The following is a 144,179-nucleotide window of genomic DNA, read 5'->3' as shown; positions in this document are numbered from 1 at the left end:
TTCTGGCTTGATTCGTAACATATTCAAGTATGAGCGCTATTAGCATATAATTTCTGCAGGAGATCATAAATGTGAAAAACCAGGATCCACATGGCTGTATAATGTTTGTGTAGTCATGGAAGTGCTTGTTAGGTTTTGGAATAGCTAGTGAAATCCCCCTAGTTTTTTTCTGTGCTCTGTGTGTGTCTCCTTTGATTTGCATATATCTAATATTCAAATAAAGCTGCGCCATATCGCCAACAAGATTGGACACTGGGGTATTGGGTCAGCGCAGGATTGGTCGAGCTACCGACAAAAAACAGTAGATAATTCAATTCAGTTCAATTCCATCATTTTATTTATAAAGTGTTTGATAAGGCGGAGAGATGACATTGCCTCCGGGTCAGTGAGGGTCAGATGGGCGGCCATCCTTCACTGAATCCAAACTGGCACACACTGCTTTAGCACAGCATTCTTACTTGGTTTAATGTGTTTTCTCTTGTTTAAGTAGAAAAGGGAGGAAAGATTTTGTGTTTATTTTACCCACTTTTATTTTGGTAGGTAAGACTTACTCCCAAGGGTAGTGTGGCTGTTGTTTGTTGTGTTGGCTTTTGGCTCACTCCGACTTCAATTTCTACGTTACCACTGATTTGTTTTTTTGTTAAACATAACCTTTGTTATCACATCACATTTTATTGTAAATAAATTATTATCTCTGAGGAAACGCATTTTGTGGCTGCTTGGAACAGGTGAAGGATGGCATTTCATGTTGAGGTTGGGCGTAATACCCTGCCTGCTGCATCTTTCAAATGTACAAATTAGCGTGCTGGGTCTGCAGTTTTTCAGAATCTGAAAGTTCAACATTCACTCCATGCAGTGACTGACACTCCCTTTCTCCAAAGTAAACTAACACCAGCAATGCGACTGGGGAGTGTTGTCCAATCTTGCATGATAGAATGTGCGTACCAATATAGCATCCAAATATCTCAACAATGCACCAAAAAATTACTCTTGATCAACTTCAAAAATACTTATTTAAACTATTGTTTATAAGATTAACCTGTGGCCTCTAATTAAAAAACAAACTAGAAAAACACTCAGAGAGCGTAGTACTCTGCCAAGGCTGCTCAGTTGTTATATCATTTCTAACGGATGAAATCTTGAAAAAATTCGTGGCAGAAATCACGGCACCATAGAATGTGGCCATTTAATACAGACAAACAAAATGACCTTATGCTGAGCACAGGTGTGTGTTATGCATGTGTACGTAATGTACGGATACCGAATCACGTCACCTACATATGTAGCTGGTGGCAGAAATTGATGGGACTCAGAAACATCCCCACAATTTAATCAATTGTTCCTTGAATCATTTCCGACAGATAAGTGTGATAAGTCGGCAGTAGTCGATTTGTAGCAGGATCGCAATCGTGTGATCGTCAGCAGGCAGCTGATGTAGTGTTCACTTGTTGTCATGGTTACAGGTGCTGCTATCTCATAATGATACAGAAATCTTTAACAAATCTGTGGATCCAGACTATAAGCCGCATCACTGCCAAAATCTAATCACTTGGTCCTTGTGTCATTTCTGACCTTCCCTGAAAATTTCCTCCAAATTCGTTAATCATTGTTGAGTAATGTTGCTAACAGGCAGACAAACGTAGGCCGATCGTCACACAACTCCGCTGCATTCCTTGGTGGAGTAATAAGATTCAAGATTATCCAGAGTGCAGATTCTTAGTGTGTTGCAAAACTTTCCTTTGTTTGTGTCTCACAGGGAAACTCCTGGACCAGCTGCCAACTGAACTTTATCTCTGGTAAGAAGATTTCTGATTTTTGTTATTATTTTTTAAAACTATTTTTCATTTAGGTTCCATTATTTTTGTTGTATTTTCATCTGTTCCTGAGGTACCTGACCAAACATAGGTGACATGGATATTGGTGTAGCATGCCCTTGCAAATTGCAAATATGATACCTAATACTTTGCTGGGGTTGGCGTCGAGCCGGAGAATGGCCATTGCCAGGGGTACAGTGAGGCGGATGTAGTTCTTGGAGTCCTGCAGCGCTGGATACTCAGACAGGATGAGGTAGATCCTCATGGCCTCAACATCAGGAGGGGAGCGCGGCAGCTGAGGGATCAACATACTCTCAAAACTCTTGGTGGCCTAAACAAGAGAGAGGACACAGATATCAGACTTTCTTTTTACACTTTTATTACTACAGCTGAAAAACAGTATTTGTTGCTGTACAGACAAAACTAGTTGAATGTGTTGTTATGTTACATGCTTGAAAGTTCAAAGTAAACCAGATAAATTAATGGAATATTTCCCATTTCAAAACAAGTCAGATCCACCAGGCAGCAAGGGGAAAAATGATCAGTCACTAAATTTTAGGCGAGGCTTCTAGCGGCTGGGAATGTGACCTCAGTGTGCTCACAGATTATACTTCATGTTGGGTTTAGTTATACAAGTCCCAAACCTAACATTATGGGGCCAGTCTTAGAGGTTATGAGTCAGCCCTACGTCTGTGGCAGAACTTGATGTACTTTCAAAACAAACCAGACTTTCACATGGATGTTTCTTGTAGTCGATAGCTTCAAAGCAAATGCTGTGTCATACTCCAAAAAACTAAACGGGAAGTGCTTTCTGGCTTCAAAGAAGAAAACAAAAACTTTTAATCATAGGTACGGATGGCTCTCAAAATTAATATAGAATGTAAAATGAGAACATTTCGAATTGGATAACGATTCCTTATGCCAAGACAGTGGACTTGTGGCTAAACAGCACCCAAAATAGGCAATTATATTATAAAATTTCCAGATTTTCTTACTTCATTTTGGGGTTACTTGGGGACAGTAAGCAGAAATGATGAATTAGGTCCAATAATTGACTTCCTCCTAGCCCTGTTTTGTCCTCCATCATCTCCTGAGACACATTTCTGCCTCTTTAGCTGCTAAATGCTTCACAATTTTCAACAGCTTTGGCAAGGTTCACAGGAGCAGTGAGATTAAATGCAAACAGAGAAGACGTAGGATGAAAAAACGATGAGCTGAAAGACGCTCAAACGTTCCGCAGAGATTCACCCACTGTTAATATAAAAATATTGATTTGCGTAGTTCAGGGGTGTCAAACTCATTTTAGTTCAGGGGCCATATTCAACCCAACTGACATCAAGTGGGCCAGATCAGAGCATAGTAACCTACAAATAACGACAACTCCAAATTTTTCCTTTGTTTTAGTGCAAAAATGTTCAATGAATTATCTTTTTACAAAATATGAACAACCTGAAATTTTTTAAGAAACATTTATTCAATTTCGACAACATTATGCCTCAGTTTATCATTTACACATTACAACTTCCAGATCACAGAGTGTCTGTAAAGACACAAAACATTTAGTCAAAGGTATCTGGAACTGAACAATATTTTACTTTATGATCAAAATGACAAAATTCTGACAAAAGACAACAAAAACAAGACAAAATATTACAAAAATGAGACACAAAATGACAAAAGCAAGAAACAAAATGACAAAAAATGAGACAAACGACATGAAACAAAACAAAAAAGACAAAATGTTATAAAGGGACAAAAAATGGACAAATGACAAAAACTAGACAAAAAATTACATAGATGACACAAATGAGACAAGAAAATGACAAAAGCAAGAAACAAAAGGACAAAAACACAAGCGAGACAAAAAACTCACAAAACAACAAAAACGATACACAAAATAAAGAATAAGGCAAAACACAAAAATAACACAAAAAAAACAAGCGAGACAAAAAGGAAACACAAAACGTCAAAAACATGAGACAAACTACAAAAGTCAGAAAAAAAAGACAAAAAACAACAAAAACAAGACAAAATATTACAAAAATAAGACATAAAACGACAAAAGAACAATTAGCAATCTAGTATTTTATTTTATGATCAAAACAACTTGTCGTGGTCTAGAAATTATTTTAAATTTATAGCTTTAAAATTTACAATTTGCACTTAATGTCTTTTCTGTGATTTTTACATTTTACAATGCTGTCCTGCGGGTCGGATTGGACACAAGATTATTAAAAAAAAACTCCTTTGTTGAAATTGATGGTTTTCAAGGAGAATATTTCTAAACTTGTATTGTATTTTGTCCTTAAGCTTGAAGTAGTGAATGACTCCAGGTGGCTGAATTCATTAGGCATCTCATTTTATATACAATAAAAAATGCGTTGATTGGATGTTTTCAAGTTCAGAAGTATGTCATGCATTTTGTAGTAACCACACAAGTCATGGGAAAATGCCAGTTTGTCACGTGTGTCTGGAGGGCCAGTTTTGGCCCATGGGCCGCATGTTTGACACCCCTGGTGTAGCTTTAACATCATCATCCTTAAATGACCTGACTGAGCGGAACATGATCCCAAGCAAGAAACAAAACCAATGAGTGTGTGTGTTTTAGTGCTCATAAAGTTTCATTATTGCTATCTGTGCAAAGAAAATCTTTTTTTTTTTTTTAATTAGTCTTACTTGAAAAGTAGTGCACGTGTCAGCTCAGTGAGGGATTTTCTGTATTCATGCCTCTGGTCAGATAAAGAAAATGGGACAACAATACTACGTAGTTCTACACATCGATGCTATTGAAACAGGAAATGATGTCAGGAAATTCAAAAAGCAGACAAAAATGTTCATGCACATATATTTATGAGTACTCAGTCAGCCAGTACCTGCTCCAGAAGTCCAGAGAAGGCCGGTTTGCTGAGAGTCTCAAACAGCATTCTGACAGAGTTGAGATCAATGCCTGGGATCTTTGGGTTGGTTTTGAAGTGGTTATCATCACTGAGGAAGCACAGAAAATACAGCTGATGAGTCAGTGATCATTAGCAGGATAAAAATAGGTCGGAGCTCAGATTCGGGGGCTTAATTGTAAAGCCTTGATGTAAAAAGACACGTTGCTTTGGATTAAACACAAATCTCTTCCAACCCATCATGTGGCAAGTCAGCCGGCAGTCAAGTTCACCGAAAGGTGCGGTTGGTATGTGTGCCAATTCTCAGGATAACATGGGCGACGGTTAGGTCTACACACAGCCCAAACGTATTTAAATCAATCCCTGAGCAGATAGTAAGCACTATAAACACACCCACAGCATTGTCTCAACCAAAGCCAACAAAACCCTCAACATGAGACACAGTCTCTATTTACAACCTTCACATTCATATATCACTGGTTTTATTTAGTCATAACACAAACACATCGGACCTGATCCCGTGGAGATTGTTTGCCAAACAGAAAACTCTGATGCAGACAGTAAAGTCGCCCTGCAGAACTAGTGAACTGTGAGTCAGACCATCCATCCATTATCTACACTGCTCAATCCTCATTGGGGTCACTGGGGGCTGGAGTCTATCCCAGCTGACTTAGGGTGAAGACATGGGACACTCTGGACAGGTCACCAGTCTATCACAGTACTACATACAGAGACAAACAATCACACTCACACCTACAGACAATTTAGAGTTACAATTAACCTGAGCATGTTTTTGGACTGTGGGAGGAAGCCAGAGAACCTGGAGAAAACCCACGCATGCACAGGGAGAACATGCAAACTCCGTGCAGAACGATTCCAGGAAAGCCGGGACACGAACCAGGGATCTTCTAGCTGCAAGGCGAAAGTGCTAACCACCAATCCACTGTGCAGCCCTGAGTCAGACCCACTAAATTATGAGAATAATCTGAGCCTAAACAACCATATGAGCAGCTCTGAGTCCCAAACGTGACACTAATACAAAGAAAAGGCTGTATTTGCTGCATGCGCTATAAACAAATCCCAAAGCTATCCCTCTCAAAGGAAGACACAAACACAGACTACATTAAATTTCAGCTTAGTCTAGACTACACTGCAACTAACAGTTGTTTTCATCAATAATTCATCTAAAAAAATTGTTTTCACATAATGGCTTGTCTGGAGAATACAGTGAGAAAATACTGAGTAACACCTGTTGCTGAAGCTTTCAAATGTTGAGTTTTGTCCAACACACAAACTAACATTTTCTGTTTATCATGTAAGACAAAAAAAACTTAGTAAAAATTCCCAATTCAGAGGCTTAAACTAGAGAATACTTGTAGTTTTTTGCTTAAAATTAGTCAAATTATCTCAACGGTTTCACTCTAGTGCAGATTCAAGGACATGAAACTACAAGACTTATCTTAAAGGCTAACAATAAATGTCTATAGACAGAGCTTTTATAAGTTATAATTTGACTTTTCAAGACCACGCATTTCATGTTAGGTGATCAAGTTGATGAGTGTCAGTAGACTGGTGTGCCCTACATCTGATGAAGATATAAACAGTCTGATTAAAACGCATTACAGCAGGACTTCTCCAAATCCAAACCTCAAGCCCCACATTTTCTATTGATAAAAAACTGCTGCATGCACACGATAGCTGGAGATTATTCACAGAGGTCCTGTCCCCAGATAAATGTGGTTTTAATGTGGCTTAATACATCATCATCGTCAGTCATCGTCATGGCGACTGATGCAACTGACTGCAGGCAAACTGTGCCTTTTCTAAAAGGTAAAACTAAAAAAAAATAGCAAATCCCCACATTTGACAAGCTGGATGGACGTGGTTGTCATTTTTCTTTCATATCAGTCCTGAACAACTGAACAGTGATCAAATCAATCACACTCATTTCTTGTATCTTGTCTTTCAGATGTACCACTTGCTTCTGGAAAGATCTGGTCAATACTTTCAATAATTCCTGCATTAAGGACTTTATGCACCTGATGAGGTCTGTGTTCCCACCTGATGACCTCTGCAGCTCATTCCCAGGACTAGATAAGTATCTGCTGATGATTGTGGCCTAAAAAGCTGTGACGCCTACACACGGGTTGATGGAATTGCACAGATCTCACGAACCACACAGATAGCATCTTTCCCAGAGAGGAAAGTGGGAGTATGTGACATGCAGTGGAAGATCACGGATGAATCAGTTCATGGGAGGCTTGTAGAATCATGATTATGTGCATTCACAACATTACTGTGATCAACGTATTGTTATCAGGGTGCCCGGGCAGCTCAACAGGTTGAGCATGTGACCCATAAACTGGGGCTACAGTCCCCCATGCAGTGGTCATGGGTTCGATTCCCGCCCATGGCACTTTGCTGTAGGTCATTCCAACATTTCCCACTTTCCTACTCACTTCCTAGATGTCATCTACTCACTTTCAAGTGAGTAGATGACATCTAGGGGATGAACCTGGGATGCTGGAAGTCGCTGCTGAGCCCTCTGGAGGTGTCGTGGGCCTGTCAGCTAAACACCAAGGAAAGAAGGCGCCCACTTGATAACCCAGAGGATGCCCTCACTCCCTTGACTATCCCACAAAGCCTTAGTAGGTGTCTCATGTATGCAAGAAGGGATATCGACATTTAGTCCAACACAACAGATCATTATCATCACAGAAAAGGGATCTCTTTCCAATTTCATTTGATTGTATATGCTTAAATGACAAGCCAGTTATTCTATGATAAAACTGTACTAATTCCTAAAGATCAGTTTGGACAACTTTTTTCTCAGCTCCAATAACAGGTTTCCTTCTATGCACTGGTTTAATACTGTGGTGACGCAGCACAAGGAGAGATTCAGTGTAGCATTCCAGCAGCACACCATAAATTTGTTGTCAAGCATGACTGCAGTTTGTACCATCTGTCACCTGCCTGAACAGAGTCCAAATAAAAACCCTGAGCGTGCACTGTGCTATTTTTGGTAGAACACAGCAGAAACACAGACCAGTTGCCTTCACACCACTCCAAGATTATACTAACCTGTTTATATGTTCTACACTTGTCTTTAAAAATACATTTTTGAACCAGTAAGCACAGTGAAAAAGTTATTCTGGTAATAGCAATAAAGCCAGTGAGGCACAGTAAAGGGTAATATCTGGTTATAGCCAGCATTTGTTCTCCACATTAGCATGTACACTGAACAAAGGCCTTCATTCTCCCTTCAACACAAAAGGTGTTTTATCACCTACAGTGCTGTGGACAGGTATGTACACAAGGTCCATTGTGTTCATCTGAATAAAATCTTGCACAACCAGCATTGGGCTGTTACAGAAGGCATGTTATCACCTCTTTATTCATTAAACTCTTACTTATAGTCGGTATTTTGCTCTTTTTTCCTGGAATTTTATCCTGAATTTAAAATCCACCGCATTATTTTTTTCCTATGATTTTCTACAGTTTTTTAAAGTTTATAATTCTGCACATACTGTATGAGCATGTGACAAATAAAACTCTTTAGTCTTGAAATCCTCTGAAATTTAAAGTTCAGTTCATCTCTGGGCATTTATGTTTCTGTATTGTCATTTTAAACTCTTTCAGCAGGGAGAGAAGTACCCAGATCCTCTACTTGAATGAAAATAAAATATTTCATCACAAGCAAAACTCCAACAGCGCGAGTACAGAAATACGAGATATGCAAAATGCATTTCAAAGGATTACTAATATCCTGTTAATATAGATTAATCAAGCAGGTCGAGGTGGAGCTACTCTTCTTTCCAACCTCGGGGTCCAGCCCCACCGTTTACTTTTTACCACTGAAACCTCCACATTAATGCACGTTAGGGGAAACAACACTTGACCACACTGTCTGTGCAATTTTATACAAGTGTTTTGTCACAGACGGAGTTTGTGTACCTTTGGTCCAAGAAGCTGGCATTCCAACAAGCCGTCGAGGAGAGCTGAATTACGATGTCGCTGTGAACAAAAAACACAGAATCACATAACAATGAAAAATGTCAGCTGACCAAATGCAGGGACGCTATTAAAGTTAGACTGTTTTTGTGGAATTATATCCATTTAAAGCAAGAAAAGAAAAAATGAAAAAATGAAATTTAAACAACACATTTTCATTGCTGACTTACGTTGTGATGTTGGAGTCTGGGCTGTACATCAGTTTTAACCTCCATGAATTTAACCTTTCATAAGTGATTGGAGAGAGGCTTTTGCTGATATTAATCACCCTGAAATCTTCTGGGGTGACAGAACTCTGTAGAGAGGAACACAAACAGAAGAATATAACAGCACTGTGAAAACATGGAGGACTGTTTGCACTCGCTGTATGTATCGCAGTTCAGTCTGGATTGCGTATTTCCTCAAAGGGGATAAAATAAGTGGTCTAAATATTTAGCTGGTGTGTGTGTGTGTGTGCTTTACATCTTTATTAGTGTACATTCCTGACAATCTGTTTGAAATTTGTCCCAGACAAATGCTCCTATTGCAGTACAGTTTGTATAGTTCTGAACTAATAGAAGCTTGGGCTGTAGCACCACCCTGTGGTGAAACACTGAAACTGATTGACTCAGTCTTAACTATTTGATGTAGGACTGCAGCTGAAACAAGTAATTTGTTTACTAAAATTATTAGAAGCAAAATTCCCTGAATCGAGGCTTCATTTAATCCAGTATATACTGGACCCCAGGTCACTAACTAGTCCGGACCCAGACGTCATCCGATATGGACCTGGACCTATAATCGGTAAATTATAAGGGGATTTTAAATTTGACAGGAAGCTTCTACTTTAACCGACACAGCTTTTCTAGTGTATACAGCATTTAGCAGACCAGAGGACTGAACTATGAGGACGGTTCAACATAGTCAGCCTTTCTTTGTGTGAGTCGACAAACTAAAACTTCAGTCAGAGTTAACAGGTGTGAAGGTGGTTGTCAACTTTCTTTGTCAACTCAGACTTTCTGATTCAAACTTGTCACACAAGCAAGAGCGTCATAATTTGACTCGTTTTCCACACAAAATTAACTGATCACAAACAGGTTGTTCAAAGGAGAACAATGAGGAACATAAATATTTATGACGGTAAAAAGCTGCGACTGGAAATGATGTCAGAGAGGAATGCTGGTAGAAAACTGTTAAACGTGCATTCATGTATTTATTTTACTGATCAATGCAGATGATTATTGACAACAGACAACTGAACAAAACTATCAAACTTCATACATCTAAACATGATATTGTATTGAAGTGCATGTAGGTCTGACACTGTCTCATAATGAAGGAAATCACTTTAATTTGAGGCCGAATCAAAGTGAAACTAAAGTTACTGATTGAATATTCTCTGTAATAAATAATAAACTGATCAGTTTTCTTATTTGTGTTCTATCAGCTGCAGTAGCAGCAGTTTAAACGAACCAAACATAAAAACATATTTATGTCATTTCTGCATCACCAACTAAATACATGAGGGGTTTCCATGGCTTTGAGTTTTATCGAATACCTCTGTACTATACTATATATGTACAATACACCTGTACTATACTATATATGTACAATATATCTGTACTATACTATATATGTACAATACACCTGTACTATACTATATATGTACAATATATCTGTACTATACTATATATGTACAACTGTACTATCCTATATATGTACAATACACCTGTACTATACTATATATGTACAACTGTACTATCCTATATATGTACAATACACCTGTACTATACTATATATGTACAATATATCTGTACTATACTATATATGTACAATAAACCACAGATGTCCACCCGTGTTCTGCCAGGACGGTTATTTCTGTTGCAAAGCACACTCACTTCCTCTTTTGATGCTGTAATTCACATGTCAAGCGCCAATCTCAACTGTGCTTGGAGTATGTACATAATTTTAGTATCTGAACTTGTTCAGACGCTTTCCTTCTGTGTGACACATTGTTCCATATGTAATAACAGTGCTATTCTGATAACTATGCTAGGAATTCTGTAACCGCAAAAACAAGAGGGACTGATGACAGTAAACAATGAAAGGCTGTCATTGACATCTGAAGACAAATTTGAGATAAACTGATATAAAACAACTAAGGCAACAAGTGACAGTGAGAAAACAAAAGAAGACACATACCTGCTCACTGGAGTACAATAAGAAACTATGGTCTCCTCCACATATGGTTTTGGTCACTGTATACTGTTTGGATTCTAATTAAAAAAAAAAAGAAAGAGAAATTGAACACTTGGAAAAAGCATAAATAAAGAATTTTAAACTGCAGTTGTATGAAATGATGTCTGACATCAAGTATTCAGATTATACATAATAATGAAGGTTAAAAAAACAACGTACAGTGACCTTAAAAGCTCATTTTCTTCTAATAAACCCTCTATATGTGTTTTCACAGTCATCCTCTCACAAAAAATATTCTCCTGTGACTCACACTCACTAGATTATACTATGAGCGAATACAGTCGCATCACAAGCTGATTCCTGGTAAAGCCAATACAAGAAACTGCTGTGTAAATAAGTAAGCAGTAATTATCCTCCTGGATCTTATCATCGGCTGTTTTGCCAACAGTCTGCAGAGTCTTATTTATAAACCCCACACAGCAGAATTGCCATAGGGAAGATATTTCAAAGAACGGTCATTACATAAAGTTGGAACAAAATCTCTAAACGATCCCTTTTGCATTCTAGGAAACAGGAAACAGTGTCCCTCAGTGGCGTAGTAATTATACACAACCGCAGCTTAATTCCTTTTGAAGCATTTCTCCTTTCTGCTACCGTCATTAAAAGCATAAATGCTAACAGGGAACACGTCTAACCGAATGGGAAAACATGAAAAATAGTAGTCAGGCATATTTAAAAGGCCATTTAGCTAAGATCTTATATATAAACTAGTCTCCTTCTTACCTCTTCTATGGAAATTTCCAGTCAGGAAACTGGTCTTGACAGGAAATGGGCTTCTGGCATCCCCTAGTATTCCTGTTCCCAGCTGGCCATGGCTGTTACAACCAAATGCATACACCACGCCAGAGGAAGGTGCGAACGCCAATGTGTGGTGCCTGGTAAAAGGAAAAAGCAAGATTTATTATGCAGGGGTATATTAACAAACTGCTTTACTAGTTTATCAGTTACACATTTACAATCTAATTGAATTCAGTAACTTTGTGGTCTTTCAATTTTGATTTGTTTATTTGCTTTGTTAGTCGAGGTGTTGAATATATTTTCATTCTTAGTATTTTTGATGACATTATTATTTAGTATTTATTAAAATCTTATGCCATGAGTCAAAAAGACAGCAGCAACAAAGGGAGTCAGCTGCATTCTAACCAGAGACGTTGCAGGACAGACCTGCCATCTTAACTTTTAACCTCTGTGTGGTCTTAGGGTCAAAAATGATCCAGCCACTATGTTTAATAGCAGAGAAAACCCCCTTCAATGACCTTTTTTCAACGTGAAATTCGATGATTTTTCCTAAAGTGACTCCAACATTAAAAAAAGTGAAACACTGTCTACAGACGGTATCACCACTTCTCTCTTTGTTGAAGCCATGAGTGCAGTTTTTCGTTTTCAATCATCAGCAGGTCATAGATCAGATTTTTATCCAGGAGGTAAAACTGGAAAACAGATACTTGTGCTGCACATGTGAGAAATACATTTGTAAAGTCCATGCACACATTTGCAAACTGTCCTACATGCACTAATCAGAGTTTAATATGTCCTTCATATTTTTGTTTTTCATCTATTATTTTGTTTTGTTCTTGTTGTAGGTTATACAACTTGTGGATGGGAGCAATGATTCAAAAGAAGAGCTGTGAGATGTGTGAGAAGACTAGTATTTTGTTGAATTCCACTGTACAGTATACAGTACACTGTTGTTTCCCTTCAAAAAATGCATTTAACCCTTAGATGCAAGAGTGATTATACCCTACACTCTTTCATAAGTGGGTCAAAAATTACCTGTATAAGAATCAGTGTGTTTTTATGCCACTTTTGTAATTCTGGTTAAGAATAATCATTTGTATTATTGTTTATATTGTATTTTTGTTCACACAAGAATGATTTCATGTTTGAAATATGTTTATTTTTCATTTTATAACAGATTTTGAACATTTTGGTAACTGAAAAAGAAGATTATTATACAGAACAGCAATAGAGGAATGTCAATATCCATTTTGTTGACATTTTTACACTCTTTTCGTCCAACTGTTGCCGCTCTGCATCCCTCCAAGTTTGTGTACTTCATCACTTCTTGTATGGTATTATCAGTGATAAAGAGCTTGGGGGTGTAATACAAATATCACAATTTCATTAAAAGTATAAAAGGTAACAATTATTTAAATGGAATGATATCAAAGCATGTTTTTTTGAGGAATAGCTGAAATATGAAGTGATGAATACTTTCCATTACAAATATATTGCAAGAAAACAACCTCACTGGGTCATTTTTGACCCACTTACGCATCTAAGGGTTAAAGCTACTTTCTGCACATTTCTGGTACTTTCTTAGGATATACAAGTACTATCTCTTGTGAAACAAATAATGTTTACACCTCTACAGTACCTTTAGCTGCAATATTAGTGATAATAAACCTCTATTTAGTAAAGATAACAGTTGTAATAAAATGTGTGGCATCCACTGATTAAATGGAGTCTTTCTTTTCTTTTTTCAGTACACACAACGGACAGCAAGCAAACTGTGAGGAGATCATCAATGAATCTGACAAAAATGTGTGTTGGACCCACCTTTGAGCGTCAGGGCACCTTGCAATTGTTTAATTTTACTGTGTTTATGAGAGGTGTTTCCAGTTTCTCAAGCAGTAAATGGGCGTGCGGACAAAACACTAAAACCACCGTATTTTCGTTACCATGTTCCAACACACAACAGCATCACTAACTACAGCCACATAGAGCTAAATCAGCAGCGTTTTGACAGTCACAACAAAGATTAAACTCACAAAGATAGAGTTTGCTGTGAGACTGTTTCATTGTTTTAGCCACAGACTGTACAGATGTATTTTTGGAACAGACAGTACCTGCCACAAGCGATCTGGGACACCTCGGTACCCATGAGCTCCAGCACTCGTCTCGGTAAAAGTTCATTATTGGTGGAGCCGTGACCCAGCTGACCCCATGAACCGTCACCAAATGTAAACAAGCCGCCATCCTGCCAGGGAGACAATACACTGCTGATGCTTTTGTTGTTATTCGAGAAATTCTGAGCATAGCTTTGCAGTAAGTCAAAATAAAATATTCATGTCATGGACCACACCTAAAGCACATGTTATTTGATGGATTAAAATTAGATGGGGTTAGGCTGTGTGGCTGGAGGAACATTTCTTTTTTATTTGTGCAATAACAGTGTATAGAGTAATACAATATATCATTATCTCATGGCTTACTGAACATCAACCAACCAAACTGAACTGTTGAACATGTTGTTATGTGAGGACTGGAACACTGTTCATACCTTTGTGAGTGCTGCTGTATGTTCGTTTCCACAGCTGATGTAAACAACTTTTTGAGATCTCAAGAATTTGATGTGGCATGGGACGGCACGATCTGAGCAAAGAAACAACAAGCAAATAAGTTCACACTGTTCTACTTCTGTTTTTGAATTCAGCATGAAAGTGGCAATCGAACGATAAGTTTACTCTTTAACAGGAATCTTCTAATTATGCCAAGTAAAAACTTAGAACACCAAACAGTGTCTGTACCAAATGTTTCCACAGCGGACTTTCACCCCAAATGATAAACCGCGTCGTCCTGTTCTACGATAAAGCAGGTACAACATTGGGCAAGCACGATACTTTTGTACCACAGAGACTTCCTCGTACATTCCAGTCAGTATTGTGACACCAGTTTCTTTCTTCTGCATTTGCCACATTGTACTTCTGCAAACCACACATTCTCTATATAGTTTCACTGTTAAAAAGACACATACACGATCAGTCAAAAGTTTGGACACGCCTTCTCATTTAATGGTTTTTCTTTATTTTGATTGTAGATTCTCATTAAAGGCATCAAAGCTATGAATGAACAAATATGGAATGATGTAGTAAACAAAGGTGTAAAGTAAGTGAAAATGTGTTTTAGATTTTACATTCTTCAACTTATTGGGGTTGGGACCATCAGTTGTGATGTGCAGAAGTCAGGCTGGTACACAGCTGACAGCCCTGTTTGACAACTGTTAGAATCCATATTATGGCAAGAACCAATCAGCTAAGAAAAGACAAACAACAGTCCATCATTACTTTAAGATCTGAAGGTCAGTTAGTCTGGAAAATTGCAAAAACTTTGAATATATCCCCAAGTGTAGTCTAAAAAACCATCAAGCACTATGATGAAACTGCCTCAGGAAAGGAAGACCAAGAGTCTCCTCTGCTGCTGAGGATAAGTTCATCCGAGTCACCAGCCTCAGAAATGGAAAGTTAACAGCACCTCAGATTAGAGTCCAGATAAAAGCCACACAGAGTTCTAGTAGCAGACACATCTCTACATCAACTGTTCAGAGGAGACTGAACCAATCAGGCCTTTATGGTCAAATAGCTGCTAAGAAACCACTACTAAGGAAATGCAATAAGCAGAAGAGATTTATTTGGGCCAAGAAACACAAGGAATGGACATTAGACCAGTGGAAATCTGTGCTTTGGTCTGATGAATCCAAATCTGAGATCTTTGGTTCCACCCACCGTGTCTTTGTGAGACCAGAAAAGGTGAATGGATGGTCTCTACATGCATGGTTCCCACCATGAAGCATGGAGGAGGAGGTATGATGGTGTGGGGGTGCTTTGCTGGTCACACTGTTGGGGATTTATTTAAAACTGAAGGCACACTGAACCAGCATGGCTACCACAGCATCCTGCAGCTACATGCCATCCCATCCAGTTTGCATTTAGTGGGACCATCATTTATTTTTCAACAGGACAGTGACCCCAAACACACCTCCAGGCTGTGGAAGGACTATTTGACCAAGAAGGAGAGTGATGGAGTGCTGCTTAGGTCAGATGACCTGGCCTCCACAGTCACCTGACCTAAACCCAATCCAGATGGTTTGGGATGAGATGGACCACAGAGTGAAGGAAAAAGGTCCAACAAGTGCTCAGCATCTCTGGGAACTCCTTCAAGACTGTTGGAAAACCATTTCAGGTGACTACCTCATGAAGCTCATGGAGAGAATGTCAAGAGTGTGTAAAGCTGTAATCAAAGCAAAGGGTGGCTATTTTGAAGAATCTAAAATATAAAACATGTTTTGACTTACTTCATACTTTTTTGTTTGCTACATAATTCCATGTGTTCATTCATAATTTTGATACCTTCAGTGAGAATCTACAATGTAAATAGTCATGAAAATAAAGAAAAACCATTAAATAAGAAGGTGTGTCCAAACTTCTGACTGGTAGTGTAATAACACTGTATCACACAACATAATGTCTCCCTTTCAAATGCATGTTCTTTCTGACCAGCTGATTGTTACCTTGCTTATCATTGAGACCCAGTTGTCCAGCTCTGTTTTTGCCCCAGCCAAATACAGCTCCGGACAAGGAGAGTGCAAAACTGTGGTCTCCCCCAGCAGTTATCTGTGCCAGAGGAATTCCTGCCAGAGACTTCAGAGGATGAGGGGACAGCTTGCTGGGCTCTCCTTTCCCCAGACCAAGCTGACCACTGCTGTTCTGGCCCCAAGTGAAGAGCTCACCATCTAAGTGGGAAAGGACATGCAGAATTCATATATCTATATATCCTTATGTCTACATCAATAACTGCCAAAAAGTACAGGATAAACATTTGTTCTGTAGGGTGACAGTGTTTGGATTTTGTACACGTGCTGGTGCTTGAATGTTTGTGAAGCTTTTTAAATTTTCTGTATTTCTATGTAAATACAGCCTGAAAGTCTGCTTCTAAGGTTTTGGGAAAAGAAATGTTGTGGAAGAACCTGAAGTGAGCAGTTCATGTAAGAAAATCCACCAATATCCCAGAGTTGAAGCTGTTCTGTACTGAGAAATGAACTGAAATACCTCCAACCTGACGTGCAAGACTGATTAACAGCTTTCAGAAACATTTAGTTGCAGTTATTGATACAAAAATGAGTTACGCCACACAGTGAGAGCAAAAGTCATATGCATTTTCCTCAACAAATAAATGACCAAATTAGCAATGGACAGATGTGGGCTTTTCAGGGGTGATGCCGATTATTGGTGATCAAGAAAGGCTGATAGACGATATTTTGAACCAACATACATTCTGTATAATGTTTTAACAGCATGTGATAGCAGAGAACCTGTCATTCATAACTAGGCTTCTTTATTAATAAGGTGATACTGATTGAATTAGGATGTTCTCGACTGTGATCAGTTTGTCTCCGGCAGTTACATCTGCTGATCTTCTCTATTTTCTTAATTTTTTACTGTTCTATCACTTCTATTGTCCACTAAGGTCCAGATCTTAAACCATTATTAAATAATACTTTCCAGATTCTGCTTCAGGTTAATCTGTGGCTGCCTTCTAACTGAACCGCAGGTCGGTAGCATAGCCTTAGCCTCTGTGAGAGTAGCTGGTTTCCTGGTTTGTGGCAACAACTTGCATTTCTTCTTCATTTTTGCTGCTTGAGAGCTGTTTCTGAGACCACAAAGTGATGACATACAGCGAGGAGGCTGTATAAGACCTAAAGTAGCGCATTTAATTGATCAACAATTAGTCAATAATTTTCTAATTGTTGATAATTGTCAAATTGATAATTGGTCTATCCCTAGACAAGTATAATACTATTTTCTCAGTTGTTAAATTGGTTCTCCTTGAACAACACATGAATAAAGGGTACACACACTTTCAAGCACCACTATATGTCCATTATTATGTTTCCTGCCCACATCTAAGACAGCAAACAGTGAAGAACCTGGACATTAATCACCTTGAGGCTTACACCAAAAAACAGTTATTATTACACCTTAAGAAAAATCAAGTATCCAGGCTGGAAGGCTGGCCACAATGTCTATAATTCTGTAAGAATCCAAAAATAATTTGACCAAAACAACCTTAACTTTTCGAAAATATAAAGTTTTTTCTCCTCAAGAAGAAATGGTTCCGTATTTGATCAAATTTCTTGAAGCAGAAACACTCAAATTCGTATTTCCCCATAACGCAACAGCATCTTTCGTTCGACGCTGCAGACCCAGAGTGCATTGCAGGCGCTCTGTTGATTTTTCTTAACATAACCCTGGTGTAGGTATCTGACACCTCTTTGTCCCAACCTCACATACCCACCCTAAAGGAGAGTAAGTGTGTATGCACTTCTTCATCACTCAAAGGATCAAATGCAACTAAAAAAAAAACACTTTAGCTAATTAAATGACGTAGCACCTTCATCACGGTGAATAACCCTTAATGTGTTTTTTTTAGAAAATCAGAGTATCCCACAGTAATCAAATACAAGCAGGGATGAATAACAAATGACAACACAGTCTGGATGTGAATTTCATTCTGTGAATATGAGAGGCTTTCTGGTGCCATCTGTTTCAGCTGGATGTGGACACAGTTAAGATATGCAGTGTACACTGTAGATAGAAAATTCGTGAGAGATTTTGTCTTTCACACCTCTAGAAAGTGCGATGCAGTGCTGGTTCCCACACATTACTTGGGAGATGCGATGGTCACACAGTCTCTTGACCAACCTAGAAAAAACAAAGAAACAAAATTAGCAACCGCAAAATTCTATATACAGTGCCATGAAAAAGTATTTGCCCCCTTTTTAAATTCCTATTTTTTGCATATTTATCCCCACTTTAATGTTTGAGATAAACAAATTTAAATATCGGGCAAAGATAACCCAAGTAAACACAAAATGCAGTTTTTAAATGACGATTTTACTAATTAAGGGGGAAAAAACTATCCAAAGCTACCTGGTTCTGTGTGAAAAAGTAACTGCAGCCTAAACCCAATAAGTGGTTGGGCCACCCTCAGCAGCAACAACTGAAATCAAGCATTTTCTATAACTGGCAATTTCTTTGGACATTTTGTTGCAGTTTTTCTGACATCTTCCGGCTGACTTCATTTAGTCAGACAGGTTGTATTTAAAAGATTTATTGATTGAACAGGTGTGGAGGTAATCAGGCCCAGGTGTGGTCAGTGAAATTGAACTTGCTTTCCAAAAAATGTGATTAGCCACAATTAATTCATGATTTAACAAGGGGGGCAATTACTTTTTCACCTGGGGCCAGGTAGGTTTGGATAGCTTTTTCCTCTTAAAACATTAAATCACTTAAAAACTGCATTTTGTGTTTACTTTGGCTATCTGGTTTTAAAGTGGGGGAAATAATCAAAAAAAATAAGAATTAGAGGAGGGGGCAAATACTTTTTCAGGGTACTGTATACATCTACAGTCCAGTTCATAAATATTTGGACCTTGACACAATTTTCAGCATTTCGACTCTGTACATCACCACAGCTTTGAAATCAAACAACCAAGATGTGCTTTAAATGCAGACGGTCACCTTTAATTTGAGAGCAATTACATCCAAATCAGGGCTCATCTAAACTGTGTTGTAATTCCTACAGCGTTCACCTGATTTGGATGTAAAGGTGAGCATCTGTACTTAAAGCACATCTTGATTGCTTTACTAAAAACCATTGTAGTGGTGACATCTACCAGACCAGCTGGATTAATATATGTCTACATCAGGCCCTTTCATTTCCTGGCTGTCTATAAGGAGTTTTGTAGTCCTGATTAAGTAGGAGACTGTTGTGCTTAACATTGGAGAGACATCAGTGTGGTTTTCCTTTTTTTCCTCATATTTTGTTAGTGCATATAAGGTACGTTTTTCTGATAGGTCTCCTATTGAGTTAAATCTTTCTTGTCTTTATTTGGTCTCTAAAAATCTCCATTACAAAATGAAACTGACGTACAGCAGCTTAACCACATTTACAACTGAGGCAGGCAGCATTGGACAAAGGCTCCACAATAATATTTCAACATAGTGTAATTCACACACCCTGAAAGGAAACTAGACATCTAACACCTACAAACTAGATGTCATCAGCCAATCATTGGTCTGTGAACCCAGAGCAGATGATTGTTTAAAGAGCAGCAGACAGTGAGAGTATGCCGGGGTGGCAGAAAGGGTTAGAGTCCTTTGAGTCAGGCTCAAGTCACGTTTGAAGCTGAAAGTTAGTGGTGAATTTCAGCCTGACGATTTCTGCATATTTGAACTTTCAGTACATGTCTGTACTTGTGTGGTTGGAGAGACAAAAAAGACGAGAGCTGGAGGAGGAAGGCAATATTTCACCATTTTCTGGGCTGAGTTGGGATTTTTTTTTCTTTTCTAGATTTCTGCCAACTCCAGCTTTACATCTTTTTCAAAAAAAAAAAATAAATAAATAACAAGCTATTTATTGCTCACACTACAAAACTGTCAGTATGGCTGTTTACATTCGCATTCAAATTTTACTTTCATTTAAAACAAAAACAATATTTTATTTGTGGTTGCAGGTACACCAAGATATAAGATCGGTCCCGATACCTACATTAATGCCTTAAGCCTTCTTATGAAAGAAGACAGTACACTTAACCCACACTTAATGCTCACTTCTCCTCATACCACATCCAAGACATGTAACAGACTTAAGTGTATCTGGCAATTCATCACAGTCTACTGCTGCACAATCGTCCAGGGGTTGGCATTAGTGCATTATATATAGGCTGTTTTTAAGGCCAAAAATAATCAACAGACATTACAAAGTTCTCGATTCAGCGTGAATAATAATAATGCTCATGTCCAAATACACGTTTATGAACAAACCTGCACAAACCCTGTTATCAACAATCTGTTCTTTTTCATGAGACTGATAAGAATAACACTGCATCTGACACTGTCAATATAAATATCAAATATCATGATATTGAACATTTTTTCAGACAGATACCATTCAAAATAATGTATTTTCAATACCTCCAATACCTTTCCATACAGTAATTCAGTTTAGGCTCCTTTCAGGTCCTGAATCTGTTTTTCCCTGTCATCTCATTGTAACTATAATACAGCTGATGCTATTTGTTTCAACAAATCATCTTAGCTTGATGTACAGAATTTGTATTTGCAGGAATTGTCCAGAGCCAAGTGTCTCACGTCTTCCTCTGATAAACCTCTGCATGCTGTCAGTGTTAACAGGCACTCTGAACTGCGGCAGTTACCGGAAATTCATCACATAAGTAGCAGACAATTGACTACTTGCAAATACCACAAGTGTGGGTTTTGGTGTGGGTGCTTCTGCTCTTTCAGGCTGAAAGCTTCAACTCCTCGATGATGCACTACACAGTCACCTTGGGATTCGAACAGCCGCCTCCACAGTCCCCAGGCCGAGCTGTCCCCCTTCACTCGCTCCCCAGGCAAACACTTGACCTTGCTCATTCACTGCCATCGAATGGGCCCGACCACACGATACCATTGTTATCTTCTGTGTATCCAGAGCCCCTACCAGCTCTGTGAAGAGAAAAAAACCTGCCAGACTATAGCTGATGTAAGCATGTACAGCCTTGAATCAGGAGTGTGCGTGCTGTATGAATTTACATTTGCTGATTCAAGCCTTTTTATTTATGAGCACTTGCCTGGAACATGATTCTGATTCAAAACTGAACATTTTACTCATCAAAATTCAATTCAGTTTTATTTATATAGCACCAATTACAGTTCAGATTGTCTCAAGACACTTTACAGAATCCATATGCCTGAACCCCTAGAGCAAGCCCTAAGGCAGGGGTGTCATATTTATTTTAGTTCAGGGGCCACATGCAGCCCAATCTGATCTCAAGTGGGCTGGACCAGTAAAATCACAGCATAATAACCTATAAATAATGACAACTCCAAATATTTCCCTTTGTTTCAGTGCAAAAAAGTCCATCCTGAAAATGTTCACATTTAATTAACCATCTTTAACCTGAAATTTTTTAAGAAAAATAAGTGCAATTTCAACAATACTATCCCTCAATTTATCATTTATGCATTACAACTTACAGATCACAGTTTATCTACAAAAGGTACAAAACATTTAGTCGCAGGTATCTGGAACTGAACGACATAGTATTTTATTTCATGATCGAAACAACTTGTCAAGATCGAGAAATTATTTTAAATTTACATTCATTTTCACATCTGTGTACTAATCCTGACCACTTGAACTGGCTCACTATTAAGGAGGAAGGTTAAAGTCGTCCCCCTGCCTTGTAAATATAGAAAATTTCTACATAAAAAATACATAAAAGTTGTCTCGGTGCATGAACAATAAAAACCAAACTGTCATACTGAAGCTGCTGACTGACATTATAGTGCACAATGTTCAATGTCTTTAAATATTTTCACAGTAAGTATTCATTTTCACCTCTGTCATTTTTACACTTTGCCAAGTTCGCCAAGATTAAACCCTCTGGAGGGCCGATTTTGCTCCGCAGGCCTTATGTTTGACACCCTGCCCTAAGACGACAGTCTACTTTTTGTCTTTTCACTTGTAGACCTACAAAATCCAAATGGTATGTCATTTTCGTTTTCCGATTTGTTCAAGTAGAGAGCATTCATAGCGCCCTCATGGACCCAACCTACATGAGGCATTTGGTTTGGGTGTCAACAGAACAATCTCATCTTTTCCACAGTCAAAACTTAAAATCACCCACAACAAAAATAGGCATGTGTTGTACATATCAAAACACTGGCCCCTGAGATTCAGAGGATTGTAACACAATATACACAGGAAAAAAATGTCACCTATGTTTTAATACAGTAGGAAGCATGTGTGAAGAGGACATGTGGAGCAGAAAATGAGAAACTATGAAGTTGGTGCACTAGTTTCCTGAGTGGCTTCCTGCTGTGGAGCACAGTAACAAAGGTGAACTGTGTTAGACAAATTATACATACACAATAAAGCTGATAATGTGGTTTCAGTGGGGCTTACACTACACCATGATTTCAAAAGGTTAACATGGTTGATAAAGCCTACAAACCAAAACATAATTGTGTCGAGTTCCAATACTTATGCACTGTGTGGGATATTTAGATAGTTTCTCTCCTGTTTGTCAATAAAGCTTTTCAGGTTCACCCACATGCCTAAACAAAGTAACATGCAACACAAACTTCCACCCACCCATTAATACAATACAAACCCATTACTGTTTACAACCACTACATTTTGGACAAAAAATGTGTATATGCTAGGACAAGGAAATGGAAAAGTTATCTTTGCGTGTGTATTCCACATCTGCAGTCATCTAATAATAATAATAATAATAATAAATTTTATTTATAAAGCGCTTTTCCAAAAACTCAAAGACGCTGTACATAAAATACAATAAGATAAAACAAAACTGTTAATTAAAATCAATAGATAGTAAAACAAGTTCAAGATAAAATACAGAATCACTTAAGGAAAGCAGATCTAAAAAGGTGAGTCTTTAAAAGGGATTTAAATGTGGTGAGGTTGGTGCAGTCACGGAGGGCATGGGGGAGTGAGTTCCAGAGTGTGGGGGCGGCAATGGCGAAGGCTCTGTCCCCCCAATGTCGCCGGCTGGTCCTGTGCGGGATGGAAAGGAGGTTTGTGTGGGAGGAGCGGAGATTCCTGGGGGGGGTGTAGGGGAGGAGCAAATCGGTAAGGTAAGAGGGGGCAAGATTATGGATGGACTTGAAGGTGAGGAGAAGCAGTTTGTACTGGATGCGGTGTGAAATGGGGAGCCAATGGAGGTTCTGCAGGACGGGGGTGATATGGTCGTGAGAACAGGTTCGGGTGAGGAGTCGGGCAGCAGAGTTTTGAATGAGTTGAAGTTTATTGAGAACTTTGGAGGTGGAGCCGAAGAGAATGCTATTGCAGTAGTCAAGGCGGGAAGTGACGAAGGCATGAATGAGGGTTTCAGCGGCTGAGAAGGAGAGGAAGGGGCGGAGACGGGCGATGTTGCGGAGATGGAAATAGGCAGTTTTGGTGATCTGATTAATGTGGGGTTCAAAAGTGAGGTTGCTGTCAAATATCACACCGAGGTTGCGGATGTGAGCAGAAGGAGATAGGGTGGTGTTATCAATGGTAATGGGGGGGGTGGGGAAATGGTGTGAGTGATTTAGGTCCAATAAAGATGAGATCAGTCTTGTCGCAGTTTAGCAGGAGAAAATTTTTCCTCATCCAGGATTTAATGTCGGCCAAGCAGCTGGAGAGAGAGGGGAGGGTGGTGGTGGCGGTGGTGTTGGTGGAGATGTAGAGTTGGATATCGTCGGCGTAGCAATGGAAGTGTAGGTTGTGGCGGCGGATGATGTTGCCGAGGGGGAGGAGGTACAGGATAAAGAGGAGGGGGCCAAGGACTGATCCTTGAGGGACACCATGGGACAGGGGGGGCGGTGGCGGATGTGCAGTTGTTGACCTTGATGAATTGTTGTCGATTTGTGAGATATGATGTGAACCAGGTGAGGGCGGTGCCGGTGATGTTAATGGAGGATTGAAGGCGGGACAGGAGGATGGAGTGATTGATTGTGTCAAATGCTGCAGAGAGGTCGAGAAGAATGAGGATGGTGACTTGTCCAGAGTCTGAGGAGAGGAGGAGATCGTTGGTGACCTTGAGGAGAGCAGTTTCAGTGCTGTGATGAGAGCGGAATCCGGATTGAAAGGTTTCATACAGGTTGTTGGAGGTGAGATGAGTTTTCAACTGGGCAGCGACGACACGTTCTAATGTTTTGGATAAGAAGGGGAGGTTGGAGATGGGCCGGAAGTTGTGAGGGGAGGTTGGATCCAAACCAGGTTTTTTGAGGATGGGGGAGACAGAGGCGAGCTTGAGGGGTGAGGGGACACAGCCAGTACTGAGGGAAGTGTTGATGATGTTAGAGATGAGGGGGGGAGATAACAGGGAGGCAGTTTTTGAGGAGGTCAGTGGGGATGGGGTCCAGGCAGGATGTGGAGTTTTTAGTTCCAGTGATGAATTTGGGCAGGTCCAGGGGGGGAAACGGGCGAGAAGTGGGCCAGGGGGGGAAAGTTCAGAGGGTTTGGTGGAGGAGAGGGGGGATCAAGTGAGGTGGGAGAGGTGACAAGGCTGCTGTGGATGGAGATGATTTTGTTATGGAAAAAAGAGAGGAATAGGTTGCACTTGTCAGTGGTGAACGAGTTTGAGACGGTGTCCGGGGGGGGCAAGGAGTTTATTGACAGTTGAGAAGAGGGACTTGGGGTTGTTGGAGCTGGTATTGATCAGGTCAGAGTAGAAAGTGGACCGTGCAGATTTCAGGGCGTCTTTGTATTGTTGGAGGAAGTCGGAGTAGGCTTGACGGTGAACTGTCAGGTTTGTTTTCTTGACAAGACGTTCCAGCTGTCGTTTATGGGCTTTCATGCGGTGGAGTTCGGGGGTGTACCATGGAGCAGAGTGGGAGAAAGTGACTAATTTGGATTTGAGGGGAGCAAGCTGATCAAGACAGGAAGAGAGAGTATGATTATAGTGGTTGATGAGGTCAGTGGGGTTATTGATTGATGGGGGAGGGGAGATGGACAATGCAGTGGTCAGTGAGGCGGAGAATACAGAGGGGGAGAGTGATCTAGTGTTTCTAAAAAAGATTGTCCGTTTTTCCTTGGGCAGGGGGGTGGGGAGGCTGATGTCCATAGTTATTGCTAGGTGGTCAGAGATGGAGAGATGACAGCTGGAGATATTTAGGACTGTAAGACCAGAGGAGCAGACCAGATCGAGGATGTGTCCATGGTTGTGGGTGGGGAAATTGACATGCTGGGTGAGGTTGAGTGATTGTAGGAGGTCTAGGAAGTCAGAGGCAGATTTACTGTGAAGGTTGTCCATGTGAAAGTTGAAGTCACCAAGGATGAGGACTGATGGAGATGTAGCTAATAGCTGGGTGGCAAAGTGGGAAAAGTCAGGGAGAAATGAGGGGTTTGGTTTAGGTGGGCGGTAAATGATAGCAGTGACCATTGGGGTGGGACCGGGTAATTTAAAAACAAGGTGTTCAAAGGAGGGGGAGGCAGGGATGGAAAGTGGGATGGTTGTGAAGACCTGTTTGTGGATGACTGCGATGCCGCCTCCTCGACCTTCTGGGCGGGGTGAGTTGAGGTACGTGTATCCGGAGGGAGTGGCTTGGTTGAGTGGGTAGAAGTCCAGTGGTTTGTGCCATGTTTCGGTTAGACAGAGGAAGTCCAGTTTATTGTCCAGGATGAATAATTGTAGAATGGGGCCTTTGCTGGTGACGGAGCGGGTGTTGAAGAGGGCAAAGTTCAGGTGAAGTGTGGATGTGTGATTAGGGGAGGGCTTCTGGGGACAAGGCTGTGAGGTCCGTGGAAGTGGGCGAAGGTTAGCAAAATGGCAGTTTCTGAGGGAGGGCTGCCGAGGTTGTCTGAAGCTGATGATGGTGGGGATTTGGCAGCTAGTTGAATTCTGGTAGAGCCGGGGTGACGGGCAGGGGGAGCCAGAGGGGGGAGGCAGTGGGTGTGCTGGAGGGGAAGATGGGGGGAGTTCCAGGTGGGGACAGAGGGGGGCGCTGTAGCTGGGAGGCGGTTCAGTGGAGCGTGAAGAAGAGATGGATGTAAACACTGGCACTAGTCAGTCTGAAGTGTGGACGGTGTATTGGATATTTGAGACTAAAAGTGATCTGCCGGACCTGTTTGGATGAATGCCATCACTGTTAAAATATTCTGGCCTGTTCCAGAAACAGTTAAAATTGTCAATAAAGTTAATTCTGCTGGCACAGCAGAACGAGCTAATCCAGGTGTTCAGGGCTGAGCAGTCTGCTGAAGCGCTCAGAACTGTTGTTCACCATTGGTAGGGGCCCGCTAATAAAAATAGACTTTCCGCAGTCTTTCAGTAAGTCCGTCAGATATTGAAAATCACGTTTTGTCTGCTCAGACTGGGGGCGCGCTGTGTCGTTGCAGCCGACGTGAAGGATAATGCGGTGTACAGAGGAGGGGAGTGAGCGGAGAACGGAAGGAATTTTAACAGCGATATCTGCAGCTGTAGCACCGGGGAATGACAGTGTGATAGCGTTAAAGAACCTGATGCCTCTCATGATACTGTCGCCAATGATGAGCGTAGTGGGGGCGAAGAGTGGGGCAAGTGGTGGACGGGAGGTTGTGAACTTACGGGAGAGGTGGAGTGGAGGGCTTCCAGCTGAGGTTGCGTCGGGGCTGGTGTGCAGAGGAGCCGCCGCGGGTGCCAGCTGTCCCTGTGGCTCGGTGTCGGTAAGGGGGGAGGTGATGGTGGAGCGATGGAAACGCAGCGATGAGGAGTCTACAAACTCGCGTTGTAGACAGCTGCTATGATGGTCCAAATCTTTGCCGACGGACCCGGCGGAGTGGCGGCGAACCGCGTCCCGCAGCAGACGTCGTCGGGAGGTTGCGGAGGATATCCGGGTTTGGGACCGCTGGGTTTGTTGCTCTCCGGAGGAGGACCGAGTGCTGCCGGTCGCCCGCGGAGGGGAGACCCTGCAGGTGGAGCCAGGCTGAGCCCGGGGGCCACCGCACGTTTGCGCGGAGGTGGTCTTTGCGCCGGCGTCCAGCGGCGACCGGGAGGTAGCCGCCCCCGATGAGGAGGCCGATCCGCAGCGTTGGACGTCGGGGGGTCCAGAGCCTTTGGCGGTCCGTCGGCTGTTCGGATGGGAGCCGTAGAGGCTCCGGCAGCTGGCAGGTTGGAGGAAGAGGAGGCGTCGCCGCCGATCAGCGTCGCCGCCGGGTTGGCGGGCCGGGGCTTGGCCGGTAGGGACAGAGCCGCAAAGCTGATGAGATTTGGTCGGGCCGGGGAGACGGTGTGGTCGTTGCAGCTGCTTCTGCCACGAATGACAACCTCGGACCAGGATGGATGTCGGTTTGGAGTTGAGCAGGACGAGGGCCGAGGGCTGACGGGGACCCACGGGAGGGTGTCGTGGAGGGAGGACTGGACTGAAGCGAGGTAGCGGGACTGCTTGCAGGCGACGTTCATGTAGGAGGTGAGTATATCTGATTTGATTTTTAGCTCCTCGGTTAGACGACGGATGTCTGCCTTCAGGCGGATGATGGTTGTGTTGGCTGCATCTAGATCAGAGGTGTGGGGGGCGGACAAGGAAGTGGTGTCCGGTGGAGAGTCCCTGGCTGTGTCCGCCATGTCCCTGGCTTCCGAAAGAACTAAACAGTGAACTAGGTTTGTTTCTGTGGTGCTATAGAGCCCTAATCTGCTGCTGTTAGCATCCAAACACTGTAACACACCGACGTGATTGAGCCACCGCAGCTAGCTAGCCGCTGCTGATAGCCACTGTCCGTTAGCAGTTAGCTGCGGTTAGCCTCTGACCGGCGGCTCCGTCCAAGTCTGAATGTTCTTTACAAGGTGGTTTACGCTCAAAGTCTTTTCATCAGAAGGTGTAGCTTTGTACAAAAATAAAAATCTGTCAAAAGTCTGTCACGGCAGGACAAGGAGTTTGTCTCGCTGCGACTAATAGTAATGTGGGAGCGGGAGCCCGACAAAACACGTCCTTCCACATCTGCAGTCATCTAATAATAATAATAATAATAATAAATTTTATTTATAAAGCGCTTTTCCAAAAGCTCAAAGACGCTGTACATAAAATACAATAAGATAAAACAAAACTGTTAATTAAAATCAATAGATAGTAAAACAAGTTCAAGATAAAATACAGAATCACTTAAGGAAAGCAGATCTAAAAAGGTGAGTCTTTAAAAGGGATTTAAATGTGGTGAGGTTGGTGCAGTCACGGAGGGCATGGGGGAGTGAGTTCCAGAGTGTGGGGGCGGCAATGGCGAAGGCTCTGTCCCCCCAATGTCGCCGGCTGGTCCTGTGCGGGATGGAAAGGAGGTTTGTGTGGGAGGAACGGAGATTCCTGGGGGGGTGTAGGGGAGGAGCAAATCGGTAAGGTAAGAGGGGGCAAGATTATGGATGGACTTGAAGGTGAGGAGAAGCAGTTTGTACTGGATGCGGTGTGAAATGGGGAGCCAATGGAGGTTCTGCAGGACGGGGGTGATATGGTCGTGAGAACAGGTTCGGGTGAGGAGTCGGGCAGCAGAGTTTTGAATGAGTTGAAGTTTATTGAGAACTTTGGAGGTGGAGCCGAAGAGAATGCTATTGCAGTAGTCAAGGCGGGAAGTGACGAAGGCATGAATGAGGGTTTCAGCGGCTGAGAAGGAGAGGAAGGGGCGGAGACGGGCGATGTTGCGGAGATGGAAATAGGCAGTTTTGGTGATCTGATTAATGTGGGGTTCAAAAGTGAGGTTGCTGTCAAATATCACACCGAGGTTGCGGATGTGAGCAGAAGGAGATAGGGTGGTGTTATCAATGGTAATGGGGGGGTGGGGAAATGGTGTGAGTGATTTAGGTCCAATAAAGATGAGATCAGTCTTGTCGCAGTTTAGCAGGAGAAAATTTTTCCTCATCCAGGATTTAATGTCGGCCAAGCAGCTGGAGAGAGAGGGGAGGGTGGTGGTGGCGGTGGTGTTGGTGGAGATGTAGAGTTGGATATCGTCGGCGTAGCAATGGAAGTGTAGGTTGTGGCGGCGGATGATGTTGCCGAGGGGGAGGAGGTACAGGATAAAGAGGAGGGGGCCAAGGACTGATCCTTGAGGGACACCATGGGACAGGGGGGCGGTGGCGGATGTGCAGTTGTTGACCTTGATGAATTGTTGTCGATTTGTGAGATATGATGTGAACCAGGTGAGGGCGGTGCCGGTGATGTTAATGGAGGATTGAAGGCGGGACAGGAGGATGGAGTGATTGATTGTGTCAAATGCTGCAGAGAGGTCGAGAAGAATGAGGATGGTGACTTGTCCAGAGTCTGAGGAGAGGAGGAGATCGTTGGTGACCTTGAGGAGAGCAGTTTCAGTGCTGTGATGAGAGCGGAATCCGGATTGAAAGGTTTCATACAGGTTGTTGGAGGTGAGATGAGTTTTCAACTGGGCAGCGACGACACGTTCTAATAATGTTTTGGATAAGAAGGGGAGGTTGGAGATGGGCCGGAAGTTGTGAGGGGAGGTTGGATCCAAACCAGGTTTTTTGAGGATGGGGGAGACAGAGGCGAGCTTGAGGGGTGAGGGGACACAGCCAGTACTGAGGGAAGTGTTGATGATGTTAGAGATGAGGGGGGAGATAACAGGGAGGCAGTTTTTTGAGGAGGTCAGTGGGGATGGGGGTCCCAGGCAGGATGTGGAGTTTTTAGTCCAGTGATGAATTTGGGGCAGGTCCAGGGGGGAAGAACGGGCGAGAAGTGGGCCAGGGGGGGAAAGTTCAGAGGGTTTGGTGGAGGAGAGTGGGGGATCAAGTGAGGTGGGAGAGGTGACAAGGCTGCTGTGGATGGAGATGTATTTTGTTATGGAAAAAAGAGAGGAATAGGTTGCACTTGTCAGTGGTGAACGAGTTTGAGACGGTGTCCGGGGGGCAAGGAGTTTATTGACAGTTGAGAAGAGGGACTTGGGGTTGTTGGAGCTGGTATTGATCAGGTCAGAGTAGAAAGTGGACCGTGCAGATTTCAGGGCGTCTTTGTATTGTTGGAGGAAGTCGGAGTAGGCTTGACGGTGAACTGTCAGGTTTGTTTTCTTGACAAGACGTTCCAGCTGTCGTTTATGGGCTTTCATGCGGTGGAGTTCGGGGTGTACCATGGAGCAGAGTGGGAGAAAGTGACTAATTTGGATTTGAGGGGAGCAAGCTGATCAAGACAGGAAGAGAGAGTATGATTATAGTGGTTGATGAGGTCAGTGGGGTTATTGATTGATGGGGGAGGGGAGATGGACAATGCAGTGGTCAGTGAGGCGGAGAATACAGAGGGGGAGAGTGATCTAGTGTTTCTAAAAAAGATTGTCCGTTTTTCCTTGGGCAGGGGGGTGGGGAGGCTGATGTCCATAGTTATTGCTAGGTGGTCAGAGATGGAGAGATGACAGCTGGAGATATTTAGGACTGTAAGACCAGAGGAGCAAACCAGATCGAGGATGTGTCCATGGTTGTGGGTGGGGAAATTGACATGCTGGGTGAGGTTGAGTGATTGTAGGAGGTCTAGGAAGTCAGAGGCAGATTTACTGTGAAGGTTGTCCATGTGAAAGTTGAAGTCACCAAGGATGAGGACTGATGGAGATGTAGCTAATAGCTGGGTGGCAAAGTGGGAAAAGTCAGGGAGAAATGAGGGGTTTGGTTTAGGTGGGCGGTAAATGATAGCAGTGACCATTGGGGTGGGACCGGGTAATTTAAAAACAAGGTGTTCAAAGGAGGGGGAGGCAGGGATGGAAAGTGGGATGGTTGTGAAGACCTGTTTGTGGATGACTGCGATGCCGCCTCCTCGACCTTCTGGGCGGGGTGAGTTGAGGTACGTGTATCCGGAGGGAGTGGCTTGGTTGAGTGGGTAGAAGTCCCAGTGGTTTGTGCCATGTTTTCGGTTAGACAGAGGAAGTCCAGTTTATTGTTCCAGGATGAATAATTGTAGAATGGGGCCTTTGCTGGTGACGGAGCGGGTGTTGAAGAGGGCAAATGTTCAGGTGAAGTGTGGATGTGTGATTAGCGGGAGAGGTCTTCTGGGGACAAGGCCTGTGAGGTCCGTGAAGTGGGCGAAGAGTTAGCAAAATGGCAGTTTCTGAGGGAGGGCTTGCCGAGGTTGTCTGAAAGCTGATGATGTGTGGGGATTTTGGCAGCTAGTTGAATTCTGGTAGAGCCGGGGTGACGGGCAGGGGGAGCCCAGAGGGGGGAGGCAGTGGGTGTGCTGGAGGGGAAGATGGGGGAGTTCCAGGTGGGGACAGAGGGGGGGCGCTGTAGCTGGGAGGCGGTTCAGTGGAGCGTGAAGAAGAGATGGATGTAAACACTGGCACTAGTCAGTCTGAAGTGTGGACGGTGTATTGGATATTTGAGACTAAAAGTGAATCTGCCGGACCTGTTTGGATGAATGCCATCACTGTTAAAATATTCTGGCCCTGTTCCAGAAACAGTTAAAATTGTCAATAAAGTTAATTCTGCTGGCACAGCAGAACGAGCTAATCCAGGTGCTTCAGCTGAGCAGTCTGCTGAAGCGCTCAGAACTGTTGTTTCACCATTGGTAGGGGCCCGCTAATAAAAATAGACTTTCCGGCAGTCTTTCAGTAAGCTCCGTCAGATATTGAAAATCACGATTTTGTCTGCTCAGACTGGGGGCAGCGCTGTGTCGTTGCAGCCGACGTGAAGGATAATAGCGGTGTACAGAGGAGGGACTTGTAGCGTGGGGTGCGGAGAACGCGAAGGAATTTTAACAGCGATATCTGCAGCTGTAGCCACCGGGGGAATGACAGTGTGATAGCGTTAAAGAACCATGATGCCTCTCATGATACTGTCGGCCAATGATGAGCGTAGTGGGGGCGAAGGAGTGGGGCAAGTGGTGGACGGAGGTTGTGAACTTACAGGAGAGGTGGAGTGGAGGGCTTCCAGCTGAGGTTGCGTCGGGGCTGGTGTGCAGAGGAGCCGCCGCGGGTGCCAGCTGTCCCTGTGGCTCGGTGTCGGTAAGGGGGGAGGTGATGGTGGAGCGATGGAAACGCAGCGATGAGGAGTCTACAAACTCGCGTTGTAGACAGCTGCTATGATGGTCCAAATCTTTGCCGACGGACCCGGCGGAGTGGCGGCGAACCGCGTCCCGCAGCAGACGTCGTCGGGAGGATGCGGAGGATATCCGGGTTTGGGACCGCTGGGTTTGTTGCTCTCCGGAGGAGGACCGAGTGCTGCCGGTCGCCCCGCGGAGGGGAGACCCTGCAGGTGGAGCCAGGCTGAGCCCGGGGGCCACCGCACGTTTGCGCGGAGGTGGTCTTTGCGCCGGCGTCCAGCGGCGACCGGGAGGTAGCCGCCCCCGATGAGGAGGCCGGCTGATCCGCAGCGTTGGACGTCGGGGGGTCCAGAGCCTTTGGCGGTCCGTCGGCTGTTCGGATGGGAGCCGTAGAGGCTCCGGCAGCTGGCAGGTTGGAGGAAGAGGAGGCGTCGCCGCCGATGAGCGTCGCCGCCGGGTTGGCGGGCCGGGGCTTGGCCGGTAGGGACAGAGCCGCAAAGCTGATGAGATTTGGTCGGGCCGGGGAGACGGTGTGGTCGTTGCAGCTGCTTCTGCCACGAATGACAACCTCGGACCAGGATGGATGTCGGTTTGGAGTTGAGCAGGACGAGGGCCGAGGGCTGACGGGGACCCACGGGAGGGTGTCGTGGAGGGAGGACTGGACTGAAGCGAGGTAGCGGGACTGCTTGCAGGCGACGTTCATGTAGGAGGTGAGTATATCTGATTTGATTTTTAGCTCCTCGGTTAGACGACGGATGTCTGCCTTCAGGCGGATGATGGTTGTGTTGGCTGCATCTAGATCAGAGGTGTGGGGGGCGGACAAGGAAGTGGTGTCCGGTGGAGAGTCCCTGGCTGTGTCCGCCATGTCCCTGGCTTCCGAAAGAACTAAACAGTGAACTATGTTTGTTTCTGTGGTGCTATAGAGCCCTAATCTGCTGCTGTTAGCATCCAAACACTGTAACACACCGACGTGATTGAGCCACCGCAGCTAGCTAGCCGCTGCTGATAGCCACTGTCCGTTAGCAGTTAGCTGCGGTTAGCCTCTGACCGGCGGCTCCGTCCAAGTCTGAATGTTCTTTACAAGGTGGTTTACGCTCAAAGTCTTTTCATCAGAAGGTGTAGCTTTGTACAAAAATAAAAATCTGTCAAAAGTCTGTCACGGCAGGACAAGGAGTTTGTCTCGCTGCGACTAATAGTAATGTGGGAGCGGGAGCCCGACAAAACACGTCCTTCCGTCAGCCGACATCACGTGGTTTATGTCTGCATAGCAGACATAAAAAAAACTACTGGACTTGCTCAGACATGCAAGGGACATTTCATTGCATATTTATGAAGCTTCCCCAGTTTTACACAAAAGATTGAGCTAGAAACTGTGCATGTGTGTGTGTGTTAAAAAACAAGCTACTATGGGTTATTCTATTCTACTTGAGCTTTTGAGATTTTAACAAAAAATCGTTTAAAAATACCGTTGACCAAACATGATGAAGCACATTTTTATGAGACCACCAGTTCAATCACTGTGACTATAGCCAGGCTGCACAAACCACCCACGTCATTTTCATCCACATTCTTAAACATGTTGGGTAACTTTCCACACCCACTTAAGCATCGCAGCAGGATGATGCAGTCCAGAAGCTTTAATGATTAACCAGGTCAGTGAATCCGGTGACCAAACTGATGTCTTACCTGGGGAAGGCCCTGCTTTGTCATGCCCCAGTTGCCCACAGCTGTTGGCACCACATGTGTACACACTACCATCGTGCAGCAGGAAAATCGAGTGTTGCGCTCCACAGGCGACATCTTTCAGTCCCCTGCCACTGAACACTTGACAGTTCCTTGGCTCAAACACTGGGTTCCTTTCCACACCAACACCCAACTGCCCATCCTTGGCATTCCCCCAGCACAGCATGTTGGTGAAGGGAGAGGAAATGAGCACCAATTTGAAGAGGCAGAGACAGTGACGGCCAGATGGAGGAAGACAGATAATGCTCAAGCTTGAGAGCAGGCCCGCTTTCTCCTCTTCATGTAAATTCCAACCCTGAAAGAAACCAAAATGAGCTCCATTAAGTCATCTTTTTTCATTAGGGATGCATGCTGATCACCGTGCTCCATGTGTGAATCCTGACGATGCTTCAAGAATGAAGTCAGGATGAGTTTAGAGGCGGGTCTGACAGTGTGTGAGAGTGATGTAAGCACTTTGACATGGGAACAGGACGAGGGTTTAAATAAACACTGTCAGTGTAATCCTAGCTTAAGCAGCTCCACGTAGTCCCGCCTTAATGTCCATCAACTCACAGTACATGCATGTTACTCCGTGAGTTAGCTATAGATTAACACAAAGGAATAGCAAAGAAAAAAATCCAACATAAAGACCAGAGATGATAATGGTCGCATGAGACTCTTCTATGCATATCGTATACACTACCATTCAAAAGTTTGGGGTCACCCAAACAATTTCATGTTGTCCATGAAAGCTCACACTTTTATTCATGTGCTAACATAATTGCACAAGGGTTTTCTAATCATCAATTAGCCACTTAGCTAACACAATGTAGCATTATAACACAGGAGTGATGGTTGCTGGAAATGTTCCTCTGTACACCTATGTAGATATTACATTAAATATCAGCCGTTTCCAGCTAAAATAGTCATTTACCACATTAACAATGTCTAGACTGCATTTCTGATTAATTTAATATTATCTCCATTAAAAAAATGTTTTTCTTTCAAAAATAAGGACAACTCTAAGTGACCCCAAACTTTTGAATGGTAGTGTATGGATCCATACTACATACCTTGAGCAAAATAATTATTATTTTTTTGTTTACCTACACTCAGTTGTCAGTTTATTGGGTGCACCAAGCTAAAAACTTATGCAACAGCAGTGCAACAAATCCTGCCTTCATGAAGATTAGAACGAGAGCTCAAACAATGTAATCTTAATATTTTTCACCATTTGCTTACATTTTATAGAACCAATTAATCAAGCCTGTTTTTGCAAGTTGCAATCCAAGCTAAAAAGTGTTTTTATAGTAAAACTCCTTTAAAACAAAGAGGGTAGACTAAATATTTGAATTACTTTTCTTTCTCTTTTTTGCGTGTTTTATTACTTCTTTACTGTGTATTGATTACCATTTTCACAGATCACTTCTTCTCTAATTGATTCCTGACTGTGATAAATGTTACATAAATAATTTTCATTAGCAGTACCAGTTTAGCTAGTAATAAAGCTACAACTCAATACAGCACAAGCCCTCAAATGACCATAAAGTTAGAATTCCTCCACAGTTTCAACAAAATTAGAATATTAGAACTTTAAAGAGGGGAGGTAGATTGCTGTATTGAACTACATTATTTAAATCAAGTTGGGTGGAAGAAAACACTGAATATGAACTACAGTGACCACACTAACCCCAACTAGCAAAAACTGCAGAAAATATTATAATTGGTAGCTTATATTAATTTACTGTAACACCCCAAAAGTGGCTTTGAACTGCCAGGGCACTGTTTTAATATACGATTATCTGTAGGCTATCATTAGTGGCAAACAATCTGAATTGGCTTGATATGAATTCCGTTCAGCTAGTAGCTAAGTTTAGCTCTATGTGGACTGTAAACGGTCCAGCCCTTCTGTGTTCAACGTTGCATTCGCTTTCTGGCTTATGTCACATATAAACAGTCTGCAGCCTTAGTTCATTATCTCTACTGACATTGGCTAAGTTAGTTTGGCTGCGGAAGTAAAACAGGCAGTTTGATGACCCGCACGAGCCATGATAGTTAATAGCTAACTAACCTTAGCAGGCTAAAGCAGCGGTGACTTGTCAAGGCTTGCGGCAAAAAACAGAAACCGACCGAACAGCTCGTTGTTTACACTCTTCGCCAAAACAGTGTCGTAATAAAGGTGTGTTCGTGCGAAATCAAAACGGGGTGTTTTACCTTGACAGCTGCATTCTGAATCTGAGCGTCTCGTTTCGGTTCGGCAGCTCAGAAAACAAACGAGGAAGTACCACAAGCTGCACACGTCACCGAGCGTTACGGGCAGGACGAACATGATTGGTTGACCGACCAGGAAATGCGGATGTCACAACAAATTCTGTGACCCTTTATGGTCTATAATCTGTACAGTAAATGTGTTTTCAGTGTTTCTTACTGTGGCACATGCTTTTTTTTTTTTTTTTTTTTTAAAGATACTGTTGTAAATTTGTTGCCTCCATGGTTTTAAACAGTTGTGATAAAAGAAATTGAAGTGTAACTGTGTGCACAGCAGTGACTCAACATGCTGGTGTCTGGTAAAACCTATATTAGGTATATTTAATGTGATGAATCCGTTTATGGAAAAGACTTTGAAAACTCCCTCCACAGAAGCAGAAGACTTTCTATCGCTCTTTTCATGAGTAGTTACCCTGAAATTCCTTTACACAAAGAGGGTAGATTTAATATTTGAAATACTTTTCAGTGTTTTGCATGTGTTTCATTACCTCTTCACTGTATTTTATTTATTTATTTGATCAGGGACTATGCAATTAAAATAGATAACATCTGATGTCTTGCATATCGAGTGTATAGCGGTAAGCTAATTTTCAACTCCTGTCCCTGTTTGGGTTTTTCAGTAAAAGTAGACAGAGGACCAACAACACCGATAAAAACAGCACAGACAACATTATAAACTACATTACACACACAACATTACACACACACACACAATCTACAGTCACTCAGAACATTCTTGTTTTTCTTTCAGCCAATACTGAGTTTTTGCTGTAAAAATTTTTAAATCTGCTAACATATTAAATTCATTTGGTAGTGCGTTCCAGATATGACAGCCTTTGATTAAAAGGCTGTCTGTCCAAATGTAGTTCTGCGTAGTTTTGCATTTGTTGTAGGTGGAGCTTCTGGTGACCCTGCTGCCATCCTGTCTTTGGATGAATCCACAGAGTGACTGAGGCGCTGACTTATTGAGGCATTTAAAGATAAATTTGATGAAACGAAGATTGATGAAGCTTTCAAAACATTTTTTCACATTGTACCATCTATTTGATTACAATTTTCACAATTCACATGACTTCTCTGAAAGATTCTGACTGATAAATGTTACATGAATAAACTTCATTAGCAGTACCAGTAAAACTAGTGATAAAGCAACCAGGAAGTGCAGACTCATGTTCTATGATCTGTAAATGTATTTTCAGTGTTTCTTACTGTGGCACATGATTTTATATATATATATATATATATATATATATATATATATATATATATATATATATTTATATATATATATATATATATATATATATATATATATATATATATATATATATATATATATATATATATATATATATATATCTTTTCTCATGTGACGAGTAAACTGAACTTCATGTGTAAACTAAACAAATGTAGAATAATCTTTAATACATTTATTTATTTTCATCATAGCATGCTCTCTTCCCATCATATTTCTGAAGGTGCATCTTTTTTGAGGTTGAAAATATTCTTGATGAAGCATGACAAAAAAATTATTTAGCTGAAGACGTAACAGTAAAAAGATGTGAATAAGCATGTAATTAGGCTGAAATATATGTCATGTAAAAAGAGAAAAAAATCTACTCCAATGCATCTTTCTTGATCCCACTGAGCTTAGTTACAAATAACAAGATTATCAGAATATTTATATGTGAATTATACATGGAAATATAGGAAAAGGTGGCTGAAAGCGTTGTCTTTGATGATTTTAGTCATTCAGTTGAGAGACAAAATTAGCTTCTCATGTTTTCAGAGAATTTTAATAAAACCTGTCAATGACTTTTTTTTAATGAATATTTATACAAAACACACAGACTGATAAACTTAACTATTAGATTCTCCACAGAATTTCATGTCTGGGAAGACAGACAAGATAGCTTACAGTTTAACAGTATCAATCAGCATAAATGAATTGGGTTAATTTACACACGTAATGGTGAACTCTAAATAAAAAATTCAATATAAATAGCCACGTCTTTGAAAGGCTGCTGAATTTTTCCAAATTACTATTTCTATTTTCTTTTATAAAATTACAAAATTTTTTTTAAAGGGGTAATTGTCAAAATATTTCCATTTTCTGTTCCTTTATACTTCTACTCTGTATTTCAGAGAAAGATTTTAGGTTATTTTGCAACACATTCAACATATCTACTTCAAAAATGTGATTTGTCATGTCAAACCACACAACAGCAAGCATTATAAACACTGGTTAAATAGCATAATTTGTTTTGGGCCATGCTTGAAATCACGATATTTATGAGTATGATAGCACACGTAAGTACAAAATTAATTCAGCTTATTTTGCCAAGTAACATTACGCAGCTCCAAGAGGACAGTTTTGCACTGTCAGTGGCCCCAGTTAAAAGTGGCCAGATCGAGTTCTAGTCCCAGTAACCTTAAATTCCACAGAGGAATCAGATTCCCCCTGAAACTAAATTAGTGCAACGTTCATCGGAGACGTAGGAGGTGAGCGGGTTGCGTTTCAACTATGAAGGGAATAAAAGCTGTGAACTGAGAAGAATTATATTGAAGAAATCCGCATATTTTCACTAACGACACAGAGCCCATCCTTATTAGATTCCTCCTCTGACTGGTTGCAGAGGACTGAAGTTGTGCTTAATGATTGGTCCACACAGCTGTCAATAGTCATTCCATCGACCAATCATATGCAGAGTTTGCGGGGCGTCAAAGTAGGCGTAGACTTTTGCAGCCTCCTGATTGGTGCGGTCACATGACAGGCCTTGTTTGATAACATTGAAGAAACGCAACACGGAGACGAGGGCGGCGGTTTTCATTCAGTTATATGTTCGCCACTCCTCAACAAGCCGGCAGAAGATCGAAGCATATTTAATCGCTTTAAGTACTCAAGGTATGATTTTTATGTAGCTAACAGCTAAAAGGTCAAGGTGAAAGCATCTGAAATGGTAGGGGGGCTTCTAGCTCAGGCTAACCACCTAGTTAGCCTCTCAGCTAAAGATTAGCTGTCGTTATGCAGTTAGCTAGTGAATGCTAAAACTAAAGGCGTTTTAAGCGTTAACGTTAGTCAAATGGAGTTTTTTCATTACTGCATTAATTAAACTCTATTTTATTTTGGGGCCGTGGAAATATTCCAAGGCACAGACTTCCACAATTTGTTTAGATTATCGTCATAATGGTATGTTGTGGTGCAAGCTGCTAGCTTCATTACTGTCAGTAGTTGCATCATTCGTTAGCGTTGACGCTAGCTCTGTGTCTTGATATCCGCATATTGTTTATATGTATTGCGATTTTTAATGTTATTAATATTATTATTGTTATTGTTATTATATTATTATTTTTACACACAAAATGCAGTTTTCCATCATTTAGCCAAACTTCTTAGTTAAATACATGTAATAAACTTAAATGTATATGGAAAGAATTGCGTTTTGATTAACTCATACCTTATTATGGGGTGTTTTGGAATATGTGAACTCGAGACGCTATCTTTTTTGTCAGAGAATAGGTCACAGGGTAAACAGAACCAATTACCAGTGTTTAGTCCAAAAATAACCACATTGTTTTTGTCAAGATAACCTTCAGATGTTGATAGCAGATAGTCTGGAACCAGTGGAAATTTAACATTTTTTGATTGTTTAATAAATAAAATAGGGCTGCACAGTGACTTGGTGGTTAGCACTTTCGCCTCACACTTAGAAGATCTCTGGTTCGCGTCCCCGCCTTCCCAGGATCTTTCTGCATGGAGTTTGCATGTTCTCCCTGTGCATGTGTGGTTTTTCTCTGGGTACTCTGGCTTCCTCCCACAATCCAAACACATGCTCAGGTTAATTGGTAACTCTAAATTGTCCATAGGTGTCAATGGAAGTGTGATTGTTTAGACAGGTGACCTGTCCAGGGTGTCCTCTACATTCGCCCTAAGTCAGCTTGGATAGGCTTCAGCCCCCCTGCGATCCTAATGAGGATCAAGCAGTGTTGACAATGGATGGATGGGAATAACTAAAACATGTCAATGATTTTGATAAGTTACTGATCAATTTTCAGTCAGCTGTTGTAGCTGAACTTTTGTTAATAAACATGAAGGATCTGTATCCTGATGACTAGTTTCTATCTGAAATATGAGGAAATCAAAGCATGTGTTCAGTCATTTCTAGTTTGAAGAGACCTTTAGCCCCAGTAAAATGGGGATGATGAAAACACCTGCATTCAGGTACTGCAACCCCCTCCACCTCCCCTCCTGAACAAACAAAAAGATTTTAGTTTGTTAATCTTCAGTGAAATTCTGCATCCTGTCTAACTAACAAATTTCTCTTCAGTGTTTGGACAGCACATTCCTCTACACCTCCATCCAGAGCTTCCCCGCTGTTTGTGCTGTCAGGGTGATGTCAGCAGCCTGTCTCGTGCGCCTGGCAAGGTGCAGTGGTCCTCATGTGGGCCGCGTTGGCCTTTTGCAGACAGCCCTAGTCCCATCCTCACTCCAGCACGACAGCCACCTGCAGTTCACAGTCTTCCACAGAAAACTTTACAGCCCTTCAGGAAGACGGCACAGCAACACACGCTTTGATGCTGACAGCAGTGGCCGTCCCACCACTTGGGATTCATTTGGCATCTGGGACAATCGTATTGATGAGCCCATCTTGCTGCCCCCCAGCATTCGTTATGGCAAACCCATTCCCAAAGTTAGCCTGTCGAGGGTGGGCTGTGCCTCGCTCATTGGTCAACGCAAAGAGAATGAAGATCGCTACCAGGTCTCCCAAATGACCGACAACATCCTCTACTTTGCTGTGTTTGATGGGCATGGCGGACCAGAGGCGGCTGACTTTTGTGAAAAATACATGGAGAAGTTCATTAAGTAAGGATATCTGCTGTTAACATGTATCCGCATCAGTCACTATCACAGGACTGATTCACAGTTTGAATGTTATATTTCACACCTCTGTAACCTTGATTATTTTTCATGTTATTTTTAGGGACTTTGTGGCAGCAGAGGACAATCTGGAATTAGTTTTAGCAAAGGCCTTCCTTGAAGTAGACAAAGCTCTTGCGAAGCACTTACACTTCTCTCCAAGCGGTAGGTTCTTTCATGTTACATGTACTTAGACATACCGTGTGCACTGCATGGACACACATACATATATGTAATGAAACGTTTTGCTTCTCTCTTCAAACTGAATTTGCTTATCCTACTGGGACTCGGATTTCCTAACTGACATGGCTTGAGCACTTTTGATTAGAGGTCTGTCATTCACCCAGTTACTGATTAATTGATGAACAATACACAAACTACAAGTAAAGCGAACACTAGTGCTTCACTGATTCCAATAAAGAATTTAAACATAAAGACAGGCAGCAAATTAAAGGAGCAACTTGGGTACATGTGGGGACAAACATAATATATGTGGATGCTGTCATACAGGGTACAAGGCACCATCAAATAGTCTGAAGAGTGTGAAAATTATTTTCATTGCATGTCACAGTTGCCAACTCTTGGACCACCTAAAGACCTGTGTGAGATTTTGGACTTGTGTGTTAATCAACAGACCCCACCACCCATACCAGAAACCTCGAATGATAGAAACAATGGCATGCACATTTTTCAGCAGAGGTCCAAAAACTTGTAAAATCCATGCCAACAAACACTGAAGCTTCTCAAAAGACTTGTGTGGTGAATGTTGTTTTTTCCTTTAATTTGTTGCCTGTGTGTTTATATTTTCTCAGTCTGCAAAGTATATTGTTTAGCACAGGCATTGAAATTTACAGTAATTGTAATTGAGCTTAGCTCAAAAGAATATGCAAATCATTTTTCTCAATAAATCCTGGTTTACATTTTTGCCCTAGCCGTGTAGAAACTCATCAGATTATCTTAACTTTTCTCAACCACCGTTATGATTACCTGTTGCTATAAAAGCTAGTTTTCCTGTTATGTGGCCATACATCGGCCACGCTGTGTGAAATGTCCCAATATGCCTGTATGTGTGTGTGCATGTTATCTACGGCAGCTGCTGACCCAGCTAAGAGCTGGAGGCCCTTGGCACCAATGTGGATGACGAGAGGCTAGATATTGAAGGAGAGTCCAGCGGGTCCTAAATCCTGGACTACTGGAAGGTTCCCTATCTTTCTCTAACTCCTCTTTCTCTCTCTCTCTCTCGTTCTCTTTTCTCCTCTCACCAAGTGTATGCAACGCTTCTTGTGAGACAGTGCTTCAGTTTGAAAAGTTGTATGAGATGTATGTTGTCAGTGAGAGATCAAGTCCCTGAAACGCAGCATGTTTAGGCTAAAAACAAAGACCTTAAAATCTCCAGCTAGTCATTTCATTCATTTGTTTGGAGAGAGAAAGGTCTAAACCAAGTCTACTAATGCCGGCAGATGAATCAGTTTGTCATCCCTTCTGAAATTTAGTGTTGTATATCATTTCTTGCCAGACTCAAATGATTGGCTGGAAATGCTTGTTCACTTCTATGTTAAAAGACATGATACTGTTTGTCTGCAGTAATAAGAGTCATTAGAAATCACTATTGTAAACACTAAGTAATTGAATTTGCTATCATTTTCCTTGTGACTGACTAGTGTTCATTTTCCATAATTCTACTGGTATAAATGGACAACATGAAGCATTTTTAGATGAGTTTATGTTTTACTTCTTGAGTACCCAGCTCAGTACTGGACTCTGACAAGGGTCAGTTGTTAACATTTATCTTTTTTGGGTTCAGTTTTAGACTTAAATGTTGTAAAATTTGCTCTGGACCTCAACTTCATGCTGCAACAGTTCAACCTACATGTGCGACTTCCTCCTCCTCTATTGTTTACAATGTAATCTGTAGTTTGCTGTAAATCTCACTATACGACTTCCCACCCATGTGTTTATGTTTCAGTGTGCGGATGTGAGTGTGAAATACACTATGTAGTTGTTGCGACCAATGTGACCTTTCTGTGTGGACCTTCAGGGCTTGTTCCACCTCTGATGTGTCCTTTCATGTCTCTGTAGTAGCCGGGATGAACGCAGGAACCACTGCCACTGTGGCCCTGCTGAGGGACGGCATCGAGCTGGTGGTTGCCAGTGTGGGTGACAGTCGTGCCATGTTGTGCCGCAGAGGCAAGGCCCTTAAACTCACTGTTGACCACACTCCTGAAAGGAAGGACGAGAAAGAGAGGTACATGGTTATTCTTCGAGTAATTCCATTACTACAATTCCTCGAGGCAAAATTCTCTGAATCGAGGCTTTGTTTAATCCACAACATACTAGACCCCAGGTCACTAACTAGTCCAGACCCTGACTTCATCCTATATGGACCTGGACCTATAATCGATAAATTATAAGAGGATTTTAAATTTGACAGGACACTTCTATTTTAACCAGTGCAGTTTTTCTAGAATTTACAGCATTTAGCAGAACAGAGGCTGAACTTTGAATGCAGTTTGAAGTGCAAGTAGGTCTGACACTGTCTCATAATGAAGAAAATCACTTTAATTTGTGACCAAGTCAAAGTGAAACTAAAGTTGCTGATTGAATATTCTCTGTAATAAATACTAATAAACTGATCAGTTTTCTTATTTGTGTTCTATCGGCTTCAGTAGCAGCAGTTTAAACAAACCAAACATAAAAACATATTTACGGGATTTCGGCATCAACAACTAAATACATGAGGGGTTCCCATGGCTTTGAATTTTAGTCGAATACCTCTGTACTATACTATATATGTACTATACCCCTGTACTGTAATATATATGCATTATACCCCTGTACTATACTATATATGCATTATACCCCTGTACTATACTATATATATGTACAATACCCCTGTACTATACTATATATATGTACAATACACCTGTACTATGTCTGTCCGCTCGTGTTCCGCTAGGACAGTTATTTCAGTTGCTCAACGCTCACTTCCTCTTTTGAAGCTGTAACACCAAGTGCAGAATCCAATTACTCCATTAATCACCAGAATAATCAATTACTAAAATAGTCGATAGCTCTTGAAGAGATTCAGTTTGATTGATGATGGAAAGTCCTTTTGGTACTGAATAATATGTACTTACAGATAAGGATTGACAGTTGAAATCTTCACAGACTTCACATTTAGAAGTTGCATTGCGTGCACCCCATAGCTTTATTTCAAATATGTGGCCTGAACAGTATATTAATAGTATTACTGGAAGCATAATTCTGTTTCTCTCTGAACTGTGGTAATTTTTTGTCTCAATTTGCACCTGTCCCCAGGATAAAGAAGAGTGGGGGTTTTATCACCTGGAATAGTCTGGGACAGCCGAACGTCAACGGCAGGTTGGCAATGACGCGCAGCATTGGAGACTTTGACCTGAAGAACATGGGAGTTATTGCTGAGCCTGAGACCAAAAGACTATCGGTAGGTTCTTTGGAAATGACCTGTTACACATTTTTTAACTGTCACTTCTGTATGTTGAACTGCTAGCTATGAATGTGATCATTATGGTAATATTTGATGTTGCTGTTCATGTGTTATCCACATGTTAAAAGTTAATAGTTCACAATGAATGTTGAACATCTGGGCATCATTTTGAACCAATGCTCTCCTGTCCATTAACATATTAATCTGTATGACCAGTGACATACATCTCTTGAGTCTTAGAAGACACGTCATCTTGAGTTATTTGAGACGTTATCTCATTAGATCTTAAGGTTTGCTTATTATCTGTCATTGCAATGACTCAATTGCCCCTGTAAATTTTTTGTACTTCCTCATGATGCCCTCTAATAAACAACTCGATAAACGTAGTGTTCACATGATCGAAATGTTATTAAATATTGCTTGTTGTTTCCTTAGTTGCACCATGTCCACGATGCGTTTCTGGCGCTGACCACAGATGGCGTTAACTTCATTATGAACAGCCAGGAAATCTGCAACGTCATCAACCAGTGCCACGACCCCAAAGAGGCAGCTCAGAGAATATCTGACCAGGTAAAATGGTTATACTTGACTTCTAATATGTACGCCCACAGTATACCCCTTAGAAAATGTATATGACAGCTGAGACACTGTGGGTTTATGCCATGCTGAGTGGATTAGGAACTCGTTCATTGTTGCTCATGGTTGAGCTTTGCTTGACAGATATACTGAGATCAATGCTTACATGTTGTGTTTAACAGACAAATGAAAATACTTGCAAAATCTGTGTCCATGCAGATTAGGCTTAAGTCACGCTGATCAGCATGTTGAGTCATGAACCTAGCATGTACACATGCTGCTCAAAGATTTTCAGAGAAATCCTGATCCTTCCCTCAGGTTTGGAAGTTACAAGACCGTGAAAACTCATCTCAACTTTATTTGGTGTCTAAATGTCAGTAGTGCAGCCTTTCAATCACTAGTGTTTGCCACACACAGTATGCGTAGAAATCCCATTATTATGCTGTTATACTTAACCATGCCTCTACATTCAATAATTTATTTATTATTGGCCACTTGGGGGCAGAGGCGCCTCCAGAAAATTGTCACAGGGGTGGCCAGATGAGGCATTTATTGACATTCTACTTTTCAAGCTTTTATTTCTGAATTAAAAACACTCAACACAAATACTCTATGAGCTCAAATTCATCTTCCTGGCATCCGTCTATTGGCCTTGAACCGAAAGGTGGGACAGCTGGCAACCCGAGTCCTTGACTGGGCAGTGAGTTTGCCGTCACTGGAACACTTCTGTGCATCAGGGAGAGACTCCCCCTCTGAGCTCCCAGCGTCGTGGGGTAGACTTGGCTTAGTGGTCGGGGGCCACTCATACAGTACCTCATACAGAGCAACTTTAGCATCCATTTGGAGTTGTGTTTCAGGCCACCTGATAAAGGCCAATGTAGCATTTACTTTGTTTTCTCCTCAAGATTTCTGACAACTGCAAAGGGAAATATCTGACTCTTGAGCTGCTACGTCCACTGTGATTGGAACGAAGAAGGAAAATGTCTAATTACAATTTTTCTCATGGGTATTGTCGATTTGATTTGCAATGCTTTTTCAGTTTTTCAATTCAGTGTTGACATTACAGATTTAAAATGTGACAAAGCATTACCACATAAACAAAACAGAAGTGTGAATGTCACTCAAGTAGGATTGTATGAATTTGTAAAACCATTGATTCGACAGTTAAAATTACATGCGTTGCATATCCTAAACTGCAACCTTTGCGATTTGATGATGGCAGTGTTTCAAATTTTAACTCAGTTAATCATTCAGCATTAGTATTCGCCACCTTAAGACCAACTGTGTCTGCCTGCTGTTAGTTGTTGAGCAGGAAACTGTAAAGATTATCAGGGGAGTGTAGTGCAAGTGAGAAATCAGTAGATTTCTGTGTTGTAAACTAACGTCAATTCTATTTGAGTTATTGCAAGATTATTAGTGACAGCTTTCACATGAAATGCAGTCATTTCACTCATCAGCAAAATAAAATGTATCTTAGAACAGCTTCACAGAGATCTATGAATACTGTGCTTAGACCAAAATCTCATGCGCACTCTGTCCACAAAGCTGCAGATGTTGATGTTTTTTGCACTGTGGCTCCCTTCTTTCTTAGGCTCTGCAGTACGGTTCAGAGGACAACAGCACAATCATCGTGGTGCCGTTCGGTGCTTGGGGAAAACACAAGAGTTCGGACGCAAGCTTCTCTTTCAGCAGGAGTATGGTGTCCAGTGGTCGCTGGGCATAGTCGGCAGGACGGTGGATTTAAAGGTGTGGTCTATGGACCACGTTAATGTGTGCAATACAATAGGTACCCTTGAAGAAACTATATAAAGAGTGTGGTTTGCCCCAACAATGATGCCTGATGGCTACAATGTGTTATTTAGCAGGACATTGTGTTTATTAGTACTTGAATTCATGATGTGCACTAAATAACAACAAACTCCCTCTTTATTCAAGGTTTTATCTACTAGCAAGCCAATGACCTTAAAGTGGGCAAAGCTGAGGAGTGTGTGAATGGCAGACAGGAATTCATGATGACAAACATGTAGCCTGCTCTACAGTAGCTAGAATTCCTGACTGTCTGCCATTCAAATACTTTTTTTTTTGTCTGTTTACCTGTTCATGCCCAAATTTGCACTTTAAATTTCAAGGATAACTTCAGTTGGATAACTTGCATGTCTGGAGTTCACCATTTTAAACAGATGCAGATTTTAGTTTTTGATTTTGCACCATTTCTCAACATTAATGATTGGATTAAAGAGAGTGGGGAAAATACAATTGAACCGCAGTCATGTGTCGGTTAATTTGAATTAAGTCTTTGTACATAGAACCTCTCGATTTCTTAAACAACCCAGATATGAATATTGTGAATAAATTAAGTCACTGAGTGGGTCTTAATGATTGTGTGTCGGTTCTGGAGTGTCAAAGTATCTAAATTAGACCATATGTGATTTTTCTGAAAAGATGTCCTCTCCTAAACTAATCTCCCAAACAAGCAACATCAACACTTGATATTTTCTGTGTTTTTAAAACACTCACTAAGGCACTGCTGACAAGCATTGATGGCGATTTGCATGACCTTGAACAGCATTTATTGGTTGAACTTGACATGTACAAAAAAAAGATATTCACGTTTCGTGCAACGTCAGCATTGCTCAAGTTTGAATAAGTGTTCATATCTGTACTGATTTTAAACCGGTCTTGTTGGGGCACGAGGAAGTGCTCAGTGTACAGGAATGTATAGTGTATGTTTTGTAAATAATTCTATTTATGTACATCTGTAAAACTGATAGTTCTCTGTTACATTTTCTCAATATCTCAGCTAAACCAGTTTCACACGTGCAGAACCTTGGCGTGCTCACTTTGATTGTAACTTCTTTCTAATCAGTAATCCCACCATTTAGGTGTCAGACAGAGCAAAGCACACTAAATGCAACACTAAAGAATTGTTCAGCTAAGAGCCATGGATGACAGTGTGAATGTTTGCTTTAATGCCCTCCGTGACTAAATAATACAATCGAACCCTATAGGGTAGAGGAGTAATTATGCTGTAGATGTTGACATGGCTGATTCAATGTGAGCGGATGCATTTTCCAAAGTGAGGCAGACGTAAACCTTTTAGGTGGACTAACGTTTTTGTTCACTCTTGGTATGATCCTATCTTTGTTTTTTAAGCACAACAGATCCAGCGCTTCCTATTTATCAGCTTGATTTTACTGTATCTGTGAGAGTTGCAAATGTTGTGTAGCTACCAGCTTTTCTTCACACATCATTTATAAGTATTGTGTAAATAGTATTTTTCTCCCTCATTTATGTGTTGAATGAAACCTTGATTTACCCTGAAGACTTTGTCTATGCTTAATACGTCCTCATCCGTTAAAGTTAAGTTTGTCTGTGTGTTCACTCAGTATTTTACTGTATTTTATGTCACCGCCTTTCAATTGTAACCTCTTGCTCTGTGGATCTGTACCTGGGACCTAAATGTGACCGTTTCAGCAACACTGTTAGTACTGTATTACTGGTCTAAATGGCTTGTGACACTTCAATTAAAGATTATACATTAAAACTGTTGTTCTTGTTGTACTGTGTACAGTAGCTACTACTAGTAGTGTGGTAAGGTTAGGGCTAGTTGTCAGTCATGAAAGCAGAATGTCCAAATGCTTTATCTTATATATATAATATAGTCAACAGGATTACTTTGTGCACCTTCACTCTGAGAATATACACAAAAATGTTTAATGGCTATCACTCTCATATACACTACCACTCAAAAGTCTGGACACACCTTCTCATTTAATGGTTTTTCTTTATTTTCATGAATTTCTACATTGTAGATTCTCACTGAAGGTATCAGAAATATGAATGAACATATATGGAATTATGTAGTAAACAAAAAATAAGTCAGCAGATGATTTATATTTTAGATTCTTCCAAATAACCACCCTTTGATTACTGCTTTGCACACTCTTGGCATTCTCTCCATGAGGTAGTCTCCTAAAACAGTTTTCTAACAGTCTTGAAGGAGTTCCCAGAGACCAAAGCACAGATTTCCACTGGTCTAATGTCCATTCCTTCTGTTTCTTGGCCCAAATAAATCTCTTTTGCTTGTTGCTTTTCCATAGTAGTGGTTTCTTAGCAGCTGTTTGACCATGAAGGCCTGATTGGTTCAGTCTCCTCTGAACAGTTGATGTAGAGATGTGTCTGCTACTAGAACTCTGTGTGGCATTTATCTGGACTCTAATCTGAGCTGCTGTTAATTTGCAATTTCTGAGGCTGGTGACTCAGATGAACTTATCCTCAGCAGCAGAGGAGACTCTTGGTCTTCCTTTCCTGGGGTGGTCCTCTTGTGAGCCAGTTTGGTCGTAGCTTGATTTGTTTTTTGTTTGTTTGCATTTTAACACATAAAATAAAGGCTTAACTTGTCAGAAACTGTGTTTTTTGCTTGTTTGGTTTATATTTTTAGCCTTTGGAGGGTACTCCAGTCCAGATTTGACCAGTCTAAGATAAGTGGTTTTAAATGTAAACCTGGTCTTATTTGGTCCTAGTGTGAAAAAGAAGTAAAATCACGTTTTTGTTGTTTTGTTTGTTTGCATTTTTACACATAAAATAAAAGTTTCTAAAAGTCTTTAGCCTTGGTAGGGTAATCTATTCCAGATCTGATCAGTCTAAGTTAAGTGGTTTTAGATGTAGACCTGGCGTAATTTGGTTTTGTTCCGACAAAGAAGTAAAATCTGTTTGTGTTTTGCTCTTTTTAGCATTTTTACACATAAAATGAAAGTTTCACAAGTCAGAAACTCTGTTTTTAAACATTTTTCAGCCTTTGTAGGGAAACCAGTCCAGATCTGACCAAAGATAAGTGATTTTAGATGTAGACCTGGTCTTATTTTATCTTAGTACAAAAAAGAAACATAATCTCCTTTTTAGGGTCCGAGCACCGACGGTGCGAAGACCCTATTGGAATGCAAGGAATTATTATTATTATTATTATTATTATTATTATTATTATTATTATTATTAGGGTCCGAGCACCGACGGTGCGGAGGACCCTATTGGAATGCAAGGAATTATTTATTATTAGGGTCCGAGCACCAACGGTGCGGAGGACCCTATTGGAATGCAAGGAATTATTTATTATTAGGGTCCGAGCACCGAATGGTGCGAAGACCCTATTGGAATGCAAGGAATTAATTATTATTATTATTATTATTATTATTATTATTATTATTATTATTATTATTATTATTATTATTATTATTATTATTATTATTATTCTTTTCCGGACTTTTGAATTGCCTTTTTGGCGGCCTTATCATACCCCAAAACGCGTCAAACTTGGCATGCTCATCAGGACTGGCGAAAAATTTGATATTTTATGGGAGTTGCGCATATATGTGGGAAAATGGCTCCATAGCGCCCCCTGGAAAATTGAAAATTTGGTCATTAGGCCAACTTGAACGACGTTTCATCTACAGCTACAAAATTTTGTCTACATATTCAGCACATCAGGAAACCCAAAAGAGTCAATCATGGCCACGCCCTAACACCAACAGGAAGTCGGCCATCTTGAATTAGCTGTAAATTTTTTAAAATTAATAACTCATCGGGGATAAGTCCGAGAGACCTCAGATTTGGCCAATATATGCAAACACGCGACCTGATGAAAAGCTATCAAAATGTTCATCTCATTTCAAAGGGCGTGGCCACGGCGACTCCCAAAAAATTGGATCCTTCGCCATGAAACAGGAAGTGGTGTCTAACTCAGCTGTAAATGCTCCAATCTGCCTGAAATTTCACGTGTGATCAATGTCCAGCCCTGACAACATCCATGTGGTTATATACATTCACAGTCATAGCGCCACCTTGTGGTAGCAGGAAATTGACATTTTTCACACTTTGATGTACTATTCTCAGCACGTTGATCAGATTCACCTCAAATTTGGTGACATAAGCCAGAACACATTGATGATGATTCCCAGAGAAAATGGTGGCTCATCATCAAAGGGCGTGTCTGTGGCGGTGCGGCGAATTTCGATTTCTCGCCATGAAAATTGAATTATTAATATCTCAGCTGGAAATGGTCCAATCTGGACCAAACTTGATATGGTGGACACCAGTCCGGGTCTGAACACATCCACACTCATAAATTTAGAAATACTCATAGCGCCTCCTATTGGCAACAGGAAGTAATTGTCATTACATTTGCACCTACCATTGCCGGAAACTTTGTCATATCATCTTGAAAATTGGTCAGCTGACTGGTTATGCCTAGACGATGCCACAGTGTGAAGATTTTGACAATTGATGAAATTCTGTTGCCGTGGCAACGCATCGTTGCCGTAATAAACAAAGCACTTTTTGACAGGTTAAAAATGCTCAAATGCTCGCCAAAATTACCACACATATCTGGACCGGCAACCCGTTTGATATTTTAGGGAAACTGCACATGTGTGTGGCAAAATGGCTCCATAGCGCTACCTGGAAAATTTCAAACAGTTACTACGGCCAGTACGTGTTACCTAGAATCATGAAACTTGGTAGGCTTATGTAACTCGTCAAGACACACAAAAATGTAATTGACACCCATGCCCAAAACCCAACAGGAAGTCGGCCATTTTGAATTATATGTCATATGTTTTGACAATTTTGGGTCATTTTTAGACATTTTCAAAAGCTATAAACTCAAACAGGGTAACACCGAGAGAGCTGAAATTTGGCCAGGATGTAGTGCAGGCATGGGTGATCAAAAGTTATCAAAATGCTCACCTTAAGTCTGAGGGCGTGGCCATGGCAGGCTCCTGAACTTTGATGCTTCGACATGACACATCAACTGCTGTGTAACTGCCCTAAACATGCTCCAATCTGCCTCAAACTTTACATGTATGATCAGAGTCCCGCCCTGATGACATTCACATGCTGAAATACAGCCACAGTCATAGCGCCACCTGGTGGATAGAAGGAAATGCTCTATAACTAACCTGGACATGGTCCGATCTGCCTGAAATTTTACGTGTGATCAGAGTCCGGCCCTCGTCGCATCCATAGGCCGACATGCACTCTCGGTCGCAGCGCCGCCTGGTGGACGTGCGTGGATTCGCCGACCAGCAAGGATGCGAGGACCCGTCCAACGCTGCTTGCAGCTTTAATTGTTTTTTGTTTCTTTGCATTTTAACACATAAAATAAAGGTTTCAAATTTCAGAAACTGGGTGGGGAAAAAAAAGGTCTAGGGTAATCTAGTCCGCATCTGACCAGTCTAAGATAAGTGGCTTTAAATGTAAATCTGGTCTTGGTGCGAAAAAGAGGTAAAATCTCCTTTCTGTTGTTTTGTTAGTTTGTCTTTTATGTTTAGCCTTTGTAGGGTAATCTAGTTCAGACCCGACCAGTCCAAAGTAAGTAGTCTGGTGCAAAAAAATAAAAATAAAAAATAAAAAATATTCTCTTTTTTAATTATTTTTTCCACGCAAATGAAATAAATGTTTTACAGATCACGAACTGTATTTTAAAAAATCTGAAGAGCCTCTGTAGGATAATTTAGTCCGGATCTGACCAGTCTAAACTAAGTGGTTTTAGATCTAACCTGGTCCAGCATGGTCTCCTTTTCAAAATGTATTTATTTTTTAAAAAAAATTTCACAAATAAGTTAAAGGTTTGACAAGCCAAGGCTTCTTTTTGAAATAGGTTTTGATAAATCTGACAGCAGTTTTTTTTTCGAGTTTTCCTGAAATCGTCGCTATAAAAGCGAAGCGTCGCGTTCAATTTCCGTCAGCCGTTGAGTGGGTAGCTAGCTAGCTAGCTACAGTGTCGTGTCGAAGTTCATAGGTAACATTTGCCTTTATATAGATTAACATATATGTAAGAACTTTATTTCACAGTTTAACATTAAAACGTAAGCTAACGGACGTTAATGGGTATTAACACGTAGGGTAGCTAACGACTATGTCTGTATTTTCGCAGTTTACGTTGTTCGACGTCCAGCTAAGCTAAGGCTAACAGTTCACTTGATTAAGCTAGCGTGGTTGTGTCGGTGAACTTCACAGCCGGCAGCAGGCCTCACTGTTTGTAGCTCGGTGGGGGTTAAGTTAATTTTAGAACCTAACTTCTTCTGTTTGTAGTGTTTCGTAAGCTATACTAAAAAGCAATGTTGTGATTGTATGATTAGCTGCAGTTGATTTCATTAGGGAGGTGAAGGGTTAATTCGCTGTGCAGCCCGTTATGTCTGAGGTCTGTGGCCCCGCTGATGTTACTCAGTCTGATCGGTCTGTGCCCGATCAGTCTCAAGCTCCTGAACCAGCAGTCTCCCCTGATCTTCGGTGCCCGGTGAGTCTCGAAGCTTTTCATCTACCTGTTGCTGATTTGTGAATAGCTGTTACGTTTTGTTTTAATTTAGTTTCTGCAAAAAACAAAATCGTATGCTCCAGCAGCACTTTAGATTGTCCAGTGTTGCATCAACACCCTTGATTTGGTGCATTGACTCCGCTTGTGTCTCAGTTAAACCCAGTGGCAATGATTTTATTTCTTGACGTTACGTGGACACGATGCGTTTTTTGTTTTGTCAGCTTTTGTACGAAAAAATAACCACCTTTAAAGTTATGAGTCATTCCAGCATTGGAGGACATTTTACGTCCCACCCATCAAATTTGATATAATCCATGTACAAAATATAAACATGCAGTTGTTGTGTAAATGTACTTGTCCTGAGACCAAATCTAAAACAACTAGGAGAAAAGAATGTTTGAAAATACTTTTTAAAATACCTAATAAATCTAGAGTTCCTCTTCAAATGCCATTTTCTCTTGTCCCACCCCCCTGATGGCCAAACTGAATTTGAAATGTCACAGTTAAAATTAAATTTAAATCAAATTTTTCATTGACATCTCCTGTAATTGTGAGATTTTTTTTAAATTAGAGTAATTTTTAAAATAATTATTATAAATGTGTCCCACAACAAGTGTTACAACATTTTTAGTTGGTAGAAGAAGGGGAAAAACAGTGAATCACATGAAACACTGGAATTAACATCATCAGTTTTCCTAAAGAATGAGCAGAGCAAAGCGGTCCTCTCTTCTATTTTTCATGTTTTCATGCCATTGTCAACCTTAATTGAATGTCTCACTCTACCTCATGCAACCCTATTATGCATATTATCAGGATAAAACTTTTTTTTACTGTTTTCCATCAGTCAGTTTGTCCTCTTGGTCAGCAGTAACAGCTAAATATCTAGCTTCTACTGCTGAGAAAAAGCTAACATTAGCATGGATTAGCAACCCTGTTACTGTGATTAGAGTAGGGTTAGCAAACAACAAATAAAACATGGAATAAAAATGGTCCACTGATGTGTAAGCTGAGCCAATCAAGCCTTTGATAGTTTAACTATTATTGATGAATATGGAGCAGAAAATTGTAAAAGGTTTATTTTGCAAAAAATTGAAGCCCACATGTCCTCCAGTTCTGGAATGACCCTTAAACTACAGAGTTTGAGTCCCATCATCAGAGTTTAAAACAGATGATGTTTATGATATGCTCATTTACTTTGGTAAAGCGCAAACATACTATAATATAAATGCCTCAGACTGTCTAGTATGTACACCAAAACTGAAAATTAGACATGGATCTAAATCATCTGCATGCAAGAACATTATAAAGAAAACTAATCACACCACAGTGCTCAAGGCACTGGAGCCATGTGTTATTCTTAAACTTAAAACTTGCATGTGAACAACTGTATTTTTTTTATTTATTGGACTTGTTTAGATCTGTTTTCATTGAAGATTAAACTGGTCACCTCACGTTATGGAATTCCTAACAGAAAATAGAAATGTATTCAACTTTTTCAGCAACTCTGAATAACTGTGTATTTGTTTACACTGAATTTATCCACTTTTTTTCTTGATTGGTCCCGACTAACTGGCTTAAACTGAAGCTGACATAGCAACTCACAGAGCAACGTTGCATTTCTACAACTGACATGCTGATGTACTATTTTCAGGAATATTGTCTAAAAATGTGTGCAAAAATTTTACATTTAAGGGACTTGAATCTAAAAACCATTGCATCAGTCTGTGTATATTCATTTTAGATCCAATTGTTTAAAAAGATTAGTATACCTATAAAGAATGTTGATGGTGCCTTTTAGTACAATAATTGTTTCCCTTTTGAAGGTTGATAAATATAATTTTAACCGTATGTCTTTACAGAAATGTGCATAAACTTTACCCACATGATATTTTAAAACTCTTGAAATAGCTGGTTTGGTGTTAAAACGGTAAGTATAATTTAGTAATGGAGAATGTTGTGAGTAAATTCTTTTGCTATCGGAGTTTATGCCATAACTGGCTGCATGTGTGTTTTACTATGATATGTTTTACTCTGATATGGCATTTTAGAAATACAGATTTTAAAGCATGTATTTAATTGGTACACAGTGTATTAAATAACAGCCTCACACTAGTGTTGAAAAGTAACTACATTTATTCAAATACTTCAGGGCAATTCTGAAGCTCTTGTATTCACTTGAGTTGCCTTTTATGCTACTTCATCCTCTTTCTTTTAGAGGGAAGTGATGCTCTTTCTATTCCATTTTCGATTTATTTAGTTACTCGTGACTCAATTCTTACGGTGGCTCCTGATGTGAATGAGTTCCCTTCTTTCACTAGGGAAAGTTAATGAAATAACTGTTTGAGATGCACAGAAGTCATTTTGTCCTACGTTCTGAGGAAAACAAAGATTAGGAAAAAAGGAAAAATCATCTCAGTTCTTACACCAGCTACAACAATTTTTAAGTATATTAATCTGATAATGCTTTTCTCTTAAGTACACTTTTAACTACAGGATTTTTCCTTGTAACATTATGTTTTCCTCTATTGTTGGGCTTTCACTTACACCCAATGATCAGAATGTTTACTCTAGGAATACTGTATTTTCTGTGATAGAGGTAATGAGTAATTTTCAGTGTAGTATTAGTACTTCTCTCAGTATTTCTCTTCGTTAAAGAATCTGTAGTACCACTGGCATGTGCAATACAGTCATTTCTATAATTGGTTGTTATATTTATTTTGGTTAATTCGTATTGTTGTACTACATTTCATAAGTCTTTGCTGCTCTAACACTGCAATTTTCCCCACTGTGGGACTAATCAGATTCAGAAGTACTTTATTGATCTACGAGGGGAAATCGTTGAATATCAGTTTATCTTACCTTTTTAAGTATGCTTTTGCTCTTTCCTGTATGGTTCGTGCATCATTTTATGAAGTGTATTAATATTTAATCATTTAAGTGCACGTGGTTGTTCCTGGTTTAAAAGCCGCTGTGAGGAACTCGTACTTTTTTTTTGTCTGAATCATTTTCGTTATATTTTCGTGTGACTAACACAGAGCGCTGCACAGACGATGACGGAGCCAATCAGTCGTAACGACCTTGAAATGACGAATGTCATTGCAAACCCTATGGTCACATCACAGCCTGACCCAGCAACAAATGGGAGCAACCAGCAGGGTGGTTCCACCGTGAGCTTCCACAACATCTGCTACACCGTGCAGCTAAAGAGAGACTTGTCATGCCAGGGACGCTGCCGTCGGACGGAGAGGGAGATACTTGTGGACCTCAAGTCAGTTACTCACTCTCACACTCTCGCAATAAACGCATTTTTTCCCCCAATATAAATAACATTAAATGAATCAGAAATCCAGTCTAGACATTGCTAATGTGGTAAATGAGTATTCTAGCTGGAAACGGCCGATGTTTTTTTTTTAAAAATGGAATATCTACACAGGGACAGAAGCCGCGTGTCCACTAGATGCGATTTTCCCGCACAGCAACACACCGCATCTGAAAATCGCATGGATGGCGGACGGTCACTAGCGGACCACAACATTGTCACATGACAGCGCTTGAGCAACAGTGGGCTGCTACGTGGTCACATGACAGAGCTTTCAGCTCAACACTCCGCCAGACGTGTTGGATAAACACAGCGGCTCAGCCGCAAACTTTTATTTCAAACACTTCAGTGAAAAAGATTTCTGAAAGCATTTGAGGAGAGAAATAAGCTGTGCAGTAGCTGAATCTTAGTTCACTGATGGCTAGTTTAGAAGTTTGAGGACAGTTTCATGATGTATGGATTCTCTGCACCCCGCATCAAATTTGCATAAAGTAGAAGGCCAGTCTACTGTATGCAAATGAGCTGCGGCCCGCTCCAGGTAAACACACCAAATCATATCTGGACACGCACTGCAACCGAACCAGCATGCCACAGGCTTTGTGTTTCCAGACATGTACCTAGAGTCCCATTTCCAGCAACCTTCACTTCTGTCTTCTAATTAGGGGCCGGCCGATTTAATTGGTCGATTATAGACCTCTTCAGCATAATCGTCATCGGCTGGAGTTTTGCCGATTAAACGCTGATATATTCTTAATTTCTCATAAAACAGTTAAGTGTTGGAATCGCGCAGAATGATGTCCATTTGTCCAATACATGGAGCTCTGACACCTTTCAGTCCTCACCGCTGTCTTCTCAGTAACATACAGGAGTAAGCTACAGCCAGGTAACATTACAAGAGTGGGCTGAGCAGACAGGTAAATTTATAACGATGCTGCAAATTAACAATGACTTAACAGGTCTCCTGTTCCAGTTTAACTCTTTGCCATGTGTCATGACAAGTGAGGCGTGCTCTGTTGCGTCAGTCATGCTTTTCATTTACGTTGCATTGCTAAAGTTGTGCTAACCTAACTTAAATTACTTCCTGTTTGTTTTTGTTGGCAATAACATCGCTGTAGTTATGCCAGCCTAGCATAGCGGTAGCTCACGGCTTAAAAGCCAGTAAGTAACTGCAGAAATAACATAAGTGTAAAAAAATATTTAAGAGTACACGACGAGTGTTCATCACACCATCAGCTGCGTATTGAGGCGCATTTAAGGAGGAGTGATGTGAACGCAGAGGGGAGGGGGTTTATTCAGTTAAAATGATTAACTGTTCCTTCAGCAACCAAAGCGATGTAAAAGAACACCTTAATTATTATTATTAAATATTACTTCTTTACATGCAGATCCTCCAGTATTTGATTCATGATACATTGGTTAGACATTGTCGTTCAGTGGAAAATGTATTAAGAGCTTCATGTGTGTTTCTGAGATTGTTGCTTTTTTACTCAAATTAGCCAAATTTCTCCCCCTAATGATGCTTCAGGATAATTTTCTCAAACAAGAAAAAATATATTTAATTTGTTGCCTTTCAGCAAGAAGTAGCAAAATTGATTGTTTTTTTTTTTTTTGGCTCATTGTTGACATTTATTGCATTAGTCCTTGTTGCACTTGGAGAACAGTGGTTTTTCATGCCAGTTAAATATAGCTCATTGTATCCTTATGTGATACTGGACAGCAATTAAAAGAGACTTACAATGGTTTCTTTCTAATGGTATTAAATACACCTGACATTTCCCATGGAAGAATGAATAATTTCACACAAATTTCATGGGTCTTTTCTTGCCACAGTGTTAATTATTTGCTATTAAGCATGGGTTCTTGCATATAATCTGTCTGAGCCAATATAGAGCAGCCTGCCAGGGAAACGAATTAAACAGCATCACGTGATAAACCTCCAGACTTTAATTCAGTCTTGTAATTCCATTTTATATCGCTGACTTGCTGGTGCTTTTGTGTAACTGTTCTCTCTGATGTCGAGGGATTTGCTTTTGAATTTTTTTTTTCAATGGTTTATACAGATTACAGGGTGTTTTGTATGCAGTTGTGAAGAAAGGTTCATGATATCTGTAGTGGTTACAGAAATGCTTTCATGAGCATTGCTTTGTTTGGGATAAGAAGAAAATAAATTTCATGATGTTACAGGAATGATTTAAGTGCTTCTAAATTTCACCAAGAACCGCGTTAATCCACTTCCCAGATCCCTCATACTTGCATTGTAAAATTGATGCAGTGAGGTTTAAATCTGAGCGTGCAGACCTTGCTAATAATTGGTAACAAAAGCATTTATATGTATGTCTGGGTTCATGCTTTTTCATTTTATTAATCTGCATTTATTTGGCCACATACACTTGTGTGTTACTGTCTTTTATAGTGGGATCATGAAACCTGGCCTGAACGCTATTCTTGGACCTACTGGATGTGGAAAGTCTTCGTGAGTAATGCATCTCTAAAACTTGTATTCAGATCATCACATGCATTCCTATATTTGTTGCACGTATATTTAAATGTTGTTGTATTGTCTTTCATAGATTCTTGGATATTCTGGCTGCAAGAAAAGATCCCTCAGGCCTCTCGGGGGAAGTTCTTATTGATGGAGCTCCACAGCCTCCAAATTTCAAGTGCCTCTCTGGCTATGTGGTCCAGGTGAATTTGAACAGTTTTAAATGACCTTAACCCATGTTTAATTTTTATTTTTTGGACACACTGGAAATCTATCAAGCCATATCCCTCATGAACAATAGATTAGGAAATCATTAAGGACTCCTGTTTCACTACCACTGCAATATTCCATACATGGACAATATTTGAACCCCATGTGCAACACCTTAATAACAATGTGCAATATTGTAATTTAAATTTACTCTAATTTATTACCCTGGTTGAACAAATTTGGTTTTTTAACAGTACTTTATTTACACTTTTACACAGTACTTCTTAAACTTATAGCATTTTTATTTAGAATTTCTCAGCTTTAGATTTATTCTTTTACTCTCTGTTGTTGTTGCTAGGTACTGCAGCTCCATACACCACGTCAAATTTCTTGTGTGTACGACCTCACTTGGCATTAAACGCTTTTCTGATTCTGATATTGTAAACAAAACTAACACTTTTTGACTAACACTAACGATTTTTGACTTTATGGTGACTCATAGGCACAATTAGCTTTCATTTTGTGTCTGAAGTTCTTTCTTTTATTTCACCTCCAGCAGCTCCCAAGAACAATGTCTGTTTAGCTGCTCCAGTGAAGCATCGTTTGTCAGCTAGCGACTGCATGTGTGTAATGTTGGACAGGTAGTGTCTTGTGGGTTTCCTAAAGTGATTTCACAGAAAAAAAGGCTGAAAGCTGAGGCATAAGGTGGATGAGTGAACCAGGTACGAAGGCAAAATGAAGTCTACAGCCAAGCTAGCAGCTCTACGAGTCCAAAGATGCACAGGGACACTTTGAGCTAAGTGCTAACACGCTAATGAAAAACATGTATATTTACAGTAATTTCAAATTTACTTGGAGCCGAGCCAAGTTTAAATTTGTGGTGTTTTTTTTTTTTTTATTTGACTTTGGGTGGAAAGCCAAATAAAGCATCACATCATTATCAACATTTCTCATTTATTGACAAAAGATCTGAGTTAATGGTCTCTGCAACTGGGCAAGTAACTAAATTTGTTACAACACACAGAAGTTTCTGTATCATTGGCAAAGTCTGGTGGGCAGAAAAAATCTAAACTGAACTGCAAGACATTAAAAATGTAGGAGAAGCGGCACCTTTTAAGTTACACACAGCCCTTTGATCCACTGTTAATCTAAAATTATAACGGCAGCTTCAGCGGCAGTTGGTTGTTCTAAACCCTATTAAGTCTCTAGTTCTCTGCATGAAAAGTCTGGAAATGTCATCAATTTGTGACGAACAAAGTAGAACGGGACAAAAAAATCAGCAAAAGAAACGTTTGATGGTGAGGACTAATGATCATTTCTGATCTTGGCGTCTTCATAGGATGATGTGGTCATGGGCGCCCTGACTGTGAGGCAGAATCTGCGTTTCTCTGCAGCCCTGCGACTGCCGAAGTCAGTGCCGCAGAGGGAGAAGGAGGCTCGAGTCAACCACCTCATTACAGAACTGGGTCTTGCACACGTGGCTGACTCTAGGGTATGTAGCTGCTACATAGTCACACATGTGGTATCCCACATTACTCATCTGGTGAGGGTTCAGGTAAGAGTCGGGATAGACTCATCGGTCCATGTTGTGTGGGGATGTTTTTTTTTTCAGGTGGGCACAGAGCTGAACCGAGGAATCTCAGGAGGAGAGAAAAAGAGAACCAGCATTGGTATGGAGCTGATTATGGATCCTGCAGTTCTCTTTCTGGATGAACCGACCACAGGGTTGGATGCTAGCACTGCCTGTACTGTCCTTCTGCTGCTGAAAAGGTAATGAAAAACTGAAACTGCTTCCCAGATTTAGTCTAGAATTGTTTTTAGAGAAGAGTCTTCAGGTTCAAGGTTAGGCTTGACATTGCATTTAAAGCAACATTGATCGTTTTGATATGAACACATTCTGTATTTACAGTATGCAACACCATTTGCTTGTTGTGAACCTACTGTCATTTATTACGCAGATGTTGATGAAATGTCAGTTTCTCCTCCTTTAAATGTTTCACTCATTAACTCAGTTTTAATCCTAACTAAATATTGCTTTTCTGTTGTTCATTGAATATTTTCTACTATATTCTGCCATACACTTACAGTCATGATTTCTGTAGTTGAAAGGTGTTTATGTTAAGACATGTTTGAATTATGGCCCTAAAAATTCAATAAAAAGCCAGAAAAGCGGCGATCTAATGATTGACCTGTCGAACAAATCATAAAAAATGCACTCTTCCATAGCTCAAGTCAGATTTTGCACATCACCTCTGTATAACATCAAGTGTCAGCAATACCACCTCACATGCAAAAAATATAAGATGCCACCTTCTTTAGTTTTCATATTTAAAGGTGTGGAGGCGTTTGTGAAACACAAACGGTCCCTGAGTTTCTTTTCTTACCTCTGAACCTAGAAATTGAAAATTACGCTTATGTTCTACTTGGATCACATTTTGCTTATCTGTTTTATGTCTGTTTTCAGAATGGCTGAAAAAGGAAAAACCATAATTTTGTCCATACACCAACCTCGCTACTCCATCTACAGGCTGTTTGACAGCCTGACTCTGATGGTTAGTGGTAAAATGGTGTATCATGGACCAGCACAATCCGCTTTGGTCCACTTCAACAAAATTGGTAACTATGTGCTCTCAGAACTTACCGCCACAAGAAACTTGGTTATAGTCTTTAGATCAAGTTCAGATTAATTAGTAAATAAATGTAGAAGGTTGTTCAGCTACTGGAAAACAGTGTTGCCATTGTATGTATAGCATTAGGTATGTGTTGATACTAAACAGGGCCATTGTCTTTGTTCCAGGGTATCAGTGTGACTCAAACGATAACCCAGCTGACTTCTTTCTGGATGTTATTAATGGAAACTTCACCGCTGTAACCAGTCCCCCAGTGAACCGCCGAGAAGGTAATGCTACATACAGTACCAGCCAAAAGTTGCATTGGTCAGTCTCCTCTGAACAGCTGATGTAGAGATGTGTCTGTTACTAGGACTCTGTATGGCATTTATCTGGGCTCTAATCTGAGCTGCTGTTAACTTTCCATTTCTGAGGCTAGTGAGTCAGATGAACTTATCCTCAGCAGCAGAGGAGACTCTTGGTCTTCCTTTCCTGTAGCGGTCCTCATGTGAGCCAGTTTGGTTGTAGCACTTGATGGTTTTTGCGACTGCACTTGGGGATACATTCAAATGTTTTGCAATTTTCCAGACTGAAGTAATGATCGTGCTAGTGCTGAAAGGTTTATTAGAGTAGTCAATTGACACCCCCCCCCACCTCCCCCTTCAAAAAAAAACCAAACTCCTAAACATTTATCTAAATTCTTTGGATAAAATAATCAACATTAAATTGATGCTGGTCTACAGGATATGGTTGAAGCGCCTGGAAATAACCATTAAGAGTCCATAAAATTGTGATTATTTGATCGGAATATAGTAGCTAAGACCAAGAATGAACTTTCGCACTCAAATGTTTTGTTTACACACTCAGAAGACATTTTTAAGCCACTTCATAATATTGAAACACAAATTTTGGGAGACCGGATCAAGATGAAGCAAGTTTGTTTGTATAGCACCTTTCAACAAGTTGAGGTGATTTATTTAAGATGATAAAGGGTATTTAGACAACATGTAAATATGTAAACTATGCAATATTTCAGTACAAATAAGTTCACTTTTAACAGCAAAAAAGAAATTAATTTCAAAGTAGAAGAATGAAAATTACACTCCATAGCTGAAAGAATGTAAAATCTGCAAAATTATCTAATCTACATGAAGGACTTGCTGCACCCTAAAAACATTTCGACCAAATTTTATGAAAGTTGACATCTTAAATTCTTTTTTTTTTTTTTTTTTTTTTGAATGTTTTTGTGGTATTATTGACATCTGCCATAGTCATATTTATTTCCAGTGACTAAATCTCTCATACCTCTTGTATTTATGGACAGTTTTGGACTTTGATGCAATCAGCAGAGCAAGGCAGAACATCAAGGAGCACCTGTTGACGGAATACATAAAGGCTGAAGACTTCAGCACGACAAAAGCTGAACTGGAGCGCATCATCAAGGATAAGGCGACTGTACCACGTCCTAAGTCCCGCACTGTCACTTATAACAGCCCCTTCTTTCACCAGCTACGATGGGTTGTTTGGAGAACTTTGCTGAACCTCATGTTGCAACCGCAAATATGGCTGGCCCCGGTAAGCACGTCTTTATTATTTAAAGCAACTGTTTGACAAAACTAGCAATTTGTCACTTTGCGGGAGGTATGTGCTGGGCTGTTTTTTGGCTCAGAAAACATGCTTCATGTCTAGAAATAGTAGTAGACATAGTAAGGTGAGAGTGAGATCAGCCGTCTCATCTTACTCTCATTAGCTAATATGTGTATTTCCCAAAATGTCATGGAAATTAGAACAACCAAGCACATTCAAAAGGCAGACCGGGTCACAAAATAAGGTAGACGGACTGAAAACAGGCTTTCGTGTTATGGCAGGGAAACTCGATTTCACAAAAAACAAATAAGCTTTTTTGCCAAAATGGTGTATACTTACTTCTTTCAGCCATTGGTTTATATATTTGCTAGTTAATTTAAGTCCAGTTTCTCTCCTCTGATTTTTTTTTTCTCTGTTTAAATTTGATCTTGACAGCTACATCTGTAAACATCCCTGTGATATTATTTATTTGCAGTTACAGTATTAATTGCATATTGTTTTTAAAGAAGAGTTTTGTTTTTATTCAGTCAATACAAATCTTTAGAATGTTAAGTTTTAAGGCATTCAGGTCTGAGTTAAGCATCATGTCTTTTATATTTCTGACCAGTCGAATCCTACATTTCTGACACGCATAAACCTAATTAGATTTTCAGTTTTTTTTTTGGTCATAAACATGATGCATTATCACCTCTGAAAGAAAAGAGCATAAACTGATCTGTGTCATCATGAACAGGATACACAGAAAGCACTTTGGAGGGGTTAGCTTAATACTCTCATTAGTCGACCCATGGCGGCAAAATGCTGTCAGAAGTCTCCTCACTTTAAGAATTATTAACAGCTAATTGGCCCTAAATAAGTCAAAATAATCCTACAAGAGAGGCTCTAGGTGGTGTGGGTGCTGTAATCGGCTTTGGTGACTGTTGTGACCCCACTCTTGCCTCTTTGGGCCAGGATCTGAACTGATATCATATCGAGCCAAAGCCCCTTGGCCTTGCTCTAGGAGTCATCACATGATGCCATCATGACCTATCCCTCCACTGCCCTGCTTCCACATGAGGGCCTGAGGGGAATTAGGTGAAAAAGGCTCAACCTTATTGGCTTATCCGTTCACCCTGGGAACCGCTTGTTCCAGTCATAATCTGTAAATTGTTAGGCTTGAAACGTGTCTCTTTCAGTTTTCTCACTCTTTTCTGTCGTCTTCTCCACCGGCAGTTCTGGAGGGGAGGAGGGGGGGGACACCAGAAACCCTGATCCTCAGACAGCATTTTCTGTTTTGCCTATGAGGAGAATTACTTCCCAGTTTGCTCATTTTATTTCTTCACATTTACCAACATTTTTACTTTTCTGACAAACATTCAGTCAAACCTAGTTTAGTTCCATGAGGGCAGAAAGATTAGAATGTTTTAAACTCAACTCCTTTGATAAGTTTCTAAGCAGTTAGTCATCAAATTGAGCAACAAGAAAAATATTTATTTAATTATATATTGTATTAGAACTTTGTAGAAGGTCATCACAGCCTATAAATCTTCATGTTTTGTCTGTGCAGCTTGGAGTCAACATTTTCCTGAGTCTCCTCGTTGGAGCCGTTTTCTTTGGGGTGAAAGATGATCAGAGTGGACTCCAGAACAGGTGAGAGAACCAATCAAATACACACGGCAGTCATCCTGGGATGGCATACAATGGGGATATATAGCCTGGACAACATGTCTCCTTATTAAGCTTCAGGTTAAGTGCCTTAATTGGCATTAAAACCACTCACAGATGAAGTGACTGACATTGATTATTTTGTTACAACTGCACCAGCACTATATTCAATCACAGCTTGAAGCTAATTCAGATTCAGAAAACTTTTTGTCCCCAGGGGTCAATTAAATGGGCACGTAGAGCAGGCAGTGCAATAATGATGTAGTAAAGAGAGGGATGTGTGTGTGTGTGTGTGTGCGTGCGTGCGCGCAAGTGACATACTAGTGCAATATGTCATACATAGTGCAAATACAAATGAAAGTAGGTGCAATATGGACATGAGGTAGATACAAAAATATATCACGGTAGATATAAATTGCAGAGTGCAAAATGGCACAGTGCACATTATGGGGGAAGTAGGATAAATGGGCAGATCTGAGCAACTTTGACGAAGACCAAACAGCGATTGCTTGATGACTAGATCAGAACATTGTGTGGTATTCCTTGAATGCAGTGGTTAGTACCTACCAAAAGTGATCAGAGGAGGGATGACTGAACAGGTGTTGGGAGTGCAATTTGGCCCATGTAGTCTGCTCCAACAGAACAGCTACTGTAGCATAAATTGCTAAAAACCTTGTTGCTTGTATAAAGGCGACAGGAAAAAACAGTGCATTGCAGCTTGCTCAGTATCTACCTGCATAGCTGCACACGTTGAGCCCTGTCCACCGCCAAAAGCACTGACCATGGGCATGTGAGCTCGAACTTGACCATGGGGAAATGGAAAAACTTGGCCTGGGAGTCTGATGAATCAGATTGTGAAGGCAGTGTGATTTGGACAGTATTCTGTCATTAAAGTGGATGCTACTTTGACATGCCCCCACCATTGCTACAGACCACATATGGTCCTGCATTGTGGCGGTGTTCACTAATGGCATTATTCAGCATGACATTGTTCCCTGCCTCGTTGCAGATGTTCTTCAGGAATGGTTTGAGGAGTACTTTGATTTGACCACAAATTAAAGTAATTTCCTTCATTGTGAGACAGTGTCAGACCTACATGCACTTCAATACAATATCAACCCATCCATTATCTTTACATCGCTTAATCCTCATTAGGGCCACGAAGGCTGGAGTCTATCCCAGCTGACTTGGTCAAAGGCAGGGGACACCCTGGACAGGTCACCAGTCTGTCACAGAGCTACAGAGCTACATATAGAGACAAACAATCAGTCACATTCACACCTACAGACAATTTCGAAAAAGCAGTTAACCTCAGCAAATTTTTGCACTGTGGGAGGAAGCCATAGTACCCGGAGAAAACCCACGCATGCACAGGGGGAACATGCAAACTCTATGCAGACAGATCCTGGGAAGGCCGAGATGCGAACTGGAGATCTTCTAGCTGCAAGGCGAGACTTCTAACCACCATGCCACTGTGCAGCCCAATACAATATCATAGTTGTACTGTGCAGCTGTCTGTTATCAATAATCAGCTGAATTGATCAGTAAAATAAATAAATTACATTTACCAGTTTTCTATCAGCATTCCTGTCTTACATCATTTCCAGTTACAGCTTTCTACTGTCATAATTTTTTATATTTGTCATTGTTCTCCATTAAAACAACCTGTTGACTGAAGCAGCTGCACATGATTGATCCATTTTGTGCAAAACGAGTCAAATGACGCGTTAAACGCTCCTGTTTGTGTAACAAGTTTGAAGCAGAAAGTCTGAGTTGACAAAGAAAGTTGAAAACCACCTTCACACCTGTTAACTCTGATGAGGTTTTTGTCTACTCACACAAAGAAAGTCTGACTATGTTGAACTGCCTTCATAGTTAAGCCCTCTGATCTGCTAAACGCTGTAAACAAGAGAAATGCTGCACCGGTTAATATAGAAGCGTCCTGTTAAATTTAAAATCCCCTAATAATTTATTGATTACAGATCCGGGTCCGTATAGGATGATGTCTGGGTCCAGACTAGTTACTGACCTGGGGTGTAGTATGTTGTGGATTAAACGAAGCCTCGATTCGGAGAATGTTACCTTGAGGAATTTTAGTAATTGAATTACTCGAATAATTCAAGGAATCGTTTCAGCCCTAGATGGCTTTTATGTTCTGGCTCATTGGTGTAAATATCTGCTTTTGATGAAGAAGTGTGAAAAGTAGAGAAAGTACTGCTCTGCTAATCCTCTTACTATATTTTATTGGGCACAGCCTGGTACTCACAAATCAGGCACATTAGAAAACTCTTCCTTGGTCTCTGCATCCTTCAGTGAACTATAATGTGATTATATTTAAGTCAGTGCTTAGCGGCATGGCAGACACTAGTGTATGGGACTTAAATGTTTCAAATTATTCACCCCTCCCTCCTTTTTTCTCAGTGCAGGATCAGATATCTGATCTCACTGGAGTCAGTTACCTCAAACATGTATGCAAATTTGAATGTTAAAATGTACAATCAGTTCCTGGTGTACAAAAAGATACAGTGAATGAAGGATGAGAAAGTCAGCAATAACAGAAAAGAAAGTCTTTTAGAAAACAGGAGCCTGAGTTTAAATCCATCAGTTAGTTCATGACGATAAATGATTCTATTTATGGGCTGCACAGTTGCTTGGTGGTTAGCACTGTTGTCTTGCAGCTAGAAATGGTGTGTAGATAATGGATGGATGTTTCTACTTACTGAGAAATGATAATTGTTTGATCCTCTTTAAATGTGTTTTTTTTTTTTTAAATAATTTACGAAACAGCAATATTAATAGATGTAGTATTTTTATGTGGCCTCAGTAGCTAGTATCATCCCCTCAAGTAGAAATTACTTTATGTAGGTGTTTTGCATTATTGTACACGAGCTTCTGATCCAATTTTTGGCCAATCTTCCGTGTAAAATTTCTTCAGTTGCCAGCTGTACGGCTTCAAGTCCTCCTGAAACTTTTCAGTGGGATTTAAATCTGGACTTTGACTCATAAGTTGACTTAATACCGTCACATTATCTTTCAGAACTCTTTGTTGTGATGCTGAATTAATGACTTTATTGGTGACTGCAGGCTGCTGAGTTCCTGAGGCAGCAAAGCAGCATGACACTAACTTCAATCATGTTTCACAGTTGGTATGAGGTTCTCATGAAAAGCGTCAAATAGGTCTGCTGCTGTGGCTATTGATTCATCTGTCCAGACCACATTATTCCAAAAGGCCTGTTCTTGGACTGTATGTTCAAACTATCCTTTTGCTTTCATGTTCTTTTTGGACACTAAAGGTTTTTCCTTCCTTGCAGGTCAAGTTTGTGCATTTTTCTTGTGATTGTACAGATCTTCTTTGACACCAACAGAAGAAATTTTTGACTGGCTAGCCCCCCCCCCCCAATTGTTTAATGTCCGTATGACAGATTTTTTTTATTTACTTAAATTTGATGACAACGAAATGTCAGCTTTATATTTCATTTGCACATCACCTTTTATCTGTAGATGCCATTTCAATACGTTTAAAAAAAAAAAAAAAAAAAAAAAAAGCTGAAATTTCCAGATTTGTGCATTTTTTCACATGGTTCTATTTGCAAATAGTGGCCAGATAGCTGAGAACCAGTAACGGATGAACTTGATCCTGTGTTGCATTGCAGCAATGAATTTATGCACTATAACGGTAGTTTTGGCTTTGTGTGTCTGAGTAAAGACAGCCTTTCTAATCAGCAAAGTGTCAAAAGTCCAGTTATTATTCACTTAAATCATAATTTTGATTTGTAGATTCTAACCAGTGCCCAAAAATGCAATGAAAGTTAGGTTTGAAGTGCACGTAATCACGTCTGTCACAGACTCGGCACAGGACTGACCTCAATTTACCATCGGACAGAAGCGTCCTCTCCATCTCTATGGACACCTGGAGTCGGCCTCAATAACTGCAGACTCTGTAATATGAAACACTAGAGACCTGATTTAGTTTGCTTCCTGCAGGACGGGTGCCCTCTTCTTCGTCACTGTCCACCAGTGTTTCAGCACCGTCGCTGCAGCGGAGCTCTTCATCAAGGAGAGGAAACTGTTTATGTGAGTAGTCTAGCTCAGAGCTGGCATAAATGCGAATTCTTTGTACATAGTTGAAATTGGAATGAGCAGTCATATTTAACGTGTTTCTCCTCTTCTAGCCACGAGTACATCAGCGGCTACTACAGAGTGTCGGTCTACTTCCTCGCTAAGATGCTGTCTGACATCACTCTCCGCTCTATCGTCATTTCTGTTTTCAGCTGTATCGTCTATTTTATGATAGGTAAGACTCACAGCTCCACAACCTGATTGAGTTGCAGAGTATTTAAAGTTTTTAGCTTCTTAAATGCAGAATTTAAATGCAAAATCACCATCTGTAATACTTGTGACTGCTCAGGGTTCAAGTCCACACCAGAGAACTTCTCCATCTTCCTGCTGACGCTGCTGCTGGTGTCCTACACAGCCACAGCCTTGACTGTAGCCGTCTCCGCTGACCAGAACGTCGTTTCTGTCGCCAACATCCTCATGTCCATGTGCTTTGTTGTCATGATGGTGAGAGACCGCAAACACAGAAAATCACGCAGAGACACATATTTATGGTGGCTTTTTTTACATGCTGAAAGACAAAATCCTGAGCGGAATAAGCAGTCAACACTAAATGAAGGTAATGTAGGCAGAGTGAGGGGGGGAAGTAAATCTGGCACATGCTGACGGTCTACATATGCTAGCAAATTTCAATCTGTGCTTTCCAGGAACCAAATATTTTCTATCCAAACACCTCTTCAAACTATCAGTGTGGGGGAGACACAGCAGCAACACAAATAATTGACTCTTTAAGATTCAAACAAGATCAGGGTTTTCAGTACAACAGATTCACATGTCAAGAATGCTTCTGATAGTGGAAAAAAGCACAGGTCAGACTAATGAAGGTTCTCTACTGTCTAAATGTAGTTAAGTCATGTTGGAGAAACTGCTTGCTGTGGGGAAGGAAAAGCAAAGCTTGTAGACAGTTTTTTTTTTTTTTGTTTGTTTGTTTGTTTTTAGCTTTTTTCAGGTCTCCTGGTGAACCTGCCCTCCGTCATAGTCGGGCTCTCATGGGTGAAGTACCTCAGTATTCCTCGTTACGGTTTTACAGTAAGTTTGAATCAAATTTAAGTTTTGACTGAAGAACATGCAGACAGGTTAGCTTCAGAAACATTTGCAGTTTGAAAGGAAGGTATCAGTATTCCTGCTCATCTCATAGTATAACAGATGTAACAAAAGTACTTGGAGCACAGTACTCCAAGGCTGTTCATTCCACCATATGGCATTGTCAGAAATGCAGGTTTGTTTTTGTTTTTTTTAGAAATGCAGCATTTATTGATGATCAGAAAACACAGCACCATAAAATGTGTTCATTTAAAATAGATGAACCCACAAACAAAATGACCTTGTGCTGAGCACAGGTATGTGTTATGCATGTGTATGTTGTGTACGGATATAGAATCGCATGACCTAAATATGTAGCGGGTGGCGAGAATTGATGGGACTCAGAAACACCCCCACAATTTAATCAATTGTTCCTTGAATCATTTCTGACAGATAAATCCGCAGCTGTGGATTTGTAGTAGGATCACAGTCATGTGAGCATCAGCAGGCAGCTGATGTAGTGTTCACTTGTTGTCATGGTTACAGTGATGCCGTGTCTCTATCCCGCAACAATACAGAAATCTTTAACAAATCCATGGATCCAGACTATGAGCCGCATCACTGCCAAAATCTAATCATTTGGTCCTTGTATCATTTCTGACCTTCCCTGAAAATTTCATTCAAATCTGTTTGTCCGTTTTTCAGTGATGTTGCTAACCGACGCCGATCGGCACATAGCTGTAACATGAACTGTGTCTTTAGCATGTTCTCTGACGATTATGGACAAATGATAGCAAAATGTCTGAAATCCACACCATCTTGTGTGCAGAGGAAACCTGTTAAAACACATGCCTATTTATCTTTTTATTATAATTTAATTGAGGGGAGGCCCTTGGAGGCTTCCCTCATATTTGGTGTGAGTTTTGTTCAGGCATCATGAGATAGACCCTGGATTTGGTTGTCTAGTGCCAGAGCATGATAGCTGAAAACACTGTTCATCATCTGCATCTGTCTCTGGCTCCTTCTCAAGCTAAAGTAAAGATAATTGGTCTCAATCCAAAACTATCACAAAGGACAAGTTCCTTAGAAAGTCCATGGCTGGAGTTACCATAACGGCCTCATTTGCCACCAAAATAATGTAATTGTTTAATTTGTCATTATGAATTCTAATTTGTGCACTTAATAGCATTTTGGGAAAAAAATAAAGCATGACCTTAAAATCCGAATATATTATATTTTTTCGCTGTCCCTCTGACTACTCAGGGGCTTCATACATACACATTATACATACACATTGTGTTTCCGTTGACATCTAAATCCTCTGTCTCAGTAGCTGCATGCACCATATTTCCATTGTTCTTCATCTTCAGGCCTTGAAGATCAATGAGTTTGTCGGTCTGATATTCTGTGAGGACACGGTGACCCACAATGGCACCACGTCATCTATCCTGGCCAACTGCACGATGAGCGTTCGTGGTCTCACGTGAGTAGAGCTCTTCATGTTGATCTACAGCGCCTCATCCTCTCCCTCTAGTGCCTGACCCATTTTAACATGACAATCCTATTCCAGATGTACAGGAGAGCAGCATCTGGAGTACCAGGGAATAAACTACAGTGACTGGGGACTGTGGCAGAATCACGTGGCTCTGATGGTGATGACGATCCTATTCCAGAGCGTCGCTTATCTGAAGCTGCGTTTCATCAAGAAGTTCTCTTAACATCATCGTGTTGGTCTGTGAGAAACGAGGTCAGCAGATGTTCTTAAAAGCAGCTCGCCATCATCGAATAAGTGTGACGTTTTGGAGAAGTACACTTGTTGTCCTTTTGCATAGAATTTAATGGTCAGGAGGAGGGTAGCTTAGCATAAAGACAGAAAACAAAGCTGATTTGGTTTCGTCTAGATTTTAAAAATCGATGTACCATCAGTAAAGCTGACAAATAATGGTTTTAAATGAATCCATTCACAATCACTATACTAAAATTATTTAAAATGGTGTAGGTGTGGAGGAAACCATGCAGTTTAGTCCTCCTCTATGATTACTGGCTGGTGTTTGTTTGTTGGTTCACAGCAGGTGGGTAGAAAATAAAAACCATGAATGTATTATTACAATATAATAGAACAGCTTTAAAATGCATCTAGCTGCCATAAACTCGGTGCGTGGAAAAATAATGATTAGAGCAGCTTTAATGTGCATTTTTTTTTAACTTGCTGATCTTCTCATGTCAGAATCGGCAAGTAAAGCTATCTCCAAAATGTCCAACTTATCAAATGTGCCTTTGGTTTACAGATAAGATCCTTTTCATGCGAACTGTTTTATTATCTTTATTGGAGGAAAGCCTTGTCTCCACAGTTTTAACTTTTCAGGAACTAAACTGTTTTCCTTGATAGCCCAAGAGGGGAGTAGGTTTTCTGAACGTAGAACGTTAGAAGTATGGAAACAGGATTTTATTTATGAATATTTACTTTCACTGTATTATGTTTTGGATTTTTTTACATATACTGAAGCAAGGCTTTCTTGGTTTTTTACCTCAAAACTGATCATGTGTAACTGCAGAAATTAAATTCTATAAAGCAGATAGTGTTAATGTAATCTTTTAGCAGTGAAGTTCCATAAAATGTTTGTATCCTGATGCAGCTTTTTAATGACATGTATGAATATTTTAATTGGTTTTGTTCTTTTTTATGAAGTTATATAATTTACAGTGTTGCCTTTTATGTTCTCAAAACTGAATAAATGTAACAGAATTTACTGAATTTTGTATCTATTTCCTTCATAATTTGTACCAGATTACACATTTATTCAGTGAACACTATTGGGAACATTAAGAAACTGTGAACCCTTAAGATAGTTCAGCAAGTTAGCATGTAAAATAGACCTTTAAAAACGGATGTGTAGGTTTTCCAGAGAGAAAATTTCCACATCTAACATTTCACTGTACTTTAATCGCCTTTTATTTTATCAGTGAAAACATGTAGGGATGTACACTAGCAGTCAAGTTTGGACACGCCTTTTCATTTAATGGTTTTACTTTCATTTTCATGACTATTTACATTGTAGATTCTCAATGAAAGCATCAGAACTATGAATGAACACATGGAATCATGTAGTAAACAAAGTATGAAATTAAAAAAAAGTCCAAACATGTTTTATGTTAGATTCTTCAAAATATCAACCCTTGGCTTTGATTACAGCTTTACACACTCTTGACATTCTCTCCATGAGCTTCATGAAGTAGTCACCTGAAATGATTTTCCAACAGTCTTGAAGGAGTTCCCAGAGATGCTGAGCACTTGTTGGTCCTTTTTCCTTCACTCTGTGGTCCATCTCATCCCAAACCATCTGGATTGGGTTTAGGTCAGGTGACTGTGGAGGCCAGATCATCTGACCTAAGCAGCACTCCATCACTCTCCTTCTTGGTCAGATAGTCCTTCCACAGCCTGGAGGTGTGTTTGGGGTCATTGTCCTGTTGAAGAATAAATAATGGTCCAACTAAACACAAACAGGATGGGATGGCATGTCACTGCAGGATGCTGTGGTAGCCATGCTGGTTCAGTGTTCCTTCAGTTTGGAATAAATCCCCAACAGTGTCACCAGCAAAGCAAAGCACCCCCACACCATCACACCTCCTCCTCCATGCTTCATAGTGGGAACCATGCATGTAGAGACCATCCATTCACCTTTTCTGTGTCAGGTGGAATCAAAAATCTAAAGTTTGGACTCATCAGACCAAAGCACAGATTTCCACTGATCTAATGTCTATTCCTTGTGTTTCTTGGCCCAAACAAATCTCTTCTGCTTGTTGCTTTTCCTTAGTAGTGGTTTCTTAGCAGCTGTTTGACCATAAAGGCCTGATTGGTTCAGTCTCCTCTGAACAGTTGATGTAGAGATGTGTCTGCTACTAGAACTCTGTGTGACATTTATCTGGACTCTAATCTGAGGTGCTGTGTTAACTTTCCATTTCTGAGGCTGGAGGCTGGGATGAACTTCTCCTCAGCAGCAGAGGAGACTCTTGGTCTTCCTTTCCTGGGGTGGTCCTCATGTGAGCCAGTTTGGTCGTAGCTTGATGGTTTTTATGACTACACTTCGGGATACATTCAAAGTTTTTGCAGTTTTCCAGACTGACTGACCTTCAGTTCTTAAAGTAATGATGGACTGTTGTTTCTCTTTACTTAGCTGATTGGTTCTTGCCATAATATGAATTCTAACAGTTGTCTAATAGGGATGTCAACTGTGTACCAACCTGACTTCTGCACAACACAACTGATGGTCCCAACCCCATTAAGAAGGCAAGAAATTCCACAAATGAACCTTGACAAGACACACCTGTGAAGTGAAAACTGTTTCAGGTGACTACTTCATGAAGCTCATGGAGAGAATGCCAAGAGTGTGTAAAGCTGTAATCAAAGCAAAGGGTGGCTACTTTGAAGAATCTAAAGTATAAAACATGTTTTGACTTATTTCACACTTTTGTTTCCTACATAATTCCATGTGTGTTCATTCAGAGTTTTGATGCCTTCAGTGAGAATCTACAATGTAAATAGTCATGAAAATAAAGATTAAATGAGTAGTTGTGGCTGTGTATATTCAATAAACAATTATACGCACCCCTCAAATATACTTAATGCGTCAGATTATTTCTGCAGTTAATTTTCTAATTAGTCTATTATAACTAGCATCTGATGCTATTATCAATAACCATCTGTACTTAGATCTATATTTTTGAGAAGGATTCCAATCTTGTGGTTTGTTTGTTTCCAATCCAAATGAACAAGTCAATGTATTTTAAGAACACTTTATTTGGCAAAACAGATTACAAAAAGAATAGATTGTAAAAATAAGTAAGGCACAGGGAAAAAATAATAAATGCATGGGTTTCCCATGAACACTGACGCACTCCAAATTGAAGTTTGTTTCAAGTTACAATACGTATCATAAAACGATAAGATCATTAATCTGAAGCTTAGTTGAACAGAAGATGAGTAAATATGACAGAATGTGCCACACTTGTACCTAGTGTATATTAAAATGGTGGAAAAATAATCAGCAAAATTAACTTTGATAGAAATGCCTTTGGAGTATTTGTGTAAATGCCTAGATGTGTGGATACAGTGATCAGAAGCAGGTGAGGATATTAAAATCATACAGGCTGGTACATGTGTGTAATACTGGGATGGACGCTGTGCTGCAAATCCTACATGATTCTTCAACATCTCATGTATTTCATGTTTCATCATCTATCAAAGTAATACTGTCTGCTAGATAGATTTACGAACACGTTCAGGTGAGAACCTCGCTCACTGTCAGTGCTTTAGTATTCGAGGTGAGGTACTTTGTCCTTCTTCAATAAGGTGTAGTATGACATGTTCAGGTACTTGCTCTGCTTCAGGGAGGTTTCCGATAGAGTGGAATATTCTTCAGTGGGCCACGTCTTCACACGTGACTGCTTCCGTTTGTGCCCATGTCGAGGCCGTCGGTGGACAGAGAGGATGAGGGACGAGGCCGAGGGCCGACAGGAGTGGCTGTCTGAGGGTGGCTAACCTGTGAGACCATGTCATCAGACTCCCAGCGCTCCAGTTCCTCCCTCACCAGCCGGTCCGTCTGCTCCCTGTGGGCGTCCGTGTCCCGACCCAGACGCTCATCCTGAACAAAAAACACATTAAAGTCGGACACGATGTTTACGTTCAGTGAGCAGGATGCACTGTAGTAGCAATGTAGCACAATACCCAACCTTATGGAAGCCTGGCATTTTTATTACTTCGCCAAGGAGTTACGTAACGATTGGTTGTCTGTCTGTTCGCTACATTACTCAAAAACGGAGTAACAGATATGGATTATTTTCAGAGAAGGTCAGAAATGACACAAGGACCAAGTGATTAGATGATGGCAGTGCTTATAGTCTGGATCCACGGATTTGTTACAGATTTCTGTATCACTGCCAGATAGCGGCACAGCGTCACTGTAACTATGACAACAAGTGAACACTACGTCAGCTGCCTGCCGACGATCACATGATTGTGATCCTACTACAAATCCACCGCTGTGGACTTCAGCTTGTTTTATGCTTGCTGCGTCTGTGAGGTCCGTGCGGCTCCTTGAGGACAAATTACATCATTTTAACAGCCACACCCCCTCACACGGCCCTTCTTAAGCGGAAAATTTCTGTGTCACGCACCTCAAAATTTTTCTAACTACGCGGATGGAGACGCGGAAAGCTGGCAGAAGAACAGGAGCTCCTAGCAGAAGAAGTTCAGAAATACAAGCATTTATATGATTCATCACACAAAGATCACTGTGACAACCGAATTATGAACAATTCATGGTGTGAAATTAAAACAGCTGAAATGCAGCTATTCGGTAAAATGCCATGTTGTAAGTGGTGTTAACGATGGCAAACTTCTTCTACTCTAGTTTAGTACTAGAGTAAATTAGGTAGACATGTGTTTGTGATACACTGCCCCCTGCAGTTTGGGAGCAGATGCCGCATGGAGCATAAAGTGACAGACACACGGTCTCTCGAGCGGATTTCCAAGCGTCTCATTTCCACGTGTCTCGTTCGCGCGGAAAGCATAACCCAGCCTTTATCGGGACTTATCCGTCAGAAAAGATACAAGGAACAATTGATTAAATTGTGGGGGTGTTTCTGAGTCTCATCAATTCCCGCTGCCCGCTACATATTTAGGTCACGTGATTCGGTATCCGTACATAACGTACACATGTATAACACACACCTGTGCTCAGCGTAAGGTCATTTTTTATTAAAGATTTCATCCGTCGGAAATGATACAAAAAACAATTGATTAAATTGTTCTTTGTATCATTTCCCTCGGATAAGTCAGCACCGGTGGATTTATAGTAGGATCGCAATCATGTGATCTTCAGCAGGCAGCTGATGATCACTTGATTCCGATCCTACTATAAATCCACCGGTGCGAACCACCAGTTGTTTAAAGATTTCATTTGTCAGAAATCATACACTGTACTGTGCTCTCTGAGGGCTTTTCTTGGTCCCTCTGCACTCATCATGACCATGTGATCTACTATTAATACGATAATATTGAGCAGAGATGCTCTGGTTCTGTGGAGGATGATCCACTACTCTGGGCCCAACCAGCTCAGTTGGGAGAGCTGGACTGAAGATCTAAAGGTTCTTGGTTCAGTCCCGGTTTTCAGCAGTTGGGAAGAGTTTTGGGTCTTCATTGTTCAGCCATTAAGGCTTTGAGATACAGAGAGTCGAGTTCAAAACCCAACACTGTCAGGCTGTTAGACCTTTAACTCTATGTGCTCACCGAGTGACATAAGCTGGGATATGCAAAAAGACTGCATTTCATTGTACTCTGCAATGACTGCAAAGTCGTATCTTAAATGGAGGGCTCATTCTAAGCCAAGGGAACGGTACAATTTGAAGTTTCAGGTGATATACAAATTAATTCTATTTCTGCTAAAGCTGAATTCTACTCACTGCTCTTTTAAGTGCATGTAGCTGCTTGCATCCACCGCATCTCACCTCCATGACTCCGTCCAGCAGCCTGCCGAGCACGTCTCTTCTTTTAAGTTTGGCCCTCTCCATGGCTTCCAGCTTCACGATCACGGCATCTATCTTGGACACGATGCTGCCGATAGAGTGCTCCATCCTGTCCACACGTCTCACCAGCCTGACAGAAACACAGCAGTTAAGTCTCTTATCAAATTGCATGTTAAATATGATGTACGAGTCCAGTTGCTGTCATTCAGATCAGTATGAAAAAGTCATTACATATGTTACATGACAAAAACTGAGGAGGGACTGATTTATCAGCGGGCCAACATTATCAGATGATTTCAGCCTCAGTGCTCAGTGTTTGCTTTCTTTGATAACCAACTTTAAGGGATTCATATAGAATATTTATGTTGGGTTTTTTTGGTTCAGAAGAATCAAGAGAACAAAAGTATTATAACATTTTGAAACTAAAACTATCTATTTTACTATCAGCTTTGAAAATGTAATGTCACAGGTTTAGATTTCTATGTAGAGCTAAAAATGTTCAAAACATTTTCACAATTCACTAGTTCTGCCTGCTCAGATCAGAAAAACTGCAGTTTTTCTGTTTTAAACTTTTTTCTATGATAATAAAGTGTTATTTATTGAACTTTATTGTAAAAAAATGATTTGACATTGAGTCCCACAAACGATCTAAGGACACCACCTTGATGTATTTTTTTTTACAGACCAAGCACTGAACCGATTAATGGAGAAAATCTATGGTGGATTAATCTATAATAGGGGTGTCAAATGTTGTCAAAGGTTGTTCATTGTTCATTGTTGTTTTGTGTCTCCTTTTTGTAATATTTTGTCTCGTTTTTGTTGTTTTTGTCTGACTTTTGTCGTGTTGATCACAAACTAAAATACTGCATTGTTCATTTCCAGATGACTAAATGTTTTGTGTCTTTATAGATACTCTGTGATCTGTAAGTTGTAATGTGTAAATGGTAAAATGAGGCATAATGTTGTTGAAATTTCAGGTTGTTCATAATGTTTTGTAAAAAAGCAATTCCTTAAATGTGAACATTTTCAGAATGTACTTTTTTGCACTAAAACAAAGGGAAAAAAATGTTGCTGTTTATAGGTTATTATGCTGTGATTTCAATGATCACTTGAGATCAAATTGGCCCCAGAATGTGGCCCCAGAACGAAGATGAGTTTGACAACCCTGATCTATAATAAAATTAATCATTTGTTGCAGGCCAGAATACATATATTAGGTTTAATGCCCACCCCCCACCCTCACCCTATACATCAGCAGCACAAAGTTTCACCAAGAACTGATAGCTACTAAATTTAGGTCAGCAGAGGTTTTTGCAAGAATATTGCCACTCTTGTTCCTGAGGCTGAACTGCATTTTTGTCATCATTTTTTTGAAACTATTGCTATTGATTGATTTGTGTGTTTGATAAAAAATTTAAAGTTTCATACACTTGAAATTCCTCATATGAGACGCCCCCTGAGCTGCTGCCACGGCGACGGGAACTGTGACCGCTGTCCTCGTCGTCGTCCTCCTCCGAGTCGTCCTGGGTACGAGGGAAGCTCCGCCCACTGCTGGGTCGAGTCAGCGAATTGCGTTCCAGATCCAAGTCCTCCTAGCATACGAGCAGAAAGACACTGAGCATCTGCAGGTGCTGAGGGTTTTCTAATCATCAATTAGCCTTTCAACACCATTAGCTAACACAATGTAGCATTAGAACACAGGAGTGATGGTTGCTGGAAATGTTCCTCTGTACCTCTATGGAGATATTCCATTAAAAATCAGCCTTTTCCAGCTAGAATAGTCATTTACCACATTAACAATGTCTAGACTGTATTTCTGATTCATTTAATGTTATCTTCATTCAAAAAACTGCTTTTCTTTCAAAAATAAGGACATTTCTAAGTGACTCCAAACTTTTGAACGGTAGTGTATGTAGGCTATGCTGTTATTTCCATTCATTTCCAATCAGTTACTAAAACCAAAGATGTTTGTTTGACAAAGGAAACAAGCTGTTGGCTTCATCACTCACTCTCTCTTTCTCCAGGTCGTCTCTCATCTGCTGGTGTTCATGTTCTGTCAGCTCCTGGTCACCATCGTGATCATACTTGGCGAAGATGGCCTGAATCTCTGCATCTGTGTGGCCCTTTCTGAGAAAGTAAAGAAACCAAACACACTGAGGACAGGTTGCATTTGTTTGATATTCAACACAGCATCAGCACTGGTTTAATATAATAATAGTTGATAGTTTTCTTCACCCTTTTAGATCCTGACGGAGTTCATCAAAGTTCAGTTTCCCCCCGGCTTGACGCAAACTGTCTGAGATGTCGTCTACCGCCGTCTTCTTTAGTCTCAATTTGATCAAAGCTTTGTTACAACCCTGAGGGAAGGCAGTTAAAGAAATACTTCAAACTACATTTAAACCTATTTAAACAGGTCACTTGCAAAATGTTATGTAACAACAAAGACAGAAAGACATATTTTGACTGCAGGAATCTGGCACAATGGATATTCTTAACATACATTACAGGTGGTACCCTGCAGTACAGCCGTTTATTCTTCTTTTTTCAGAAAGGACTTGAGATGTGAATTGCTAAAATGTGCAAAGTAGAGTTTTTCATTGTTTTTGAACTAGTGTGTCTAGAGAGACACAAAAAGACCATCCTCCGGTTTCTTCTTTTCTCCACAGATCAGGAAGTGAGACCAGACCATCTTCTGAAAGAGGTGTCAGCAGCAGCAGCAGCAGCTCAGTTTGATTTAAAGGTTTAGACACTGAAAGAGGCTAAAATAGGCACCTGAGAATGAACAATATGTGCAGCATGTAGAGCTGAAACTTGAAAGACACACTCTGGGAACATGCGAGACTTTCATGAACTTGTTACTCCACCAAGGAATGGCAGAGTTATGTGACGATCTGCGTACGTTTGTCCGTCTGTTTGTCTGTCTGTCTGTTAGCAGGGAAGGTCAGAAATGACACAAGGACCACATGATTAGATTTTGGCAGTGATACAGCTTATAGTCTGGATCCATGGATTTGTTAAAGATTTCTGTATCATTGCGAGATAGCGGTAAGGCGTCACTGTAACTATGACAACAAGAGACCACTACATCAGCTGGCTGCTGATGATCACGTGATTACGATCCTACTACAAATCGACCACTGCGAACTTATCAGGACTTCTCCGCTGACGCACTTTGATACCATTTTGGTTTTCAGTTTCTACAAAGACCTTTCCTACAGCTGTGATTCTAAGCAGATTCCAACAACCTGCAGTGTTTGGAGCAGCTCCTGAGAAAACTTCAAGGAGTGTGCACTGTGATTTTCCGTTCTGTCATTATTGGTAGGCTGACTTAATGGAAATCAATGTAGCCAAAATAAATGGCTCATGTAGTTTAATACCTTCCTAATGAGGTCAGTCATTTCCAACTCAGACCTCTGCTGGGACATGTCGGCCTTCACCTCAGAGTATGTGTCATTGATGATGGCCAAGAACATGTTCTATACGGAAAAAAAAGAAAAAACATTGTTGCATTAGTCATGGGCAGGACACAACTACTTCTTCTACACATGAATCCCCTACTCACCATAAGAATAAAGAAAATGAAGAAGACAAAGGTTGTAAAGTAGATGGGTCCGAGGACTGGATTTGCCTCCTCAATCTCTGAGAAGTTGAAGTCTCCCAGGATAATACGGAACTGAGTGAATCTACAACAGAACATTTGAACATCAAAAAGAATAACAGCAGGAAATGACATTTGTGGACTAAACTTTGAATGCTCTTACATGCTGGCTTGGAAAGTGCTAAAATCGTTGACTTGAGTTCCAAACACCAAGTAGGCCAGCTGAGCATACGCCAGGAAGATGATGAAGAACATGATGGCGAAACCCACGAGGTCCTTGGCACAGCGAGACATAGTGCTGGACAGCTGACTCATGGTCTTATTGAAGTTGATGAACTTAAAAAGCTGTGAGAAAGTGAGAAATGACGAAGTGTGGGCATTAGTGGACTCCACGGAAGCTCTGTTCCACTGAGTGTCTGCTAAGGTGGTGTCGACTGTGATTATGAACTGAAGAGATGAGATTTATACCTTGACCCAGGAAAAAAAGATGATAACCGCAGCCATGTTGTTAAACTGGACCTGCAGATTGGCCAAAGGCTCAAAGCTGGGGTGGGCAGTGTGGTTCTCCAAGAGGCCTTTGAGCAGGTTTCCAACCATGGCTGTTCGGGTTATATTCATGATGATGGCAACAACACTCAACTGAAGAAAGACAATAAGTGTCTATTAGAATCTAACTGATTGGAGTTTAGCTTCAATAATCCCACCTTGATACTCACGGCGACAATGAGAACATCAAGACAGTTCCACAGGCTCTTGAAATAATGCAGGCGGTGGATGCGGATCTCCAGCACTTCTTCCACCACATAGTAGAGGATGAACAGGCAGAATGCCACTTCACACACACCCACAAAGTAGTCCCAGCTGGACACATATCTTATCAGACGCACTGTTTGGAACTGCCAGGAGGTTACCACCCCGCCAGTAGCAGGGAACTCCACCAACAACCTGACAAAGGCACCAACCGTTCTGTTATTCATACAATAGTGGCTGCAAGCTGGGGAGGTTATTAAACAATAAAGTGTGTAAATTAAGAATTAGGCTGATAATAAGTAAAGAATGAGTGCTGCTTTTCCCTGTTTGTGATTTTAACAATGGAAGGAAATCCATCCATCCATTATCTATACATCGCCTAATCCTTATTAGGGTTGCAGGGGGCTGGAGTCTATCCCAGCTGACTTAGGGTGAAGGCAGGGAACACCTGGACAGGTCACCAGTCTATCACTGGGCTACACATAGAGACAAACAATCACACTCACGTTCACACCTACAGACAAATTAGAGTTACCAATTAACCTCAGCATGTTTTTGGACTGTGAGAGGAAGCCGGAGAACCCGGAGAAAACCAACACATGCACAGGGAGAACATGCAAACTCCATGCAGAAAGATTTCGGGAAGTCCGGGAAGCAAACTGGGGTCTTTTAGCTGCAAGGTATTTTTATACATTCATTATTTTAATTATTTTTGCGGTAAAGTAAGCATTTTTTAACCCTAACCCTAAAAAATTTATATCAATATAAAAATAATAATTAAAACATATTAAAAGAATATTAAATCAAAAGAAAAAATGCGTATTGTACAGCACTGGGTGCTGATTGGCTCAGCGACCGTAGCATCAGTCTTCTCCGTCTCTCGTGTGCAGCAGCGTTCAGCATCTCGCCTTATCCATTTCACATCATACTGTTGCTCTGCGGTGTTGTGTTTTGGTGAAATTTTCCTTAAAAAATTTATTTATTTTAAGCCCAACGATGTCGATCAAATGTTCTCTGCCTTCTAAGGCTTCTGGCACTGAACCCAAGCACCAGAGGAAGATGCTTACCATTGCAGAAAAGGTGGAACTCCTTAAAATATAAATAAATTCGCCTATAGCGAGGGGGTTGTGGAACCCAACCCCCGCCATGGACAAGGGACCATTGTATTCAGATAATCCATATACAGTGTAAAATAAGTGTCTTCTTTAAGATAGTGCTTAAGTGACATTTGATGCACAAGTTTTTCGTGCAGGGTGCTATTGTTCTCTCATTACTGTTCTGTATATGCCTTTGTACCATACCAAAATGATAGTTGGTTGCTGTCCATAATTTCACTCTATATGGGTTTGATGGTTTGCTTTAAGTCAGCTGTGACAGGCTCTAGCGCCCCCCACAACCCCACAGAGGATTAAGCGGTGTATAGAAAATGGATGGATGGGTTTGATGGAACCGATGATTGTTACCTGGCGATGCAGAAAAGGTTTATGTTCCCATTGTAGACAGAGAAATCAAGGAACACCGCTCTGGAGCCTCTGTCCAGCCACAAGTGGTCTTTGAGAAACTGCAGTTGGATGGTTGACTCCTCTTTGGTACGAGACAAGTCCTGGTAGTATCCTCCACCTCCATATTTAGACACCTGACCCCAGTAACTGCTGCCATTCATCTCACTCTCCGTGGTGTACACCCATCTGACAGACATCAGGAAGGTAACATTTAGGATGTAGACATTTCTTCATTCTTTCTCACAAATTTTATCCAATTCCACTGATTTCTTCAGACTATTTAAATGCATTGACTTACGCAGTCCCATTCTTGGGGCCGAAGGCTGCGGTGTCCTCGTTGGTTGGCGTGTATATGTTGTAGCAGTCCTGGACCTCGTCCCTCAGATCTTCGTGGATGGAGCAGGACTCGTTGCGAACTTTGACCTGCCGGAGCCGCGGCACCCCGAGGAGAAGGTTCTCATAGTAGATGAAACTCTGATTCTCTGGCAGGCTCTTATTGTTGTACCACACCTCCCAGTACATGCCGTTGAGGAAGGGCCCCTCTGCGAACTAAAAGTGTAGAACAATCAGGAGTGTGGCACACAAGAGGCCAGAGAGAAGCATTCTCGTTTGACACCCCTGTTGTAGAACAATCGGGATGCAACTTGCAGCAAAAAAGCAAATAAATCCAAAAATGGCAGACTATTCCTCTAAATGCTTAAAGTCTAAATGCTTAAAGTCTGCTGAACCTTACTGTCTAAAGATGTAACACACTGATAAAATGTACAGCTTAGGCGAAAAGACACTGGACGTTGCCAGACAAATAATTTTGCCTGAACCAGAGAAAAAATGTTCCAATTTACCTTCCAGAAATCCTCCATAGTTGCGAGGCTCCTAAAGGTTGAAGGATCCCCAGCAGACAGCGGCGTGTCCAGGAAAAGCTGAGACATGACTTTGGTATAATAGTACATATTGGCACTCACCATCCCATAGGTCACTGCAGAGCAAATCAGAATATAACTATTACTGAGTGCATGTAGAAAAGAAAGAAACAAAAGTAGCACTGACAACAACAACAACACATCAGCTACAAGAGAGTGACTAAATGCATTGAACATACATAACTGTGCTGTTTGCATCCACTGTGACCCTGCAAAGACTATATGAACACAAAATCTAAACTCAAAATTAGATTAAATATACTTTCCACACATACTACATACATACTGTGGCATTACCATTCTCACTAGCATCCACAGTAGTTCTGAAAACTGCTTTTAATAGTTGAGCTCTGCCTGGCAAAATGTGCCTTAATCATGTCTGCCAGGAAATCATTTCCTGATCCACCCTAAACCGCACTTTGGCATTTTTCGTTGCGGCAAAAGCAGAGAAGAGAAACTTCACCGTTAGTCTCTTCATCCCACATATTCTCATTCTCACTGCCATCCCAAAATGTGGTCCACAAATCTGTGCTGTTGTTGGTATTTAAGACCTGACAAATGTTGGAGATTAGATTTTCAGTTGCCAAACTCATTAAGTTTACGCTGTGAATGTGGAAAATAAGTTTTCAGCGACAGAAAAGTTGCCACATTGTAAAAAGCTTTCAGTCGGTTCAGTCCAGAACTATTCTTCATTACACAAGCATTTATTTTACGTGTCCAGTCCAAGGATATATTTATACCACATATCCTAATGTCCAGCTGAGAATGTTTAGTCTGTAACTTGTGAAGTTTGTTTGTGTAATATTAATAGTAATAGTATATTTTCTGTTGCATTGTCAGAGAAATCCATGTGTTTTTCTGTTTGTAACTAACAGCAAATGATGCAGTGTTCATAGCAATCAATCTGTGCCTTTAGAATATAACTGCAAATGTAACTTTAATGAAGAGAACAAATTATTTAATCTAGTTCTGTTGCACCACCATTCACAGATAAACTGATTTATTTTAGACCCTACATACTAACAACACACTCACAATTCCAGGTGATATATTCATGCTAACGTTTTTTGAAGTGTGAAGCCACTACATAATGAATAATCATTAAATTAGAATTATTGGCAGCATCAAACAGGGACACAGTTTCAGCCTGTCATGTTGTACCACATGATGAGGCTCCACAAGTAATATTTAGTTATTCACTTGACATGCAGGAAGTCCAGAGATTATCATAATCAAAAGCATCACATCAGTTTATGTGAGAATGGTTTGGTAGATTTCTGATTCCTCAGGTTGACTCCTCAATAATGAAGCTGGCAACACAGCTTACTGCAAATGAGCTGTCTCTAAAGAACATAACACTGTGAGATTTCTGAATGTGTACTTACAGATACAAAGAGTGATGAGGAATGTGATGTACGTGAGCATCTCTCTCAGTACGTTCCTGAGGTACCTTTCTCGACTGCTGTCACTGTCCTCCATCAGCTCTGTGCCCCACAGGACTGCAAACGAAACATTTCAACATACAGTGGGTAGAATATACAGAGAGACATTCATCCATCCATTATCTGTACATCGCTTAACCCTCTGTATGGTCACCGTGGGGGACTCAAGCCTATCTCAGCTGACTCAGGGGACACCCTGGACAGGACACCAGTCTACCACAGGACTACAAATACAGACTCGCATTCACACCTACGGACAATTTAGAATCACCAATTAACCTCAGCATGTTTTTGACCGTGGGAGAAAGCTGGAGAACCTGGAGAAACCCACACATGCTCAAGGAGAACATGCAAACTCCACAAAGAAAGATCCCAGGCTGGAACACAAACTGGGGATCTTCTAGCTGTGAGGCAACAGTGCTGACCACCGAGCCTCCATGCAGTGCCAGAGGGACTTAATTACACAATTATTCCAGTCAAATTCACAGTGTGTTCCACTCATATTCCACTGTGGAGCTTAAAACAGTAAAAACAGCAACACTTGAGGTTCAAAATTATGTAAATATTACACAACAGATAGTATTTGCTTGTTTACATCTCTCAACACACTTTTATCAGAAAACCTACACTACTGTTCAAAAGTTTGGGGTCACTCAGACAATTTCATGTTTTCCATGAAAACTCACACTTTTATTCAACATAATTGCACAAGGGTTTTCTAATCATCAATTAGCCTTTCAACACTATTAACTAACACAATGTAGCATTAGAACACAGGAGTGATGGTTGCTGGAAATGTTCCTCTGTACCCCTATGTAGATATTCCATTAAAAATCAGCCGTTTCCAGCTAGAATAGTCATTTACCACATTAACAATGTCTAGCCTGGATTTCTGATTAATTTAATGTTATCTTCACTGAAAAAATACTTTTCTTTCAAAAATAAAATTATATTATTTTTCTAAGTCAACCTATCAAATGTCCAACTGCTCAGTAGATGATGACTACCATTAGTAGTAGTAGTGCTGCTATTTAGTATTGAATTGCAGTAAGTGTCTTTTTTAGGTGTAGACAGAGTGACACTTGAAGTCATTATAAACGCAATGTTTTGTACTTGATTCTTTATTTCAATGTATAGTAGGAAAATAATGGGTTTAATCATAATTGCACTGTGGTCTGCTAATTTTACAGCCTAAGAATCCAAAATATGACATTATTTAGAAATGATAGTTGTTTGTTGCCATTCTGTAGAAAACAATTCAAAACTTGTCTATATCATCACCATAAAAGCTGCATTTAAAGAGCCTTACTTCTGATTTTTTGGAGTATCTGCTTCATACAGCTGAGGTGCTCATGCCTGTCCTGTTGCTGAGCATCCAGGGTCGGGGTCGGGTACAGTCCTCCCCGGGGGATGTGGGTGCTGCTGCCCCCGCGGTTGTAGCTGCCCAGGCCGCTGCTGCAGCTGCTGCTGGAGGCCGTGGACACCGACCTCCTCCCTGGACTCGCTTGAGGCCAGTCGGCTTCCATAATCTCGTCCTCGGGTTCAAACCCAGGGTTATCCCGGCTCCACGCTTGTCTGGACGGAGGGGACGGGGTGCCCGCGACCCCTCCGAGCCCCAGGTCTTGATGCTGGATGTTCTCCATCTCTATGCCCTCGCTGGAGTCGAGTCTGTTGGGCGACCTGCCTGTCTGGCTCTGCGGCGGCTGCTGGGGTCTGACTCGGGATGAACTCATGGTCCAGTTAGCTAGTTTCTCTATCTGGTGCGGGGCATCTGATAACTCTCAAAGTTACACAAACGAGCAATAAATCGTGACACACTGACTGTAAAAGTCACAATATGGAGATTTGTGTAACGACATCCAGCTCTTCATAACCAGCTGCGGCAGTTTTCAGTCTCGACTAAGCGTTAAAACAAAAAAGTTAAGAAAACACAAACTTCGATTCCGTCCCAGAAACGACGTCTTTAGTTCCGAAGCGATGCCTTTAAAGCGGTTAAAGTTGTTCGCTAGTAAAGTACGTATACTAAACTGCACTAAAATGCCGTGTTTACGTGAAAAAAGAAAGACCGTTTTTCTTATCCCGGGACAGCCATCTTGTTCCTGAACTGTTCCCCCAAAAACTTGTTCGGGACTCAAGTTACATTAGGAGTCATGGCGTCCCATTAAAAGCTGGAAAATACCTCGGTGGAAAAACACTTTTCTTTATTTGGTTATCTTTTTTGACCATTTATACCTGTCAGTATTGTAGTTATTAAAATGGGATAAAGTAATTAGATAAAAATAAAGTTACATAACCTCTGTATGTTTGGGTCTGCGGTTGCTATGACAACGAGGCACTTAGCTAACAGGAGCTGTCAATGAACATGAAGTTAGATTGATTCATTTAGACATAAAAAAAAACTTAAATAATTAAAGAATAGGGTCTGTGTGTCGAACATGAACTTCAAATATTTGTACACTGTGACTTTACTGCAAAAACTGAGTAGAAATAATCCTAAAATATTAAACAGATGTCTGAAAAAACACAACTTAGTGTCCAGTTTTTCATCTTATAATAATAACATACACCACTGGTCAAAAGTTTGGGGTCACCCAAGCAATTTCACGTTTTCCATGAAAACTCACACATTTATTCATGTGCTAACATAATTGCACAAGGGTTTTCTAATCATCAATTAGCCTTTCAACACCATTAACTAACATAATGTAGCATTAGAAGACAGGAGTGATGGTTGCTGGAAATGTTCCTCTGTACCTCTATGTACATATTCCATTAAAAATCAGCCATTTCCAGCTAGAATAGTCATTTACCACATCAACAATGTCTAGACTGGATTTATGATTAATTCTAAGTGACCCCAAACTTTTGAATGGTAGCGTATGTTTAAATAGACACTTTTAATCATCTATTCTATTTTCAAAATGCATGTTGTGATACAATGTAGTTCAGGTATATACAGAAAAGAGTATATAGAACTGCTTCTCATGATACACTGATGCAGAAAGATGCTTCAGTCTTGCATTACAAGGTAATATGAAGAAATATGTTGTACTAAAGAGTAAAAAGGGACTGTCTGATTTGTTCTGTGTTGATATTCAGCACTGAAAAAACACAGTCCTTCTTACTTCTTTATTATGGTTATGGTTTCCAATTTATAATTACTTTCCCCCCACTGGATACTGTAATAATGCATCCTCTGTTTTACCCAAAGTGGAAGATGTAAAGTTTTTTTCTCTCTCTCTTTTTTTGACCACATGGTGGTGCTTAACATCCACATTTCGAAAGGCCAGTCCACCTAAAACAATGACAAAGAATATAAAAATAATCAGGAACCATTCATACCGGTTGTGATTTTGTGTACATTTGCATCAAAGCACAATTCAAGTTTGACAACACTATCAATGTATACCTAACAAGTTAATGGGACAGCAGCAAGTAGTCTATTGATCCACCACTGACTCATTCTGATCTCCACATGGATATAACTGGAATAGAATTACTGTTACAATGCCTGGTAAAGCTACATGAGACATATCCAGATTCCATTCATATTCTTTTTGTTATCTTTCCAAACGGAAATATTGTGCAGAAACAAGTTAACAGGATATCTGGTACTGAATAAATAATTTATTTTATTTTTTTAAAGAATTTTGGAAATATTTACCTGATTTGACTGATTTTCATAGCTAAAGTGTCATATTAGCTTCAGATAAACCTCTGCATTAAACTTGTAGTCAGAGCAAGGTAATCAGAATGTGTCACTTATTTACTGAAAGTACATTAGAAGTCCCTGTTGGATATCTTAGTACCCACAATAAATGTCTGTGTAGTTTCTCATTCATCCAGGTCATGGTTATCCAAAGTTGTTTAAATCAATCCAACTGGACTTTAAGAAGGTTCCTTGAAGACATTTCACCTCTCATCCAAGAGGCTTCTTCAGTTCTGGTGGTGGTTGATGTGAATGTGAATAACACTGACCACACCTCACAGAGGTTATAAGCTGAGGCAACATCAACCACCACCAGAACTGAAGAAGCCTCTTGGATGAGAGGTGAAACGTCTTCAAGGAACTTTCTTAAAGTCCAGTTGGATTGATTTAAACAACTTTGGATACCCACAATAAACTTTAGTTTCAATGTTTCTAGTGATTAATATTGTTTTAAATCATGACAAGGATCAATGTTGAAGTGACAGAGACGGAGATAGCCTGACTTTAAGTCCTGAGTAGAGCTTTAAAAACACAGGATCCTGCAAATAGCAGGATGCACCTACGCAAACTGTTTCTCCCCTGTTTTGTAAATAAACACAACTTCAGTTTGTTGTAGGAATTATGTGATTTTCAAGTTCAAATACAATCCAAGAGAACATAGATACTGCATTATATAATTGTTTTTATGGGATGGGCAGATCTTCTCATGTCAACTTAAGTTCATGTGTAAAATCAGTGGAGTTCACCTTTAACCCTTAGATCCATAAGTGGGTCAAAAATGACCTGGTGAGGTCGTTCTCTTGCAATATCTTTTCAATGAAAAGTTTTTATAATTTCAGTTTCCAGCTATTCCTCAGTGCTCTACATATAATTCCATTTAAATCTTTAAGTTACCTTTCATACTTTTAAAGAAATTATAATATTTGTATTACTACCAGAAGCTCTTTATCACTGATAATGTCATACAAGAGCTGATGCACAAACTTGGAGGGACAGAGAGCAGCAACAGCTGGAGGAAAAGAATGGGAAAAAGTCAACAAAATGGATGTTGACATTCTTCTATTGCTGTTCTAATAGTCTTCTTTTTTCAATTATCAAAATGTGTTATGAAGTGGAAAAATAAACATATTTCAAACATGAAATCATTCTTATGTGGACAAACATATAATATAAACAATAATGCAAAAGTTATTCTTAACCCAAATGACCAAAATTACATAAAAACACATCCAGCTCATTTTTGACCCACTTGTAGAAGCATGTAGGGTCCAATCGCTTTCGTGCATCTAAGGGTTGAAGCTGTATGTGGAGGAGACGTTTACCAGAAGGTCTATGTTGTATTTCTCTTTCCATGAATGTTGGGATAAATATGCAAATATATGCAAACTGTATGAAAAACGCCTGAAGTTACATGCACATATTAACATAAAACTGCTGCATATTAGGGTCGACGCACGGCTGACCTTAAAAGACATTAAAACACAATAAAAGGTTAATGCAAGACATCATGAGTGTAATTTATCACTCTATCAAGTGTAATGCGTTTTGGGATAACATGAGCTGAAAGTTTGTGGGGGCGTGGTTACCGGCCGACGTCATCTTCATGTTGCCCAGTGTAATGAGCCCATTGGCTGGACGTGTGTGACGGGGGCTCCTGCCCCAGACTGCAGGGGTAAAACAATAAATCGACGCTATCACTTTAAATCATCAATCTCTGGTACAGCAGAGATCATAAACTGTTAGTGGAGCGTGGGAAATATTACAATATCTCATCTGGGATACCCCGTCTTTCAGGACAGTTTACAGCCGGTTATTCGTCGTAATTTAGTCCAAATAATTCTGTCTACATAGATAGGTCTTTCATAAGGTAAGTTAGCCATCCTTCCAGCTGAGCTATGAGACGAGCTAACCGTACCAGCTAGCTGGACGTTAGCTGCATTGTCTAGTCCAAACCACGACTGCTCAGATACAACCAGTCATTATTCAGAGCTGCCAAATAAACGTGTCGCTACTACACAAATAACCCCGATTAGCTATCTGTTCAAATATTTTGTGAAAAAAATTGATTCGTCAAATCTGGGTTTCTTTGTCTTTGAGCTAGCATAGCACTCAACTTGTTTCATTGACAATGGTTCGACAGTTAGTCGAAGTTGGGAGTATTTTAAAGTTTGGAGCGGCTTTATGTTGTTTGGCGTTTTTTTTTTACAGTCGATTGTAAAGAAAAGCAGCTGATACTGTGAATTTTGGATGCTCGCAATGATAAAGTGTACACATTTAGTGGGTGCACTACAATGGCTATCACCGGGTTCAACGTCATGTCGGCTCGGTGCTTTTTTCCCCTTGCAATCAGCTTGCAAGTTGTTTGTGTGAAAGTTCAGCAAAGTAACGTCTTGTCAGTCGTCAGTTTTTCCAGTGTTCACTCACAATGCCCCTGTTTGTTGAGATTGAATGCTTTCACTTCCTGGAAAAATTGGCTGCAGGTGAATAAAAAACGACGACGCCATAAGTTAGCCAGCGCTAGCGTTAGCCGGCTAGCTATCGGTGTCGCAAGGCTTGCAGTTGCTTCTCTGTTTGCTAGGCTAGCATTAGCCGTTTAAGGTGACAGCGAACATCCCGGCAGACTGACATCAATATTTATTTAGTTGTTTTCCAGCTCTAGATAACGTTTCTGGCTGTATAGGTAAACAGTGTTCCTGAAATTTCTAATATTGGTACATACAGTGCAATGTGAATGTGTCACGTCATATCGCTAGTGAACATGCGACAAATGTTAGAGATGGCAAAATGTTGTTAGCACAGACGTGAAAGGCCTCATAGAGCAGGCCATTTTTCTACAAAGGGCTGCGCAGGTGTATCTAACAGATATATAGTTATAAGAGCGGAATTTAATTGCGGTAAAGTTCGTTTTCTTCGCTACCTAACTTGAACCTCCGCGTCTTCTCTTTCACCTAGAGCCGGTTTCCCTCTTTGTCTCATTGGGTGAACGTGATGGCGCAGTTGAATGTTGGCTAGTTGGTTAGCCAGCTAGCTAAACAGTCATCTGACTTGCTTTTGGCGTGGATTTCATGTTGGTCGGGTGAAACATGGGCCTGATAAGACAAAGAAAGTGAAACATTATGTGAAAGGGAAAACCCTCCTGTGCTTGCTGCTCAAACACGTCTATGCTGATCACCCCCAGGCACAATAAACCTATATGTGTACGGATGTGGACTTCCTTAAAATGGCCTGACCTCAAACATTCATGATGCGGTCGGACTGGCTGATTGAAAACTCGTTTTTACAATCTTTGTTTGACCTCAGCTGTCAGTTTATAAGGTGTGCCCTTTTAAAACTGGTGCAGTCAAATACAACAGGCTTGTAGTAAATTTAATGCAGGTTAAAAGGTTTGTGTGAACTGTGTTGCAGAGGTGTTAATTAAGTCATTAATTTGTGTTGCTGCTGAGTTGTATGTAGTTAAAGTAACACTACATTAAAATGTATTCTAAACATAATTGCCACAAATTACAGCCTCCAACGACCTTTGTTGATCATCTCTTCAATTTATTTTATGTATTGCAGGGTTGTACTGGATTGCTCTATTTTGCTAAGTCAACCTATCAAATGCTCAACTTACCACTGGACCTCTGTCTTTTTTTCTGTTTCAGCACTTAATATTGTTTACCAAAGAAATGGTGATGGAGAAGCCAAGTCCCCTGCTTGTAGGGCGGGAGTTTGTGAGGCAGTATTACACACTCTTAAACAAGGCACCAGATTTCCTGCACAGGTAATAACAGAAATGTGTTGTGGTAATGTGGTACATAACAATCTGTTAGTGTTGCAGATACCTTTTTAACTGTCATGTTTTTGATCCATTAGGTTTTATGGGAGGAATTCTTCCTATGTACATGGAGGGCTTGACCCAAGTGGGAAGCTGGCGGAGGCTGTGTACGGGCAAGCGGTAGGTACCCGATAGTGGAGACTCACTTTTAAAATACTGTTAAGTAGATGTACAGTACTAGAGATTCATAGTATTAATAATGTATGTGTTCTTTTAATGAGATTGAAAACACAGTACAAAATAGATTGCTAGGAGAAATGCATAAATGTAGGAAGAAATGATGCATATATGATCGTCACATGTAAAACTTTTACCATTGTCATTCAAGATTTTGCATAATTTCTAGTGATAATTTAAAACTGCTGTTTTAAATTTTTCATTGTGACATGACAACAAAAGTTTGCTGAAAGGATGAATGGGCTTTTCCAGAAAACTTAAAGAATGTTTCTTCAAGTGGTTATAGTTGATTGGATGTCAGAAAATGGTTTCCAAACATCAGAAAACATCTTTTAGGTTATGTTTATTGATCTGTTTATTTCTTTTATCCATTTGTCTCTTTTCCTTGTCTGTGCATCTCAGGAAATCCACAAGAAGGTCATGTCTCTGCAGTTTAGTGAATGCCACACAAAAATCAGGCATGTGGATGCCCATGCCACTCTGAGTGATGGAGTGGTGGTGCAAGTCCTCGGAGAACTGTCAAACAATGGTCAACCCATGAGGAAATTTATGCAAACTTTTGTGCTTGCTCCGGAGGTGAGTATTCTTCCCTCTATATTGTTCACAGGCATCAAAGTTGAGTGGTAACAGCAATAACATAATTATTTCCTGAGATTTATCGCTTAATTATTACCTATAAATATAAATTCTGGACATCTGATCGAGTCAAACTGCTGGTTACAATAGACAAACTGCTATAATTTACATAGTGGGGAGTGTGGGCACTTCAAGCCAATCAAATGTCCACGAGCAGCCACGCCACGAGTGTGCTTTTCTGTTCCACAGTAAGGTAAATTTGTTTACCTTCACTGCTAAAGAAGCTCCTAATGAAAAGCATGTGGTATTTACTATCACTTCTTCGGAAATGTGAAGCAGCAACAGTATGATGAAAGGCCACAGTGGAAGCACATGTCATCTCAATTTGGTTTGACACAGCATAGCTAGATATGACAGAGAAACCCTAAATGAAATTTCTCTCTAAAAGTAAAGGAGAATATGTTTAAAATGCACCAATGCTCCACTCTCAAACCTTGAAAAGAGGTGTAAGTTGTTTTCTGTTTGCATGACAAATGTTCTCAGGGTTCTGTGGCAAACAAGTTCTACGTCCACAATGACATCTTCCGTTATGAGGACGAAGTTTTTGGAGACTCTGAAGCTGAGCTTGATGAGGGTAAGTTGTTCACAAGGGTCCTATACTGACCTTGTTTTTTAATTAGTGAGTTATTAGTCCATAATGTTTTGGTTTAAAGCTGGAGCGTTCCTTCATTTGCGTTCTCTCTTTTAGAATCTGAGGAGGAAGTTGAAGAGGAACCAGAAGAGAGGCAGGCGTCCCCTGAGCCACTTCAAGAAAGCCCCAACAGCACCACCTATTACGACCCTCACCCTGTCACGTAAGCAAAAGTTCTTGATAAGCCTGAGCAACGTGGTCCGTCATGAAGACTTCAGCCTCTTCAGCTTAATTTATCAATTAAAGTCTTTTTTGCTTTTTGCTCTGCAGCAATGGAGTGGAGGAGCCCATGGAGGAGCCAGCTCCAGAACCAGAGCCAGAACCGGAACCAGAGCCAAAAGTAGAGGAGATAAAGCCTGAAGTAGATGAGAAGGTTCTGGAAGAAATGGAGGAAAAAGCACCATCACCGGTTCCTGTGGAGTCTCCACCAAACACCCAGGAACCTCCCAAGGTAATGCTGTCGTCTTTAGAGTTACTTCTCAGTAATTTCATTGTGTTAAATTACAATGAATTGCACTGAATCTAAGTGCAACAAGGGCATTATGAATAATTCGTAGTTTATTTGGCACCTGTTATACTACGTATGAAATATCATAATACAACAGGCTACAGTAAACCGAACACAAGCAATGGTTTGTGTCAAAACTGAGAGCTGTCTGTCATTGACAGTGGGCAAGAAGTTTTAATTTGTTTTAGTTTTAATTTGGCATTTAATGATACATAGACCAGCAAAATATTTCCAAATCCAACAGACATATGTGATGGCAGTAATGTACCTGTAGAATCACTGTAAGGCAGTTGAGAGTTATCAGTGCAGCCATATTGATGCATTACTGCATCCTTAACAGACTTTCTCCTGGGCCTTGGTGACCAGTAAAAACCTACCTCCTACTGGCACAGTCACCTCCTCTGGAATCTCCCCTCATGTCGTTAAAGCTCCAAGCTCACAGGTAAATCACTACCGTTACTTATGACATTATATAATATACTACAAGTTGAGTTTTTTTCCTCAGCCTAGGATATGGGCAGCTATTCGTGAGTCTGACACAATATTTATGTCAAACAACCATTATAGAAAAAAAATGAGAGAGTGGAGAACAGCACTAGATGTTGAAGTTTATATATGAAGAGTCTCAGCTAGAATATAGTAGTTATATTTATTCGGTGCCTCTTCCAATGGGTAATGTTCAGGTTTACACTTTTCAGTCAGCACAGTCCCAAAAGCCCTAAGAAAATACATTAAAGTGACGTATTTTAAAAGAGATCCTGGTATTGAGCGAGTCATGTTCATTGTGTCTCATGAATCAAAGAAATCCTCAGACTTCTGAATTTTGTATGATCTGCTATACAACAGTTTAATCTGGCTATGGGTATTTTAACCGCAAATTCCTTCATCACCTGTGTGTAATTTTGTAATTGCACATCACTGTTGATGTCTATATAACACATTTTTTGACAGTAATTTGAAAAAATACTTATTAATTTAAAAAGCCGCCTTGTGTAACTGAAAAATCAAGACATAATAACTTTATTTATATAGCACCCTTAAGAACTAGATTAGCATGCATATCAAATAAAGGAACTAGGCAGTTTAAAAATTAAAGAATAAGACTGAAGGTTAAAGTTAGAAATTAAAGATTAAAAAAAAACAAAATTGAGAATTAATGAATTTGAGAGACAACATCACACCAAAGAATCAGTCAGCTGAAAGTGAAATAAAACAAGAAAGAACATCTAAAATAAACAGGACATAATACAAAGTAGAACACTAAAACTAAATAAAGCTAAAAGTAAACCTCACATAAAAATGTGTTTTCAGAAGTGATTTAAAAGAAGTTACTGACTCTGCAAGCTTCATCTCCTCAGGCAGGATAATGAAGGTTATAATAGTCTGTGGTAAAATTTAGCACAAATTGTTTTGAAGCACAACAAACTAATTTGAGTGACCACATCAACACAAAAAGAATTTACAAATGAAAGATGAAGTAGTAGCTGGGAAAGTCACATTTATACCAAACCCTGAAGCTACTGCTTGAATAAAAATGCAAATTCATCACACAAATGCTTCCTAATAACATAGAAAAATGTCCTAATGAGTAAAAAATGAAATGGAGAGAAATGAAGCCTTATGTTAAACATTCAGGACAAATTTTGTGACTACATGCAGCTCAGAAGGACTGACCTTACTGTGAAGTTGTGATATTGTTCATTTACGCTTTCCTGTCTCACATCCTTCCATGTAGCCCAGAGTGGAAGCCAAGCCGGAGACACAGACAGCACCTCTTCGCCCCAGAGACCAGCGCACTCGCGACAGACCGACCTTCACTCCACGGGGTCCCAGGCCTGGTAATGCAGACACTAATCCTCCCCAGATGAAGAGTTCTTCACATTTTCATTTGGTTTATTCTAACTGTCTGCATGTCTCTGCTACTGTTAGATGGTGTTGCATCTTCTGAGTCACAAACAGGAAAGCCGCACTTGAGTTTTGTTAACAAAGGTAAATGACCGTTTACATTACAGCTCACTCTTTGATTTCTTAGTGACAGTATTATTGAGTCGTTTTTTGTAGATGATATGGTGCTGATCTGATGTGACTGTTTTGATCTGCAGGTGGCCGGGGAGATGCCGAGTCTGGTGACATGGACGGCAGGCGGAATCCCCGTTATCCAGACAGCCACCAGCTTTTTGTTGGAAACCTCCCACATGACATTGATGAGAGCGAGCTCAAAGAGTTCTTCATGAGTATGTTGTTTTTCAGAAAGAAACATTTTGTCAGTACAGTTTGAACAACAAAGCACTCAGAGCGCAGTACTCCGCCAAGGCTTCTCGGTCGTATCATTTCCGACGGCTGAAATCTTGACTAAATTCGTGGCAGAAATCACAGCAACATAGAATGTGGCCATTTAGTATAAATGTACCCACAAACAAAATGACCTTGAACTGAGCACAAGCATGTGTACGTTATGTACGGATACCGAATTGCATGACCTAAATATGTAGTGGGTGGTGGGAATTGATGGGACTCAGAAACACCGCCACGATTTAATCAGTTGTTCCTTGTATCATTTCTGACAGATAAGTCCCGATAAATCTGCAGCAGTGGATTTGTAGTAGGATCACAATCATGGTATCATCAACAGTCAGCATTACAGTGACGCCATGCTGCTATCTTGCAATGATACAGAAATCTTTATCAAATCCATGGATCCAGACTATAAGCCGGTCCTTGGTCCTTTTGTAATTTCTGAACTTCTATGAAAATGTCATTCAAATCCGTTTGTTTTTGAGTAATGTTGCTAACAGGCAGACGGACAAACATACGCCAATCATCACATAACTCCGCCGAGGCTCCACCTCCTTGGCGGAGTAATTAGTGGTTTAAAAAAAATCATCCAGAGCTGAATGTTGTTATTCTGTCTTCTTGCAGCGTATGGAAACGTGGTGGAACTGCGGATCAACACCAAGGGCGTTGGTGGGAAGCTGCCCAACTTTGGATTTGTGGTGTTTGATGACTCTGATCCTGTGCAAAGAATCCTGGGAGCCAAGGTAGAAGGGGCATGTATCGATATTTCATTACCCACTTTCGTTCATTTGGTGGTGGTTTGGTGACACTTTTCTACAGTTAACTTGGCACTGGGTTTCTCTTCTCTGCTCAGTTTGATTAAACAAGGGATAGGGAATGCCTAAGGCTGTCAACTTCCATCGTCTATACGTCTGCATCTTTTGTCTTGTCAGTAATAAAGATTGTATCAATATAACTTGTCGATCTTGTACAGTGAGTGCCGTTACACAGCATAAAGGTTCATACTGCTTTGAGGAAGAAAATTACATCTTGGCAAGCTGCAGTATTTCAGTAAACTTCTATTTGATCTGCAGTGCATTATGCTGAAGCAGAAACTGAGATAAAAATTCAGCATTTTTTTCTTCATCCTTAATGTACACTTGGTTGAACTGAGACCCTGAATCACACATAATGCTGTTTGCACTGCCAGAAAACAGCTTTTCTAGAACAAATATCCCAGCTATAAAGGCAGTTGACACTCTTGCAATTAGTAGAAAAGCTATTAACCAACAATTACGGTTAGCTTCAATAGAAAAATTGGGGACATAATTTGAATAACAGGGATTAACACGTTGACACCTTCACATTAAAATGGTGCAAGGTGCTGCTTTGGTGGAGCCTATGATACAAAACTTAGCAGACAGAATTGCAGAAAAATAACAGTTTTACCATTCAGTACATCACTCTGTTCATGTTGGAGCGTAATCCACTTTGACCAATGAACGCAGGCTCTATCCACATAATGTTACTTTGCATCAGGGTTAGGGTAAGGTCATTTGTGTTAGGATCCCCTACATTTGGATTTGCAAATTGGCTTAGGCTAAAAATACTTTGGTGTGTGGCTTAGTTCATGCTACATAGTTGCTCCTATACAAATAAATGAATGTGCAAAGCCACAGCAACACCACAGTGGCTTTAGTTGTATTTTTTTCTCTCTGAATACAGCCTCAGAGCTGAAATTCTATGACTGGCAGGAACGCAGAACTTGTCAGGCCAGACCAGCAGAGGAACAAATCCATGTGTAAAACCAGTGAATGATGTGGGTGTGAAATGGGCGAGGAAATATTAAGTCCATCTTTGCTAGTAGTGACCCTGTTGTTCTCCTTGCAGCCCATCATGTTTCGAGGTGACGTGCGTCTGAATGTGGAGGAAAAGAAGACGAGGGCGGTGCGTGAACGAGAGACCCGCGGTGGAGGAGATGAACGTCGGGACATGAGGCGCAACGATCGGGGTCCTGGAGGTTCACGGGGCATCGTGGGAAGTGGAATGATGCGTGACGGGAGGGGACCACCGCCTCGAGGTGGCATGGCCCCCAAACCTGGCATGGGCTCTGGAAGAGGCTCCGGGGGCCAGGGAGAGGGTCGCTTCACGACCCAGCGCCGCTGAGAAGAGCACCACCTGCAGCGTGGAAATAGTATCGTGTTCCTCAGCTTCAACCGTTCTCGTTAACGAAAAGAAATCTTCATGTATAAAAGTATATATTTGTTTTTTTGGTTCTTTTTTTAAATTTTTTGTTCCCTCTTTGCTTTGGAATGTGACACAGCCTGTCAACCATTTGTTTGTGAACTAGACAAAACAAAATAAGCAAACAAAAAATGTCGCTTATTAGTTGTGAGCTGAGCATCCTTTTCGGGTAACTCAAGAATTCACAAACTTTAATTTGTAAATTCGTGAAAAAAGGCAAACCAACCAGGAGTAATCTGCCACATTAGGAGGGACTGATGAGACTTTTAACTACAATAATACAGCCCATCATTTGGAAAAGAGATTATATGCCTTGACTTAACTGGGGCGCTGCTTCACGAAATCCCTCTATTGCACATTTTATATGGTAGTTTTCTGCCCTTTACTGTTGGAAAAGAGTGAGATGCAAAGTTTTTGCAGTTCCAGGGGAAAAGCTTGCCTTTTACTTTTTTCCTTTTGAGAGACCACTGCTTCAAAATTGCATAATGCACTCATCAATATGCACTAATGGGTACTTTTTGTCATGTTACATTGACATCCATGCTCGGAACGCAGCTGGAGAGACCTGTTTTGTCTCAAAGCGATACGACTTACCGGGGCAGGCCACTCGCAGCCTGTCCGCTGTGACCAATGTACTTTTCACACTTTTGACCCAAAACTACGCTTCAATTACTGCTGGATGGACAAGATGACAAGCAAATCTACATTATATTTTTCCTCATTTGTAAATCAAACAAAACAAAAAAAAAAAAAAAGCTCAAATCCTGGACTTTCACCAAATGAGTGGGGGGACAAAGGATAAACCAAGAAACAAAGTTGAACAATAGAAGAGTGGTAATTGATGGCGGCTCGCTCTGTTTTTCTTTTGATTCCAAGTTTAATTGTTTTGTTTTTTCCCTGCCAGCTAGACTGCGAAACTGGGATGGGTGACACCTCCCTCCCTCTTCCCTCCCTTCCTGTCTTAAGTGCGGAGTAACCGAATAAATGTACAGCAAAAATCATAGTTTACTGTATGTTTTGCTTTTCTGTGTATATTTTCATTTCTCTCTCGACTTGATAAAAGCATGATGGTGCCTTCTATTTCACCTTTTTCGGTCTTACTAAAGCAGTAAAGCAGTTCGGGGCTCGCTGCCTCCTAGTATACGGAGCTGCTCATTTTGAACTATTGTCTGCTAGGAGCAGATTAAAAAAATACTTGCAGTATTCATAAAATTTACATTTTTTTGGGTGCATATTTCATTTTTTCCATACTGTTTTACTACCTAAGATGATCTGCTGTGAGTTTTGTACATTTGTGTTTGTGTAATTGTGTCAGTTCTGGGTTTTGTAGAGACAATAGGTGCCTCGGTTCTGTTTGTTGTTAGATGGTTAAAGAGGTGCATCTGAAGAACTTCTCCCAAAACAAAGGTACATTAAAGATGGTGACGGTGAAATGCTTGGTCTTTGGTTATAGCTCTTCACGACCACGGTTTCTGAGGTTTGGAAAAATGTCCCATAATATGGTTCAGATGCTGTTGATCCCTTTCAGTCTGACCTTAGTTTTTTGTGACTCATGGCAGCGCTCGGGTTAATCCCTGGACTCAGAAGTTGTCAGACTGTTCTTTTCTCAGCTACAGTTTTGTAACGATCTGTGGGCGGGCTGGCCATAGCTCCAGCCTGCAGACAAGCAAATAATTGTGCTCACTTTTCTAGCGTTAATGCATTTGTATTTTCATACGCTGATTATTCACTGTGCTTATTTTATTGAGTTATTTTTTCCATTCAAGGCTAAGTCTGATTTGAATGCCGTACCAGTTGGCTCCTTCTTGTCTGCTAGCATCTTTTGTTCATACCACTCAGTAGGGAGGGAAGACCTTTTGGTTTCAGCTGGAAAGGAAAACATGACAAGTGAGATGTTATATTTTATTATTATTATTTTGTTGTTATCTTGCACTGAACTGGGAAGTGAAAATGACGATGTAGCATTTTTCTTGACAAATATACTAATGAGGTCTTCCTTGTCTGGTAGTATTGCACTATTTTCCAGCATTTCTGGGACAATCTGTCAGTTTGAACACAGCCTCTCCAAATTTCTCATCTGACAGTGAAAAAGAAAAAAAACAAGTATCGCTCATCTTGTTATTGACATAAAATGTTAGCTCTCAGTTAAAACAAGACCTGATGGACAGATATGGCATATTTAAGGTAGATTTCCACAGTAAAGCTTGGCTGCTCTCCCTCGTTGAGATTAAACACTTTTTTTAGATGTGAGTAGTTTTTGAACTCTTAAATTGGGTAACATTACAGAAAACTTCCAGATCTTTGGCCCTCGAGTGTTGAACACTTCTCACGGGTACCTCAGCCCCCCCCAAACAAATGTTTATTTGTCAGGTAATTGCTTAACATGAGCACTTGACTGCAATCATGCTTTTTTACAGCAATGGTCCACGAAGAGAGTAGTGAAGAAGAGCCATCATGCTTTCTGACCAATCTTCTGCTTTTTACATGTTAGTGGTGGAAAAATGTTTTGAACATAGAAATTTATAGTCTGATAATTATTCGTTTTCGCTGAGGTTTTTTCACGACTCATCCATTTTCCGAACTTTAAAGGATCCTCAGAAGAAGAAGAAGAGGAAAAAAAGCTGTAAATCTATTTTCCTGTGGTTAAAAATGCAGTTAGTGGATCCTCATTGTGAATCATTCTAGTCCTTTCCAAATGGAAATAGAAGTACCTTCTTGGCTCTAGCAGGTGTGGTAAACAGTTGGCTGCCATCTTAATTTTAATGTGTTTACCCTTGTTGCTAGTACAAAACTGTTGCAGGTGGAGAATCTTTTTTTCTTTTTTTTTGTAATTAGATTTTTTTCTTTTTTGTTATTTTTTCCTTTCCATTTTTGAATGTGTTGGACTTAACATACAATAAACTACTGATAACAGCACCGTTCAAACCATTTGTCATGTTTACAAGGAACTAAGTGCAAAGTTCTGTCATGTGATTTCCAATATGTTACACATGAAGAGACGTGTTTTGTTTTTGTAGCTTGATTTTTATTCTGCAAGACCAAAAAAATAACATTCCAGGGTATCTGCAGGTCCAAAAAGTTTTTAAAAGCACTGAATTGACTTCTCTTTTAAAAAATCCCAGAGGCCCTGGGCTGTCAGAAGTCATCTGTCAACTATGTGAAATTGGTTTGACAATCAACTGCGGAGGTTTTGAAGCTAAAATGAAGTTTGGTTTATTATTTTTTAAGTTCAATTCAATTCATCCGTCAGTTTTCTGCTTCTTATTGGAGTCCATTGTGTTAGATGATTAATTCTAGAATTCATAGTTACTCTTGACAGGTACTGAAAAGAATGACATAAATGTCAATAAATCCACATGTTTAATAAATATTTGTAGGCTTTAATGTCCCTACTGGTTCTTCGTCATTGTTTGACCCGGACTGTTTTCTCTGTTTCTACACTGCCTGTCCAAAAAAAAAGTTGCCACTTGGATTTAACTAAGCAAATAGCTGGGAGCCTTCCATTGGTTAATTACTGCAGTGATGACAACAGCTTATTTAATCCTAGCTGATGCAGTGAGGAGCTTCTCATTTCTTAAACAACCATGTTGGAAGACATATCCTGTGGTCATGGAAAGGATGTTAATCTGTCTCAGAAGGGTCAAATTATTGGCCTGCATCAAGCAAAGAAAACAACTCAGGAGATTTCTGAAATTACTAAAATCAGGTTAAGAATCATACAACACATTATTAAAACCTGAAGGATAGTGGTGAACCATCATCTTTGAGGAACAAACTTAGATGACTGTAGGAAATCAACAATAGAACTCACAGCTATGTTTAATAGTGAAAGTAAGAACATTTCCACAAGTACAATGTGAAGGGAACTGAAAGGATTGGGACTAAACAGCTGTGTAGCTCTAAGAAAACCACTGATCAGTGAGGCTAATCAGAAACAAAGGCTTCAGTTTGCTAGGTAGCATAAAGATTGGACTCTGGAGCAATGGAAGAAAGTCATGTGGTCTGATGAGTCCAGATTTACCCTGTTCCAAAATGATGGGGGCATCAGGGTAAGAAGAGAGGAGGATGAAGTGATGCACTCATCATGTCTAGTGTCTACCAGCCTGTGGGGGTTTAGGGTTATGATCTGGGGTTGGTCAGGTTCAGCAACGTTATGTTCCCAAAGAATGAGGTCAGCTGACTACCTGAATATACTGAATGACCAGGTCTTTCCATCAGTGGCGTTTTTCTTCCCTGATGACATGGACATGTTCCAAGATGACGATGCCAGGATTCATGGGGCTCACATTGTGAATGAGTGGATCAGGGAGCATGAGACGTCATTTTCACACATGGATTTGCTTCCGCAGAGTCCAGACCTCAGCCCCATTGAGCATCTTTGGGATGTGCTGGAGAAGACTTTGTCCAACTCTCCCATCATCAATGTAAGATCTTGGAAGAAAATTAATCTGGACAGAAATAAATGCTGTGACATTGCAGAAGCTTCTTGAAACGATACCACAATGAATGAGTGTTGTTCTCAGAGCTAGAGGTCCACTGAAATATTAGAGTGTGCAACTTTTTTATTTTGGATGGGCACTGTATAAAGGTCTTTCAATTTGAATGATACAGAAACAGTTTTGCTGTTCTCATGTAAAAGCATCTCTGTGAAAGCTAAATACAACAATTCATACAGTAGTAGAAGTTATCAATCTTTGGTAGAATTCACCAGAATCTCTTTAATCGTCCTCCTCAGATGATGCTTGGCTTGACGTAGAATCAAACTGTTGACCTCCAGTTGGGTTGATGCTGTGTTGAGGAAACCTGTGCACCAGTTGGTGGTGTCGTTTCAGAAGCTCTAAGAACCACTTATGAGTTGGGAGGAAGCCAGGTTGACCAAAAGGTGAATGAAAGTTGACCCCATCGGGAGGAAGAATGTAGTAAACATTGGGAGGAAGAGGAGGAGGGTTTGGATCTTGTTTGCCAGCCGGAGCAGGAGGTGGAACAGGTTTACTGACAGAGATTAGAGGTGGACTGGTTCCTGCCAGAGGATCATCAGGGACAGGTACAATCTGACATGGTGGCTTCTCATTCCCTGGTTGAGCAGCTCCACTTTCTTCCATTAAGAACCCTGTGAAATAAATAAAAATAAACCATGTAAATGTGATTCATTCAACCAAGGATTTCAAATGTTACCGCTGAGAAATGAAGAAATCAAGTCTTACCAGTTCTGAATGCTTCTTGTTCATGCTTGCCGACGTTATGCGCCACAGGAAGAGCTCCTTGAAGGAAACAACAAATACTATTATTACATCTCAGCCAGAGGCACCAAACTCATCTTAGTTCAGGGGCCACATTCAGCCCAATTTGATCTCAAGTGGGCCGGACCAATAAAATCACATCATTATATCCTATAAATAATGACAAGTCCACATGTTTTTCTCTTTTTTGTGTGTGTGTAAAAAAGTACATTCTGAAAATGGTCCCATTTAATTATCGTTTTTACAAAACATTATGAACAACCTGAATATTTAAAGAAAAATAAGTGCAATTTCAGCAGTATTATGCCTCAGTTTATCATTTACACATTATAAATTACAGACCACAGTGTATCTTCAAAGGCCCACAACATTTAGTCACAGGTATCTGGAACTGAACAATATAGTACTTTACAACTTGTCAAGATTTAGAAATCCTTTTAAATTTGCACGTGTGTAGTAATCCTGACAAACCACACAAACTAAAGTGGCAACTATTAAGGAAAAGGTTAAGTAGTCCCTCTGCATTGTAAAAATGTATCATAAAAATGCATAAAAGTTGTGGCACAATAGGGTTCCACCAAACCAAACTCTGTTGTACTGAAGCTGCTGACTCACATTATATTGTACAATGCTCAGTGTCTTCAAATATTTTTACAGTAAGGATTCATTTTCACCGTTGTAATTTTTTACACTTTGCAAAGTCGTCCCACGGGCCAGAATGGACCCTCTGGCGGGCCAGTTTTGGCCCACGGGCCGTATGTTTGACACCCCTGATCTAAGCTTTTATTTATATATGACTGCTAAATGCAGGTTTGATGCTAATTTAAGAAACAGGTTGTAAATTGACATCCCTTTAGCTCATCAAGATCTTAATGCAGTTTTAAAACATCTATCCAGTTTTTTAAAATGAAATTTAAAAAACGTTTTGTTACTTTCTGCTGGTATTATAGAGAATCATCCATCTATCCATTATCTATACACCACTTAATCTTCATTAGGGTCATAGAGGGGGCTGGAGTTTATCCCAGCTGACTTAGGTGAAGGCAGGGGACACCTGTACAGGTCACCAGTCTATCACAGGGCTGCATATAGAGAAACAATCACATTCACACCTACAGACAATTTAGAGTTATCAGTTAACCTCAGCATGTTTTTGGACTGTGGGAGGAAGCTGGAGAACCTGGAGAAAACCCTGAATGTACAGGGAGAACAAGTAAACTCCATGCAGAAAGATCCCAGGAAGGCTGGGATGCAAACAGGATCTTCTAGCTGCAAGGCGAAAGTGCTGACCACCAAGCCACTGTGCAGCCCATAGAGAATCATATTCTAGGAAATATAATCTACAAAAACAATCATTTGACAATTTAGACTCAACATTTCTAAAATTGTGTGATCGAAATCTGAATTGCAAAAGTACTGTACCAGCCTGGTTTATGAGTGTCCTACTTCGATAATCAGTCACTTTCTTTGTTACCTTGAGGAGCTACTGGAATAAATAATGACATATTGTAATTTTACGGTTATATTTTCATATGATCACTGAATGGAGACGTCTGGATTTTACAAATATGTCAATTAACAACCCATTGTGTTTTGCTTTTTCTAAAATCCAGAAATATTCAGTTTTCTGACATAAAGGCAGAAAAAATGAAAATATTCAAATTTAAGAAGCTATAATCAGAGAATTTTGTCACTTTTCTGATTGATTATAAAGGAAACTGCTACTGTAGTGCAGCAAAGATTAACTGACAAACTGGTTTTCTTGATTTATTTGTTGTTTGGTCGAAAAAAAAGCAGAAAATGTTGAAAAATGTGGATCGATTGTATCTTGTTTTGTCCATAAACTCAAAAATATTCAGTTTTCTGTCATAAAAGTAGAAAAAAATGAAATATTCAACTGTAAGAAGCTGGACTTAGAGAATGTAGACTTTTTTACTTTAAAAATAAACTAAAATCAAAGATCAAAGCAGCTGCTAATTAATTGTCAATCTTCACATGGACTGATTTATCCACTATTTCTACCCTTTTCTCTTTTTTTTCCCCGCACAGCTAGCAATAAAAATGAGCCAGAGTATGTGGGTTTTATTTTTCATGTTGCTTTAAAACCATCTTCACCCCCATTTCTCAGAAAACAGCAACAGAAGACACAACCTTAAACAATGGCTTGGTCCTGCTTTCAACCCACCAGTGATAAAGAAAACAGCCTTTCAGTATTTACTTTCTGAATGATGGCTGAAGACTTACTCACCGGTGTTGTGTGATTGTAGATGCAGAATAAAAACCAAGGCTGCTGCAGATATCAGCTCCATAGTTGACAGAAAATGCTCCCCAAAGACCCTCTGAGAAGCTTTTTAAGACACAGCGAGAAACTATGTCACACCTTGTTTGTTTTCCTACGATGTTTTTATGTTATGACTCAGGTGTTATATTAGCATGACGAGACAGGCATGTAAAATGATTTAAATTATCACAGTGGATTGCTTCACCATTTTCCAACATCACTTTAATTGCTGAGGAATACAGTTTGTGGTGTTTATTTTGGAAGAGCTTGCTGTGTGGAGGTTCACAGGGAAACCTTGGGCTCGCAGCTGTAGGAAGATTGTTTCCAAGTTCTGTGCAAATCGAGTCCACTGAGGCGGACAAAAGAGGGCGGCTGCATACTAAAGAACATAATGAGTAACTATGGTGAGCCCAGACTTTAGAGCAGAGCAGATGGTAGACGGGGTCAGGGGCACCGAGGACACTGAGGTCAGGTAAGATGTGGTGTTCTTTTGGGGAACCTTCTCCAGGATTTCATTTCTCACATACACTACCGTTCAAAAGTTTGGGGTCACCCAGAAAATTTCATGTTTTCCATGAAAACTCATGCTTTTATCCATGTGCTAACATAACTGCACAAGGGTTTTCTAATCATCAATTAGCCTTTCAACACCATTAGCTAACACAGTGTAGCATTAGAACACAGGAGTGATGGTTGCTGGAAATGTTCCTCTGTACCCCTAAGTTGATATTTCATTAAAAACCAGCCGTTTCCAACTAGAATAGTCATTTACCACATTAAAAATGTCTAGACTGGATTTCTGATTCATTTAATGATATCTTTATTGGGGGAAAAAAATGCTTTTCTTTCAAAAACAAGGACATTTCTAAGTGACCTCAAACTTTTGAATGGTAGTGTAGTTGCAAAGAAACTTTCACGTTTGTTTATAAAAAGGTAAAGCTTCGTTTTACAAGTGTATAATGTCTTAATAATTTCCTAACAAATTTCCTGGTAAGAGATTGTGTAGTACACTCTGGTGTAATTGTAGAGGCAAGTGGTGTGGACTTTTTAAAGCAATTGTCCAGAGTTTTTTCTACTACCGAATCACACAGAAAGCTGCACCCTGCATGGTGATTGGTTCCTTTGGTTTGATAAATAAAAAACCTGAGATGTCTCAACCTGAGGTTTTGAGGCTTAATTGGTACACTGCTGATTAAAGGTGGAAATACTCAACCATGGTTTTGCATACTTTTGTCACTATTATCATTATTTTTTCTGTTATATAAAAAATACCACGTGGACATGTTAACAAAGTGAAAAAAAACCTTATTTTCACCACACAGGGTCCTTAATAAATTATTTGGTTTAAAATGTGCCACAGGAGCACATTATCAACTGACATAGTAAAGGTCTTAAAATGATATGTCGGCACAGGGTCCCCATATAACACAAGGTATATTTTATTTGACTGTTTTTGATTTTATTACCTGCCGTTGAAGTGTCTTTGAGTGCACAGAAAAGCGCTATACAAATACAATGTAAAACAAAAAAACATCACACACTCAAAAAACTTGAACTCTGGATTTTTGTGAGTCCTAATCCACCCCAAAATTGTCTTACATTGGTTGTTAAAATTACCTAAATCAAAACCAAAACAAACATGACAAGGCTTCTTATATGTCTGTGTATGAAGTCTATAATAATGCACTATCTATTTATAACTGCATAGCACTGACATGAGCACAATCAACACTTTTAAACTTAAATTTACTGTTAACACTATATATATATATATATATATATATATATATATATATATATATATATATATATATATATATATATATATATATATATATATATATATATATATATATATATTCAGACTTACATTCCATATATTCAGACTTTACTTATATTCACATTTTTAATCACGTTAAATATCATAAGACTTGCTTCCCCACAGGTTTTGTATTATCTATCGCATAGGGATGGATTTATTATATTTTACTGCATTACTTTTGACAGATATTGTAATCTATGAGTTTTCTTGCCCTTTAAATGAGAGCCTCTCGTCTGCTGAGCCACGTATCGCCACGTTTGCGCGCATGCGCAGTACCCGTACATTTGTGTTCCGGGGTCGGTCAGTGTACACAGTGTAAGAAAAATCATCATTGTGTCATTTTTTTTCTACACTTTTTTCATATTTGTATCACGGACTACGAGGCGAGGGGTCAGACTTTTCTTGTGAAGAGAGAGACGCTTTGATCGGGCACCGAGTGGACGTGTGTGAAGATGAACTTCTTCAGAGGAGTGATGGGAGGGCAGGCAGCCGGGCCGCAGCCCTCCGGAGCGGAGACGGTAAGGAAACCAGCCCGGCTAGCTGCGGCTAGCTAACATTTCAACACTGTGTACCGCACGAACACACGCACGCCACCAAGAAAACGTGTGTGCTTTAATGTTGGTGGATATTTGACTTGTCTCTAAAACACACACGGAATACTATGTAAAGACATTTGGCCCTTCAGTTAAATTAGTGACACCGAGCTCGTCAGGAGGCTAATTGGCTAACATAGCAAATCTGTCAGTTAGCACTTGGACTGTGTCTTACCTGCTGGCATTCCAATGAATGCAAAATACGATACAGCAAATAGGCACTAAGAAAAGTGTGAGTATCAGCTGTCAGTCGTTTTAAAAGATCAATATCTTGAAGTGAGTAAATGGAAATTTAAATCTTAAGTAGCACACGACAACGATGCAGTTTCCTATACGGAGCTCTTCACACGTTGCTATGCTAGCATTGCAGGAGATTTAACTGCCACACAATCAGATCTTTGTCTGAAAAGTTCCTGTTTTGGCTGGTTAGAGAAACAGCTTGTCTCCTGCAGAATGCGCAAACATTCATCCAGACAGTGTTACCTTTTCTCTTTTCCACCAGGACTGTTAACAGAATAACTTAAATAACACATATATGCAACTTTAAAGCCATGTATTTCGAAGTACAGTTAGTATGCTATATTAGTGACTGATTTTTGTCCCTTCCACACTGACAATTTATTTTTTTCACTATGATTTATATATTTATTATTTATTTCTATCTATATATATATTTATTCCTTGTGTAATGTTATTCTTTATTTTTATTACGCTTATTGTTTTGGTCTGGAACAGGTGCCCAATGCATTATACTGTGCGTAATTGTGTTTGTGATAAATAAAGGTCTTGAATCTGAATGTTTTATTGCAGTGACAGTTTTAATTCGACAACATATAAGTAATTCTGTTTTCTAGGCCAATGTCACTCCACCTTTTTGTTTCTTGCCTCTCAAATTGGAGCTGTGTGGCAAGTGTATATTTTTGAATTCAATCATTCAAGAATATGCAAAAAAAGAAAATAAAAAACATATATACACCTTGTACTCCTGAAATGACCCTCTTACAAAGACATATAAATGCAGTAAATTTAAATTCTGTATGACGTGGAAACGTTGCAATAATGATAAAAAATATTTTGACCAATAACAGATCCAGAAGTTATGTGACCGAGTTGCCTCCTCGACACTCCTAGAAGATCGCAGAGATGCTGTCCGGGCTCTGAAGTCCCTCTCTAAGGTAAAGCATGAGTAGAACGTCACTGAAAACGTGTGCAGCAGAAATCCACTCAGTTAGTGGTTTAATTAAGTAAACCTATAGTACCTGGAGCTGATGGAGTCTGATACAAATCTGTTGTGAAAATTCCTCTGTTGTATTGTCTCGATTTGGTTGAAACTGGTTTGGGGAGGTGATGATTAGACTTTGATTAACTTTCTGGACTTTGCAGGAAAGCTGTGTTAAGTTTTACTGTGAGGCGTTTTGATATTTAATCTACATTCATGAGGTGAAAAACATATCAGAAACACCTCTCAGTAGTAAAAATAGCTGTTTGAATGACATCTGAACATTGCAGTCCAGGCCGTTGCATTGAACTGCATTAGTTTAGCTAGACGTAGCTGATAAACTGGCAACTGAATGTACATGTGATTAGTGCTGTGGTTGGAGATCAGCTCAAATAATCATAAAAGGATTTTTTTTTTTATTTATGTACTGGAACCCCTGTCAGTATAGGACAAAAATGCAGTGAGATTTGATCCCTGCTTTCCCGCATAACATCAAACAAAGAGATCTGTGCGTCACTCGGTGCCCATATTTTGGTCGTTTTGTGTCACATTTGCTTGTTTTGTGTCATATTTTGGTAGTCTGGTGTCATATTTTGGTAGTGTTTTTGTTTTTCAGTTCTGTAGTACATTTTGCTCATTTTGTGTCACATTTTATGAGGTACCATCAGAAGTCAAAGATAAAGGTCTTGTTTGGGAAATTCTGCTGATTAAATTGAACTAATCATCTACACAGAGCTCTACCAAGTCACCTCTCAGTTCTGTTCATGGACAGTTTTGACACTAGCTGCACCATCAACCATGAGTAATGAGTTAATCAGGCTTGAATAAGGGGTTTAGGAGGCACAGGGCTGCACTTTAATACACAAGAGGGTCAGCTCTGGCCTGATACACAGACATGTAAACTTCCTGTATGTGAAAAGAAATGCGTGCAAAGTTCAGAATAGATTTTTCCTTTGTGCACATTGATTGAAATGCTTTCATTCTAGGCTGTGGTTGAGGTATGTTGTCAAATTTATGAGACTTATTGTGTTTTGTAGAAATATCGCATGGAAGTTGGCACACAGGCGATGGATCACTTGATTAACATACTGCAAACTGACAGGTATGTTCAGCCTTATACTGGTAAATGATACATTTCAGGGTTTTTTTAAAAAAAAATCTTCTTAAATTCCAAACATTACTCACTTTAAAGTTAAATTGACAAATCAATCAAGTGTGCAAAGAGTGAAGGAGCAAATCCACTATACGGGTCATTCCAGAATTGAGCACATTTTACGTCCCACTCATCAAATTCCAAATAATCCATGCACAAAATACTAAAACGTGCAGTTGTTGTGTAAATTTACTTGTCCTGAAACCAAATCTAAAAAAAAATAGGGGAGAAGAATGTTTGAAAATATTTTTTAAAATACCAAATAAGTCTGGAGTTCCCCCTAAAATAACATTTTTCTCTTGTCCCACCCCCCGATGACCAAATTGAATCTCAAGTAAAACTGTTAAAATGAAATTTCAATCTCATTTTTTGGGGTATTATTTTAATTTTAGACATTTTTTAATCACCATAATATTTTGAATAATAATTATTATGCATATGTCCCACAACAACCCTGTTAGCATAACCTTTTTAGCTGGCAGAAGAAGAAGAAAACAGTGAATCACATGAAATGCTGGAATTAACATCATCAAACAGTTTTACAAACGAATGTAGAGCAAAGCTATGTCCTCTCTTCTATTTTTCATATTTTCATAACATTGTCAGCCTTGATTGAATGTCTCACTCTACCTCATATTACCAGGATCAGACTAATTCTTTTGACTGTTTTCCATCAGTCAGTTTGTCCTCTTGGTCAGCAGTAACAGCTAAATATCTAGCTTCTACTGCTGAGAAAAAGATCACATTAGCATGGATTAGCAACCCTGTTACTGTGATTAGAGTAGGGTTAGCAAACAACAAATAAAACATGGAATAAAAATGGTACCATTGATGTGTAAGCTGAGCCAATCAAGCCTTTGATAGTTTATTACTTATTATTGATGAATATGGAGCAGAAAACTCTAAAAGAGAAGATATTTTTTTTTGAAATTTTGAAGCCCTCATAAACTAACACCATTTGCATATTTCACAACATCTTCTTTCCCCTCCAGCCACCAACTACTCCAACCTGGTTAACCAGTCCTGAAACCATTCAGCAAAAACAAGCATGAATAATATGTCTTCAGATATTACATTTATAGTTGTTTTTTGTAGTGTTCATGAAGTAATAGTTCAATTATGTGTTATTTGATCATATTGTCTTATAAAGCTTTGTTTATATTTTGTACATATTTTCCTGAGGTTGTTGCAGAATAATGTGTAGTAGACATGGTTTGTGGTATTTTTTAAACCCCCTTTTTTTTTCAAACATATCTGTTATTCAAATTCTCCATCCAAATGCAACAGATCTGATTCTGAAATTCTCGGCTATGCTTTGGACACCCTCTACAACATCATCTGCAACGACGAGGAAGAAGAACAAGGTATTACTCCCTCTAGCATTTGTTGGAAATTGTAGAATTTATCTTGGAATGTTTCATAATTTAAAAGACGTTTTAATAATTTTGAAGATAAATCCTCCTGATTGTGTGGCTACTGTTTTAGCTGACCAGAAACCATCGCTCTATTTGCATGTGTAAATGAGTTTAATTCATGTCGTTTGGAGAGCAGTCAATTTGCATTCCCTTCTTCTATACACTGGTCATGACTGCTTCATATAAAGACTCGTTTCTCTCTTCTCTTCCATGTTTTAACCCTGCAGATGAATCAGAAGGTAAAACTTTTGACCTTGCATGATGCCAACCCCTCTAACCAGCAGCAGAAACAAATCATATGTCATCCTTGTTTGGGGGAAAAAGAGCACATTAGTGGTTTCCTTTACATCTCCTGCAGTGCCCACTTTGTAAAAAGCTGATAAATTACGATGCTGTGTTTTCATTGCTTTCATGGCATGTCTTTAAAAGTATCATTCAGATGATGCTGGACTTCTTTAGAGTGGTTGAATGAATGCTAGCTTTTGGGTGAGGCTTTAAACTTCCTGTTCCCCCCCCTGCCCTCGCAGACGCAGTAACCCCTCTCCCTGTCTCAGGGAAGCGTAAGAATGTGTCCATGCCTGGTCAGTACTGAAGCCAAGCCACATGTGCAGTAGCTATAGTACTACTAGATAACTAACTTCACTAAAATCACTTGGCACCAGAAAAGCAACGGAAAGGTGTTTGGGTGGTAACAAGAATGCTTCACTAATCCCATGTCATGCCCCAACCTCTGTCTCTTAGTCATTTCTCAGTGTTCCTTTGTTTCCCTCACATACTGAACGCTTTCACTGTTTTTGTGAAATACACCTTGTAATTACTGAGTTTTGGTGATGTTAAGAGTTTTTCAAGTACCCAAATTGTAAGTACTGATAGTTTGTCTTGAGAGTGAAAGGAACACCTTTTCTTTATGCATTTTCAGTTATTGTTTTTGTTTTGGCTTTCAGAGTTGCTGTGTCGAACACGTCACGACATCTGAAATCCACAACCTAGTGACTATAAATTCAGTATTTACGCCACCTTTCTCACCTGAGGAGTAATAATTGGCGGAGTAATAATTGCCTCATGCTGCTGGAAACAGCATTGTTTAGAGCAGTGAGATGAAATTAAATTGGCAAAATTAGTTTTCTGGAAACCCAAACGATGAGCTGAACGATGCTAAAATGTTCTGTAGGATGGAAGAAAGCTGCTGGTCAGGAAATTATCTGTAGATGCGTCACTTCAAATTACAACCATTAAATATTCAATAGTCATATGATCAGAGCAGCTTTAAAAATGTAACTTCTACAGTCAGTTGATTTCATCTCCGTTGTTTTGAGGTGGAAGCAGACGTCTTAGAAACAAGTTTAGGTAAATCACATATTATCTCTGCGATAGCGCTGAAGGTAAGTGAGACTACACCACTTCTGGTAATGTGGGATTGTGGATCTTTAGGGAGGAAATGCACTAATTTGTTTTTCACTTCATTCTCTTCATACTAAAGCTCTCATCCCATATTAAATCACCTTGTACAGAATGTAGTTTGGCAGTAACCTGACTGAGCTCACCCACTCATCCAGTTGTCCCCTCATCTGTGTGTTTTTTTTCCCCTAAAAGGTTTGTTCACAAGTGTCACCCTGAGCACATACTCTGTACGCACTCATTTCATGCCAAGTCGCTATCATTTGACTAGAGATTTCATGTCATAATGCAACATTTTGAGAAAATGCATATCTGATTGTAATTGCTGTGTAGCTCAGACTGATTGCTGTGAGCAAACCAGCTGGTTCCCCCTTTAGACTGATGACTCACGCTGCATTATTTATTAAAGAAGTGGCTCATTTTTTTGCTTTCACTCTCCTTCCACAGATGAGAATGCCCAGAAGCAAGCAGATGACCTGGGAGCCCAGTTTACAGACAAGTTCATCCAAGACCCTGAGCATATCACCCTGCTTCTCACGCTGCTGGAGGTACTGGACTGTTTGTGGTCCAGTAGCAAAAGTTCAGTGTTATTTTATTTGGCTTAACAGCTCCCTGACTCATTGATGTGATTCTAGGAGTTTGACTTCCATGTACGTTGGCCTGGGGTGAAGTTGTTGACTGCTCTCCTGAAGAACCAGGGCGTCCAGGTCCAGGGCATCATTCTAGTCAGCCCCATGGGTGAGTCTCTTCTCTGCACATCAAATCAAACTTGTGCATACCTGGTGTTTTATATCAGTGTTTCTGCATCGTTTCTACATCCCGTTCGTGTGCTTCTTAAAGAGACCATCAGTCATTTAGAGGTTATTTTATGCCCCTTTTTAAAATAGAAAAAAACGTTGTACTTTTTCGCAGGTGTTTCTAGATTGATGGATCTGCTGGCAGACTCTAGAGAAGTAATTCGCAATGACGTAAGTACATTTGTCTCCCGTTGTGCATTGAAATGCATTTTACAATCTCTGAGAATCTGTGTTGAATACGGGTTTGCATGTCATCATCACAGTCAAATACACTGCCCGTCCAAAAAAAAAAAAGTTGCACACTGTAATATTTCATTGGACCGCCTTTAGCTCTGAGATCGACACATTCACTGTGACATCATTTCAGTCAGCTTCTGCAATGTTACAGCATTTATTTCTGTCCAGAGTTGCATTCATTTTCTACCAAGATCTTATATTGATGATGGGAGAGTCGGACAAAGTCTTCTCCAGCACATAGCAAAGATGCTCAATGGGGCTGAGGTGTGGACTCTGTGGAGGACAATCCATGTGTGAAAATGACGTCTCATGCTCCCTGATCCACTCATTCACAATGTGAGCCCCATGAATCCTGGCATCGTCATCTTGGAACATGTCCATGTCATCAGGGAAGAAAAACTCCATTGATGGAAAGACCTGGTCATTCAGTATATTCAGGTAGTCAGCTGACCTCATTCTTTGGGAACATAATGTTGCTGAACCTGACCAACCCCAGATCATAACCCTAAACCCCCACAGGCTTGTAGACACTAGACATGATGAGTGCATCACTTCATCCTCCTCTCTTCTTACCCTGATGCCCCCATCACTTTGGAACAGGGTAAATCTGGACTCATCAGACCACATGACCTTCTTTCATTGCTCCAGAGTCCAATCTTTAATCTACCTAGCAAACTGAAGCCTTTTTATTCTGATTAGCCTCACTGATCAGTGGTTTTCTTAGAGCTACACAGCTGTTTAGTCCCAATCCTGTGAGTTTCCTTCACATTGTGCATGTGGAAATGTTCTTACTTTCACTATTAAACATAGCCATGAGTTCTACTGTTGATTTCCTACAATCATCTAAGAGTTTGTTCTGACCACATTTGTTTCTCAAAGATGATGGTTCACCACTATCCTTCAGTTTTTAATGATGTTGGATGGTTTTTAACCTGATTTTAGCAGTTTTAGTTTCATAAATCTCCTTAGTTGTTTTCTTTGCTTGATGCAGGCCAATAATTTGATCCTTCTGACACAGATTAACATCCTTTCCATGACCACAGGATATGTCTTCCAACATGGTTGTTTAAGAATTGAGAAGCTCCTCACTGCATCAGCTAGGGTTAAATAAGTTGTTGCAGCTGAAACATATTCATCACTGCAGTAATTATCCAATGGAAGGCTCTTACCTCTTTGCTTAGTTAAATCCAAGTGGCGACTTTTTTTTTTGGACAGGCAGGGTATAAATGCAATGCAACTACCAAGTTTTTATGGGTGTGTAACAGCCTGTTTTCTGCTACCAACAGGGCTTACTGTTGCTTCAACAGCTGACTAAAGGCAACGCAGCCATTCAGAAAATTGTGGCATTTGAGAACGCATTTGAGCGTCTCCTAGATATCATCACAGAAGAGGGCAGCAGTGATGGAGGTAAAAGGAAGTTGTCACTTAACATAAATACAACCCCGTCTCTGGTATATTCCATAAATTTAAAATGGAGAATATAACTTTTTTGTCTTGCAACATGTCCTGACAGCCACCCTTTTTCCTCTGTGCAGGTATTGTGGTGGAGGACTGTTTGCTGTTGCTCCTTAACCTGCTAAAGAACAACAGCTCCAACCAGAACTTCTTCAAGGAGGGCTCCTACATCCAGAGAATGAAGCCCTGGTTCGAGGTTGGTGATGATAACGCTGGATGGTCGGCCCAGAAGGTCACCAATCTCCACCTCATGCTGCAGGTAAAACACACACCAGCTATGTCGACTTGTTGATTTAATATGTTTGTAAATGAATAAATAAAAACAACAATGATGGGGTATTGTTTTTCTGAAATTCTGGAACACTGTTGTGATCGCAGCTAGTGCGAGTCATGGTGTCTCCGGTGAACTCTCCTGGAGCTACAGCCAGCTGTCAGAAGTCCATGTACCAGTGTGACCTGTTGCAGCAGCTGTGTACCATCCTCATGGCCACTGGTGTCCCTGCTGACATCCTCACTGAGGTAATCGTAAATATTACTTTGAATATAAAACATAAAATAACATTAAAGAGCAAAATTAATCCTCTCAACCTCAGAACTCACTGGCAAGTTTGAAAGGCATTTTATCTTTACAAAACAACACTAACTTTAACTCATTTAGAACAACTTTAACTAATATGGAGCAACTTGAACTCATTAAGAGCAACTTTAAGTAATATAGAGCAACCTTAACTCATTTAGAGCAACTTTGACTCATAAAGAACAACTTTAATTAATATAGAGCAACTTTGACTAATATAGAGCAACTTTAACTCATTTAGAGCAACTTTAACTCATTTAGAGCAACTTTGACTGATAAAGAACAACTTTAATTAATATAGAGCAACTTTAACTCATTTAGAGCAACTTTGACTGATAAAGAACAACTTTAATTAATATAGAGCAACTTTAACTCATTTAGAGCAACTTTGACTGATAAAGAACAACTTTAGCTAATATAAAGCGGCTTTATTATCGAGCAACTTTAAACCAATAATATCAACTTTAGCTAATATAGAGCAACATTAACTCATTTAGAGCAACTTTAACTGACATGGAATATAGAGTAACTCCGACTTTAAAATTCATTTTTGAGTAACTTTAAGTACTACAGAGCAACTTTAATATAGAGCAGCTTCAACCAATAATAGCAACTTTAGCTAAAGTAGAACAACTTTAATTCATATACACTACTGTTCAAAAGTTTGGGGTCACTTAGAAATGTCTTCATTTTTGAAAACAAAGCCAGTTTCTTTTTTTCAGTGAATATAACATTAAATGAATCATAAATCCAGTCTAGACATTGTTAATGTGGTAAATAACTATTCTAGCTGGCAACGGCTGATTTTTAATGGAATATCTCCATAGAGGTACAGAGGAACATTTCCAGCCACCATCACTCCTGTGTTCTAATGCTACATTGTGTTAGCTAATGGTGTTGAAAGGCTAATTGATGATTAGAAAACCCTTGTGCAATTATGTTAGTACATGAATAAAAGTGTGAGTTTTCATGGAAAACATGAAATTGTCTGGGTGACCCCAAACTTTTGAACGGTATTGTTTATATATATATATGTTCGTACGGTGTCCTTGAGTGCCAAAAAGGCAGCCTTTAAATAAAATTCATTATTATAAAATCAGCATAATGACAGCATTTATTGGAGCAAGAAACTGTGAAACCGGTAAGAATCGTCAGTACTTGAACTAATACTGTGTAACTTCTGTCTGGAAAATGAGCCAGAAGTTTAAAATAATGGTCATTCTTGTGTTTTTGTTGGTTTTTGTAAAAAAATAATTTATGTCAATAAAAATAAGACATTTTTGAGTTCTCCTCGCATTAAGCTGTGGTTGTGCTGTTTCTTTAGAGGTGAAGGACCTCATATTGTAGTGAAAATTAGCCCATAGTGAGTAAAATTGTGATGGGAGCAAAAAACAAAGCCCTGAAACCACTTGGGATTCAGAGGGTTAAATAATGGTGGTGGTTAATCTTAGCTCTATACAAGAGGCGTATCTCCCCTCACTTTGATCGGACTGCTTTCTTTCAGACAATCAACACAGTTTCAGAAGTTATCAGGGGCTCACAGGTCAACCAGGACTACTTTGCTTCTGTCAACGCTCCTTCAAACCCACCCAGGTAAGACACAACCTTGACTGAAAATTGAACTTCCCAGATCCATCTTGAAGGAAGTCCTGAACTTGATCTCTCTTCCTAATTGCCCCGTAGACCAGCCATCGTAGTGCTGCTCATGTCCATGGTGAATGAGAGACAACCATTTGTGCTTCGCTGTGCAGTCCTTTACTGTTTCCAGTGTTTCCTCTATAAAAACCAGAAAGGCCAGGGGGAGATAGTTGCTACGCTGCTGCCCTCCACCATCGATGGTCAGTTACGGTCAGATCCTATTCACAAACTATATTCCACCTATGATTTTAAGGGGTTAACATGGTTTGAGTTGGTTTTTTAATAGCTCTATTGTTTTTTCTCTGCAGCTAACTCCATCTCAGCAGGACAGCTGCTGTGTGGAGGCCTGTTCTCAGCTGACTCTCTCTCCAACTGGTGCGCTGCCGTGGCCTTGGCTCACGCCTTGCAGGACAACCTCACCCAGAAGGAGCAGCTGCTGAGGGTCCAGCTTGCCACCAGCCTCGGCAAGCCCCCGGTCTCTCTGCTGCAGCAGTGCACCAACATCCTGTCACAGGTAGGACAGTAACGGTTTTGCTGATGGACGTAGGCTATGCGTGTCTGGGTAGCACTATGTTTTCGCAAATGGACAAAGGTGAATTCTGATTTTTCAACCGCTGTGAAGAGAACAGTGTCGCATTATTGTGGTTTTGCAGGGTGATAAGATCGTCCGGCGGGTGAGTAAAGCGTGTGTCTGTGTGTTTGGGTGGCACTTGTCCTAGTTATTTTGGCTTGGCATCTGTAGTGGGGGTCTCGTCGGCCCACGTTGTTGGGGGATCTTGCTTCCCTTTAACTCTTTACTACCTCTTCCTTGTCCGTAACTGAAGGCCACACAGGTGCACAAGCGGACACCAAGAAATATTTAGGGAAAAAGGACACAACTGTTCTTAGTCATTTTTATCTCCGCTGATATCAACCTAACACCTGCTTTGAGCTTATCTGTCTGTGCAAGATGTTTGTGATGCTGCAGCTTTTGGGCCTTTCCTGTCTGAGTGAGGGGCCCTCATTGATGTTTGTCTTGTTCAGTTATTTACATGCATTTCTGCACAGCATAGGTGGTGAATGATTTTTTTTTTTGCCTTATATTATCCTTTAAGATGATATCATATTTCCTTTGGACTGAGATCTTTCTGGACTAGTATTAGGTTTGACCAATTTTAGAGTGGAGCCAGTGAACCAACCCTCACCGAAGTCCTGGAAACCTCGCTTGTCAACCAGTTCTGGGAGTCTATGATAGTCTCTTTAAGTGCTTGTATCATGCATGTCTACACCCTGCCCAAGCTAGCAGTGAGAACAGTTAGTAAATTTACCATGCCTGAATGTGGTTAAGCTCACCTTTGCCCAACACTAATTTAGTACTTGAACACCTTGATTGAGGATGAGCTTTTTTGTGGAGGTGGATGTTTGGACGCTTAAAGACTGTGTGCTCAGCTGTTGTGTTGACATTTTCATATAAGAGCAAGAGGGTCACCTAGACTTAAGCAGCTGGTTCACATGTGAGTATCTGCGTGTCTGAGAGCTTGGAATTTAGCTTGAAAACTGTACATCACCCCATTCAGGTCAGACAAGAGCTGCTTCTCTATTTTGGGATTATTGAAGTATCGCAGAGTGTTGTTCATAGTTGTGGGTAAAGATGTAGTGGTAAGTGGAGCCTCCAGGACAATCTCGTGTTTACCAAATTCTGCAATCTAGTATCAACCCTCTACACCAGGGGTGTTGAACTCACCTTAGTTCAGGGGTCACACTCAGCCCAATTTGACCTTCAGTGGACCGGACCAGTGAAGTCACAACACAGCAACCTATAAATAACCACAACTCCACATTTTTTTCTTTGTTTTAGTGCAACAAAGGTAATTCTGAACATGTTCACATTTAATGAACTATCTTTTTGCGAAACATCATGAACAACCTGAAATTTCTGAACAAAAATAAGTGAAATTTTAACAATATTATGCCTTAGTTTATTTTTTTACATATTACAACCTACAGATCACAGAGTGTCTATAAAAGGTACAAAACATTAAGTCGCAGGTATCTGGAACTGAACAATACAGTATTTTATAACTTGTCAAGATCTAGATTTTTTTTTTAAATTTACATTGATTTCTATATCTGTGTAGTAGTCCTGACCACCACACAAACTAAAGTGGGTACTATTAAAGAAGAAGGTTAAGTTGTCCCCCTGCCTTGTAAATGTACTAGATTTATACATAAAAACAAATTAAAAATTGTGGCAGTACAATGGACAATTTTTATTTTTTTTTTAAATTTAAAAAAAGCAGTTTTACTGAAAAACTGCACCTCACGTTGTCTCTGTAATTTTTGCACTTGGCAAAATTGTCTCACAGGCCGGTTTTGGCCCACGAGCCATATGTTTGACACCCCTACTCTACACATTACCCCTCACCTTTAGTTATAGTTATTGCGAGGTTGTGACTGGCAGTGGTGAGACTGCAGATGTGAATGATGGATATTAATTTCTGTCACTGGGTGTCTGGGATCGTGCAGGCCGAGAGAAGAGAGCTGAAGTTGTTTAGGTTGACTTGTTCCATTTCAGTAAAGGAATTTCATACATGTGTAGGAAAGAGCCAAGCAGGTGGACAAATACCACACATTGATCAGTGACGTCTCCCAAGGCTGACAAGAATGTGGTCGGTTAGGCTGTTTGATGTTGGGACTAGCGATACTGGTGTCTCTTCTAATGCTGGTTTCCACTAAAAATGCAGCACTGCAATTAATTCCCTAAAAGATATTTCCTTTGTTTTCTTTTTTTCACATAATTTCATTTCAGTAATAAGTCTTCAGTCCGAACCATTGGAAGTAGTATTCACCACAGTCATCCACACACACTGAAGTACATGCATGATGTCTCTGCAGAGGCCAGGCCGGTGTTTGCTAAATTAATACCTGTGGTCATTTTTCTTTCTTTTGTTTTCCTCCTCATTTTTACGTCCCATTTGGAGACAAAAGCCGAAAAGGTGATTTCGTAAGTTGTTGTAGTTTGGAATGCTGCTAAGTTTTTAGCCTCACCTTCATCGCTCAGATCTCCATAATTACTCAGTTTCACGACAGGAAACGGGTCTCCTCCCTCTTTTTGAAAGCATGTCGTGCATTAAGGATTAATGCACCAGCTGATTAACAGCCTTCAGCTACAGTTTATGTTTTACACATTTTATTCATCTCCGCAATGCGTCCGTGTCGATTTTCATTATTTTGTATTCCAGCTCCATGAAAATCATCGTCATTTGTTTTCTTACAGCTCATTGAGACAAATTCACTACTTAGTGGCATTACTTTACTTAATGTTTATATAGATGTAAAAAACCCTTGGTGAAACTTCTTTCTCCAAGCTGTTTTCATGGAAGTATTTTTCATCTTTTTTTGTTACAGTTACTCCGCTTTTCATTCCCTAAGAGGCACATTTAGCGGATTTTGTTTTGCATGTGCTGATATCTTAAAACCAATGAAAGTTTCAGTTGCAATTTTATAATTATGTAATTTTATTTTACATTGATTTGCCATTGCTTGTAGTATGAAGATTGCAAACACAGAAACTCAAATAAAAATTTGTGAAGACAAGGTTTTATGTGATAACACTGATATTTCATCCCAGGTTTGCATGCTCTGGTCAGCCTAACCTTGTTTAAATATCTGAATGTTTTTGTTTTGACTGTTGTTGCCTTAATATAACCCTATTAATCACTAATTGTTGATGTGATTTGAAGTTTTCTCAATTTAGCTTTGATAATTTACTCTAACCATTCCACATTTTGTTGATGGGAAAATAAAATGCATTATTTTAACCGTTCTTATCTCCAGCTAGGAAAACATTAGCTTAGAAATATTATGTCACAGCAGACTTAATGCTTCTTTTAGGACCATCATATATTCAGATATACTCCTGTTGCCATTTTTTTATTTACTTTTGCCATTTAGAGTTTAGTTTTGTTGAATCTCGTAATCATCTTGTATTACACTCTCTTCAACCTGGACTTCGAGATTTAATGTCTTATGCTAGTTATGTTAATGTTTAACCCTTAGATGCATAAGTGGGTCAAAAATGACCCAGTGAGGTCGTTTTCTTGCAATATCTTTGGAATGAAAAGTTTTTATCATTTCATATTCCATCTATTCCTCAAAAACATATTTTTGATATTATTTCATTTAAAATTTTAAGTTGCTTTTTACACTTTTAAAGAAATTGTAATATTTGTATTACTACCCTAAGCTCTTTATCACTGATAACATCATACAAGAGGTGATGGAGGGATGGAGAGCAGACGGGACGGATTGTCTATTATTATTGAAAACACAAAATGACAAAAATGAGAAACAAAATGACAAAAATGAGACGCAAAACGACAAAAGTGAGAAACAAAGCGACAAAAAAATGGACAAACGACACAAACATGACAAAAAAATTACACAAACGACACAAACGAGGCAAAAAATGACAAAGGCGAGAAACAAAACGATACACAAAACAACGAATAAAGCAAAACAAAATAACAAAAATAAGACAAAAGTCACAAGTGAGACCAAAAGGAAGCACAAAATTACAAAAACAAGAAACAAAACGACAAGTCTGACAAAAAGGACAAAAAACAACAAAAGCTAGACAAAATATTACAAAAATGAGACACAAAATGACAAAAGCGAGAAACAAAATGACAAAAATGAGACAAATGACATGAAACAAAACAAAGACAAAAAAATTTAGACGAGAAAGTTACGAAACGATAAAAAAACGGACAAACGACACATTTAGACAGTAATGCAAATTATTGTTCTTAAACAAAATGACAAAATTGACATAAAAAACACATCGATTCTTATAAGACTCATTTTTCACCCACTTATGGAAGAGTGTAGGGTCCAATCCCTCGTGCATCTAAGGGTTAAAGCTGAACTAAATCTTCTTGAGTCAGCATCCAATTCTTTATGATTTAAAGTCGTTTTTTCGCAAACAGTCTCTGAAATATTCCATATTTATGTCTATATTGTCTGACCCTTGCTAGTGTTTTTATTACTGTCATTGTAACTCTTAAGAAGCACGCATTGACTTTTTGTTTTTGTTTTTGATCTCTGTAGGGAAGCAAAGTGCAGACCAGGGTGGGCCTCCTCATGTTGCTGTGTACATGGATCAGCAACTGTCCGATTGCAGTTACACACTTTCTACACAATCAGGAAAATGTTCCCTTTGTATCCTTGAAGCATCTCGCATGCTGTCAGTCATTATTATTACGATAAATGTCTGCATGCAGTCAGTTTTTCTAACATTCTCATTCAGTCTAACAGATTTGTGCTATGTCAAAGCCACCAAACATAAAGTGGGCAGAGTGGGAACATGTGAGGTTAAAATGGATGTGAGAGTTTGATACTGACTATGTGATGAATCTTTGACCTGGTGACTCCTGTAGCTGACGGCTCAGATCTCAGAGAACCTTGGGGAGGATGAACGGCTGGTGCAGGGCCTGTGTGCGCTGCTTCTCGGCATCTGCATCTATTATAACGACAACTCGCTGGAAAACTACACCAAGTTAGTATCTTTGACTCACTTCAACTCCTGTATGCTCTAACTAGTTAAATGTTTGGCAGCACAGAAGTTAAATATTAGTATTTTATTTGCACACAGGGAAATAAATTATGATAATGATACTTTAAAAACCCAGTTTGCATGCGGTTAGCTCATCAGATGTTTCTCTTTTTCAGTGTCATATATCAAGTAGTGATGTACACTACCATTCAGAAGTTTAGGGTCACTTAGAAATGTCCTTATTTTTTTAAAGAAAAGCATTTTTTTTTCAATGAAGATAACATTAAATTCATCATAAATCCAGTCTATACATTGTTAATGTGGTAAATGACTATTCTAGCTTGAAACAGCTGATTTTTAATGGAATATCTACATAGAGGTACAGAGGAACATTTCCAGCAACCATCACTCCTGTGTTCTAATGCTACATTGTGTTAGCTAATGGTGTTGAAAGGCTAACTGATGATTAGAAAACCCTGAAAGGTAGTGTATGTTGAGTGTATTTATGTAGATATTTGCATCTGGTAAAGCAGTCATTATCAATGAGAGGCACATTGTAAAACGCTTTAAGTAACTGCAATTTTTTATATTCATTTAACATATTATAAACTTCATCTCTTACATAACAATCTCTCATAGAATTTATTTCGCGAGGTGACAATGCTGCCTTAAATTTTTGTTTCTGTTTGATTGTCTAATAATAATAATAATAATAATAATAATAATAATAATAATAATAATAATAATAATGTACTTTTTGTTGTCTCCAGAGAGAAGCTAAAGCAGCTGATCGAGAAACGTATCGGCAAAGAGAACTTTGTAGAAAAGCTCGGCTTCATCACCAAACATGAACTGTATTCGCGGGCGGCCCAGAAGCCGCAGCCTGTGTTCCCGTCTCCAGAGCAGATGCTGTTTGACCACGAGTTCACCAAGCTGGTGAAAGAGCTAGAGGGTCAGTCAGGGGCTTTTCTTTATATTCAGTGATGGTTCAATATATCCTAACAAAAATCAGTTTATTAGAACTATTGCACTGGATTTTAAGAATAATGTTGCTGTCTCTCCTGCACACAGGTGTGATAACCAAAGCAGTTCACAAATCCACTGAGGAGGAGAAGAAGGAAGAGGAGGTGAAGAAGACATTAGAGCAACACGACAACATTGTAACCCAGTACAAGGAGCTCATCAGAGAACAGGTAAGTACACTCGGCAGATGTATACTCTCCAGAGAGGTTAAAGTGCTCATTTCTGCTCTTTCTTGTTTCTTCAGTGTTATTATCTGTATCTGATGTACTCTACCGTGATCCTCAGGATGCTCAGATACAGGAGCTGAAAGAGCAGGTAGCATCGATGACCTCTCAGAACGAACAGATGCAGACTACGGTCACCCAGCAGCTGTCGCAGATCCAGCAACACAAAGACCAGTACAACATCCTCAAGCTCAAATTAGGTGGGTTCAACTCACCAACTGCTCATGTGTGCACTCTGTATTAAAGATAAATGTTTTAGTTGAAAAAATGTTTGAAGAGAAAGTAGTGGGATTAACATTCAATCTTGTCTTGGTGTTTTTAACATCCAGGATCTTGTTTTCATGGTGTGGAACTTAACCCCCGCTGACACGATAACGTTTTACTGCTTTACTGTGATATGCAGCAATGTCCGTAGATACAGTTTTACAACAGATTGTGTGAGACAACCAGCAGGACATTTTATAAACAGAGCTGAGAAAAAGTGACAGTTAGTGCTTATAGACGAATTATCTAACAAATTCTTGGCAGACAAAAGGAAGGTGTAGTGATTTTATTGAGCCTTATCATCGCAAAGAGGTTGCCAAAGCCTGGACAGTGGACAGTTTGAGCAGCGCTTTCCATTTAAAATAGCAAGGTTAAACAGGTTTTTAAAAAATCTTTCTTTGTTGTGTTGCTCTGTGTAGTCTACGGGTGCCATATCTCAGAAATCGAAGATGTTATCATAAGAAAGTAAAGTTTTAACGACACAAGCCTAAAGAATCTAAGTTTTTGCCTTCATGTGATTATTAACAACACATCACGCCATTGCATTTATTGGTTTTGCAGAACACATCTTAAATGCATTCAAACTCTGATGGAAGGCAAGCAATAGTTAGTTTTGTACTATCTAGATTTAGGAACAAAACCAACTTTCACACCACTCCTGTAACTATGACATTTTAACTGATGAGTGTATGTGCTTATGGCTTCAGGTAAGGAGAACCAGAGTCAGTCTAGCAGTCAGGGAGATGGCTCTCAGATGAACGGACTGCAGACAGAAGAGCTTTCCCAGCTCAGAGAGGAGGTGGAGGAACTCCGCAAACAACACTCGCTTCTTCAGACACAGCTTGGTGACAAAGACGCGCTCATTAACACTCTGGTTTGTAGATGTTTATGTCTGTTCGAGTCGGTGTTTAGGCACTGGGGGATGATTTCAGGATCACAAAGTTTCATGAAATACATACCAGTCAAAAGTTTGGACACACCTTCTCATTTAATGTTTTTATTTTCATGACTATTTACATTGTAGATTCTCACTGAAGGCATCAAAACTATGAATGAACACATGGAATTATGTAGCAAACAAAAAAGTGTGAAATAAATCAAAACATGTTTTATATTTTAGAGTCTTCAAAATAACCATCACTTGCTTTGATTACAGCTTTACACACTCTTGACATTCTCTCCATGAGCTTCATGAGGTAGTCACCTGAAACAGGTGGCTATTCTGAGGACTTAACATATTTAGAGTTATTTTACAATTGTTTATTTACTATATACTTCCATATATCTTGCTTCATAGTTTTGATGTCTTCAGTATGTATCTACAATGTAGAAAGTAGTAAAACTAAAGAAAAAAATACTGAATGAGAACGTGTGTCCAAACTTTTACCTGGTAGCATAGATCCAGCAGAAAAATATTATTTCATAGTTGTCATGCTAGAGGGTGCATCATTTCTCACCCTATTTGTAAGTGTGTGTTTGTTTGTGTAAGCTTCAGACAGAGGCGTGTGTGCTGTGCAGGCAAAACACTCTCCTCCAACAGCTCAGTAACACCCAGGGGAGTGTTTTTCCTAAACAGCAGTGTGGCCGCTATTTAGTCACTGGAGACTGATTGATTGATGGTAGACAAACTGCTTTCCAAGTCTCCTCTTGTTGCCTGATGAACATTTATTACTGACATTGTGTGTAGTTTTTGACTGTGGTCGGACTTTGAATAATACATGACATGTACTACGCTTTAGACCACTCCTGCAGAGTTGTGGTAGCAACCAGACAGCATTACAGCAAACAATGACTACTTACAGCAACAAATAGAACGTTGAGCCACGTTTGAGCAACAGGGCTTTTGAGAAATGCTCCTGTACTATAGATGTTTGTGTCCAAGTTAGTCTTACAAGTACAACTGTATGTGGAGTAAAAATGACTCTTGTATTGTGTTTTTAAGAAGTCAGGGGCTTCACAGACAGCAGACGGTCCAGCAGGAGGATCGGACAACACAGAGCTACTCCAGGTGGGGTTCATCACTATGCACTTGTCCTCGTTTTCCATTTTACCCACATTGATTGAATCTCTGATGGAAATGTGTAAAGGATAAGGATGACATGTTGTGTATTTTCTTTCTTGTCAACAAATAAATGTTTAAACATATGGGATGCAAAGATGTAGATTCATTTTCAGTATAACTTGCATAACCAAATGCACGTAGATGTACACTACCGTAACTCATTTTTGAGCAGCTTTAGCTAATATGGAACAGCTTTAATATAGAGCAACTTTAAACGATAATATCAACTTTAGCTAATATAGAGCAACTTTAACTCTTACCTTTTTATAAACAAACGTGAAAGTTTCTTTGCAACTACACTACCATTCAAAAGTTTGAGGTCCCTTAGAAATGTCCTTGTTTTTGAAAGAAAAGCATTTTTTTCCCCAATAAAGATAACATTAAATGAATCAGAAATCCAGTCTAGACATTGTTAATGTGGTAAATGACTATTCTAGCTGGAAACAGCTGATTTTTAATGGAATATCTACATAGAGGTACAGAGGAACATTTCCAGCAACCATCACTCCTGTGTTCTAATGCTACATTGTGTTAGCTAAGTGGCTAATTGATGATTAGAAAATCCTTGTGCAATTATGTTAGCACATGAATAAAAGTGTGACTCATTATAGAAAACATGAAATTGTCTGGGTGACCCCAAACTTTTGAACAGCCGTTTATGAAATCGCTTCCAGGTAAACTTCAAACACCTGTACACACGTTTATTGATTGAAAGAATGTATCAGCTCGTCCAGCACTGTGACTAATTTGTGTTTTGTTTTACTTTTTTTTTTAAAGTTCTGTGGCACACAAAAATAAATTGTAATTTGGCTTCACATACTTGCCAGCAGAATGAGTAAAATCACAATCAGAAAACTACATATTACCTGACGTAAACCTCAAACAATAAGCTGCTTATTTGCTGTTCTCAGAATGAATTAATGAATGTTTGTATTTTGTGTACTTTTATTCTTTTTACGTCGTGTAATTTATGTGTATTTTGTTGCAGGAGCTGGAGGCTTTAAGGAATCAGGTTCAGTCCCAGTCGACAGAAATCACCCAGCTGAAAACAGAGAGACAAGACCTGCTCAGAAAAGCTGAAGCTGGGGTAAAAACAAACATGAAAAAACGAGAAGAGTTTGGCATAAATATGCCTAATGAGCTGCTTAAATTAATTGGCTTCTTTGTGGTTTCTCACAGTCGTCCGACACAGCAGTTCCCACCAGTGACGGCTCATTAGACGGCGCCAAGATGGCAGAACTAGAAGGCAGACTCACAGCACAGATGTCTGAGACTCAGAGATTGGAGGTGGGGAGGAAAATCAATCTGATGGTGCTCTGTGAACCTCAAAATCACTCTAATTCTTATTAAAACTCAATTTTATTCTATATACTAGTCGATTGTGATCTCTAAAGTTGTTTAATCATTAGTTGTTGGAGATTTTAGGAATCCTTACATCCATCATCAACAACCACGAGTTGCGCAATGGTATTTTTATTTTTGCAGCAAAATAATGCTGCTACTACATGTTTAGTTTTAAATTTTTTTTATAGAAAGCTCTCAAATGTAATGTCTGCCAGATAATATATGTTTAAAATAACGTTACAAAATGTATTAGAAATAGAGAATAAAGCTTCTTGTTGTTGAAAAACACTGGAAAAAATAAAATAGTTTCTCTTTATATTGAAAAAATAACCCACGAAACATATAGTGTATATTATGTTTTTTACAAAATACACATAAATTAAAAATTTAACTGTTTTAAATGTAAAAAAAATGTGAATTTATATGGGTTTTGAGTCATTTAGGACATGGTTCAAGTTATTTGGGACAGTTTTTTAATAATTTTGGACAAGTTTTAAATAATTTTGGACATCTTTTGAGCATTTTTTAATTCTTTTTTTTTTTTTTAAACAATTCTTAGTACTAATTTGGGACACGTTTCAAGTTATTTTGGATATTTTTTAGTAATTTTAGACATGTTTCCGAATAATTTTGGACAAGTTTTAGGTAACTTGGGACATGTTTGCAGTTGTTTTGGAAAATTTTGAGTTCTTTTGAAAAGAAATGTGAATTTATATGTGCATTTATACAGATATTTAATCATATTTTGACTTGTTTTATATTTTATATCATCTGGCAGACGTTAGCAGCTACCTCAAACCTTCAGCATCTGTTTTTAGAATAATTTTCCAGCTCTACTTTAATCTTTGCAGCTGTGCAAACTAGGGAATTTACTGCTGAACTGAAGAATAAAAATGCACAACCACCTCTTTCCTCTCGCTTCTTCCTTCCCTGTGCTCAGGAGGAGGTAAAGAGGCTGTCGGAGAGCCGGGCGGAGCTGGAGCAGCAGCTAGCTTCATCCACGAGCACGGTGGCCATCCTGCAGACGGAGAAGACAAAGCTGCAGACGGAGGTCCAAGAGTCCAAGAAGGAGCAGGACGACCTGCTGATGCTGTTGGCAGACCAGGACCAGAAGATCCACAACCTCAAGCAGAGACTCAAAGACCTGGGAGAGACGGTAGAACAACTCCCTGCATTGTTCTGTTTTCTAAATGCGTCAGGAGAAATTATAGTTTTGACTACCCTGTCTTCAGTTCTAAAGCCTCACCTAATCAAACCTGTAGAGGAAGAATAGGTTGAATATGGCACAGCTTTTAATAACCTGATATTTAGATAATGGTGTTGCCAAGTCAACTCCAGACAGTTTAGTTAAATTTCGGTCTGTTTTGTTAAAGCTAGGGGCATCACAAATCAATCAGACCAAACTGGACAGAATTATTTCACTCTAAGATGTTGATGTTTGGGAGATAAAACTCCCACAGTGTGTTCATCAGCAAAACCATTGACAAGTTTTGTTGAGTCATTTTTCATAATGAAGCAATTAAAGTAAAGTTTTGGAACTGAATGTTTAGTCACAACAAAAATGAGACTAAAATTTGAATGCAATGACTCATTATTTATCTTCTGACAGTCACTTGTAAAAGTTCTCCTGAGATTATTTCAAACGTGGATGTCACATCAGTGAGTGTGAGACAGAATAACAATACAGGGGTCCTCGAATTATAACATACTGTACATCAGTGCCTGTGTCACTCACCTACGCTAACACAGTGGTAAAGTCATAATCGTTCATCCATTGGTGTTTCGCCCTTTTCCAAGTGTTTTATTATATCTAATTTCACTTCCATGGGGATTGTTTTCCTTTTCTTCGAAGCACTGCCATCAGAAGAGTCTGACTTGCGCTTGGGAGCCACAATGAAGGGCAAAAAGTTTCCAAAAAACCCCAACACAAACAAAAGAAAGCGAATGTAGCACAATCCAATGTGGCGTACAATCGGCGAATGTAAACAAAGCCGTCCTCCTCGTATAGTATTCATTCGTTCATCTCGCCAACTAGTTCCCGCGCAAAATGTGTTTTGCAAACGCCATTCGTCGGAATGATGGAAAAAGACTTGCTGAATAAATTTATGGGAGATGGCGACATACCAAGAAACGCCGTAGGTCGAGGACGTTGTAAACCGAGGACTTGCTGTAAAACTGTGGTAAAATGGTGCAGTGAAATAACTGAGTTAGAATATTTATATTTCAAATTTATTATGAATTTAATCAATATCGGTCTCTCTCTAGACTACACCCACTGTCTCATCTAAAGTAAACGGTTTTAGTTGTACGTTTTCTAAAATAAGAGATGATGGAACCAATTTGAAACTTGAGATGCAAAACCTAAGAGAAAAATTCTAATTAATCTGACCTTTGTCACATAATATACCCCTCTTCTCACACTGATTTATGTCTGCCTTCTAAATAAATGACTGAAGACAGCTCAGGATTTTTTCTTGATTCAGAGCTTCTCTGATCTGGTTGCTGTTTAGAGAGACTTCAACCTGAAACTAAAAACCTGGTCCAGGATACAGTAGACGCTTGAGGAAGGGAAATTACACCTTTCTGTCTTATTCTCTGATTTTGAAAGTAAAACCCCCGAGTTATTCATGTTTGTGATACCAAATATCTCCATCATATGTGATGTTTGTCTTTACCAGTACATTTAGTTTTATTTCATTCATTGACAAAAGAAAAAAATACAATGCAATACAATACAAAAACAAAAGTTTCCAAACTTCTGAATGAAAGGGAGCAGAAAGAAGAATATGTAATCTGCATATTTATAACAATCAGTTTACAATGAGCATTAAAAACCAACAACAGACAAAATGACTCTAAACACTGCGATACTCTTACGTCATTTCTTTGTATTTTAATAATATGCTGGTTTTAATTACGTTTTAAAATCTTGCTGTGATTTAGATTCTTTTGATTCCTCATCTAGATTGTTCCATAAATTGACCCGTTTTACAGAAATGCAACATTCCATTAATTTGGTCCTAAATCTTGGTTTATGAAGCTCTCTTTTCCTTTGAAGTTCTGCTCTCTCTTTATGAGCTTTGTACATAATTTGCAGAATACTATAATCATGTGTTGTGCAATGAGTCTTATTATGGAGGAATGTCTAGAAACATGCGCTTCATTTCCCGACCACTCAGCTTTGTGTGTTGTTGTGTTTGCTTTAGTTAGACTGTGACACTTTCCTTACAGGTGGAAGATGAAGACGACCTCGATGCCAGGGACCAGACGGACGACGATGACGAGGAGGATGAAGATGAGGACTAGAAGGAAAAACGCTGAAAGGAGAAAAAGGAGAAATGGGAATTTGTCTGCCAGCAGGCAAGAAAAGACTTTGCAGAAACCCACCCGAGAAACTGAAGAATAGGACTAATATATCGAAGCTGTTTCTCCTCCCAGCTGCCCTGCCGTCTTCATTCTTCTTTTCCACAGTCACATCACATGCACACGTTGGTTATTTTGGACATTGTTTGTTTAAGATAAAGTTCTTCTATTCAGCAATTCAGTTTTCAGTGACAGTTAAAAGATTTGAACTGGACATTGCATTCATCTGTGCTACGTTTACCGGCAGTTTGTGATGAATTTTTACCAGTCGTGTGTTTATTGTAATGTTTTGTCATATAGTTCCTAATCACACACATGACAAATGCTCGGTTAATTTTAACACAAATGTAGCAACATGCAAGTAAGAAAAGATTTGTTAGGATTCTCATTTTTTATCATAAATGTATTGGTGAGCCCTTCAGGCCGCCTTTTTTCCCATCCTGCACCGCTGCCGTCACCACGACAACACAGCTGCAGCGTCTCCTGCGACATGTCACTGTGCTTTGCCCAGAATTTGTCTTTTGTCTTCGCTCCCCCGATCAGTTGGAGTTCAGCGTCACAGTATTTAACACTCAGAGTTGTTCCATTTCACGACTGCTCTACAATATGCTGCAACACACTGACAGAAAAGATGTAAAGACAAAAAAAGACAAATATTTTTGCAACCTTTTTGTCCAATACTGGCATCCAGCTTGTGTATGATATTGTGTAACTTATCAATTTAAGAGCCACATTGAAATGAAAAAAATTATCTATCTGTATGCCTGTATGGAAGAATAATTGTAGATAAATAAAATTTTACTAAATCCACTATCAGACTTTTGTGTTTTTCTGTTCGGGATTATTTCCCAAAGCCTGTTACTGAACCTGAAAAAGAGGCATTTTCTAAGATAAGATAAGATAAAGTTCTTTATTTCTCCCCACTCCAGGGGAAATTTACATTGTTACAGCAGCTTATGTAACAGTAGACATAGTGATAAGAATAAAATAATAATAGAACAATAGTAATAATATTTACAATATATACAAGGGTGACAGATGAGGGTAAAGTGGCTTAACAGAAAAAATAAAAATAAAAATAAAGTTTAAAAGTGCAGAGATGTGCTACTACTACTCTACTAGCTGAAAATAATTTTCTTTCTGTGTCTAATCCTTCAGTAACTGGAGAATAAATTATGATTAAAGCTGCAAGCAGTTTTGGTCGGATCCTTGCATTCTTGCTGGTCAGCGAATCCAAGCAGGTGTAATTTCAGCCTGTGGCCTTGTTGATGGCAAACTATTAAAACTGTCCACTAGGTGGCGCTATCGTTGAATGCAAAGAAAAATGCATTTCTTTCGTCCGAAGAAGAAAGTATAAGAAACCCATACATTACAATAGGTTCCTTGCACAGTTGGTGCTCAGACCCTAATAATGTTCACTTCTCCTAAAGCAAACTTTTTTAAAAGCGGAAATACATTTCAAACCTGTGTGAGAGTGAATCTTTAACTAGAATAATGTCATTTTACTACATCTTTCTTCCACATTTTGAAGCAAGATGTTTGTAATGGAAAAAACAGCTCCTGGTTTGATACCTGATTAAAGAAGAGAAACAAACCTCTAATCTATGTTTGTGACGATACTTATATTTGTTTTGCACTCGAGAGAGAAGTTTGGTTTTGTTCAGCCACACCTAAAAGCGCTGGAAGCAGTTTGAAGACTTGTTGTGCAGTACAGCATCTTTGGTATGATGTTTCCACTCAGCCCTGCCCAGATAACATACCTGGATTTACAGCTGCAGCTCAGGGCTCTGTTCAGGACGAGATTTCTGCTTTTACACAGTGGAAGAATAAGTTGGTTTTATTTCTCTGGTATTTCTATTCGCTCAGGGTGAGCGACCGATGACGCTGTATTCATGAAAAGGCATTCAAAACACAAACCAGCTACAACAAATACATTCTTTCTGTCCTTGACTTTCTTTCTTTCTTTCTCATTGGAATTCCACCTTTTCAGTGAAATTCTTTTGGGGAAGCTGAAAGTCACGTATTTCTTTGTTCTTATGTATATTAGAGAATGATGAATAAATCCTGTTTTCTTTCGACTACATAAATTGAAATAACTGAACGACGTGTCAGACTTGTAACGGCTGGGCTTCATCATTGGGGGGCAACAAACGCCATGAAATGAAGACATAACCCAAACCTCACAATCAATATGGCATCCTGTACCTTATTTCGAATATTATGAAAGAAATTTAAAACAATAGCTTCTGAAAATATACCTAGCAACTGATTTGGACATTTTTGCGGCTTTTAGGGTCATAATGATCATTCAAACCTGGGGTGTCAAACTCATTTTACTTCAGGTTCACCATTCAGCCCAATTTGACCTCCAGTGGGCCAGACTAGTAAAATCAGAGCATAATAACCTAGAAATAACCACAACTCCTAATTCTTCCTTTGTTTTAGTGCAAAGAAAATCACATTTAAGGAATGATCTTTTCAAAAAACTTTATGAAGAACTTGAAATTTCTTAAGAAAAAGAAGTTCAGTTTCAACAACATTATGCTTCAGTTTATCATTTACACATTACAACTTAGAGATCACAGTGTCTATAAAGACACAAAACATTTAGTCACAGGTATCTGAACCTGAAAGATGCAGTATTTTACCTTATGATCAAAATGACAAAAATCAGACAAGAGAAAAAGAAAAAAACAACAAAAACACGACAAAATTTTAATTTTAAAAATGAGACAAAACGACAAAAGTGAGAAACAAAATTTAAAAGATACGAAGAAATAAGACAAAGCAAAAGAAAAAAGAGACAAAAAAGTTACAAAGTGACAAAAACATTGACAAATGACAAAATGAGAGAACGATTACACAAATGACACAAATGAGACAAAAAATTATAAAAGCAAGAAACAAAACAACAAAAAAATAGACAAATAACACAAGCGAGACAAAAAAAGACAAAAAGAAAAAAGATGCTCAAAGAAAGACAAAAAACAGCAAAAACAAGACAAAATATCACCAAAACAAGACACAAAATGACGAAAGTCAAAAACAAAATGACAAAAGTGCAACAAACAACATGAAACATAAAACAAACCCACAAAAAATGAGACAGAAAGTTAGAAAGTGACAAAAAAATGGACAAATGACAAAAATTAGATCAAAAATAACAAAAGCGAGAAATAAAACAACAAAAGAATAGACAACACAAATGAGACAAAAAACACATGAAACAACAAAAATGATACACAAAACAATGAATAAAGCAAAACACAAAATGACAAAAATAACACAAAAAACACAAGAGAGACAAAAGCCAGAAACAAAGCAACAAAAACAAGGGACAAATGACAAAAGTCAAACCAAAAAAAAGACAAAAAACCCCAACAAAAACAAGACAAAATATTACAAAAATGAGACCCAAAATAACAAAATGACGAAAGAGCAATCTAGTATTTTACTTTATGATCAAAACAACTTGTCATGGTCTAGAAATTACTTTAAATTTATAGTTTTACAAATTTACAGTCTGCAGTTAATGTCTTCTCTGTAAATTTACACTCCTCAAAATTGTCTATTTCTTGCTTTTGTCCTTTTGTGTCTCATTTTTGTCGTTTTGTGTCTTCTTCTTGTAATATTTAGGGTCCGAGCACCGAATGGTGCGAAGACCCTATTGGAATGCTAGGAATTATTAGGGTCCGAGCACCGAATGGTGCGAAGACCCTATTGAAACCCTAGGGTTTATTATTATTCTTTCTTTTCCCGCTTTTTGAATTGCATTTTTGGCGGCCTTATCATACCCCAAAACGCGTCAAACTTGGCATGCTCATCAGGACTGGCGAAAAATTTGATATTTTAGGGGAGTTGCACATGTGTGTGGGAAAATGGCTCCATAGCGCCCCCTGGAAAATTGAAAATTTGGTCATTAGGCCAACTTGCACGACGTTTCATCTACAGCTACAAAATTTTGTATGCATATTCAGCACATCAAGAAACCCAAAAAGTCAATCACGGCTATGCCCTAAACCCAACAGGAAGTCGGCCATCTTGAATTAACAGTGATAGCTTTTGAGATTAATAACTCATCGGGGGTAAGTCCGGGAGACGTCAAATTTGGCAAATATATGCAACAGTACTACATGATGAAAAGTTATCAAAATGCTCGGCAAAAGTCAAAGGGCGTGGCCATGGCAACTCCCAAAAAAATGGATCCTTCGCCATGAAACAGGAAGTGGTGTCTAACTCTGCTGTACATGCTCCAATGTGGCTGAAATTTTACATGTATGATCAGAGTGCGGCCCTGACAACATCCATGTGATTATATACATTCACAGTCATAGCGCCACCTTGTGGTAGCAGGAAATAGACATTTTTTTACACTTTGATGTGCCATTCTTAGCACATTGATCATAGTCACTTCAAATTTGGTGACATAAGCCCAAACATGTTGATGATGAGTCACGGAGAAAATGGTGACTCGTCATCAAAGGGCGTGTCTGTGGCGGCGCGGCGAATTTCGATTTCTCGCCATGAAAATTGAATTATTTATATCTCAGCTGGAAAGGGTCTGATCTGGACCAAACTTGACATGATGGACACCAGTCTGGGTCTGAACATATCCACATTCATAAATTTAGAAATTCTCATAGCGCCACCTATTGGCAATAGGAAGAAATTTTCATTACATTTTCATGTGCCATTGCCAGAAACTTTGTCATATCATTCTGAAAATTGGTCAGCTCAGTGTTTTCCCCTTGATGATGCCACAGTATGAAGATTTTGACCATTCATAAAATTCTGTTGCTGTGGCAACGCATCGTTGCTGTAATAAACAAAATACTTTTTGACAGGTTAGGAACGCTCATATGCTCACCAAAATTGCCACAAACATCAGGACTGCTGAAATATTTAATATTTTAGACAAATTGTCCATGTCTGTTGCAAAATGGCTCGATAGTGCCACCTGGAAAATTTCAAACATTTACTACGGGCTGTGTGTGTGACCTACAGTTCTGTAATTTGGTAGGCGTATGTAACTTGTTAAGACGCACAAAAATGTAATTGACACCCATGGCCAAAACCAGACAGGAAGTCGGCCATTTTGAATTATATGTCATATGTTTTGACCATTTTGGCTCATTTTTGTACATTTTCAAAAGCTATAAACTCTAACAGGGTATCCCTGAGAGAGCTGAAATTCGGCCAGGACGTACTCCAGGCATGGGTGGTCAAAAGTTATCAAAATGCTCCGCAAAAGTCTGAGGGCGTGGCCATGGCGGCCTCCGGAATTTTGATGCTTCGCCATGAAACATCAACTGCTGTGTAACTGCCCTAAACATGCTCCAATCTGCCTCAAACTTTACAAGTATGATCAGAGTTCTGCCCTGATGACATTCACATGCTGAAATACAGCCACAGTCATAGCGCCACCTGTTGGATGGAAGGGAATTCTCTATAAGTAGCCTGTACATGGTCCGATCTGCCTGAAATTTTGTATGTGTGATCAGAGTCCGACCCTGATCACATCCATAGGCCGACATTAAAGTCTTGGTCGCAGCGTCACCTGGTGGACGTGCGTGGATTCGCCGACCAGCAAGGATGCGATGACCCGTCCAATGCTGCTTGCAGCTTTAATTTTTAACTTGAGTTTGGACTCGACAGTTTTTGTGAGGAGGTTGGACTTTAGGCTTTGTGCTGGAGGGTTGAACCCTGATTTCCAAGATTTTCAAAGTGTACAGACCTCTTGAGTCCTGAGGAGATGAGCTTTCACACAGTCTGAGGGCTGAAATTTTCGAAATTTCACAGTAGTTGTCTGTAAAGTAGAACCTTCAGATAGTCCAAGGATTTGTGTCTTCTATGTCCATGTGTAGTTGTCTGTTAGTTTGAAATGTCAGATAGTGTGAGGACTGAAATGTGCAAAGTGTCTTAGTACTTCTCTGTTAGTTAGAAATTTCTGTTTAATCGAAGCCTTAAAAGTTGTGAACATGAGTCTTGATTTCACATTTAGAGTATCCATTTGAGTTTTGGTGAGACGTTCACCTGTGTGCTATTTAGAAATGGTGAAGAAACTTTGATTGTATTCACTGAAAAGTATAGTTAGTGGTGATCAGAAGGTAACATTAGTTTGATCAATGATTTCAAGTATTAGTAGACTTTATGAGGGAAGCAGTTTTGAGAAAAGAGTTATTAGTAAATCAATTCATAGCGCAACCCAGAACATTGAAAGAGGAACTGTTTGAAGAAACAACCAGATGTTTTTGTTTCAGAATAGAAAACGTTTTAAGATATGTAAATTTTTTTTTTTTTTTTGGATTTTGTTATTGTGTCTTCTGTGTAATTAGATATTCAAAAGTGTCACTGGTGTTTTTCAAATTGTTTGTCTGTATTTAGATTCATCTTAAAAGTTGAGTCTTGGTCTTTTGTCATTCTTTATGAATTTATAATATTAGATTAGATGTCCAACCGTTTTGTCTTTTGAATGTGTAATTGTTGAGTGAAAAGTATTATTGCATGTGATGAGTTAAAATATTATTTTTAATAGTAAATGTTTAAAGTCTTGTAGTTTGTAATGTGAAGAACTTGTAGTAGATTGTAATGTGTAATTGTATATTTAAGGTTTTCATAGGAAATTGTGTTTAATTCCTAGTGAAAGTGTTATTGTCTTTAAGATGTTATTTTGTAAAAAAACATTAAACTATTTAAAAAAGTGTAGTATTTTCTTTCACTTTTTGTTTGGATAGGCGTAGTGAGAGATAGCCACACAACGGGGTTAAACATAAGAGTTAGGTGAGCTCATACAGCATGGGGTGTACAAGCGGGAGTCGAACTCGGGCCACAGTGACGGGGACCTAATACATACGTTAGAGTCGTAACCCGTAGAGCTATATGAGCACACATGTTCTCGCCTTGAAAACGTGTATAAATCCAATGGAAAATCAAGGGGTAAGGTTAGGGCTAATGAGCAAGGTCCTTACAGCTGTAATAAAAAATTTGGGAATTTAATATGGTACATAAATATTTTTAATATTAAAACTAAGCAGCCGAATATTCTGAGAAATTAATTTGCGGGTTTTCCGTCCGCATCGTGGTTGAAAAAGTACGCCTTTAGGTAAGCTATATCGACGATGCGGACGGAAAAACAACAACATCATTTTAGGAATTTTTGGAGTTAGTCTGACTTATTATTAAATTATGGGAAAATTAAATTTTTATAATAAATCATTTTGATACATGACTACTGTCAGGACCTTCCTCTCAATCTCTAAGCCTAACTCTACACTTTCTATTGGCTTTATACACCTTTGCTGACAGCCAACACGTGTGATCAGATAGCGCTGCGGGTTAAACCACTGACGCATGTAGTAGGTCCTCAACGTTAAGGCCCTGGTTCGATTCCCGCTCGCAATCCCGTGCTATATTTGTTGTTCTTTTTTATTTCTACCCCATTGTCTGGCTGTCTCTCACTACGTCTATCCGTCTATTAAATGCAAAAGACTACAACACTTATTTACAAAATTCCTGTTTATTTATTAAATACAATTCTTACATTTCTTACATCTTTTTTCCCCCACACTTTATTAAACTTTAATTGTCTTTACTTTGTCCCATTTATTTAATTGCTTCTTTTTTATGTCTTCTCTTTCTTTAATCTTCTTCCTTCTACAATTTAACACCAATCTTAAATTTTGGGTCATTTTTTGACATTTTTAAAAGCTAAAAACTCTAACAGGGTATCCCTGAGAGAGCTGAAATTTGGCCAGGATGTACTCCAGGCATGGATGATCAAAAGTTTTCAAAATGCTCCACAAAAGTCTGAGGGCGTGGAAATGGCGAGCCACGGAATGCGGACATTTTGAAATATGATTCATATTTTATCATTTTGGGACATTTTCAAAAATTATTAACTCAAACAGCATAACGCTGAGAGAGCTCAAACTTGGTCAGGATGTACACCAGTCATGGGTGATCAAATGTTATCAAAACGCTCCACAACAGTCTGAGGGTGTGGCCATGGTGACCACCAGAATTCGGCCATTTTGGATGTCTAGCCATGAAATAGGAAGTGCTGTCTAACTAGCCTGGACATGCATCAATCTGCCCCAAACTTTACATGTGTGATCAAGGTCCGACTCTAATCACATCCATAGGTCAATATACACTCACAGTAAGAGCGCCACCTGGCGGCCATTTTGAATGTCTCGCCATTAAACAGGAAGTGCTGTGTAAGTAGCCTGTACATGGTCCAATCTGCCGGAAACTTTACTCTCTCAGTTGCAGCGCCTCCTGGTGGATATGCGTGGGCCAGTTGGGCCGCTTGGATGCGAGGACCCGTCCAATGCTGCTTGCAGCTTTTATTGCTTTAGTGGTTGGAAGTCAATAAAACATTAGCGTCAGTCAAATTGAATGTGTCAGTGGATGGAAGTGGTGGTTGCCTTGTGCTGCTCTTCACTTCACTGCAGCTCCATGGCTCCATCTGCTGGACGGACAGAAGTGCAGCAGCTGATGGCAGCTTCTTTGACCTCACGCTGCTGTCAGACACACAGATTAGGGTTTATTTCAGATATATATATAATAGAAAATAGTAATTAAAAAATAAGCTGATGTTGTATTTTTGCAGCAGTGAGTTTTACAGGGTTAAGAGCAACCAGTCAAAGGTTATTACTGAGGATTTTAAACAAATACATTCAGGCAAACAGTTAACATCATAGGGTGCCTGACATGTTTGTTTTTTTTCCAGGTCGATACAGATGTTTTTTGTAATCAAGGAGAACAATAAGCAAGATTTGGAATCACTACACATTTGCAGAAAAAATAAAGTTTTTGAACAGCACATAAAGTTAAGTTAAAATTAAAATAATCACGAGTTGCAGCCTTTGCTTATTTATGTTTTACATGTTGAAGTTGTCCTTCAGTGTTTCACTGATCAGATTGTGCTGTGGGCAGGAACAAGATCAGAGGGAGGCAGCTGCAGCAGACCCAATGTAGTTTCACATTCATTTATCTGATCAGATTTCAGGGGGCTTTTTTTTTTTTTTTTTTTTTTTTAAAGAAATGGGACCAATAATTGAAAACATGCTAAATATCAGATGGGATCATTGGTGTCACAGGACATCTGCAGACACAGGTCAAAGATTACAAGGAGTTCATTTAACAAATGAAACTAAAACCAACACAGAAAGGATAACTAAACCAAGGTGAAAACAAAAAGGGGAAACCAGACTAATTGTAGGAGAAAGGTTCTGGTTTCAAAGTCTCTGGTCTGGCAGACAGCGGAAGAATGAAGAACTGGGCCTTCGTGGATTAAGGTGATTGAGAACAGGTGAATCAACCCCCATACCTGTGAGAGAGATGGATGGATGGATGGATGGATGGATAGATAGGTAGGGAGGTAGATGGACCATAGATAGATGGATGGATAGGTAGATTCTGCAGTGGGGAAATTTTCAGTGTGGCAGTAGCAGATAGGAAAAAAGTAAAAAGAAAAGCAGCACTCAGTGCACAGATATAAATAGATGCTTTCTCCTTAGAGAAGAAATAGAAATGCTTGTAAAAAAAAAAAAACCCTGTGAAATTGCACATATTGACTTATTTACATTTTATTGCAGTTACTTCATGGGTGATCTGAACTACTGGGAGCAGGCTTGATTGAACACAGTCTGACTGCTGCAGGAAGGAAGGACCTCCTTCAAACATCGTGGGTGAAGCAGTGTTTCCTGCAGGGGGTGGGAGATGTCCTCCATGATAGACAACAGCTTTGTCATCATCCTGCTGTCTAACACCAGCCCAGGACAGAGCTTGCTTGCTTAACCAGTTTCTTTAGTCTCTTCCTGTCTGCAGCCGTGATGCTGCTGCTCCAGCAGACCACTCCATACAGGATGGCTGATACCACCACACAACCATAAAAGGTCCTCAGAATTGCTCCCTGCACCCCGAAGGACCTCAGTTTCCTGAGCAAGTGAAGTCTGTTCTGACCTTTCTTACACCGTGCGTTGGTGTTCTATCTCTAGACATGTTTGAATGTCTTTATCAACAAATGGTCAAACACATGTTGAGTGTCAGTTCAGCTCTTTGTTCCACACATGTATATGTTCCTATGTGATTGGTGTCTTGCAGTCAGAGTGTAAAGAATTGAAGCTGTCAGAGGCTTTCTGTGGTGAAGAGGCTGCAGGACATCAGCTGCTCCAACAGGTGACCCCTTTGTTCTTTGGCTCCAACCAGAACCAGCAATAAATCAGCATGAGCTGCAGCTCATCCACCTCATAGAGTGTATAATAAAGAAACCAAGAGGTTTTAGTTGATAGCTGTCTCTAGTGAATGACCAGCAGT

At 39.8% G+C, this 144,179-nt stretch overlaps 6 protein-coding genes across 23 annotated transcripts in view; 4 read left to right on the top strand and 2 right to left on the bottom strand.

Moving 5' to 3' along the window:
- herc3 (HECT and RLD domain containing E3 ubiquitin protein ligase 3) overlaps positions 1-36,288 on the bottom strand; it is a 56,877-nt gene extending 20,589 nt beyond the window's left edge. Inside the window, exons 1-13 of one of the 3 annotated variants that reach the window (XM_023291473.3) lie at positions 36,175-36,288; positions 33,925-34,276; positions 21,084-21,243; positions 18,362-18,438; positions 16,248-16,469; positions 14,241-14,332; positions 13,807-13,937; positions 11,681-11,832; positions 10,901-10,974; positions 8,890-9,014; positions 8,663-8,722; positions 4,688-4,799; positions 1,956-2,145 (exon numbers count right to left, since the gene is read on the bottom strand). In XM_023291473.3, coding sequence (XP_023147241.2) covers positions 1,956-2,145; positions 4,688-4,799; positions 8,663-8,722; positions 8,890-9,014; positions 10,901-10,974; positions 11,681-11,832; positions 13,807-13,937; positions 14,241-14,332; positions 16,248-16,469; positions 18,362-18,438; positions 21,084-21,243; positions 33,925-34,147 — 1,618 coding nt within the window. In that variant the 5' untranslated portion in view covers positions 34,148-34,276; positions 36,175-36,288. The other 2 variants (XM_023291474.3, XM_023291476.3) reach the window with 2 other exon arrangements.
- A 2,711-nt stretch (positions 36,289-38,999) lies between these two features.
- On the top strand, positions 39,000-48,732 carry ppm1kb (protein phosphatase, Mg2+/Mn2+ dependent 1Kb). Its single transcript, XM_023291477.3, has 7 exons — positions 39,000-39,133; positions 40,557-41,092; positions 41,211-41,311; positions 43,226-43,391; positions 44,465-44,609; positions 45,048-45,182; positions 46,780-48,732. The coding sequence occupies exons 2-7, from the start codon at positions 40,623-40,625 to the stop codon at positions 46,909-46,911; spliced, it is 1,149 nt and encodes a 382-aa protein (XP_023147245.1). The 5' UTR covers positions 39,000-39,133; positions 40,557-40,622; the 3' UTR covers positions 46,912-48,732.
- Positions 48,733-52,925: 4,193 nt separating this feature from the next.
- Positions 52,926-73,258, top strand: abcg2d (ATP-binding cassette, sub-family G (WHITE), member 2d). Of its 6 annotated transcripts, none has more exons than XM_023291479.2 (17): positions 52,926-52,983; positions 53,343-53,481; positions 56,535-56,767; positions 59,232-59,291; positions 59,389-59,503; positions 60,850-61,002; positions 61,123-61,280; positions 61,975-62,126; positions 62,308-62,409; positions 63,444-63,694; positions 65,253-65,335; positions 69,335-69,424; positions 69,523-69,644; positions 69,759-69,913; positions 70,406-70,495; positions 71,860-71,972; positions 72,060-73,258. In XM_023291479.2, the coding sequence occupies exons 2-17, from the start codon at positions 53,377-53,379 to the stop codon at positions 72,205-72,207; spliced, it is 2,130 nt and encodes a 709-aa protein (XP_023147247.1). In that variant the 5' UTR covers positions 52,926-52,983; positions 53,343-53,376; the 3' UTR covers positions 72,208-73,258. The 6 variants fall into 6 exon arrangements, with proteins under 6 accessions (XP_023147247.1, XP_023147250.1, XP_023147246.1 ...); XM_023291478.2 differs by having other exon boundaries at positions 52,943-52,983; positions 53,324-53,481; XM_023291482.2 differs by lacking the exon at positions 56,535-56,767.
- A 2,009-nt stretch (positions 73,259-75,267) lies between these two features.
- Positions 75,268-88,343, bottom strand: pkd2 (polycystic kidney disease 2). The gene is made up of 15 exons (XM_023291472.3): positions 87,535-88,343; positions 86,169-86,282; positions 84,706-84,839; positions 84,162-84,412; positions 83,825-84,049; positions 82,328-82,556; positions 82,080-82,250; positions 81,775-81,956; positions 81,576-81,696; positions 81,391-81,489; positions 80,249-80,370; positions 80,023-80,140; positions 79,442-79,605; positions 77,996-78,143; positions 75,268-76,131 (listed from the first exon to the last, which is right to left on the bottom strand). The coding sequence occupies exons 1-15, from the start codon at positions 87,956-87,958 to the stop codon at positions 75,922-75,924; spliced, it is 2,712 nt and encodes a 903-aa protein (XP_023147240.3). The 5' UTR covers positions 87,959-88,343; the 3' UTR covers positions 75,268-75,921.
- Positions 88,344-91,626: 3,283 nt separating this feature from the next.
- On the top strand, positions 91,627-103,137 carry g3bp2a (G3BP stress granule assembly factor 2a). 5 transcript variants are annotated; one of them, XM_023289690.3, is made up of 13 exons: positions 91,629-91,801; positions 93,579-93,697; positions 93,790-93,871; positions 94,331-94,504; positions 95,048-95,138; positions 95,253-95,358; positions 95,466-95,646; positions 96,044-96,145; positions 97,439-97,541; positions 97,633-97,692; positions 97,806-97,937; positions 98,623-98,741; positions 99,868-103,137. In XM_023289690.3, exons 2-13 carry the CDS (start codon positions 93,603-93,605, stop codon positions 100,141-100,143), a joined length of 1,521 nt encoding a protein of 506 aa, XP_023145458.1. In that variant the 5' UTR covers positions 91,629-91,801; positions 93,579-93,602; the 3' UTR covers positions 100,144-103,137. The 5 variants fall into 5 exon arrangements, with proteins under 5 accessions (XP_035812909.1, XP_035812910.1, XP_023145458.1 ...); XM_023289688.3 differs by having other exon boundaries at positions 98,623-98,750; XM_055009679.1 differs by lacking the exon at positions 91,629-91,801 and adding an exon at positions 92,593-92,614 and having other exon boundaries at positions 98,623-98,750.
- A 6,698-nt stretch (positions 103,138-109,835) lies between these two features.
- On the top strand, positions 109,836-134,669 carry uso1 (USO1 vesicle transport factor). 7 transcript variants are annotated; one of them, XM_023289692.3, is made up of 27 exons: positions 109,836-110,082; positions 111,246-111,332; positions 112,414-112,478; positions 113,817-113,893; positions 114,172-114,183; positions 114,472-114,525; positions 115,790-115,890; positions 115,978-116,080; positions 116,255-116,310; positions 117,663-117,783; positions 117,912-118,090; positions 118,210-118,350; positions 119,913-120,001; positions 120,092-120,246; positions 120,355-120,560; positions 120,700-120,720; positions 125,135-125,245; positions 125,464-125,582; positions 126,350-126,531; positions 126,651-126,772; positions 126,888-127,026; positions 127,798-127,964; positions 129,036-129,098; positions 130,141-130,239; positions 130,332-130,439; positions 131,437-131,652; positions 133,728-134,669. In XM_023289692.3, the coding sequence occupies exons 1-27, from the start codon at positions 110,017-110,019 to the stop codon at positions 133,800-133,802; spliced, it is 2,934 nt and encodes a 977-aa protein (XP_023145460.1). In that variant the 5' UTR covers positions 109,836-110,016; the 3' UTR covers positions 133,803-134,669. The 7 variants fall into 7 exon arrangements, with proteins under 7 accessions (XP_023145460.1, XP_023145459.1, XP_023145463.1 ...); XM_023289691.3 differs by having other exon boundaries at positions 129,033-129,098; XM_023289695.3 differs by lacking the exon at positions 114,472-114,525.
- Positions 134,670-144,179: the final 9,510 nt, after the last annotated feature.

The sequence above is a fragment of the Amphiprion ocellaris genome, chromosome 4, assembly GCF_022539595.1.
Source record: "Amphiprion ocellaris isolate individual 3 ecotype Okinawa chromosome 4, ASM2253959v1, whole genome shotgun sequence".
In the NCBI taxonomy this organism is placed as follows: Eukaryota; Metazoa; Chordata; class Actinopteri; family Pomacentridae; genus Amphiprion; species Amphiprion ocellaris.
The sequence above is the reverse complement of the archived record's forward strand: the minus strand, read 5'-3'. Positions and strand labels throughout refer to the sequence as shown.

Coding starts and splice junctions, on each gene's coding strand:
- ppm1kb (XM_023291477.3), top strand. CDS start 40,623: ATGTCAGCAGCCTGTCTCGTGCGCCTGGCAAGGTGCAGTGGTCCTCAT. Junction 44,610..45,047: donor CTGAGACCAAAAGACTATCG/GTAGGTTCTTTG, acceptor TTGTTTCCTTAG/TTGCACCATGTCCACGATGC. Junction 45,183..46,779: donor CTCAGAGAATATCTGACCAG/GTAAAATGGTTA, acceptor CTTCTTTCTTAG/GCTCTGCAGTACGGTTCAGA.
- abcg2d (XM_023291479.2), top strand. CDS start 53,377: ATGTCTGAGGTCTGTGGCCCCGCTGATGTTACTCAGTCTGATCGGTCT. Junction 59,504..60,849: donor TCTCTGGCTATGTGGTCCAG/GTGAATTTGAAC, acceptor GCGTCTTCATAG/GATGATGTGGTCATGGGCGC. Junction 65,336..69,334: donor CAGAGTGGACTCCAGAACAG/GTGAGAGAACCA, acceptor TGCTTCCTGCAG/GACGGGTGCCCTCTTCTTCG.
- pkd2 (XM_023291472.3), bottom strand. CDS start 87,958: ATGAGTTCATCCCGAGTCAGACCCCAGCAGCCGCCGCAGAGCCAGACA. Junction 80,141..80,248: donor CTCCGTCAGGATCTAAAAGG/GTGAAGAAAACT, acceptor TTACTTTCTCAG/AAAGGGCCACACAGATGCAG. Junction 78,144..79,441: donor TCATATGAGGAATTTCAAGT/GTATGAAACTTT, acceptor TGTTTCTGTCAG/GCTGGTGAGACGTGTGGACA.
- g3bp2a (XM_023289688.3), top strand. CDS start 93,603: ATGGTGATGGAGAAGCCAAGTCCCCTGCTTGTAGGGCGGGAGTTTGTG. Junction 95,359..95,465: donor TACGACCCTCACCCTGTCAC/GTAAGCAAAAGT, acceptor TTTGCTCTGCAG/CAATGGAGTGGAGGAGCCCA. Junction 95,647..96,043: donor ACACCCAGGAACCTCCCAAG/GTAATGCTGTCG, acceptor CATCCTTAACAG/ACTTTCTCCTGGGCCTTGGT.
- uso1 (XM_023289691.3), top strand. CDS start 110,017: ATGAACTTCTTCAGAGGAGTGATGGGAGGGCAGGCAGCCGGGCCGCAG. Junction 120,002..120,091: donor GCTCCTTCAAACCCACCCAG/GTAAGACACAAC, acceptor ATTGCCCCGTAG/ACCAGCCATCGTAGTGCTGC. Junction 126,773..126,887: donor AGGAGCTCATCAGAGAACAG/GTAAGTACACTC, acceptor CGTGATCCTCAG/GATGCTCAGATACAGGAGCT.